General features: G+C 50.5%; 3 protein-coding genes across 6 annotated transcripts in view; 1 reads left to right on the forward strand and 2 right to left on the reverse strand.

Annotated features, from left to right (window-relative positions):
• Window positions 1-40,148, reverse strand: part of Olfm2 (olfactomedin 2) — a 79,135-nt gene extending 38,987 nt beyond the window's left edge. For 2 of the 3 annotated variants that reach the window (XM_041657335.1, XM_041657333.1), the window contains exon 1: window positions 39,965-40,148. In XM_041657335.1, coding sequence (XP_041513269.1) covers window positions 39,965-40,033 — 69 coding nt within the window. In that variant the 5' untranslated portion in view covers window positions 40,034-40,148. Of the gene's footprint in view, window positions 1-19,567; window positions 20,134-39,964 lie in introns of those variants that run through there. The other variant, XM_041657334.1, reaches the window with a different exon arrangement.
• Window positions 40,149-59,904: 19,756 nt separating this feature from the next.
• On the reverse strand, window positions 59,905-108,115 carry Col5a3 (collagen type V alpha 3 chain). Of its 2 annotated transcripts, none has more exons than XM_041657566.1 (67): window positions 107,972-108,115; window positions 103,323-103,484; window positions 103,039-103,228; window positions 102,815-102,971; window positions 102,047-102,151; window positions 101,157-101,303; window positions 98,451-98,564; window positions 98,230-98,373; window positions 95,105-95,152; window positions 94,991-95,032; window positions 94,120-94,182; window positions 93,108-93,182; window positions 92,934-93,017; window positions 92,477-92,533; window positions 92,337-92,390; window positions 91,661-91,714; window positions 90,947-91,000; window positions 90,817-90,870; window positions 90,630-90,683; window positions 90,040-90,084; window positions 89,863-89,916; window positions 89,169-89,213; window positions 89,034-89,087; window positions 88,870-88,914; window positions 87,459-87,512; window positions 87,325-87,369; window positions 87,141-87,194; window positions 85,218-85,262; window positions 84,986-85,039; window positions 84,736-84,843; window positions 83,648-83,701; window positions 78,479-78,532; window positions 77,041-77,085; window positions 76,762-76,815; window positions 76,613-76,657; window positions 76,015-76,068; window positions 75,864-75,917; window positions 75,216-75,269; window positions 74,989-75,096; window positions 74,746-74,835; window positions 74,271-74,324; window positions 73,118-73,225; window positions 72,211-72,318; window positions 72,075-72,128; window positions 71,407-71,460; window positions 70,071-70,178; window positions 68,807-68,860; window positions 68,567-68,620; window positions 68,431-68,484; window positions 68,285-68,338; window positions 67,460-67,567; window positions 66,824-66,877; window positions 66,612-66,665; window positions 66,384-66,437; window positions 65,997-66,050; window positions 65,773-65,880; window positions 65,586-65,639; window positions 64,681-64,734; window positions 64,405-64,512; window positions 64,099-64,152; window positions 63,980-64,015; window positions 63,026-63,079; window positions 62,278-62,485; window positions 62,070-62,182; window positions 61,494-61,562; window positions 60,930-61,169; window positions 59,905-60,828 (listed from the first exon to the last, which is right to left on the reverse strand). In XM_041657566.1, exons 1-67 carry the CDS (start codon window positions 108,057-108,059, stop codon window positions 60,682-60,684), a joined length of 5,232 nt encoding a protein of 1,743 aa, XP_041513500.1. In that variant the 5' UTR covers window positions 108,060-108,115; the 3' UTR covers window positions 59,905-60,681. The 2 variants fall into 2 exon arrangements, with proteins under 2 accessions (XP_041513500.1, XP_041513499.1); XM_041657565.1 differs by having other exon boundaries at window positions 98,230-98,376.
• A 4,575-nt stretch (window positions 108,116-112,690) lies between these two features.
• Window positions 112,691-119,765, forward strand: Rdh8 (retinol dehydrogenase 8). The gene is made up of 6 exons (XM_041656822.1): window positions 112,691-112,793; window positions 116,044-116,205; window positions 116,907-117,086; window positions 118,014-118,107; window positions 119,291-119,474; window positions 119,550-119,765. The coding sequence occupies exons 1-6, from the start codon at window positions 112,691-112,693 to the stop codon at window positions 119,763-119,765; spliced, it is 939 nt and encodes a 312-aa protein (XP_041512756.1).
• Window positions 119,766-123,491: the final 3,726 nt, after the last annotated feature.

Below are 123,491 nucleotides of genomic sequence, written 5' to 3' on the forward strand. Positions count from 1 at the left end.
GGGCTGAGTTGACTCAGTGGGTAAGTGCCTGACATGCAAGCATGAGGACCTGAGTTCAAATCCCCAGAACCCACATACAACTGGGATACAGTGGTACACATCTGTAATCCCAGAGCTTCTATGATGAGGTGGGAGGTGGAGACAGGAGATCCCAGCCAGCCTGATACATATCATGAACAACCAAAGAGAGACCTTCTCAAACAGGGTGGAACTACAGCCAATGTTGTCCTGTGCCCTCTGGTGCGCGTGTGCCATGGCCTGCATAAGAATGACAGAGCGCGTGTGCACGCGCGCACACACAATGAAAGAAAACCAACTAGAGGAGAAAAGATTGTTTCGCTTCATGGCCTCAGAGATTTCAGCCCATTGCTTTGGGTCTGAGATAAGATCAGACATCAAGGCTGTGGGACTGTGTGCCATGGAGAGGTGCTCACTTCACAGCAGCCAGAAATCAGAGAAAGAGAGGAAGGCATCAGAGACAGGAGAGTCACTTCTAGGTACATCCCCAGAGACTGCTTCCTCCAAGCAGGTTCCTCTAATGGTCAGCTGTGAGCATGGCTGGGGGTGGGGAGCATTTTATATCCAAACTACAAGAGCCAGGGTGTGTGTGTTTGCATGCAGCGATGTAAATGTGGTTCCAAGCCAGACCTAGTGGCAAACACCTGTCATCTCAGCATTTAGAAGATGGAGGCAGGCCGGCCAATGGTGGCACACACCTTTGATCCCAGCACTTGGGAGGCAGAGGCAAATTTCTGTGAGTTCGAGGTTAGCCTGGTGTACAGAGTGAGTTCCAGGACAGCCAGGACTGTTATATAGAGAAACCTTGTCTCAGGAAAACCAACAAAAAGAAAGAAAGAAAGAAAGAAAGAAAGAAAGAAAGAAAGGAAAATGGAGGCAGGAGGATATGGAGCTCAAGGCCAGCCTGGGCTACATAGAGAGTTTGAGGATAGACCGGGTGATGTGATAACCCTGCGTCAAATAACAGTAAAAAAAAAAAATTCAAACGCTCAACAGTTTGTAAGAAATGGGTCAACAAGTAGGTAGGGGAAACATGGGCATCAACTTCCCCACATAAACACATTTTCTGGTCTATCTATACGAGTTCTGCTCTGATCTAGTTTAGGATGTGGGTTAGCCCCGTGTTTTAGCTCCCTCCACTGTCAGCCTGACACAGTCACTGGAGGGGCCTCACCTGGCCTGTGGGAATGCCTGTGAGTGACTCTCTAGTTGATGACTGATGTAAAAGGCCCAGCTCACTGTGGGCAGTGCTATGCCTGGGCAGGTGGGCCTGAGCACCCAGCCCACTGTGGGTGGTGTTGCCCTGGGCAGGTGAACCTGGGCACCCAGCCCACTGTGGGTGGCGCCATCCCTGGGCAGGTGGGCCTGGGCACCCAGCCCACTGTTGGCAGCGCCATCCCTAGGCAGGTGAGCCTGGGCACCGAGCCCATTGTGGCTGGTGCTGCCCTGGGCAGGTTGGCCTGGGCAACAGCTTTCCCCATTGGTTTCTACATCAAATTCCTGCTTGAATCCCTGGCCTAAGGTCTCTCAATGATGAACTGTGACCTGGAAGTGCTAAGTCAAAGAGACACCCACCGCACCCGGTTCATTTGCCCAGAGTTATCACAGCAGCGGATAGGCAGCTAACTAGAAAGCTGGCACTCAGCTCCCACCTGGTCTGTGCCAAAACTTACTTCAAACGCGGTCTATCTCAAGCCCCAGGTCCACCCTGGACTATGCCAGCACTCAGTTACACCCTGGTGTATCTCAGATCTGGGTTGCCTGGTTACAGCACTGCTGTGATCTGTGGAAACTTGGGTGTGTTTTTGGTCTAAGTTCCAAGGATCTGGGGTCTAGCTTCAGATGTATGCTCAGCCCTTATCTACCTATTCAGGGCTTGTGCTTGATCGGAATCTGGCAGAATCAACTCCGGAGCATCTTAAGACCTGAGGGTTGTAGAGGCCAGAGGTCAGCCTCAGGTGTTGTTCCTTGGGTGCCAACTACCTTGATTTTCAGGGACAGTGTCTCACAAAACAGGCTAGGCTGGTTGGCTAGCAAGCCCCAGGGATCTGCCTTGCTTCCCCAGCGTGGGGACTACAAGCACAAGCTACCACAGCTGACATTTTACATGGGTTGTGGGGACAGAACTCGGGTGCTTGTGCGTATCTGTGAAGCTTCTAGACTAAGTGACCTATCTCCCCAGCCCAGACTTCAAGATTTTATAATCAATGTCCCCTTCCTTACTTAAGGGATTCACTCTGCTACAGTCATTTTGACCCCACCATGCGAGCTTTAGTCCCTCAAACGTGGAGCCAAAATAAGGCTTTGGGATAGCTTGTGGTCACTGCCAGTGACACAATCTAGAACCTTCTGGAGAAAAGCCTCTGGGCATATCTATGCGGGATCATCTTGATTGCATTAACTGTGGTGGGAAGCCCCCCTCCATCCACTGTGTGGGGTCACTTCCAGGCTGGGATTTGGGTTGTGAGCATGGGGAGAGTAGGAAAAGCAGCAATGCACTTCCTCACGACTCTCTGCCTCTTGACCGTGGACACGTGACCAGCTGCTTCCAGCCACTGTTGCCATGACTCCCCTGTTATGATGGATTATGTACAGGAACCGTGCATCAAAAGAAACCCTTTCTCCATGAAGTTGCTTTTGTTAGCACATTTTATCACAGAACAGAAAAACAAAATAAGCACCTATTTCCCCAAAATTGCTTTTTTGTCAGGAATGTATTTCCTGCGAGAAGAAAAGTAACTAATGTGTGTGCTGATGTGTCCGGGTGAGGAGAGGGACTTGGCGCGAAGGTTAAAGCTGCAGGCCCAGGGGCAAGTGCTTGCTGTGCAAGCGTGAGGTGCTGAGATCAAATCCCCAGCCCCCATGGGAAAGCCGGATGTGGAAGTGTGCCTTTATAACCTCCGTGACAGCTAGGCAGAAACAGGAGGATCCTGGGGCTCGCTAGCTGCTCAGTCTACTCAAAAGATGAGCTCTAAGTTCAGTGAGAGACTGCCTCAAAAAATAAGGTGGGTCTGTCCATGGTGGCACACAACCTTTATCCCAGCACTCAGAAGGCAGAAACAGATGCATTTAAGACCAGCCTGGTCTACACAGTGAGTTCCAGGCCAGCCAGGGCCACATAGCAAAACCTTGTGTCCATGATGATGATGATGGGGGTGGGGGTGACGATGATGGCATGGCGATGTTGATGATGTAATGATGATGATATGATATGATGGTGGCAGTGGTGGTGGTGGTGGTGATGATGCTGTAATGTGATATGATGGTCACATGATGATGATATATAATGAAGATATGCATGATGATGACAGTGGTGTGATGATGATAACATGATATGATGATGATTAGGATGATGTGATATGATGATGACATGATGTAATGGTGATATGTAATGATGATATGTAATGATGATAATGGTGTGATGATGATAATGTGATATGATGATGATTAGGACGATGTGATATGATGATGACATGATGGTGATATGTAATGATGATATGTAATGATGATAATGGTGTGATGATGATAATGTGATATGATGATGATTAGGACGATGTGATATGATGATGACATGATGGTGATATGTAATGATGATAATGGTGTGATGATAATGGTGTGATGATGGTAATATGATATGATGATGATAAGGATGATGTGGAGACTGATAGAGGAAGACACCTGCAGTTGACCTCTGGATTTTACATGTGTGCGCCACATATCCTAGCGCACACATGTAAGCTACAGAACTATGAAGCTGAAGAGCCGTATGAATTGGATCTGCAGAAATCCAGAGCTGTGGGCAGGCAACAAAAGAGGCATGAAGATGAGGGACCTGCAGAGGACGGTCGGGGAACGCGACTGGAGGAGCTGCATGGCTCCATACCCCTCTGGCCACAGCTTGGATACAGCATGACTCATTCCAGACATATCTACAACAGCTGGACACACGTGTGAACAGTCGTGGGCCTGTGTACAGAGCAGTGTGACTCCACAGTGGATGTGTGTGAGGATCCTTGAAACTGTGTGTAGTTCTCTGTTCATGAGCCTTCTATTCTCAACAGACACTCCTTGACATGTGACGGAGCTGCAGTCAGATACACGCTGTTAATAGAAAATCATTGGGAAAGGGTTGAGACTGGGCCTTGAGTAGCTCCGGCTGGCCTCAAACTCATTACGTAGGAGAGGCTGATCTCGACCCCCTGATCCTCCAACATGCTTCTGTCACAAGCATATGCTGCCGGTCAGTTTATCCCACGCTGAGGATGGAACTCAGAGCCACATCACCAGCCCCAGCCTTTGGAACGTGCTGTGTAGCTGAGACTGGCCTTGAATTTGTTACCTTCCTTCCGCCACCTCCAGATGCTGAGATTACAAGGCCGTGGTGTGCCACACCGCGCTCTCCCTGCCCATGACCAGTGTTAACAAACTGACCAAGTGAACTTGGAGAGAAAGGATTTATTTGGTCTATACTTCCAAGTCACAACCCATCACTGAAAGATGGTTTCCACATCTCACACTGGGAAATGACATCTGGAGATACGGTGTCACCTGACCTCTTGGGCTGCTAACTAGCTCATTAGCAGTGCAGTCACTCCTGGAACAGGCAGAGCACTCTCTCAGACGTCAGCTCTGCGACCATATGCCTCAGCAGGAGCTGACCGGTAGACATGATACACTACAAGAGCTGTTCAAGAGGAGGCTCAGCTGCTAAAGCCTGAGCAGCAAGTGTTAGGGCTGGAGCCGGAGCCCCAGAACGCACCTAAACACTGCGTGGGTGGCTGCCCACCTGTAATTCCAAACTTGGAAGCCAGAGGTAAGGGATCCCCAAAGTAGGCTGGCTAGTGAACTCTGGGTTTGATTAAGAGACCCTGCCTCAATAGATACAGTGGAATAGGAATGGAGGATGATTCTGACATCAACTCTAGGCCTGTTCATGCACTTACACCCAGGTGCACTCTCATACATACATACAACACACACACACACGCACACACACATACGCACGCACACGCGCACACACACACACGCACACACACGCACACACACACGCACACACACACACACGCACACGCACACACGCACGCACACACACACACGCACACACACATACGCACGCACACGCGCACACACACACGCACACACACACGCACACACGAGAAAAAGAAAATAGGGGTTTAAAAAGGAATGTTTATGGTTCCCAAACTATCCAGTTACTGTGCTAATTGACACATCTTGGGATCCCTGGTGGCGCCACTGAGGTCCTGGGCCCTGTTTGTTATAGTGATGGCTGAGCGATATCTTTGGTCCTCACATGAAGGATGTGTCGTCAGGTCTGACTTACCCGAAAACACAATCATTTCTTTAGTCTAATCCCAAGAGCCCTGGTCCTGAATTGGGTATTCTAAAGGCTTTATAGCTAGAAATTAAAACCAAGAAGGGTATTTACTCTCTGATCTGGTAAGTCTTGTGTGTGCAGTGCAAAGCCACGGGGAGATACTGTGTTAAGAAGTTGCCTAAAGCAGGATAAGTCAGTGAGTAAAGACACCGTCTGCCAAGCCTGATGCCCTGCGTTTACTCTACATGGTAGAAGAAGAGAGCCTGACTCCTGCAAGTTGTCCTCTGTCCGCTACATATGCAAGTGTTCGTGCATATACCACACACACACACACAAACACATGCATATACACCACACACAAGAAACAGGAAAAACAACTGTCTCTCAACTCTCCTGGCTCCCAGTGAGGGGAGGGCAGGGCACATGCTGTGGGATTTATCTAATGTGTTTAGTTGGCACCACTTGCTGGATCTTCTGGAAGCTGTCGATGGTGCCCTATCTCTGCCTGATGGGAGATATTTTACCTGCAAGCACAGAAATTTGCAGCAAACGGGCGATATACCTCAGTGGAGAGGGAAGTGACCTTGCACACCAGAAGCTCTGGGCTCTACCACCATGGGAAGGTGGACACATGGCCTACTACCCAGCCACTCCAGAGGCAGACGCTGAACTCAAGCGCCTCTTTGGTTGCAGTCACAGAGCCCCCAGGGTTACATGGGCCTCTTGTCTGAGAACAACACAGGGAACCCACAGAGCACAGCCCACATTCTCGGGGGGCTCTCTACACAGGCTGCATCCCAGCACACTGACATGCCTGGTTACGTAGACATTCCCCAAATGAGTGACAGATTCTGAGCACTCCGGCTTGTCCCAGAGTCTCCCACATAGTACATGACATCACATTTCACTTCTGTATACTCTGCGGGGTGGTGGTCAGGCATCCTCCCATGACCACTTGGCCTTTCTGTTTTGTGTTTCTGTTTTTAATTTTTAGACAGGGTCTCACTGTGTAGCCCTGGCTGACTTAGAACTCTCTGTGTAGACCACGCTAGCCTGGAACTCACTGAGATCCCTCCTGCCTCTGCCTCCTGGCTGGGGGACTAAAGGCCTGTGCCTCCATGTCTTTCTGGACTGACTGATGAGGTAGCTAGGAGCAGGCTGTGATAGATCAGACATCTAGGCAGTCAGAGCTGGTTCCTCCCAGGAGGCTGCAAGGACTGCAGGGTTGGGGAGAGGGCAGGCCAAGTGGCTCGCTTAATTAATTAGTCCTAATTGAGATATCTCTGCAAATATCCCTCTATTGAAGGTCATGGTTCATCGGTTTCCTGGGAAATCGTGCTGTCTATGTGTCTGGAGTGCTGGTGTATGGCAGAAATAAGAAAGAGGCTGCCTTGCACGTTGGCCATGCTTCTGGTTAGGACCGTGGTGTCTAGAACAAGGTGGGGGTCAGGCTCAGAGATATGCAGAAATCCAGGTAGAGAGAGACAGACAGAGGGGTAGCAGCAGGAAGGTGAGGACCAGTAGGAGACAGATTCCTCTTTGAATCACAGGGAGAGACACAGGCAGAGAAACTGCACAAGAGGGAGGACCAGAAGTGGGGACAGATGGACCAGCGGGCTGGGCAGACAAATGTCCCTCTGCCTTTTCCTGCCTTGCTCGCCTGGCCTCCTCATCTCCTGGGCACACGCCACCCCACCTGCTACCCTCCCTCCTGCAGCGGCGGCAGCAGTGACAATCAAGCCTGATTCCTCTTTGGCCCAGTCACCCTCCCCTCTCCTCTCCCTCCTCCCATCGTTCCCTGCAATCATCTCGCTTGTTCGAAATGAGCCTCAGCGGCTGGATCCCGACAGCTGCTCCATCCTGGAACTTGTGCTGGGCGGCACTGGAAACAATGCAGTCAAGGGTGAGGGGCACAGGGTGGAGAGGAAATTGGAGGCTCAGCTTCCACCAGGCCGAGCTACCATTGCCACGGTCCTCAGGGGTCTAGACACCCTGAACCCGCGCTAGTCTTTCTTGGCTCAGGTCTGACCACTGCTGCAGTCTTTCCCAGGGCCACATTCCATCTGCTTCTTAGGAGGCCTGGAGGCTGTGAGTTCTAATCTAATCCCACATCCTCCATTGCTATCAAGGTCCTATGGCCCTAGGGAGACAGTCACAGACAGACAGACAGACAGACAGATGGCAGCTAAAGAGATACAGAGGGACTCAGGAGGTAGAAACAGGTGGATACCTGGGGCTCACTAGCCAGCCAGGTTAGTCAAATCAGTAAGTTCAAGGTAAAAAGTGGGAGACCCTGTCTCAAAAAAAAAAAAAAAAAAAGCCATCAAGATGACTCAGTGGGTAGAGGCCCTTGTCATCAAGCCTAAAATCCTGAGTGTGATCCCTGGTCCTTCACAGTAGAAAGAGAGAACCATCTGCTACAAGTTGTCCTCTGACTTTCTCGTGTGTGCATTGTAGCATGAGCCCACCCTACTCCCCAATAAATAAATAAATGTCGTTTTTCAAAAAGCAAACCTGAATGTTGTTCTGTGGAATGATAGTGGAGATTGAACTCAGGCCTAACACACACACACACACACACACACACACACACACGAAAGAGAGGTAATATCCAGAGACAGGACTGAGAGACAGAAACCAAAGGCAGACATGAAGACAAGACAGGGACACAAACAGGACACAACAGAATTGGAGACACAGGGGAAAAGATAACAGACACAAAGAGACAAATACAAGCACATGCAGAGATGATTACTCTTAGTCAACAAACACAACATACTTACAGTGGGTAGTGGGCACACAGAGTATTTACAATGGGTAATGGGCACACAGAGTATTTACAGTGGGTAATGGGCACACAGAGTATTTACAGTGGGTAATGGGTACACATGGAAGACAAGGAGAAAGAAAACCAAGGAGCCAGGCTTAGTGGCATGTGTAGATAGTCCCTATTTGGGAAGCCAAGGCAAGAGAATTGCTTAAGTTCAAGAGTCCAGGGCCAGGATACGCAACACACAGACCCCTGGGGATGAAGGGAGGGAAAGAGGGAAAGAAAGACCTAAGAAAAGAGCATTTTGTGCAGTTTTAAATGCACAAGCAAGATGATTTAGTGTGGGAGAGTGCTTGCTGCTTAAACCTGATGGCTTCAGTCTGCAGGATCCACAGTAAGCAAACAAGACACTAGAAAGAAGGCTCAGAGGTGAAGAGCACTGGCTTCTCTTCTGGAGGACCCAGGTTCAATTCCCAGCACCTGCTTGGCAGCTCACAACTGTCTGTAACTCAAGTTCCAGAGGATATGACACCCTCACACCAGGGCACATAAGATAAATAAATTATTTTTTAAAAAAAGCAAGCAAAACCAAACAAAACAAAAAAACAGAAATAGAGGTGAGCAGTCCCACCTCTCCTACAGCAAGGTGAGGGGTGGGGACCGGAATCCAGGAGTTCTTGGGCCAATTGGCCTGGAATACGAAGTGCTGGAAGCAAAACTCAGACTTTGCCTTAAGGCGAGGGGGAGCAGTGCAAAATTGGAGCAATGTGAAGAGCTCTGTCACTCTTTCTGGGTGTTTGTCTGTTTGGTTTCCTGAGACAGGGCCTCACTGTGTAGCCCCGACTGGCCCGGAACTCACAGAGGGCCTGCCTCTACCTCCCAGGGCTGGCATTAAGAGGTGCACTGCCACACCTGCCTGCACATCTCTGGCAGAGGACCAGGGTTTAGTTCCAATTACCCTACCTGGCAGCCCACAATCATCTGTGATTCAGTTCCAGGGTACCCAACACCCTCTTGTGGCCTCCATGGACACTGCACATGGGTGCTGAACAAACACATTCAGGCAAAACACCCATACTCATAAAATAATAAATGAATAAACAATCGAAAAATTTAAAACAAACAAATAAAAAACGTATTCTTTAAGAAGGAGTATGGGCAGAGAGATGCCTCCTGAAATGTCCTGGGACCACATGTGGATCATCATGGAACATGTGTGCACTCCCTCGTTTCCCACCTCAAACCATTTTTTTCGTTCTCTATTTTATGTTAAGGATTCTCACAGGTCCCAGAGTCTCTGTTTGTGATTCTCTCGGTGCACATCAGGAAGCGGGTGGCCCTCACGTCTAAGCCTTCCTTCTTGGTACCCCTTCACTCAGATAATTTCTTCCAGATTTCAAGTTTCAATTAATGGGTTAGGGATATGGATCAAGATGTTTGGTGTACAAGCATGAAGACATGAGTTCAAATCCCCAGAACACATGTAAACTTGGACATGGTAATGTCCGTTTATTTTTTGCTTTGTTTCAGTGTGTGTGTGTGTGTGTGCACGCGCGCTTTTACTTGTTTGCTTTTCAAAACAGGGTTACTCTGTGTAACCCTAGCTGTCCTAGAACTCTCTCTCTCTCTCTCTCTCTCTCTCTCTCTGTCTCTCAATCTCTGTAGACCAAGCTGTCCTCAAATTCACAGAGATCTGCCTGCCTCCGGGATTAAAGGTGCAAGGTGCTCACGACTACCAGCAAGCAGTAGTGTCCCTTTGTAATCTGAGTGCTCCTGTGGTGAGGGTAAAGACGGGAGAATCCCCAGAAGCCTGTGGAGCAGCTCTTTCCCTCCCTCCCCCCCCCCCTCTCTCTCTCTCTCACACACACACACACACACACACACACACGCACGCACGCACGCGACTCATTTGGGGTTCATGGTGTAGCATTTGCCCAGCATGGAAATCAGCAAGGCAAGAACAAGAAAAACTTAATTTAGGCATTGCCACCTCCAGAAAACCCCTGTCACTCCAGGGCTGGTTTCATTACCTCTCCTCTGCCACACAACATTCCAGAAATAGTTCTGTCAGCACACATGCCTTGTCATGTCATGAGGACTGCAGATCTAATTGATAGTAGAGCCCCAGGAGAATATGCAAACCTGCCCTCCCCTTTCCCTTCCTTTCTTTCTTTCCTCCTTCCTTCCTCTCTTGAGACAGGGTCTTGCTGTGTAGCCAGGCTGAGTCTAAACTTGCTATGCTCCACTCTCAGCTTCTCAAGAGCTAGAATTACAGAGGTGTATCATCATATGTTCATCATATGTGACTATATATATATATATATTTGGGACTGGAACCCAGGCCCTCCAGCAACCTGTTCCTTTGCTCTGCTGCTGAGCCACCCCCATAGCCCTTCCCTGGGGGATTATAGCCAGGAGCTCTACCACTGAGTCATGGCCCAGCTCCTCACTGGGTGTGCTTGTTTGAATAACAAGTCCCCCAATAGGCTCATATGTTTGAATAATTGGTCCCCAGTTGCTAGAACTGCTGGGGAAGGATTAGGAGGGCTTGTTCTCTCTGCCCGCAACTTGGGGATCAGATGTGAGTTCTGAACTATTGCTCCAGCGTCAGGCCTGCCGCCCACAAGCTTCTCATCATGATGCTCACGGACTAACTCTCTGAAGCTGTAAGTAAATCCCTAGTTAAAGGTTTTCTCTTAAAAGTTGCTTTGGTTCTAGTGTCTCTTCACAGTACCAGTATAGTTGACTAAGACACAGAGGGATTCTAGTCAGGGGCTCTATCACTGAGCCACGCCCCAGCTCCTCACTGAGGGAATCAGGCAGGGCTCTACCACTGAGCCTTGCTCCTTGCTCTTCCTCATCTTCTCTCTGGCATCCCAGCCCTTTCTGCAAAGCCTCTGGTCCCCATACCCTCTCACATTTCAGGCATCTGAGCAGACTCAAGCAGCCCAGAACCAACCTATGCTTAAAGTAGATCAACTCCACCATTTCCCTGTCTCTCCACCTCTTTGGTATTTACATTGGCTCAGCTCCCATCATCCCCCACTAGGACGGTGTAATCCCCTTTGTCCCATTCTCATGATTCCCAGCCTTGTGTCCGCAAAAGCCTCAAGAGGACACCACTCACCCTGGGTAAAGTCTCATTCCTCCCCTGCTCAGAACCCTCCACAGCCCCCCCCCCCCAATTCCGTCACCCATGTAGTCGCCTATCGAGTGTTTATTGAACACTTTACTATGTACTGCTAGGTTAGTCCTGGGGCTACACAGTCAACAAACAATCGTTTAAATGCCAAAAGGGTCCAGCAGTGAAAAACACTTGCCACCAGGCCTGACAACTTGAGTTTAATCCTCAGGACCCACATGGTAGAGGAGAGAACCAACTCTCAAGTTATCATCCAACTCTATAGACAAAGTGCGGCACACACATACACTCAAACACAATAAATAGGGGCTGGAGAGATGGCTCAGCGGTTAAGAGCATTGCCTGCTCTTCCAAAGGTCCTGAGTTCAATTCCCAGCAACCACATGGTGGCTCACAACCATCTGTAATGGTGCCCTCTTCTGGCCTTCAGGCATACACACAGAAAGAATATTGCATAAATAAATAAATATTTAAAAAAACACAATAAGCCGGGCGATGGTGGCGCACGCCTTTAATCCCAGCACTCGGGAGGCAGAGGTAGGCGGATCTCTGTGAGTTCGAGACCAGCCTGGTCTATAGAGCTAGTTCCAGGACAGGCTCCAAAGCCACAGAGAAACCCTATCTCAAAAAAAAAAAAAAAAAAAAAAAAAACACAATAAATAAACTGTTTAAGAGATGGGATGTAGCTCCTGCCCCCCCCCAATGCTCACTTCCTCTCACCCTGCCCCCCACCATCCATTTTGCTCAAGTCACACTGGCCTGCTCAGTGTCTTTCCAACATTGCAAGTATATTCCTGCCTCAGGACCTTCTTGCTGCTCCTACCCTATTACCCTTTTCCTCTCAATATTCTGCTTCCAGTCCCTCTAGATTTCTGCACAATGTCATCTAATCAGAGAGGCTCCTCAAACCAAAAATTTTTTTGTGCATGTCATCGTGCTCGTGTGGAGGTCAAAGGACAACTTACAGGAATAGGTTCCCTACTTCTACCATGAGGTCTTGGGGGTCATCAGGCTTGGTGGCAAACGCCTTTATCCATTGAGCTATCTCATTGGCTATGCTCTATGTTTCTTTATATAACACTTCCAGCCACCTACCACAGAGCTATCAAAATATCTTTTACCGCTCTGTTCAGGATGTCAGTCTGGCATAGGAAGAGTACATTGTCGTGTGTGAGTGTGTGTCTGTGTTGTAATACTGGGGATGGAATCGGATGTTTTCTGCATGCTAAGAAAGTGCTCTACCATTGAACCACATCCTCAGCCCAAAAACTGAGTGACTAAGTGGAGAATTTCTCCCTCCCTTCCTCCCTCCCTCATCCATCCTCCTTCCTGAGCCTGAGATGCTCAGAACTATAGTGCTGGGCTCTCTTGCAGCTATGCTCCTCTCTACTTGACTTTCTCTTCATCTCCTTTCTTCTTTTCTTCCCTCCTTCCTTTTGAACAGGGTCTCATGTAGGTCAGGCTAGTCTTAAACTTGATATATAGCGCCAGGTGGTGGTGGTGCACATCTTTAATCCCAGCACTCAGGAGGTAGAGGCAGGTGAATCTCTGTAAGTTCAAGGCCAGCCTGGTCTACAAAGTGAGTTCCAGGATAGCCGGGACTGTTTCACAGAGAAACCTTGTCTCAAAAAAGAAAAAAAAATCAAAACAAAAAAATTGCTGTATAGCTGAGGGTGATCTTGAACTTCTGATCCTCTTGTCTCCACCTCTGGGTGCTGAGATTCCAGTCATGTGCTATCATGCCCATTTTAATCAGTGTGGGAGATGAAACCTGGAGTTTTGTGTGGATGAGGCAAGCATGCTACCCTAAGTCCCAGGTCCAACTGCAGCCTAAGTACTCCTAAGTACTCTCATTGGGTTGAGCGAGTGAGTCCGTAGCCGAGCCTGCATACCCCTTTGCTTCTCCCAGTCACGAGCCCCGAGACTCCCTTGGACCAGGGGACTGTGAGCAATAGCATTCTATGCTATATGAGGAAAATGCTTTAGGAGCTGTTGGGAGTCTTGCTGTGTCCCTTCTGAGTCCTGCTTCCATGGTGGTGTGACTGGAGAGCCTCCATCATTTTGGGTTCCAGGAGAACACCTGGGACAGAGACCTCCCATCACAACCAGCATAAGATGGAGACATCTCAGAAGCAAGAAATAAACCTGGTCTGTGTTCAATGGCTAAGCGCTGGGAATGCTAGTTACCATGGCATTACGGGACTTCCCTAGACTGGTTTTGGGGACTTCTTCCTCCTGTGAAACTGTCAAAAAAAAAAAAAGGCACTGGGCGTGTGCATCATTAGTACTCAAAGAACCTTCTGCTGGCCCCTGCCTAGACCCTCCCTTTTCTTCGTGAGGGTAAAGGGTCCTAACCAAATAGAACTCTTTTTAAAAAATATATTTATTTATTTATTTATCTATTTAATTTATTATGTATACAATATTCTGTCTGTGTGTATGCCTGCAGGCCAGAAGAGGGCACCAGACCTCATTCCAGATGGTTGTGAGCCACCATGTGGTTGCCGGGAATTGAACTCAGGACCTTTGGAAGAGTAGGCAATGCTCTTAAACACTGAGCCATCTCTCCAGCCCCCCCCCCCAATAGAACTCTTTCACTGATACTCCTCTGTCCTTCAGCTCTTCCAAAGGGGGAACAGAACAGTGAAATGCCAGGCAAGTCTGACAAACTGAGTCCAATCCTTAGGACCCACATGGTGAAAGGAGGAAGCTGACTGCTGCAAGTTGTCCTGTGACCTCAACACATACATCATTAACATAGACAAAACAAATTAAAATGTAATAAATCAACACAACAAGGTTCATTGCACCTGAGGAATAACATCTAAGGATGACTACCGGCTTACACACACACACATGCACACACATGCATGCACGCAAGTACACACACATGCATTCATACATGCACACACTCATGCAACTCACACATACATGCATACATTCATACACAAACACTCACATATACATGCACACACACTCACATGCATGCACACTCATACACTCATGAATGCACATATGCACACACATGCATGCACGCAAGCACACAGACACATGCACACACAGGGGAGGCAGGCTAGAGCAGAACATACAAGATGCAGGTAGTTCACTCTAGGTCCTTCGTGATGCCAGCCATTGACAGCAGAGATGTCAGCTTTTAGTCTGAGTCTGGATTTATGGTCCCTAGGTGAGGAGCCATTCGACTCAAGGCTCCCATCTCCTGGGGATGCTTCATGGCTGGAAGCCAGCCAGAGGAAGGAGGAGAGGCAGCTTCCCTCACAGAGGTGGTTTGTGAACACAAGGCTATGCTGCTTCTGTGCATCATGGAGAGGCGGAGCGGGGGGGAGGGGGGTAGACTCAGAGACAAGCCCATCCCGCATCACGGTTCACTGTCAACACCACGGAGGCTCTTTACTAACCCAGGCATAGCACCCAAACTTCTGAGTCATTGCTTAGGAATTCCCACAGTGTATGATTTTACCCTCTTAACCTCCCCCTCTTTGGGGTTCTACCCCTTTCCCACAACTCATTATTAAGCACCTACTAGGAGTTTTCAGTATGTTTTCCACAACCCTTGGGGTCAAAGGATGGAAAGATGACAGGATGGATAAACAGAAGAGACAAAGAATGGATAGATGGAAGGAGGAAAGGCAGAGGTATAGTGGAGGAAAAGGTAATGGTTATAAAGATGCATGGATGGATGGATGGATGATGTATGTATGTATGTATGGGTGGGTGATGTATGTATGTATGTATGTATGGGTGATGTATGGATGGATGATGTATGTATGTATGTATGTATGGATGGATGGAGGAATGGGGGTTAGACCTCCATTGTCCACACAGTTCTGTGGGGGTAAGAATGACCTGAGCTGGCGAGAGGGCTCAGTGGGTAAAGGCACTTGCTGTCAAGCCTGACAACCTGAGCTCTTTCTCCAGAATCCACATAGTGGAAGAAGAGAACTGGTTTTGTTTTCTGACCTCCACATGTGCCCTATAGCACACAGATACCCATTCCACACACATACAGGAACTAAATAAATGTAATTTTAAAATGTTATTCATATTTTATAGATAAAATTAACTTAAAATTTTGAAAATATATTTACTCTTGATGTGTTTGTGTGTGTGTGTGTGTGTGTGTGAGTGTAAGAATGTGCATGTATGTATACTCATGTGTGAGTAGAAGCATGCATGCCATGTTGTACGTGTGGAGGTCACACCTCAAATGTCTGTTCTTACACTTCAACTTGTTTGAAACAGTTTCTCATTCACCACTGTACATGCCAGACTAGCTGGCCCCTGAGACTTCAGGAATTTTCCAGTCTCCATCTCTCCATAGGAGTGCTTGTACTACAGACATGTATGGTTGCATCCAACTTTACTGGGTTTAGGAGATTCAAATTCAGGTCCTCACATTTGTAAAGCAAATGTTGTACCCACTCATCCACCTCCTCAGCCCCCAAAACATGAAAAACACTCATTCTAGATTCACTATGTGCTTGGATGTAATAGAGGCCCAAGAATATTTCGGATGTGTTTACAGATTCGGCTGCATGGCAAATATTGTGAACCTGCTGCATCAGGCCACAGGAGGCAGCAATGAGCAAAACCAGTGCTTCCTTGTAGGTACTAGTAGCAGCCTTTGTGGTGTCGGGACTGAACACAAGGCTGAGCACTAGGCAAGCACTGTAGCACTGAACCTCAACACCAGTCCTTCATGGGCATTATCATCTAGTAGAGACTCTGAATTCTCCTTACCTAATAAGGAAACTGGTGTTCAGAAAGATTCAGTGAGTTCCCCCAAAGTCACATGGTTCGGTAAGTTGCAGGGCCAGAATTAAAACTTACACACATCCAACTCAAGATCCTAGCACTGACAGAGCATCTGTTCTGAAAGATCCAGGGCAGGAAGGTTTGTTTCAGTGTATACATATTTGGCATAGAAGGGGTAGTGGGTAGTTTTGCTAAGTAAATTAAATGTCTAGGAGACAAATTAATGGATGAGAATAGAGATAGGGATGTTTAAAGTACAGATTTGTGAATAGTGGACTGACAGATGGTGGGGTGGTGGATAATGGACAGAAAGAGGGATTGGTGTGTGCATGTATATATGTATGCATGGAAGGAAGGGTGAATCCATGCCAGGATGATGGATGGGTGGATGGATGGATGGATGAATGGATGGGTGGATGGGTAAATGGATGGATGGATGGTAAATGGTAGATGGATGGATGGATGGGTGGATGGATGGATGGATGGGTGGATGGATGGGTGGATGGATGGGTGGATGGGTAAATTGATGGATGGATGGGTAAATGGATGGATGGATGGATGGATGGTAGATGGATGGATGGGTGGATGGATGGATGGGTGGATGGGTAAATTGATGGATGGATGGGTAAATGGATGGATGGATGGGTAGATGGATGGATGGATGGATGGGTGGATGGGTGGATGGATGGGTGGATGGGTGGATGGAGGCAGGTGTAAGGGTGAAGGAATGGATGGAGAAATGAAAGGATGGGTGGATGAAAAGATGAGTGAATGGACACATGGATGAAAGAAAGGAAAAGTGGGTGGATGGACAGATGGCTGTCTGAGTGAATGGAAGGAAAGATGGCAGGCTGGAGGAAAGACAGATGGAGGGATAGGAGAGTAGATGAGTGGCTGGAATAATGGGTGGGTGGATGGATGATGGATGGGGCTCTGAAGAGGGCTCTGTCGCCCATAATTCTGAGATAGGATTTATCACTGACTTTCTCAGGGGCATTAGCTTGGGATGCTGTTGCCATTGGCCAGAGTTGGAGAACAAGTTGGAGTAATCTAGATTCTACACAGACCTAAAAAAGCCCTTGTTTTTCTTCTTTCATTTTTGTATGTGTATGGACTTTTGCCTACATGTATGTCTGTGTACCACATATCTAGTGACTTCAGGGACCAGAAGCAGCCATCGGTGGTCCTGGAATTGGAATTACAGATGTGAGCCCCATTATGGGTGCTGGGAACTGGGGTCCTTTGCAAGAGAAGCCAGGGTTCTTAATGCTAAGTTAACCCTCTAACTCCTCGTTTTTTGAGAAAGAGACACACTATGGCCTGGCTGACCTGAAACTTGTGGCTACTCTCCTGCCTCACTCTCCCAGTTGCTAGGATTACAGCAGTCAGTCCCCCAGCTCCAAGACCCTTGCTGAGCATCCTCATGTCACAGCTACCTCCCAGGTGTCACCCTAACACCTTCAGCCACTCCCCCTGCAGAGCACTTTGGGAAGTCATGGGAAGACTGCAGGACAGGTGGAGAAAGGGCTGGGTGAGGATGAGAGAACTGGGGGGCCTCCGGAGATAGGCATGGGGGAACTCTACACCAAGGTACTGTTAGCTACAAGGGGCCAGGTCTGTCTGGGTTCACAAACACATTCCCCCACACTTAGAGAAACATAATACACAAAAAGCAACACACATGTATACCAGCCAGGCATCCATAAACATAAGTATATATAAACATACAAAAATTTAATGTATGAACACACAAAATCATACTTCATAATTCAAGGCTGGGTTAAGTCACTTGCCACCAAACCTGGTGACCTTAGTTTGATCCTAGGACCCAGATGGCGGAAGGAGAGAAGTTGTCCTCTGATCGTCACATGTGTACTATGGCATGCATGCATGTACAAGCACACACACTAAATGTACTAAGCATAAACAAAAATCATAGCTCAAAGACATGGTTACACACCCTGCACATGTGCTTGTATACACACTTTCACACAGCACACAGGCACTCACGCAGACTCCCACTCGGATGGATAGGTGAATTTGACTTATGATTTCAATGACTCCATCACTCTGATGACAACAGTCAGAAGGCTGTGTCACACCTGTGCATACAGACTCACTTCATATACACACCCACACCCATAGTCAGGGACATACAACCGCAGATGCGGTGTCGGACACATGTCCATCTGAAAGCAACCACACAGGGACACACCCACCCTTGGGAGGATACATCTGCACCTGTATGTCAGCGACACACTTAAGTTTCTCTTCACTGCCCATCCAAACCACAGGCGCAGACAGACACACCAAGATATACCCAAATAATAACACTCGATGTCACAGACAAAGAAGAAGACACCATGTTGCAAAGGACTACGAGTCCCATGATGTCCCCTGACCCGGGGTTGGCCATGCCCTGGGCTGGGGGAACTGGTGTCCTCCCTTACATCCCACAGCTGCAGCTTTTGGGAGCAAAGTTCTTTTTTGGTGGGGAGGGAAGGAGTTATTGTGGATGCAAAAGGGACTGGTGACGACGTTGTAACAACATGAAGGGAAGAAGAGGGAGATGGGTGGGTGAAATTAAGGGGAGTCCCACAGACTAAAGATCAGAGGGGCTCCCATGGGAACAGTGAATGGGGCACGAGGGACGTTGCAATGCAAAAGCATCCTTCACTGTCAACAGGACAGAGCAACGGGGATGAACAGAGCTGAGTGTACCCCTCCCCCCTAGGAAGCTACCAGGAGAAGGAAGCAGGGGGATAAAACAGAAGGGAGGCGGAGGAGTTCTACCCCAGTCTGAGCCCCCTCTTAACTCCCAGGATGAGGAGTTAGAGAGATCAATATTCAGTCCTCCGGGAAACAGATCATAGGAAGGAAGAAACTGGTGCCATGTGCAGGGGACAGAGAGCCAGACCGAGAGAGAGAGAGAGAGAGAGAGAGAGAGAGAGAGAGAGAGAGAGACAGAGAGAGAGAGAGAGACACTAAGTCAGAAGAAAGACAGAAATAGAAGATAGAAGGGGAGACTCAGGAAAGGAGACAGAGAGAGAGCACTCCTCAGTGACACTTAGACACAACCAAGCAAAGTCCCAGAGGCTGAAGATATATGAAGACTCGGAGGTGTCCCCTACCCACTCCAACATAGCAGAACACCCTTCTGGCTCCCCCAAAACCGCCCAGCTCCGCCCCACTCAGCCGGGATCTGGTTCAATTCCGCAGCCCTGCCGCCTCCGCCTGGGGCTTGAGCCAGCTTGTACCCCGGTGGCACTCGTGGGTCCCTCAGAGAGGACGCTAGCCCAGCAAATGCAATCATCAAACCCAGGGCTATGCGGGGCGCGAGGTTCTCTTGTGCTTCGGGGTCCAGCCCGGGACCCCCAAGAGATCACGTCCCCCAGAGAAGAAATCCCTGCTTCTACCCGAGATTCTGTCACTTTGGAACTGTGGGGGTCCTTTTCCCAGGAGCTGCAGTGGGGGCTACGGGCACCACGCCCCCCCTCCGGAGCGCCCCCCAGCCCGAGTAGCCACTCACGATTTTCTCCGAGGAACCCGCGCGGGACACTGTGTTGTTGAGTCCCACGAGTGAGGGCAGCGTCTGCGACATCCAGTTAGTGACCATGGCCATGGTGCTCAGCACCGCCCCGATCTTGAGCAGCGGCACCGACATCGCGCCCCTCGCCTCATGCCCCGCGCCAGCGCCTCAAAAAGCAGGTGTTCTGTCCCTTCTGCTCGGCACTCAAGCTGTCGCTTACCCACCCCAGTGGGGTGGGGGGGATGGAGGGCCGCGATGGCCGAGATGACCAGGTCCAAGGGGGCGGTGGCCGGCGGGATGGGGATGGGGTGACACTGGGGACGCGCGGCTGCGGCTCTGCGCGCCTCGCGGGCTCAGCTTTATAAGGCGCCGGCTCGGCCACCCCCTCCCGCGCCACCGCCGGGCACTTCCAGCCGCCGTGACGTCACGGCTCCGGCCCTGGAGCCAGCGGGGTTGGGGAAATGATGGGAGGGTGCACCCACCCGGTCCCCCACTTCCCCAAAGAACCTCTGGGGGACCTTCCCCCATCTGCAGAAGTGTGGACATCTTCCAGCGACATTCTCGCCCCTCCCCCGCCGCCGCGGCATCCCCAGCCCCGCCCCCCAGCTATACCCCCCCTCATCCTCACTCTAGTTCCCTCTGTACCCTAGTGGCGATCCCCGGGCTCCCATGCATGCAACACCCCTTCTCCAAAACCCCTACGTTGCAGCAGAAAGAATCCACCCCAAACCTCCCTCCCAAAGCTGACAGGGGGTGGAAGTCGGTTGTCTCCACCCACCTGCTCGGTCGGGAGCGGGGGGGGGGGGGGGTTCCGGTCCCGAGCCCGCGACGCGGTACAGAGAGCGGTGCGGGCTGGACTTCGGTGCTCTCCCGAGTGCCGGGACTCTTTTTCTCCTTGCTTTCCTGGTCCCAGATCGTTCTGAAGGGGATTCCCCTGTGGATTCGGGACCAGGGAAGCCCGGGGTGACGGGTACAGACTCTGTAGTGCGGGTCACTTGGGCAGTAGGAGGGTTTCCCTGAGCATCCGAGGTGCCACTTGGGACTGCCGCCGACCCAGACAGTTCTTTTCACAGTCGAGTCCCAGTGCAAGGTTTGACTCACAACTTAAACTTGGGGTAGAGGTGGGGAACTTATACATCGAGTCTCTTCCAGCATCTAGGGACCTGCTCTGGGCTGGTCCCCTGGTGAGGGAGGTTGGAAAGCGCAGCAGGCGGCAGGGTGGGGCGAGGAGCGCCCGCGCGGTCGCCTTTCTTCGGTTTTGCACTCACGCCCCCTCCTGGCGTCCCCGCATCACCTCCCGCAGTCGCCGCCGTCGCCCTCGGCCGGCTGCCGCCGCCGTCTGGAGGCGGCGATGACTCAGGCCTTTACCGCGCCGGCCGCTAGTGGAGCCGGAAGAGCCCAACCTTGGGGAGCTAGGGGGTCCTGAACTGTCTGACCCCACTGAGACGCAGGGTCTGCCCCGATGTGGCATCCAGCGAGGGCTATTCCCGTCTGTCTCAGTTTCCACATCTGTAAAGTGGTTCTGAGACCTGATGGGTCAGGTGTGTGCTGGAGGTGGCAAGCAGCTCAACTATAGACCAAAGCCCTTGAGCATTGCATTAGGGAGACAGACAAGGACTTGAGGAAGGATTGGGGATGTGGCTCGGCGTCAGAGGCTTGCCTAACATGTCTAAAGTCCCGGACTCCATCCCCACCTCCACCAGAAAGGGTGTGGGGGTGCGTAGTTCAGTGGGTAAAACTGCTTACCACAAAGCCTGGCAACCTGAGTTGGATCTCTAAGATCCAAGTGGTGCTCCGAGGTGTTCTTCGACCTCTACTTATTCCACCCCATCAACACATTAAATAAGTGGCATAAGAAATAAAGGAAGAAAATGAAGTACAAATAGGTATCAAAGGGAAGGGGTGGAGATGTGTGTGCAGAGGCTAGACGTATACTGGGTATGTCTTCCTCAGTGCCTCTCTCCTTGTTTTATCTACCATCTATGTATCTATCTATCTATCTATCTATCTATCTATCTATCAATCATCTATGTATCTAACCTATTTAATTTGGTCTTTTTTTTTAATCGGTTTTGGGACATAGTCTCACTGTGTAGCCCTGGCTGGCTTAGAACTCGCAGAGTTCCCACTGTCTCTCAAATGCTGACAAGGTTTCTCACTGCACTTGAAAGTTCCTGATTAAGCTAAGCTGGTCAGTCTAGGAGCCCCAGAGCCACTCTGTCCCAGGATCCCCAGCAGCGGAGGGCAGGCACAGCCACATCGGACTTTTGAGTTAAGTGTCGTGATCTGTACTTGCTCTTGGATGGCATGTATTCTACTGAGCCATGTCCCCAACCCATGGGTACGCCTTTAAACACAGTGACTAGGCAAGGTAACAGTTAAGCCACACTGGAAGGCGAAGGAGGGAGCCATTTCAGTACCAGGAGAAGATTTGTAAACGGTCGGGAAACAGCGGTGCAAAGGACCTGGGGCAGCCTGAGCCGACTTGGGTGGGAAGGGACTGTTTAGTCAAGAAGAGAGGACCCTAAGATCCCGCGGCTACGGTGGGCCCCCAGGCTCACCTTGAGTGCTAAGAAACAGACCTAGTTCACACAGCCAGGCTGTAAGGATTGAGAACACTTACAACCACGCCTCTTCTCCATGCCTTCCAAACTCCCCACTAAAGGTATTGATAGCATTCCTGGGCTGGCAAGATTGCCCAGTGGGTAAAGACAGTTGCCACCAAGCCTGAAATCCCGAGTTTGATTAACAGTGCCCATATGGCGGGAGGAGAAAATCGACATCCTCAAATTATCACTAGCTCAGCTCCACACACAAAAACACGAATGTAATAACCTTCCTTTCTCCATACTCACTCCCTTCTTGAGACAACATATCCTTTCCTCATTCTGTCCCTGCCCCTTCCGCCATCTCTATTCCTAAATGTCTAGATCTTTCCGCCTTCCCCTACTCCCGGTTTCTGCACACTTATTTGGTTCATCGAACCTTTTTCCTGTCTCAGGACCTTCCTAGCTGACAACATTTTACCACAGAAATCTCGGAGGCCTAGTAAGGTCCTTCACTTAAGTCTCTGCCGTGGTGGGGGTAAGCAACATGTCTTGTCCTGCAGAAAATAGTATTTCCTAGGACTTTTCCCACTGACTTCCTGTCGGACACAAACATTGGGCAGGAGTGGGTGGAGACTGGGAAGTGGGAAGGGGGGAGAAGGGAGCTATGGCTTCCCTTTCTTTCTGCTTGGAGTAGGGTGGGGCTTTCTTCTCTTTTTCGAAATTTCCAGTAACATTTTCCTATTTGATTGCAGATATGGTGGGACCCCGAGGTCAGAAGACAACTTGGGGGAATTTGTTCTCTCTTCTACCACGTGGGTCCTAGTGCATGTGTGAAAGCCAGGAGAGGGCTTTAACTTCTGACTCTCCATCTCTTCCTTTGAGGCACAGTCTCTACCTGAACCTGGGGCTCAAGACTGGCTAACTGGAAGCCAGAAAGCCTCAGTGTTCCTTCTGCTTCTGTCCTCTCAGGGGTACAGTCCCAGGCATGTGTGGGACTCTGCATGACTTGTTACAGGAGTGCTGGGATCTGAACACCATCCGCGAGGTTGTTCAGCAAAGCCTTTAACTGCCGAGCCATCTCAGGGCCAGTGGGGGAGGGGCGTTTCTTATGGGGAATGCCCTCTTCTCACATCAGAGCCCGTCACGCCCTTCTGCTGGGACATGCTGCCAGGTTTCCTGAGTATCCCATCTGAACGTTCAGTTACTGCTTCCACCCGAGGACACACGCAGATCAAACTCTGTCCCACTAGGACACCTAATGTTACTTGCTTCCCTGACTGAACCCTGACTGCCTGGGGCATCATTTTCTGTGCATGCATATGCATATGTGTGCTTGCATGTGGGAGAGGGTATGTGGGGTGGGGTGCACCTCTGTGATGTGGGATACACCTGCACATGTGGGGTATACCTGCACAATTTGGGGTGTACCTGCATGGTGTGAGGTTGTACTTGCGTGGTGTGGGGTAAACTTGCATGATGTGGGGTATAGTTGCATGGTGTGGGGTGAACCTGCGTGGTGTGGGGTGCATCTGTGTAGTGTGGGGTGCATCTGCATGGTGTGGGGTGCACCTGCGTGGTGTGGGATGCACCTGTGTGGTGTCGGGTGTACCTGCATGGTGTGGGGTGTACTTGTGTAGTGTGAGGGTGTAGGGTGCACCTGCGTGGTGTGGGGTGAACCTGTGTAGTGTGGGGGTGTGGGGTGAACCTGCATGGTGTGGGGTGCACCTGCGTGGTATGGGGTGCATCTGTGTGGTGTGGGGTGTATCTTGTGTGGTGTGGGGTGTACCTGTGTGGTGTGGGGTGCACCTTGTGATGTGGGGTACACCTGCATGGTGTGGGGTGCACCTACATGGTGTGGGGTGCACCTGCCCAGATGTATGTACCTGAAGCCAGTATCAGGTATCTTCTTCCATCACTCTCCATCTTGTTTATTGAGTCAGGGTCTCTCAGTCAAACCAAGAATTTTCCAGTCTGCTAGTCTAGACACCCAGCCAGCTCCTTGTCTCTGCCTCCTAGATGTTTGGGCCACCTGCCCAGCATTAAAATGGACCCTGTGCATCTCAACTCAGGTCTTCATGCTCATGTGGCAAGCCATTTTCCCAGCCCTGAATGCCATTTTTGTTTTATTTATTTTTAGTTTTGCTTATTTTATTAATATAATTTATTTTTAGTTGTGCTTGCTTGTTTTCTATGCTGGGAATGGAACTTGGGCCTCATACATGCTAAGCACACATTCTGTCTCGAAAGTCAGAGCCCTCAGCACCATCTGCCTTTACCTTGTTTAAGTATTTATCAGATATTTTTCTTCAGTGCTGGGATCAAATACAAAGTCTCATGCATGCTAGGCAAACACCCTACCACTGAGCCCCCAGCCCCTTTGGGATGACGGGATCTAATGTAGCCCAGGCTGGCCTGTGTAGCCAAGGATGACCCTGAACTCCTGCTTCTACCTCCCAGACCGGGAATGGCAGGCGCATGCCACCAGTAAGAAATTGCTCTTAATTGGTTGACTCTCTCACCAAGGCCTATATCTAGTCCAAATCTAAAAAGTGCCCGACGGGGCTGGAGTGCTGGCTCGGCAGAGCACTGGCTGCTCTTCCAGAGGACCTCGGTTCAGTTCCAGAACCCACATGCCGGCTCTCAACAGCCTGTAGCTCCAGAACCACAGGATCCGGTGCCTTTTTCTGGACTTCCGGGGTTCCTGCACATATGTGGCATACTTCTGAACAATCCGGCACACACACAAAAATAAACTATTTAAAAAAGAGTATCCAAGAGGCTGGGGAGATGACTCAGTCCATAAGATGCTTGTCACATGAAGTCCTGAGTTCAGATTCCCAGAACCCATGTTAAAACTCAGTGTGGTGGTCCATACCTGTAATCTCTGCCCTGGGGGTGGGGTATAGAGACAGGAAGACCCTGGGGCTCACTCCCCAGGCAGCCTAGCTGATCAATGAGTTTCAGGTTTAGTGAGAGACTCTGTCTCAAAAAATAGAAATGAAATAGAGAAGCATTGAGGGCACCCAAAACTAACCTGTGCTCTCCACATACATGTGCACCCATGCACACTCACGCACACTCACGCACACACTCACACACTAAGGAAGATGCCCAAAATCAACCTGTGCCCTTCACATACATGTGCACCCATGCACACTCACACACACACACACATACACACACTCACACACTAAGGAAGATGCCCAAAATCAACCTGTGCCCTTCATATACATGTGTACCCATGCACACTCACACACACTCACGCACACTCATGCACACACTCACACACACTCATACACACATACACACACTAAGGAAGAAACTCAAAATCAACCTGTGCCCTTCACATACATGCGTACCCATGCACACTCACACACTCACATACACTCACATGCACACACTCACACACGAGCATCAGGGCTGGGCTGTCTGTGGGTAGGGTGCATTCCTGTATGCTTGAAGCCCTGGGTTACACGCCCAGCACTGCATAAACCAGGTATGGAACATACCTATAATCCTAGCACTCGGGAGATAGAGGCAGGAGGATCACGAGGTCAAGACCAGCCTCACCACATAGTGCAGATCTGAGCTCTATGGTGAGCTGGAGACCCTGACTGGAAAGAGAACGCTCAGCACTAGGGAGGTTCCCAGCTCTGCTACTAGGAATGTACAATGTTGCCACTGCTTCCCCTTAGTAACTTCTGAGAAAGCTAAGCAGGAGTTTGCCAGAAAACCCAGGGATCCATCTACTGCAGAGGAATCCAAGGATGAGTTCACAGAAAGACACAATGTGACATTCATGGCAGTGGGTTTTCCAGTCATGAATAAACCAGCTGTCTATTACCTGGCGAGCGTGCAATCAGAGGGGATCACCCATCTAACAGACTCCCAGCCTACAGAGGACCAGCTATCAATGCCTTGAACCCCAGAAGTATTTTTCTAAGGAAAAGAAGCTGGAGAGAAGGACCACAAAGTTTATGATCCCGTTTATATAAAATGTCCAGAAAAGGGCAATAAAGGTAGGGAAGGTTAGACTAGGAATCTCTGGAACTGATGGACAGCCAGCAAGGAAGGGGAAGGGAGGATTGCCAGAAGGCGGCAGACCTGTTGGGCAGGATGGGGGCTATGTTAGGGTTTGTCACCCGCGATTGTATAAAACTGCTTTGTTTGTATTTTATTTTTTAGAGACAGTCTCACAACCCAGGCTGACCTTGAAGTCACCATGTAGCCAAGAAAGGTTAACCTGGAACTCCTGATCTTCCTGCCTCTGCCTCCTGAGTCATGGGATAACAGGCCTGCACACCACCATCCCAGCCCCCAATTTATTTAGTGCTGGGGATGGAGCCCAGGGCTCTGAGCTACTCCAGCCTGATCTTACAGGGTTTCACTGCGAAGTTTTGCCCCTCCAGAGCTGCTTAGGAAGCCTTCACTGGCTTTGAACTTGCAACAATCCTACCTCCTCTACATCTGAATGCTAGAGAGGACCCTCATGATTGAACTAAAATTTCACAAATATTTCCCGCCCTTACACACGATGACGCTGTCCTTGGTTGTCGACTTGACCACACCTGGAATTAACGAAAATCCAAGAGGCTGGATATACCTGTGACAGATTCTTTTTTCTTAATTCATTTTAAATCCAGATTTTTTTTTTTTTTTTTTTTTGGTTTTTTCGAGACAGGGTTTCTCTGTGGCTTTGGAGCCTGTCCTGGAACTAGCTCTGTAGACCAGGCTGGCCTTGAACTCACAGAGATCCGCCAGCCTCTGCCTCCCGAGTGCTGGGATTAAAGGCGTGCGCCACCACGCCCGGCTAAATCCAGATCTTTTGAGGTGGGAAGATCCACCTTTAACCTGGGCCACACCTTCTGCTGGCAGCCTCTATACAGGACACAAGAAGGGAGATTTTGCTACTTGCCCGTTGGCCCTCACTCTCCCTGGCAAGTCCATTCCTTCACTAGCATTAGAGCCTACTTCTCTGGGATTCCAGCACACACTGAAGACCAAATGAGACATCCAGCCTCGCGTACTGAAGAGCGACCGGATTCTTGTGCTTTCCCTTGGTAGACAGCCATCATTGGACTAGATGGACCGCAGCATGTAAGCCACTATGATAAACCTCCAATATTTCTAAATAAATATAAGAATATATATATGTATACACACACGTATACACACATCTATTCATTCTATCAGTTCTGTTCCTCTAGAGAACCCAAAGACATACACTCCACAGAATTCTGGCTTCACCCCACCCCTAGGCTCAGCCCTGATGAACTCACAAAAACTCAAGCTTATGACTCAAGGCTTCATCCTTCCCCCACAGTCCTTTTCTTCACGCCACCAGAGCCAGCTCTCGTGTGTGCATGTTCGTGTCTGTACATTTGTGAGTGCAGGTACACTTGCTCAAGTAGGAAGGCCAGGTGTCTTCCTCTATGGGTGCCCAACTGACGGGTTTTTTGTTTTGGTTCGGTTTTTTGAGACAGGGTTTCTCCGTGCAGTCCTGGCTGTCCTGGACCTCACTCTGTAGACCAGGCTGGCCTTGAACTCAAAGATCCACCTGCCTCTGCCTCCCAAGTTCTAGAATTAAAGGCGTGCACCGCTACTGCTAGGCTCCACTTATGATTTAACAGAGGGTTCTTTACTGAATGCAGAGCTCATCAATTTGGCTATGCTGGCTGCCAGAGGCCCCTTGGAACCTTCTGTCTCTGTATCTCCTAGGATACAATGCCCACAGTGGCACCCGGCTTTTTATGTGTGTTCTCAGAATCCAAACGCAGGTCTTCATGCTTGCATAACAAGGGTTTCATAGCTGGGCAGTTATATGCATGAGACTCTATGTTCAATTCCCAGAAGAGCAAATTAAATTAATGAGAAAAATGAGGAGCACAGAAGCACCCTGCATTCAGCCTCAGTGTCTATCTGGGACTGGCTCATAGTGGGAAGAGTGGAAGTGGACCAGACTTCCATGATACACAGATCAGATCTGTGATCTGAGAAGATAGCTTAGTGGGCAAGCATTAGGACCTGAGTTTGATCCCCAGAACCCACTTTAAAAAAAGCACTGAGGGTCTTACTCAATGCTGAATCCCACCAACCTGCCAGGCAAGATGTGGCCCCCGGTGCAATAGGGGAATGATGGTTATGGGAGTGACCAACCCTATATGCTGGCTTTGAGGCCTACTCCACGGAAGAAAAGCCCTGCCTGATTGTGTAAATGTGGGCAGAGGTGCATGGCTTGGGAGGTCACAGTCTCTACAGGGCAACCTACCACTATTGTGTTACCAAATTGACAAGTTGTCAAACTCCCTTCTAAGTACGTCCCTTCTACCCATGGGTCATTGCTGCACTCACCCTGCTCCAGAGAAGCATCTCTCTGCAGTGTGCAGCAGTAAATGCAGAGACTCTTAACTGTGCAAGGTGCTGGGCATAGTGACTGTTGAGTGCTCTGAATCAAACCGCCCCATCCAGCCCCCACACCAAAGGCTCTTCACAGGACAGGAGGCATAACGACCATAGAAGCCAGAGGTTGGGGAAGAATGCCATGACGTGCTGGCCTCTGGAGATGACATGGCTATCACATGTCATGAACTTACTATAGATATGGTTACCTACACAAGACCCAGACATGATCAATTGAAGAATTGACTGGTGTCTATGGGCTTAAAACTTTAGGAGAGAACATAAAGGCAGAAAGAAATGTGTTGGGAGTGTTGAGAGGAGAAAGGGCAGGGGAGTTGGGAGTGGGTATGAACAAGAAGTGTTGCATACACGTATGAAATTGTCAAAGAATAAATAAAAGATAGTTTCTAAAAAAGCAAAAGCTAAGCACTGCTGGTACATGCCTGTATCCCAGGCAGGAGAGACAAAGAATAAAGTAGCTGACTCCTGAGAGATGACAGTCAAGGCCGACTTCTGTCAGGGTGTTCTGTGTTGGTTGAAGAAAGAGGTCACAGCAAGGTGAAATGTTAAGGCCTGTGTGGTAGCAGGAAGGCCCAGCCTCTGATGGACTGAACCCTGAACAGCCGTACAAAGGCACATTCATTGGTTGCTACACAAAGTTGTTTTTTTGGGTAAAGTATTTCCTCCTCCCAAGATCCCCGATCTAACTGAATGTCTCTCTAGAGGAAGGCATCACATGCCTTCATGACTTTAGTCCTTTATGTAACATTATTTGCAATACACGATAATCCAAGAGCCTCGGGTGTGCCAGAGGTGTCTTTTGACCAAAGTCGTGGGAAGGCTGCAATTCCACAAATCATGGAAAACAACCTCTGTTTTCCATATCCTTTGCTGTTTTCTGCAATGATTCTTCAGTGTCAACGCCCTTCTAGGGAACAGCTGCTCACTTTCATGTGTGCCCCAGGTACAGGGGAAACTGTTCGTTCTAATGTCTACTCCAGACTCTGCTAAATTCGTACAACCTCTGACCACACACAGATGTGCCCATACACCCCACACATGTGCATCCACACTAAAATGCACACACAACCAACTGATTCTAGATGGATCATCCATCTAACAGTAAAGTTTTGGAAGAAGACACAGAAGAGTTATCTTCATTTCCATGCTCACTTTCGATTGAGAACTTGGTACAGTCTAGTTCACCCAGGAAGCAAATCTCAACGAGGGATTGTCTAGATCAGGCTGGCCCGTTGTTATGTCTGTGGGAGACTGTCTTGACTATATTAACTAGGATGGGAAGACCCAACCCACTGTGGGCAGCACCATTCCCTAGGAGGCACCGTTCCCTGAAATGCCCGAGGTGGAGGAAGCCAGCTGAGCACTAGGTTGCATTCTTCATTCTCTGTCCCTGACTTGGGTTCACTGTAACCAGCTCCTAAACTCTGGCCACACAGCCTCCCTGTGCTACCGTGAGGGACCCCACTCTGAAACTGAGTGAGACAAACACTTTCTCCCCAGCTACTTTTGTCACAAGAGTTCAGTACAAGGCAGGCACTGGAAAAGGCAGAATTTTCTCTAACATACAGTGATACAGGTCTGTGACTTCAGCTGCTTTGGAGGCCGAGGCAAGAAGATTAAGAATGAGAACCTGTCCCAAAATAAAAGTAAAAAGAGGGCTGGGGATTTGACTCTGTGGCTAGAGAGCATCCCTAGCGCGAAACTCTAGGTCATCCCCCAGCACCACACAAACCGGGTGTGGTAGTTCATACTTCTCGTCCCAGCACCAGGAATCCAAAGGCCGTGAAACATATGGAAGCTGACTGGTAGAGGGATAATTTGCATATCTGCCAGAAACTTTATTTGATGTGTGCCACAGTGGGGATATGGGTTCAGTTTACAGCAGCCTGTTCTCACCCACTTTTTTTAAATTGTTTGTTTGTTTTTTTAAGACAGGGTCTCTCTATGTAGTCCTGGCTGTTGTGGAACTCATTTTGTAGACCAGACTGGCCTTCAGTACAGAAAGATCCGCCTGCCTCTATCTCCTAAGTGCTAGGATTGTACACCACTATGCCTGGTCTCGCCAAAAATTTCTTCAATATTGGGAAACTTCTGATCATATATAGCAGATTGTCACAATTAATAGATTATATCTATCTATCTATCTATCTATCTATCTATTTTTGAGGCAGGGTTTCTCTCTGGAACAGCCCAGACTGTCCTGGAACTTGCACTGTAGACCATGCTGGCCTTGAACTCATAGAAAACTGCCTGTCTCTGCCCCGAGTGCTGGGATTTAAAGGCATGAACATGGGGGGGGGGGGGGGGGGGGCGCATGAGACTGTAATGCCCACGGGGGCCAGAAGGGGGTGTCAGATGCCCCAGAGCTATAATTATAGGTAGTTGTGAGCTGCCCCATGTGGATGCTGGAAAGAAACTTGAGTCCCCTGAAAGAGGAACAAACAGTCTTAACTGCTGAGCCATCTCTCAGTTCCATGAGTCGCAAACTCCCCATGGCAAATTCATCTACTCCGTAGGACTTATTCATATCTTCAAGGCCAGTCTGCAGTGGCATCTGTAGTCACAATACTGAGTAAGAGGATGTGCGAATTCCCAGCAGGGATTAAACCAGACTGTCCTGGGATTTCTAATTTCATACTAGAAATGATAAACTTTTGCTGTAATTAGAATCAAGTTTTGACACTTTTTGTTGGTTCCTTCTATTTACTCCCCCCCCCCCCCCCCGCTTTGGTTGGAGTTTTTTTGTTTTTTCAAGACATAGTTTCTCTGTAGCTTTGGAGCCTGTCCTAGAACTCGCTCTGTAGACCAGGCTGGCCTTGAACTCACAGAGATCCACCTGTCTCTGCCTCCTGAGTGCTGGGATTACAGGTGTGTGCATTACCACCACTCAGCTTTGCTTTTTAAAAGATTTGTTTTTCTATTATATATAGTGTTCCGCCTGCATGTATGCTTGAATGCCAGAAGAGGGCACCAGATCTCATTTCAGATGGCTGTAAGCCACCATGTGGGTTGCTGGGAATTGAATTCAAGACTTTGGAAAAGCAGCCAGTGTTCTTAACCTTTTAAAAACATTGTTTCATGTAGCCCAGGACAGCCTCAAACTTGCTATATAGCTAAATATGACTTTGACCTCCTCATCCTCCTGTTTCCACCTCTCCAGGCTGAATTCATAGGAATGCTACATCATACCGTTTCTGTGGTACTGGGGATGGAACACGGGGCTTTGTGTGTGCTGGGCCAGCACTCTACCAACTGAGCCAGCTCCACAACCCAAGGATAATTTATCCTTGTGTGTACATGTGTGTGTGTGTGTGTGTGTGTGTGTAAGTGTGCATGCACGAATTATTTATTTTATGTGTGTGTGTGTGTAAGTCTGCATGCATGAATTATTTATTTTATGTGTGTGTGTGTTTTGTCTGTTCACCCCATGAGTGCCTGGTGCCTGTGGAGGTCAGGAAAGGGCACCAATGTCACTGGGGCTGTAGTTATGGGTGGGTTTTAGCTGCCATGTGGGTAATGGGAAGCAAACCTGGATTCTGTTGAAGAACAGCCAGGGCTCTTAACCACTGAGTTCTCTCTCCAGACCCTGTGACTGTTTACAAACAACTCAATAAATTCTGAAACCCTTAACTTAGAATTCACAGTCTTTCTAGCCAGATCACCACTATCCTCCCACATCCGCCTCTAACCTCACCTCTCGTAGGCACCATCCACACCCATTCAACCTGAGCTCCCATCCCCAGAACCCTGGCTTGAACTCATTCCATCTTGGGAAATGATCCTTTGTATACAGTGCCTGTGTACTGTATACAATACGCTGCATACAAGCACTGAGCCATGTCCCCAGCCCCTCCATGGGGGATTCTAGGCAGGGGCTCTACAGCTGAGTCCCAACCCCTTTTTATTATACCTTCAAGCAAAAGTTTGCTAAGTTGCCCGTGCCAACCATCAACTTCCTCCCAAGGGCTAAGATGAAGACATGCACCACCATGCCCAGCTCGAGTCTCTCTCTTTGACTTGTGGACTTCCCGACACTCCATAGCAAGCTGTGTCTCATCTCTGTTCCTTCGGTGGATTTTCTTCAGAATGACCAGAGGAACAAGGAAAGTGTCTGTCTCTTGGTGTATTTACTGTGTTTTCTTTCTTTCTTTTTTCAAGATTTTATTTATTTATTATGTATACAGTATTCTACCTGCATGCCAGAAGAGGGCACCAGATCTCATCATAGATGGCTGTGAGTCACTATGTGGTTGCTGGGAATTGAACTCAGGACCTCTGGAAGAGCAGTCAGTGCTCTTAACCTCTGAGCCATCTCTCCAGCCCCTACTGTGTTTTCTTGAGGATAATTAGAACTCTCTGGGCTTCAGGGATGAGGACTTGCATGGCCTCGACTGACTTTAATTTGGGGTTTCTTTATTTTTTTGCAGAGATATTTTATAGTTCTGTCTTCAGGGAAGGACTGAGCAGCCAGTGGTATAGATTGTTGTAAAGGAGCTGACAAGGTGGCTTAGCAGATGAGGGTGATTGCTGCCAAGACTGAAGACCTGAGTTCTATCCCTGACAGGGACCCACGTAATGGAAAAAAAGAACGGACTCCTGCACACTGTCTTCTGACCTCCATCATCAGACGTGTGCCCACACAAAAATAAACAAATAGAAGACTTTTTAAAATAAAGAAAACAGGGGGCTGGAGAGGTGGCTCAGTGGTTAAGAGCACTGGCTGCTCTTCCAGAGGTCCTGAGTTCAATTCCCAGCACCCACATGGTGGCTCACAACCATCTGTAATGAGATCTGGCGTCCTCCTCTGGTGTGTGGGCATACATGGAGGCAGAATGTTGTATACATAATAAATAAACAAACTCTTTAAAAAAAATAAAGAAAACAAAATAGGAGCTGGGGAAATCGCTCAGCGGGCAAAGTGCTTGCCACACAAGCAGGAGGACCTGAGTTCAGATCCCCAGAGCCCATGTAGATGTCACGTGGGCATGGACCTCAGCACTCTGGAAGTGGAATCTTCGAGAATTAGCTGGCCTGCTAGACTAACCGAATCAACATGCTCCAGGTTCACGAAGAGATCGTGATGCAATATAAAACAGACGGCGGCGTAGGAAGAGCACAGATGCCACCTCTGACCTTCACATGCGTGTGCAGACACACACATGCAAACATGTACAAGCATACACACGGGCAGAGGGGTGAAGGGTTACGCTTTCCAAACACACCTCGTCAAATCTGTTCGCACCGCTCTGTGCTACTGCCTCTGCTCAGATTGGCCTGAGGCGTGGACGGATGAAGTGTAACCCCTGGGGTTCGCTGGCCAGCCAGTCTGTACTTGGCAAGCTCTAGGCCCCTGAAAGATCCTCTCTCAAAAACCAAAGTGACGCCGGCGAGGTTCAGAGACTAAAGCGGATCGCCACCAAACCGAAAGTCCCGAGCTCCATCCCTGGAACCCAAACAGTGAGGAAGCTGACTCCCGGAAATCGTCCTCTGACCTCCACATGCTCTGATTTCCACGGGGGCACCAGGCCAAGAACTCTCCCCTCCCCAAATAAATGTGATTAAAATTTAAAAACAATCGGGGTGCTTCTAAAGAGGTCCAGTTGAGGTACGTCTATTCTTTGTATGTACATCTGAGTACACACACACACACACAATTAAAAAAAAACTCACGTCCTGCACAAACCTCATTCCACACTAGGTGTCGCCCCAGCTCCTTAGTTTTGGGTCCGGCCCCAGAAGGCTCTTCCCGCAGTTTGTTGGGATTTCCCACCCACCCTCAGCCGGGATGTTAACTAACACCTTAGGAAAAAAATGAGCAAATTCAGCGTCCCTGAGCTAAGTAGCGGCATCCTTCCGTGGGATTTCAGCCTCGGCTTGGCATCTATGACCTCAGGCACCTTCCTTGGCACAGAGGTCCCCAATTCTCCAGGGTTTGCTTTTTGAAGTTCCAATTAACAGCAACCAGGAAACAGTCTATGGAAAATTCCAGAACTATGTGAAACAGACATACCTTGTTTTGTTTTGTTGTGACAGGGTCTCATTTTGTAACCTAGGCTGGCCTGGTATTGGTATCAGTCTCCTGTCTGTGTCTTCTGAGAGTTGGGATTATGGGTATGCACCACCACACCTATTTTATGTAGTTCTGGGATGAAATCCAAAGGCTTTGGACGCTTTGCTACACCCCAGCCTGATCTGCTTTTGTTTTTAGACTGGGGATGGTGATCTCCTGTAGCCGAAGTTGTGTTATATAGTAGTGGATGACCTTGAACTCCTAATCCCCCTGCCTCCATCTCCCAAGTGCTAGGATTATAAGCATTTGCCACCACCCCCAGTTGTATGTGATGCTGAGGACTTGGACCTTCATATAAAATGGGCAAATGTTTTGCCAACTGGTTACACACTTCCAGCCTCAAGTGTTCAATTGTCCACTCCCCATAGCAGGTGAGGAAATGTCTCCTGAGGCAGGAACCATCCACTTGTGCAGCGTCTCCACTCTCTATATGCTACCCTCCCTCTAGTTACTCAGTAGCTCCCTCTGCTTTCAGATTGGTACTGCAGTGTTTACGTGTGTTCAAGTAGCTTGTTTCACTTCGTAATGGTCTCAAATAAATGATTTTAGATGGATGGTCAGGGAAGCCTGGTTTTGGTAGTGGTGGTGGGAATTCGAAACTATTTCTGTCCTGGAACTCACTCTGTAGACCAGGCTGGCCTCAGACTCACAAAGTTCCTCCTACCTCTGTTACCCAAGTGCTGGTGTTAGAGGCATGCACCACCATTGCCCGGTTCAGAGCATCCTTCTTAGAGGAAGTAATTTAAGCAGAAAAAAGAGGAGAGGGCACTGAAATGACTGTTCCTGGGGGAGCTATATTCAGGTATATGGAAAGGAATGGAAAATACAAAGGCCCTGGGGCATATGGTTAAGCTGAACTAATTATTCCCATCCTGTGGGGACCCCAGAAAAGCATTGGCCCCTAAGCTCAGATAACACTAAGAGAGAGGGAGCTTGCTAAGTGGGTGATGTGTTTGTGGTACAAGCAGGGGGACCAGAATTCATATCCCAGCACCATATAAATGGCAAGCATACTGCACAGGCCTGTCACCCTGACTGGAAAGGTGGCGACGGAAGGACCCCTGCAGCTCAGTGATAGCTGGCCAGGCATGGGCCCTGGGGCCAGTGAGAGACTGACTCGGAAACTGAAGCAGAAGCAGGTGGGTCTCTGTGAGTTCAAGGCCAGCCTGGTCTACAGAGCAAGTTCCAGGATAGCCAGGGCTACACAGTGAAACCCTGTCTCATTAAAAAAAATCCTAAAATTTGGGGCTAGAGAGATGGTTCAGTGGTTAAGAGCACTGACTGCTCTGCCAGAGGACCCAGGTTCAATTCCCAGCACCTACACAATAGCTCACAACTGTCCATAACTCCAGTCCCAAAGGATCTGATGCCCTCACACGGACATACATGCAGACAAAACACCAATGCATAAATAAATAAATCTTTTAGAAAGAAAAAGGCACTCGGCCCTGAGTCTGATCAAGGTGAACAGACTCCCCTCCACACACACACACCCTAGTCCCCACCACATAGTCACAGACATGTGTCCAAAAGATAACTAAAACATAAAAAATAAAATCTAAAAAATATTTTAAAAATAAGGTAGAGACACCCAGGTTTGCTTCTGGCTTACACACACACACACACACACACACACACACAGAGAGAGAGAGAGAGAGAGAGAGAGAGAGAGAGAGAGAGAGAGAGAGAACACCACACCACAGTGGCCAAGACCCAGAACAAGAGATCAGTCCTGGACAGGCGGAAATAAAATGCCTCTGACAGGTGCCAATTTCTCCTTGACTGACAAATCCCCAACCACTCAGTCACAACTTCTTCATGGTTCTGCCTTGCTGGCCTTCTTTGGCCTCACTCAACCTCAAATTCATCTTTCCTCCCTCGACTAGGTCCACAGCAGACTCCACACCGCTGGGCCCACGGCAGACTCCACACCGCTGGGCCCACGGCAGACTCCACACCGCTGGGCCCACGGCAGACTCCACACCGCTGGGCCCACGGCAGACTCCACACCGCTGGGCCCACGGCAGACTCCACACCGCTGGGTCCGCAGCAGACTCCACACCGCTGGGCCCGCAGCAGGCTCCACACTGCTCCCTGGACCTCAGGGTCTTTGCACACCTCGGCTGTTCCTCCTGCCTTAGATGCCCCTCACCTGAGAGCCTTTCTCACTCACCCCCTTCAGGTGTTTTCCTCCAGCTCCACTTCTTAGAGACGCCTCCCAGACCACACCAGCTCAGACTCCCTACCTGTCCCCTCCCCACTCTCTAGTTTAAGATGTAGTTTTATGTACCGGACATGGGAAAGCACACCTTTAAACCCAGCACTGGGAGGCAGAGGCAGATAGATTGCTGTGAGTTCGAGGCTACCCTGGTCTACAGAGTTCCAGGACAGCCAGGGCTACACAGAGAAACCCTGTCTTGCGGGGGGAGGGGGTAATTTTTTAATTCCTGTGTATGCACCTGTGCGTATTTCTGGGGTCAGACAGTAGGTTGGATCCACTGGACTAGATTATCTGGTGATTGTGGGTGCTGAAGTCAGACTCCAGTCCTCCGCAAGAGCAGCACCCTGGTTGTATTCTATTGTCAACTTGGGGACAGGGACCCTCAGGTGAGGCACTGGTCAGATCAGCTCAGTCTGTGGCCATGCCTCTGAGAGAGTCTTGACTGACAGGAAGGCCCAGCCCGGTATGGGCAGCGCCTGGGCTGTGTAAGAAAGCTGGCTCAGGGTGAGACAGGGAGTGAGCCCCTGCCTGAGCTCCTGGCTCACCTCAGTGATGGACTGTCACCTGGAAGTGCAGGTCCAAGAAACCCTGCCCTCCTCAGAGAGCCCTATCACAGCTCAGAAACCGAACAAACACCAAGCGCTTCCGATGGCTGAGCCATCTCTCCAGATCCTCTTTAATCTCCTTTTTTTGGGGGTGATGGTGGCGGGGAGGCCAGGCTGGCCTTGAACTCGCGATGTAATAGAGAAGGAATGACCTCGAATTCTGGTTCTCCGCACCCCGGGTTACAGGTGTAACCTCTTTGCGATTTTCCCTGTTTGCATAGGATTATATATGGATTCAGTTCTTGGCGCTGTTTTATACATTTCTGTGGTTTCATCTGTCTGCTGCGCCTGAAGGTCAGCTCCGGGAGGGCAGGGCTTCAGTGTTTAATCAAATCTGGTGATTGAACGGCTGAGGAAATGATTTCCAAGAAAGGACTCCGTTGGGACTGGGGAGGGGTGTCTGGGGCTAGACGGAGAAATAAGGGAAGAAGGGCAAGGCCGCCTCCCTCGGAGCCTCACCTCTCCCTCTTCTCTTCTCCTGCCCTCTCCTCCCTTCCTCCGCGGAGCCAGGCGGTGTTAACCACTGGCTATTTTTTTAGCCGTCACGTGGTGCCTCCTAGTGGCCACCTGGAGCACTGCAACCAGTGACTGCTGCCCCTCACAACGGGACTCAAATTTCCCCTCTTCAGCCCCAGCGTGCTCTGACATGTGTCCCCGCCCTCGCTCTCTGAGTAGCCCCACCCCAGACTGCCCCGCCCCAAGTCCCTCCCTCCAGTCTTGGGGTCTCTCAACAAACTGGCCGTGGAATTAGGAACCCAGGGGTGACTGGATCACCCTCAGGAACTAAAGCTTTCCCTCCTGGTTCATTTTTTTCCAGCCATTTTTCAAGTGGATGTGGTTTTTTTCTTTTTGTCTTTCCCACATGGGTGTACCTAGTTTCTTTTGAGCTCAAATCCTGAGTGCCTACTGTGTGCAACCTTCCCCACCCTGCGTGTTTGTGCTGACAACCTCTTCTTGTGGAAATCCTACATGGACCCAGCACCCCGCAGTGGGGTGTACCTGCCGCTCATTCCCCTCCTGTCTAAGTCAGAAGAGAGAGGGTGACCAGATCCTTGTTATTCTGAGTTCCTACCTGGAAACTCCGCCTAGTCATGTCTCCCCGGCAGAGCAGACCGGTGGGGTGGATTATTTCACAAACGGTAAGTGTGTAGGTTCAGGAGAGACTTGCCTCAGCTCATATCCTCTCTGTGCTGCTCCTGAACTGTCTGGACTCAAGCAAGTGACTTAACTTTGCTTTGCCTCAGTTTCCCTATCTCTTAAATGAGGATAGCCTGCCAGGGTACCATCCACAAAGAGGGCACTCAGGATTAAGCCACTTAGTTCTGGCCATTTGTGATATAACACTGAGCAACAGACTTTCTCCAGCGTTTGCTGATATGTGACTGTTTTATGGATACCAGCTTCCTCCTGACTCCCCCCCCCCCCAACACACAAACATGAGACCTTGGGGTATTCCCACCCCCAAGATGGAGGAGGAATGAGATTTCTTAACAGTAAAAGAAAGCTTGGACCCTCCCTGTTTTGTAAAGCTCTCCAAGCTTGCCCAAAAGATGGGGTACCACAGGGAGCCACCTGCTCCTGCCATACCAGGAATGGGATATGCATAGAGCCAACACACATGGGGCCTGAATGTCACGCTTGCACACACAGCCCGTCACCCTGAACACCCCGTTTTAGAGTGATGTATTCAACCAAAGGCACAGAGTGCCCTCACATGGCCACACACCTGACTGTCACTTGAGTTTTGGACAACCAGGCATCTGGGCACAGCCATGAGGACAACTGTCACAGCCGTTATTGACATACAGCAGGAGTGGCGCCCAAGGAGATTCACAAGTCCTCATGCCGGGTCACACGGCCAGTCACAGACCCACAACTCCTACCTATCATCCCACCCTCGGGTCACCCCGCCCCCACTCCACTCGCATCCGCTCCTACGCGTACATTCACCCTCTACCAGTCACACCCCAGTTCACTCACATTTGGGCACACACACAAACTCCCCTGGGTCACACCCAGCCACAACACAAAGACACACGTTTCCCCAGCACCCGGGAGCAGCAAGCACCTGGAGCACATCCCTGTCAGTCATTCACACGTGAGTCCCGCCCCCTTCCCCACTATAGGGGTGCAGGCAATGGATGGGGGGATCTTTAGAAGCTAAGCCACCCTAGGCATAACGGGCAAGTGACAGGCGACACCCCAAAGCCCCCCTGAAGTTTCCCTCCCCAATCCCACAGCCCGATGGTGGGATGTGAGCTGTGGTTCATCGAAGGGGTTGGAACCCCAAAACTAGAGTCCCCCCAGTCTCCCCGCCTTGAGGTTGCATTGGGTGTCCCCAGGGTTTCCCCAAACGAGGGTGGATGTTCCAACCCCTCCTTTGCTGCGACCTTCCCCATAAGCCCCTCTCCATCCTGCAGCTTTTGGAAGGGGAGACTGGTGGGACCCCAAAGCTCGTGTTTGCGGGACCCCTCCGAGCCTACGTCCCCTCTAGGGCTCCCCTGCTTCCGCACCTGCCCACGGGGCCCCTACCTGTCCGGCGAGGCCTGGGCAGAGCAGCCACAGCAGCAGCGACAGCCGCGGGACCGTGAGCGACCACATGACGCGCCCCCCGCCCGATAGGCGCCTGGGTAATGGGGACCCGCCGCCTGGCGCGACCCCGCCCGCCCGCCCGGGCGACCCGAGCGCCTCCACCCCGCCTCGCCCGCGGCCGGGATTCCACCCCACCCCCGCCCCGCGCCCAGCCTTTGTCGCGGGCTCCGCCCCCAGCCCCGCCCCCAGCCCGGCTTCGGGCGACAGCCCCGCAGAGTGGGGCCCCTGCCAGCAGGTGGGGAGCTGTCACGGGTGAGCGAGGGAAGCCGGGCTCCAGACCAAGCAACCCTCAACTCATCATCCCCCTTAAACCTAGATGTAAAAGGTCAGGAGATGGGGGAGGGGGGCTGCTATCACGTTCTTGTCGATTTCACCGTCCTAGGATTTTCCCACGATGAAGAGGGGCTGGAGGAGGGATGGGGGACAAAGCGGGAGACCTAGTAGGAAAAGAGATTTAATAATCAACAGGGAAACTGAGGCACAGACTGGGAAATTAGGAGTTGGGGAAGAGGTTAATGACAGGAGGGAAGGTGGGACAAAGGTGGGCACTGGGAGTCATGGGTTGCAAAGTCGAAGAGCAAAGCCGGTGACGTGGTGCACACCTGTTACCCAGTACGAGGGAGGCAGAGGAACAGGGACTGGAAGTTTGAGGCCCCCTGGGCTGTATGGTGAGTCTCCACCCAACCAAGACTGCAGAGTAAGAACCTGTTTCAAAACACACACACACACACACACACACAGCCCAGTCCTGGTGGCACACATCTGTCATCTCAGCATTTGGAAGTTGGGAGGTAAAGGCAGGCTCTGGAGTCGGAGGTCATCTGGGCATGGTGGCACACACCTTTAACGCCAGCACTAAGGGACCTGAGGGATCTGTGTGTACAAGCCCAGCAAGTTCTGCCTAGCCAGTTCCAAGTGATGGTTCTCAACCTTCCTAATTTTTCAATCATAATGATACTATACCTCATGTTGGGGTGACCCCCAACCGTAAAATTATTTTCTTTGCTATTTCATAACTGTAATTTGGTTACTGTTATGAATTGTAATGCAAATATCTATATTATCGACCCTCATTGAGATGGCTCAGTGGGTAAAGGTGCTTGCCACCAACCCTGATGACCTGAGCTCAATCCCCAGGACCCACATGGACGCTGTCCTTTGACCTCCACACACACATACGCACGTAAGTAAAAATATAACAAAAAATGAAAACGAAGAGATTCCCATGGGGGGGGGATGAGCAGAAGAGACACTGAGACAAGTCAGTAGGTGAGCAGTTAGTGACCAGTCCTTCAGCAAGAGGCATCCATCCCACGTCCCCACAGGTCCTCAGGGTGGAAACTCTCTCCCTCCCTAAATGGTCCTGCCTCTTTCCTGCTTTAATGGTGCAAGATGACAGGCTGGATGCTCAAGAGAATCAAAATATTAGCAAGGCCTCGTGTCTCATTTGCGTATGAATAGCGTCCCTGTTCCGCCTACTTCTGGGAGACTCTGCAGTCTTTGTCTGCTTCTCAGTGCGAGCCAGGAGTGTCCCCAGTCCCCTTCCTTCCTGAAGCCTCTCAGTGGCATCTATCAATCTATCTTTCTTTCTGTATCTTTTTTTTTCTGTGTGTGTGTGTGTGTGTGTGTGTGTGTGTGTGTGTGTGTGCAGGGCGGTGTTGAGGTAGAACAAGAGATGTAGTTAGATTACAGGGAAATTGGCCATAAAGAAGGAGGGAGAACAGAGACAAGCAGATCAGGCAGACCCTGAGCTCACTGGTCGGCCAGCCTCGCTGAAAACCAGTCTTGGCTTCCATGAGACCGTGTCTTAGGCAATCAGACAGAAAGAGACAGAGGAAGGAACCGTGTCCTGCTCTGGTGTCTGCATGCACACCTGTGCACACCCACCAATATACTTAGGTCCGTGCACCACACTAGAAGGTGGAGAAGGGTTGAGGAACACGCATGTGCATACACAAACACATGAGACTAGGCTGGCCAGTACCCTGCAGGGGCCCTTCTGTCTGCTTCCCTGGCACTGAGATGTAGACTCACGCCGTTTGATCTAGTTTGCTGCTGCTGCTGTACTAAACACTGACCAAAACCAACATGCGCGAAGAAAGGTTTATTGGCTTGCAGGTTACAGCCCATCCCTGAAGGAAGCCAAGGCAGAAACTCAAGGCAGGAGGCTATGGAGAAGTGCTGTTCACAAGCTTGCTTTCCGTGACTTCCTTAGACATCGCAGGACGACCCGCATATGGATGGCTGGCGCAGCTCACAGCCAACTGGGTCCTCCCTCCCGTATCAACCAACAATAAGGAAAACGTCCTAGAGAAATGAGGAAGGCAATTCCTTAAGTGAAATTTCCTCTTACCAGGCAAGCTAGGTTTGTGTCAAGTAGGCAAAAACTACCAAGCACATCATTGTGCCTGCTTTTGTTTAGTGAGACAGGCTCAGTATGGAGCCCTGGCTGGCCCAGAATTCTCTATGAAGAACAGGATGGCCTCAGACTCAGAGATCTACCTGTCTCTGCCTACCCTGGGATAAAGGCATGGCTCTGTGTGTGTGTGTGTGTATGTGTGTGTGTATACATGTCTCTGTGTGTATATGTGTTCCCATGAAAGCTAGGCAAGAGGGTGACAGAGCTGGAGTCACAGGGAGTTGCTGGGAATAGAACTCCTGCCTTCTGAAAGAATAGTCAGTGTTCTTAACTGCTGAGCCATCTCCCTGGCCCTGTACCTAGCGATTTATGTGGGTGCCAAGAACCCAAACTCAGGTCCCGAGGTGTGCTTAGCAAGCGCCTGAGCCATCTGTCCAGCCCACTGGTTTACAGTTACATCACACGCCATCATGGTGGGAACGCATGGCAGCCAGAGTGTGATAGAGGCTCTTGGCATTTTTCAAATGAGGAAGAAGTCAAGCAGATACCAGTTTCTAGGTCCAGCCCCAGCCATCCAGTTCTACTATATAGTTGTCAGTTTTTCTTAAAGCACCACCAGGTAAAGGACCAAAGCACTCAAACATACCAGCCATTTTATCCAGACCATAATAATTGTCCTCTCTAAACAGTGCCAGGGAAGTGGTCACTACCACAGACAATCTATGGCTTCTGTGGCACAGTTAACCTTTGGTCCTCAAGTCCTCAGTTTCCTTCTCTCCGACTTGTTCCACAAGCAAATCCTGTAAACTACATTTCCCAGGCACCTTTTGCACCCTATAAACTACATCTCCCAGATTCCCTTGCTTGCAGCCAGAACCAGATGCTTGGAGATGGAAGGGCAGGAAGGACGGCAAAGCCAGATTATCTCTATCCCCCACCCCCACCCCCGGTTTCTTCCCCACTCCCTGTCTCTTCCTGTTTCTTCTCTCTCCTCCTCCCTCCCTTTCCATTCCCCCTCCTGCAGATGTGTCAAGATGTGGTTGTCACCTGCTGTGGCTCAGCTCCTACCTTTGGAACTTTGAAGGCTAGTTGTTCCCTGGTTCCTGTCTTTAGGAAGATGGAGACTTGACTCTCCAGAGCCCACTGGTCTCTCAAAGCACTCTTCAAACCTGCCTCATACCCGTGAAAGTCCCTGTAGCACACGGCCGTAGATCTGTTTTATCTACTTTTTACAAGCTGTAGCCCAGGTTGGCCTCAACTCCATATGTAACCAAGGATGACACTGAGCTCCTGATCCTCCTGCCTCTGCCTCTTGAGTAGTGGGATGCCAGGCGTGTGTCCTTGGACCCTGTTCAGAGCTGGGACAGTACCCAAAGCTTTGGGTATGCTAGACTAGCATCCTACCATCTGAGACATGCTCAGCCCTGGGCTTCTGCTGTTGATCACAGAGCCAAGTCGGATATATTCAATGTCATAGCTGTGATCAGTGCTGATGTCAGGGTCCCCATCACACTGTGGCTAGTATCCTGCTTAACAGGTGGCCTGTGCTCCACCAGTACACTCTCTAGCCTGAGGCCAGCACTATGCTCTTTGCTGTCCTTCTTGGTTGTGTAAAGGTTCTCATAGTCAAATTTTGTTTTATTTTGCTTGAGACAGTCTTGATGTGTAGCCCAGGCTGACCTTGCCTTAGCTTTCCTGAGCTCTGGGATTGAGACAGAATAGAAAGAGAGGGAAACTTTATTGAAGCTTGTCTGGCAGAGCAATGAGAATTCCAGCACAGTCTCCAGTCCTAAACCTGCAATCTTTTAGGAATCTCACCAGAAACCCCATTTACAGGGAAGGACAGACAGGTCCTAAGCCCTTCGTGCAACCCCAGTGGCTTCTGGTTGGTAGGTATCTCTGGTTCCCCATAGTGGGTTTCATTGCCAACACAATAAGCCAAACCAAGCAGAATTAAAAGTTAGGTTTAATGAGTAAAGCACTCTTGGGCGACTCTCAAGCCCCCCCATACGTGAGGCGGGAAGGGGGAGAGGAGATCACATGGCAGGTCTAGGGACCAGAGCTCAAATACGTGCGGTCTTGAACTTTGGGGGAGGAGCCTAGACTTTTGGTGGTCTTTCTGAGGGGTTCAGGGTTTGAAGAGGGAGGAGTGGGATTGAGGCAGAGCTTCCAACTGAACACTGGTCTTACCCTATCCAATTATAATTTCACTTAAGGCATCTCCTGAACTACCCATAATCTCAGGTATATGAGAGAAAGGGGGAGGAGTGTCTTGGTGACCTTTCAAGATGCAATTTGAGGCACTAAAATATGGCTAACGCTGGACCATTGCTTGTGTCCTCTCGAGGAGTCTGCCTGCTTACTTGGGAGAGTTTCTCTATGTGATTCTTCTTTGTGGAGCCCACAATCAAACTTCCAGGCATATCTTCCTTTCCCTGCATGCCTCTTAGCCTCTTAAACCTTGTGCTTTGGGCTATATTAAAATATCTTGAGGCTACTGGAGAAATGGCTTGGCAGTTAAGAGCAAGGGCTGCTCTTTCAGAGGACCCAGGTTAAATTCCCCAGAACCCATATGGTGGCTCACAACCATTTATAGATGACCTGTAGAACTCCAGTTCTAAGAACAAGATAACCTCTTCTGGCCTCCACAGGCACCAGGCACACACATGGTGCACAGACATGCAATACAGGCAGGCAAAACCATACACACACAGAGTAATAAAATAATAATAAATTTTTTCAAAAAATATATTGAGACAGGCGGTGGTGGCTCTCACCTTTAATCCCAGCTCTTGGAAGGCAGAGGTGAGGTGAGTGGATCCCCAGAAGACCGGAAGATGGGATCCCCTGGGACTGGGGCTACAACTCCCAGTGCAACGTTTCGGAAAAGTTTTTGTGCCCCAATAAACCTCTCTGTCAATTCAGTAATCCAAATCAAACCATGTTAAACCGAATTAGAAAAAGCCCAGGTTTAATAAATATCAACGCTCCCGGGTGGCCTCCAGCTCCCCAGAGAAGAGTCCAGGATGAAAGACCAGAAAACCACATGTTTGTTCTCTGTGATACTGTTTAAATACCCTGTGGGAGTGGTCTTGAGCATCTCTGGGGAGGGGTCACCATTTGGCGGGCTTTCTCTGAGGTGGAGTCTGGACTGAGGCAACTCCCAGGGAAGGGAGCTTGGGATGGAACTTCCACCCAAACATTCCAGACTCTTTGGATATATGGATGCCAGGGGCTGGGGTGACACTTCCACCCAGTTTCTACCTCCCTGGAGGCAGAACAAAAAGGGCAACATCTCATTGGCAAGACATCAAGAAAGCCACCATATCTGGTCCCATCCTCCCAGTCTTCTAGCAATTTGTACTATCAAGTTCCCTGGGGGCCACTCCACTTCATGCTGCTGTAATACAAAGCCCAAGGCTGTCCTTCGCCAGTCATTACAGAGATGCAAATCAAAACTGTACAGGTGGGCTGGAGAGATGGCTCAGTGGTTAAGAGCATTGCTTGCTCTTCCAAAGGTCCTGAGTTCAATTCCCAGCAACCACATGGTGGCTCACAACCATCTGTAATGAGGTCTGGTGCCCTCTTCTGGCCTGCAGACATATACACGGACAGAATACTGTATACATAATAAATAAATATTAAAAAAAAAACTGTACAGGTGTCCCACCTCACCCAGTCAGAACGGCAGCCATAAGAGAAAGAAATAAGAAGCCAGCGTGCTGGCACACACCTTAATCCCAACACTAGGAAGGCAGAAGCAAGTGGATCTCTGTGAGTTCAAGGCCAGCCTTGTCTACAGAGTGAGTTCTAGGATAGCCACGGCTGTTAAACAAAGAAACCCTGCCTTGAAAACAAATTTTTTTTAAAAAAAAATTAATTTAAAATGAAAAAAAGAAATAAGAGCAATTGAGGACTTGCTGCCAATCCTGACAATTTAAGTTTGACCCACATGGTAGAAAGAGAGAACCAACTCTACAAGTTGTCCTCCAACCTCTACATGTGTGCATGACATGTGTAAATACACACACACACACACACACACACACACACAATTTCTAAAGCTTTAAAGTGCAAAGCCAGCGTGGTGGCACACAGCTTCAATCCCAGCCCATGGGCAGCAGAGGCGTGAGGATCTCTTTGAGTCCAAAGCCAGCCTGGTCTACAAAATGGGTTCCAGGACATCCAGGACTGTTATATAGAGAAAGCTTGTCTCCAAAAAAAAAAAAAAATTGAGGTAGAGAAAAGAGGTCTATTTGTCTCAGATCTGGAGGCTAAATGGCATAGCACCTGCATCTGTTAGACTCTAGTCAGACCCTCATGGTGGTGGCTGCAGGAGCGGGCGCTTGAAGTGGGCATGTGGGGAACAGAGCTCAGGGTAAGTTAGGGAGTCCCAGGATGCAGAAGGCATACCTGCTCTTTACATAACATGCTTGCAGGGTGAGATGGTGCAGGCTTTTAGTCCCCGTACTCCAGAGGCAGAGGCTAGCAGAATTCTTGTGTGTTCAGGACCAGCCTGGTCTACATAGTAAGCTCTAGGCTAGTTGGGGGTACATGTAAGAGCCTGTCTCAAAATAAAGTGTATGTGTGCGCGTGCACACACACATACTCACACTCACTTAGAACAACAATAAACCTAACCATACCCTCGTGGGAAGTAAGCAGGATCCCATAACTGCTCTCATGCTAGTCCTCTGAAGGAGTAGCAGGTGCTCTTTACTGAGCTTCCTCTCAGCATCCACTAAGCCCTGCCCTTTAAAGGTTCCACTACCTCTTGACCAAGCTTCCAACATTTAAACTTTGGTTAGGGGAGCAGGGAAAGATACATCAAATTTAGATCCTGGTGTGGTTTTTGCTTCCCAGAGCTAAACCCTGAAGATGTGTTTTTGGGAGGCTAGTGAGATGCTTCACTTGATGAAGAGCCTGCTTCTTAAACATGAGGACCTGAATTCAGATGCCAGCACCACAAGAAAGCCTGAGTGTGGTGGAGACGGGCAGATTCCCTAGCCAAACTGAGCCTCCATTCTCTGCACTTGGTTGATTTGGCTTTTGAGCACAGTGAGAGACACTGCCTCAAACACAGTGAAAACACTCAGGATCAGCCTCTGTCAACATGCATGTTGACATGTGCACACACCTACACTAACAAGTATTCACAACACACAACATACCATGTACCACACACACAACACAACACACACACAATACAACACAGAACAGACAGCACAGCACTACACAAAGCGCTGAGCATAGCACACACAATAGAATACACGGCACACATCACACAAAATACACCACGAACAGGACACGACCCAACATACCACTCACAAAAACTCACCACACATGCAAAGCCCCACGTGCACACAGCTTTTTTAACCTGCACTTTTGTTGTTTGGTTTCAAGACAGGGTAGCCTATAGCCCAGACTGGACTGGGGCTTGCTTTGTAATCAAATATGGCCTTAAACTCCAGATCCTCCTGCTTCTGCCTCCCAGAAAATATTTAGGGTACTTCCTGATGACAAGAGCCTCCTCCATTGTGCAGCCTGTGGCCCACCTGCCCCCGCCACACACCAGAAACACCCTTTAATTTAATACCTTCTGGCTGGAGCTCTGGGTAAACTCAGCACTGAGCTAAGTTCTCTGACTCCTTTCTTCCTTGAATGCTCTCTTCTCTCTCTCTCTCTCTCTCTCTCTCTCTCTCTCTCTCTCTCTCACACACACACACACACACACACACACACATTGGCATTTAAAATGTTTTAATAACTTAGGACTTTTCATGACAATGAGACAACCTGCTCCTGGCAGCACCAATCTACTTCAAGAGAAGATGGGCACTAAAGAGGCTCCTTATGGAGTTGGTTAGCCATCTGGGCAAGAAACTGCTCTTGCCTGGACTTCTTCACTGGACATAAAGAACCCGCAAAGAAATGACTGCTGAACTTGCCTAAAGGTGAGACCATCCTTCAGGGTTCCTGCTTCATGGAAGAGTCTCCCAGACATTCTGCAGGACACATAAGAAAGTGACTGACAAACTGTCAATATAGGTGAAACTGTCTTTAAAATTTCCTGCTCCATGAAAAAGTCTGCTGGATACTATGGGCCTGTAGGCTAAAGATGGATACCTCAATGGTACAGAAGAACTTGGGGCGACTGTTCAGGCAGTGAGATGTCTCTGTCAATTCTAAAGTTTTGGAAGTTGCTTACAATGAACTTATTGTTTACTTAGGTAAATTATATCTTTCTGGAGTCTTTGATGGAGTTGAGAAATTTATAGTTATAGTTATAATTTTTCTTAGATATGATAATATGTAATTTTACTATGTTAAAGTTAAAACCTTCTTTTTATTTAAACAGAAACAAGGAGGTGATGTGGGATTCCCCTCTGTATGCTGTGAATATCATTGGTTAATAAAGGAACTGCTTTGGGCCTATAGCAGAGCTATAGCAGAAAAGAGCTACGCAGGGAAAACTAAACTTAATGCTGGGAGAAAGGAGGCAGAGTCAGGGAGAAGCCATATAGCCCTGCCAGAGCCAGATGGGACTTATGTGGCGATACACAGATTACTCGAAATGGGTTAAATTAAAATGTAAGAGCTAGCCTATAAGAAGTTAGAGCTAATAGGCCAAGCAGTAATTTAATTAATACAGTTTTTTTGTGATTATTTCGGGGGTCTGGGCACCAGGAACCAACAAGCGGCTCCTTACTACACTCAGTCAGTAGACTTTACTGCAGAACCACGAAAACCTGAGTTCAGTCCTCAACACTCACATAAAAAACTGTGTGTGCCTGACACTCTCCTCTTATGTCAGCACTGGGGAAGCATAGACAGGGGTCCCCAGGTCTCAGTCTAAAGACAGCCTAGCTGTGGGAACTCCAGGTTACAGAGGGACCCCATCTAAAAAGAAAAGAAAAGTCTTGTCTTGCTAGGAACAAGGGGTTCAGCAGAAGAGGGAGAAGGTAAAAGGGGCACACATGATAAAATATGTTATATGCATAAATGAAACTGTCAAAGAAAAGCTAAAAAATAAATGAAGCGACCATCTCCATGTTTGTGCTCACACCTTCACACCCCAGCCCCACGTGTGTGCACCTAAAAATTCAAGAACAAACAAGCTCTAAGAGGGTCTAGGAGATGGCTTGGTGGACAGAAGGGCTTGCCCTATATGCACAAGGACTCTGGGCTCCAATCCACAGCACCCAGTAAAAAACTGGGCCTGTGGCCCTAGCATGTAGGGGCTGAGACGGGCAGATCCAGAGAGTTCACTGGCCAGGCAGCCTCTCTCAGTCTAGTGATTGGTCTTGTCTCGAGGAAATAACCTGGGGAGCAAGAGAGGAGGCCATCTCATATCTTAGGTGCAGCAGGCAGGTGCATGCATTGCACACCCACACACCGTACATATGCACAAAATACACATCACATGCACACAAGCCAGGACAGGCAAGATGGCTCACTGAGTAAACAGACTCTCCTCCAAACCCAGTCACCTGAATCTGATCCCCAAGACCCTCACGGTAGAAAGAGAACAGATCCTGCAAGTTGTTCCCTGACGGCTACATGCCATGGACATGAATGAGCCGCCAGTCACAAAATAAATAAAATGTAAAAAATAAACAAAATTTAGGGTCTGGCACGATGGGGCATGACTTAATCCCGGCACTGGGAGCACAGACAGGTGGATCTCTGTGAGTTCAAGCTCAGCCTGGTCTGCACAGAGAGATCCAGGTTAGTCTCAATAATAATAATAATAATAATAATAATAATAATAATAAAGTAAGGAAGAAAAAGAAGACTTAAATCTAAGATCCGTGATTAACAAGAGCACACGTGCACAGGTAGTTTACACAGATCGTGCACTGGCAGGGAGTACACACACACACACACACACACACACACACGCTAACACCCTCTGACACACAAGCAGCCGCCCCAGAGGCGTGGGAATGAGCTTGGGAGAAGGGGCAGCCAGGATGACTCAGGAGGCCTCAGCGGGGGCAGAGGAGGAAAGGAGGGTGGGCGGGAGGCCAGAGCATGTGCTTCCCATCACAGGCCTGGGAATTGAGGGCCGAGCTGGCGGGACAAGCAGACCCAGTAAAGCTTCCTGGCTCTGCCAAGACAGGAAACAGAGCCCTCATCTGTGGTCACATGGAACTCGGAACTAGGCTTAGAAACGGAGCAGTTCCCACCCTTGAGGAGCCAGACTTCTGCCCCTCCTCACGCTCATTTCCACTCCTGCAGTCATTCAGAATGGGTTTGCCAAAGACGAAAGTGCTGTTCAGTTAGGAGAGGCTAAACTGCCTGCCCAAGGTCACACAGCTATAGAGGGCTGGAGTTAGGATCCCACGTCACGCGAGGATGCAATCCGGGCTCCACCCACAAGGTGCCACACCTGGTGGCAAGGCTTAGCCCCAGCTCTGCCTGCGCTGCTGGTCTGTGGTCAGCTGGGTGTGGTGCCGCAGGGTGTCATCCCAGCGCAAGCAGAAGCATGAAGATCTTGAGGCCCTGTGTAGCGCCCCCCTGGTCTACACAGCCAGACCCTGCCTCAACTACAGCAGCACGGGGCCTGTAGTTTAGTGGCTAGAGCACTTCCCTAAGACACACGAAACCCTGGGTTCTGGTCCCAGCAACATGGGAAGCACTGTGGCGAGCCTTGCCGGCCGTTCTCACACCTGGGACTTGGGGAGTTAACCAGCATCCTTTTATTTTATTTGGGGGTTGGAGTTTAGACCAAGTTTCACGGATAGCTCAGGCTAGCCTTAAATTTGTTGTTGAAGTCACGTGTTACATGAGATTTTGTTAAAAACTCAAGAAAGGAAGGGGGAGGGAAGCAAGAACAAAATAAGACCGAGAACCAGAAAGGGAAGAAAGGAAGACCGGGTGCGGGTAGTGGCTCTGTGGACAAGAGTTATCTTAGGTGCTATCAGTTCTGAGTTCAGAGCTCCAGGAACCACACTTAAAAACAGGCCAAGTGTGATCCGATGCACTTGTAATTCCAGCACCGTGGGGGATGAAGATGGGGAATCACCGGAGCTTGCTGTGTTAGCTCCAAATTCAATTGAGACCCTGTCTGATGTGTAGAGGGTGAAGAGAGGGCCCTTGACGTCCATCCTCCTCCGGTCTTCCTGCATGAACAAGGGCACACACACATTCACGGTCCACATAAAATTGCAGAAAGCAAGCAGGAAAGTGAGGGGGTACGGGGAGAGGAGGAATGATAGGAAGAAAGAAATAGCCAAACTTAATTTCAATAAATAAATAATATAAAAGCACAGGTCTGGGCTGCTGCGACAGCAAGCATGAGCTGAAGGTGTCTAGTTCTGAATCAATGTGTGCGTCCTGCTCTGATGCAGCCCTGTGTGCCCACGTGCACAATCCCCCGCTGGGCATCTCCGCAAGTGGCTCCCAGTGGCAGCCCAGGTAGCCCCTTGCTGGCCTCGGCACCCTCAACTGGGAACAAGTGCTATCCGCACTTGCTGAGGAAATGAAGTGATTAGAGCTACTGAATATGCAAATCAGCTGGGGGCTTTCCCAGTAGCCACCTGAGTGCTGGCCATGATGCTGGGTAAACTGAGCTGAGCCCAGACTGGAATTCCCTTCTTACACCTTTGTCAATTAACCTGAAATTTACAGGGTCGAGTTGCTCATTCATTAACAAGCTCCTGGCTAATTAAAGCATCCTCATTAAGCTATATCCTAATCATCGCTTCTCTCCAAAAGGCAAGCCTAGGGGTATGGAGAGTGGAACAGCAAAACCAAGGAAGATCTGTACCCAGACCCTGAACCATGGGAATGGAGATCTGGCTTAATGGGTAGAGAGCTTGTCTAGCACACACAAGACTCAGTCCTGTCTCTGGCTCTGTATAAACCTAGACCTGGCGGCTTCCGAATGTAACCCAGCCCCCAGGAAGTAGAAACAGGAAGATCAGGAGTTCAAAGATATCTTTAGCTACATAGTGAGTTTGAGATCAACCTGGGCTATATAGAACTCTATCTAGAAAGACAGTGTGTACATGGGGCATGGCAACTTCCCATCTTTGACTCAGTTTCCTTCCCTGATTTTTTGTGGACTATACGAATTAAAGAGAGAATGTGGGCTAGGACTGTAGCTCACTGGGTAGAGAACTTGTGTAGCCTGTAAAACCCAGGGGGTACATCCCCAGCACTGTATAACACCACAGGGAGACAGGAGTATGCTGTGGGAGCTCCTTCTGCTCCTTCAGCCAATAGCCTTTAAGATGCCAGCCCACTTGGGTGTGGTCTCTTATACTATAAATGTAGCTGTAGAGCCTGTGCTCGCTTTCTTGCTTCTGGCTCTCATTTCCGGCTGCTAGACTCTGTTCCTCTTCCCCATTTGTGCAGAGGACTGTGATCTAGGACAGTGATCTGTGAGTCTCCCCTAAATAAATAACCCTTTATTATACGTAATTCTGAACTTGTGTGAGATTATTTTGTATCCTCCGCCATCATTTGGCACCCAAATATGGGGAACATCACACTTTTGGGATCAGTCCACCAGCCACATGTTGGGCACTGACTGTCCCACCCATGGCTTTAGTGGGCCCTTGGATTCAGCAGGCTGCTCAGCGCTCCCTGACTCACACTACTGCCTGTGACCCCTGTGGTGCACACAGTCTGCAACTCGTACTGATGGAAAACTTAGGGTTTTCTCTTTATCCTGAGCACCAACTCTCGGAATAGTTTGATCGCCTTAATAACTGCTCTTAGTTTGTTAAACAAAACATATTTTTCAGTACCTAAGTAAGCAACACATGCTGTTTGCTGCTGCTAGCATCTCTTGGCCACGTGGCTGCAACTGTCACACCTGCAGGCCGATAACAATTATTACACCTACTCCAATTCATTGTAATTGCCTTACGACAGGTAAGATCTGAAAAACTGATCTGGAAAAATCACTGATAACATCCAGGAGTTCAATAATTATTTTGCTTATTATGGAAGGTATTGTACAAGACTTACGCTTTTTTCCTTCCTTTTATTTGATTCTAGGAATTAGCTTTGTTTTCAATATTATCTCATTAAAAAACGCTTTTTTCCTTCCTTTTATTTGATTCTAGGAATTAGCTTTGTTTTCAATATTATCTCATTAAAAAATAATCCCAGCACTCAGAGTCAGAGGCAAGTGGGTCTCTGTAAGTTCTAGGTCAGCCTGGCCTAAAGAATGAGTCTAGGTAAGCCAAGGCTACACAGAGAACCCCTATCTCAAAAAATAAGAAAATAAAGGCAACAACAATAAAAATCCCAAAGAGTATGTGTGATATGTCGAGGCCAGCTGAGGTATTTAGTTTTGCTTCTTGTTTGTGTGTTGGCAGGTTTACGTGTGTATTCATGCACAGTATGAAGTCCAGAGGACATTTACTGTCATTCCTCAGTTCCTCATCTTGCTTTCTGCGACTGGGTCTCTCATTGCACTGGAGACTGCCAAGCAGGGTAAGCTGGCTGGCCATCAAGTCCCAGGGATCCATCTGTCTCTACCTCCTGGGCTCTGAGGTTACAAGCACATGCCACCATGTCTGGCTGCTTCTCACCTGACTTCTGGAAATCCAGTGGAGTTCCTCATGCTTGTAATCCAAGCACTGTACTGACTAAGCTAGGACTTGAACTGCTTTTTGTTTTATTGAGATAGGATCTCATGGAGCTAGGGCTGGCCCCAAACCAAATATGCAGCTGAGAATTATATTGGAGTCCTGATCTTCCTACTTCCATCACCCAAGTGCTGGGGTAACAAGCAAGTACCAGGACATCTGGTTCATCCCATGCTGAGAATGGAACCAGTCTTCATGCGTGCTAGGCAAGTTCTTTGCCAGCTGAGTCCTGGCTCCAGGAAATTTCTTTATCATTATTCCCTAAACAATGACTACTCAGACAACATTTACACTGTCTCGGGTATTAGAGGCATGATTTATTCATCTGCATTTATTTATTTGTGGGGCAGGGAATGAAACCCAGAGTCTTACATATGGCAGGCAGGTAAGTGCTCTACCGTGGAGCCACGCCCCCCACCCCTCATTGTACAGTGGGGAATTCAAGATAGAGGCTCTGTCCATGAGTCTGTGCCTAACCCTTAAAAAAAGTATTTCTTTTTTAGGATTGAAGAGATGACTCAGCAGTTAAGAGCACCGACTTTTCTTCCAATGGACCTGGGTTCATTTCTCAACACCCACATGGTGGCTTACAGCCACCTCCAGCTCTAGTCCCAGGGGATCAATCACCCTCTTCTGGCCTGCTGTGGGCACTGCATGAACATGGTATGCAGATACACAAGCAGTTTAAACACCCCCAGCACGCACATGCACGCACCCGCACTTGTGCAGGCACACACACACACAACTATTGTTTTTTGAGACAGAATCTCATTGTGTATCTCTGCTAGCCTGGAACTCACTAGAATGACTAGACCAGCTTTTAACGCAGAGGTCCACCTGCCTCTACCTCCCAAGTGCTGGAATTAAAGGCATGAACCACCACCGCCTGGCTGCCAACAAAAGTTTTAATTGCACCTACTCAATTGTGGTATGCGTGGGTTTACAGAAGTGAGGAGGGCCAAGGACAACTTGCAGGAACTGCTTCTCTCCTTCCACCAAGTGTGCTCCAGAGACTGAGCTCAGGTCATCGAGTTCAGCAGCAAGCCTTTACCCACAGTCACTCCGGTCCTTTAACTGATGGATATAAAACGTCCAGCAGAGGTGGGTCTTTAGCCACAGAGCATAGGGAGTCTTTTTAGGGATGGAGATTTTTTTCTGGGGTGATGTGAATACCCTAAAATTGTGGTGATGGGAGGACAAGTCTGGTTTTACTAAAAACCACTTGATTGTATACCTTAAACAAGTAAATTACATGCTATGTAAATTACAACTCCAAAAGGCTGTTTTTTTTTTTTTTAAAAAAAAGACAGACCAATATCTATCCCTTAAGTCCCTCCAAACCCACCTTTGTCTCAGCAGGGTCTATATTGAGTCCCGAGCTGCCCACACTAGCCCAAGTCCCTGCAGCCTCCACAGAGGCACATCCCTACGGGGAGATCAGTCTCTGTCACTGAGATAGTACGTGCTATGTGGCCCAGACTGATATCAAAATTGTAATCCTCCTGCCTTGGTCTCCTTAGCAGGCCCTCAGACCTCAGCACAACTAATGACATGTTACAGGCATCATTCTGACCTTAAAACCCAGCATGTACACTTGACAAGATAGGACAAAGACCTAACCCATAAAAGACCTGGACCACAGTCCCGGGAACCTAAATGCACTAACCTTGCTTTCTGGCTGTCATAGCTCTGCTCTTGCTAACTGTACTTGATAGCTCACGTGTGTCAAACAGGATGTGGATTTTGTGTGTAGAAAAGCAACAACAACAAGAACCCAGAACTGTGAGGATCCGGGGAATGTGATATTGGCAAGTTACCAGTGCAGCTGCCTCCGGGACTGTGTGGCTTGGTTGTGAATTCCACTCGTGTGATGTGTGTGTGTGCGCAAAGGACAACCCTGTGGAGTCAGTTCTCTCTTCCCACCTCTGTATGGGTCCCAGGAATCAGGCTCAGGTTCTGAGCTTGCAGTACGTTAAGTGCCTTGGCCAGCTGATCCGTCTCTCCAGTCTCCCGATTCTACTCTTTCCCACCTGCCACTCCCCCTACAACTCAAACCCCTCCTCAATCTACAGCCTCGGGCTCACTCAATATAGAGGAAGTCGATTTCCAACTCGGAGCATCTCTCGTTGGCACTTTTGTTTGTTTTTTTGGTTTTTGAGACTGGGCTTCTCTGTGTTGCTCTGGCTGTCCTGGAACTAACTCTGTAGACCAGGCTGGCCTCAAACTCAGAGATCCCCCTGCCTCTGCCTCCTGAGTGCTTGGATTAAAGGCGTGAGCACCACTGCCTGGCACACTTTTTTTTTTTTTTTTTGAGGTAATAGACTTGAAACCCAGAACCTTCCACATGCCAGGTAAGCTGCAGCCTTGCCCTCGGTTTCAGGTGAATTCACCCAGCTGCTGGTTTCTAACCTCAACTCATAGCAAACTTCAACTCCTCATTCAATTCTTTCCGCTCCAGACTCTCCCCAAACTGTCGCTCAAATCAAACACTGCTCCTTTCGCCTCCGGCTGTCACCATCTCCAATGGGAACCTCTGGATCGTCCTCCCAGGCAAGCTGAAGGCCTACTGTCAACACGGCGACTGAGGCTGTTACAGTGCTGGCCCAGCATGCGTGAGGGTCCATTCGCAGCAGGGTGTTACCCGGCAGTGGAGGTGCCTGCCTGTGTGTGATCCCAGCCCTGGGGAGGTGGAGACAGAGAGATCAGGGTTCAAGGTCATCCTTGGCTGTATTAATGATTTCAAGGCAGTCTAGGCTACAGGACTGTCTTTGAAGAAAAAAAAAAGAGAGAGAGGACATTTTCAACTTCTACAGTTGGTCCCTGGATGTTTGGATCTTTTTTTGTTTTGTTTTTGGCTCTTTGAGAGGGTCTCTCTATGTAGCCCTCCTGGAACTTGCTACGTAGACCAGGCAGACCTCACACTCAGAGATCCTCCTGCCTCTGCCTCCCAAGAACAGGGATTAAAGGAATGCATCACCATCCCTGGCCTGGTTTAAATCTTACAGTTTTATTTTTACATTTATTATTGGGAGGAAAGAGACACATGCCCATGGAGTCAGAGGGCAACTTGCAGGAGTTGGTTCTCTGTCCACATGTGATTTCTGGGGACTGAACTCAGGCACCAGCTCCAAGGGCAGCACTTCTAGCTGCTAACCCATCTTGCCAGCCCCATGGCTTGAATCTTAAATATCCCTGGAAGCAAGCCAGGCATGGTGGCCCAGGCCTCTAATCCCAGCACTCAGAAGGTGGATTCTGTGAGTGCAAGGCCAGCCTGGTCTACAGACTGAGTTCCAGGACAGCCAGGACTGTTATACAGAGAAAGTCTATCCCGCAATACCCCCCCCACACACACACACACAAAAGAAAGGTCTCTCAAAGCCTCATACGTTGACGGTGATATCAGAAAAAGTCCAGGTGGGGCTAGTGAAGGAATTGGGTCTTTGGGGGAACTCTTGAAAGGGTCCCAAAGATCTGTCTTCTTCCTTCCCCTCATGATCTCTGATTCCTGTGAGGTGAACAGCTGTACCCCACTGTGCTCCCATCATGTGCTCCCCACCATGCTCCCCGTGTGCTCCACATGTGCTCCCACCGTGTGCTCCACATGTGCTCCCCGTGTGCTCCACATGTGCTCCCACCGTGTGTTCCACATGTGCTCCCCCGTGTGCTCCACATGTGCTCCCCACCATGCTCCCCGTGTGCTCCACATGTGCTCCCACTGTGTGCTCCACATGTGCTCCCCATGTGCTCCACATGTGCTCCCACCGTGTGCTCCACATGTGCTCCCCGTGTGTTCCACATGTGCTCCCACCGTGTGTTCCACATGTGCTCCCACTGTGTGCTCCACATGTGCTCCCACCGTGTGCTCCACATGTGCTCCCCCCGTGTGCTCCACATGTGCTCCCCGTGTGCTCCACATGTGCTCCCACCGTGTGCTCCACATGTGCTCCCTGTGTGCTCCACATGTGCTCCCTGTGTGCTCCACATGTGCTCCCACTGTGTGCTCCACCATGCTCCCGTGGTGTGCTCCACCGTGTGCTCCATCATGTTCCCACCATGTGCTCCACCATATGCTCCCTCGTGTGCTCCACCATGCTCCTGTAGTGTGCTCCCCTATGTGCTCCCCATGTGCTCCTCCGTGTGCTCCACCATGTGCTCCATCATGTTCCCACCATGTGCTCCTCCGCATGCTGCATTGTGTGCTCCTCCGTGTGCTCCACCGTGTGTTCCACATGTGCTCCACCGTGTGCTCCCCCATGTGCTCCTCCGTGTGCTCCCTTATGTGCTCCACATGTGCTCCCCGTGTGCTCCACATGTGCTCCCCCGTGTGCTCCCTTATGTGCTCCACATGTGCTCCTCCGTGTGCTCCACCGTGTGCTCCCCCATGTGCTCCTCCGTGTGCTGCACCGTGTGCTCCCCCATGTGCTCCTCCGTGTGCTCCACCATGTGCTCCACATGTGCTCCTCCGTGTGCTCCTCCACTGTTTCTCTCTGCTTCACCTCAGCTCCAAAGTGCTGGGGCCATCCGCACACACCAAGAAGCTCCCAAAGCACAGGCTTAACCCACCTCCTCCGTTTGTCCTCCTCAGACTGAAAGCTGACTAGACCAGGTCCATGGTTAACAGGCCCGTGGCTTCTATGATGCATGACATTCAGAAGACCTTCCTAAATAATTAAGACAGGTGGCCAAGGACTGGGGGCATTGCTTGGTAAAGTGCTTGTTTCACGAGTACACAGACCTCGGCTCAGAACCAGAACCAAGGTGAAAAGGCCAAGTGTGGTGGCGTGTGTTTGTAATACTAGTGACAGGAGCAGACACAGGCCAGCCAGGCTAAGCTGCTTGGCAAATGTTAGGCCAATAAGGGACTTTGTCTTAAAAACTGAAGGGGTGGAGGGAGAGACAAGGGGGGGGGATGGGAAAGAGAAAGAGAGAGGAAGGAAGGAGGGAGGGAGGGAGCAAGGGAGGCAGGAAGGGGAAGGAAGGAAGAAAGGAAGGAAGGAGGAAGGAAGAAGGAAGGAAGGAAGGAAGGAAGAAAGGAAGGAAAGAAAGAAAGAAGGAAGGAAGGAAAGAAAGAAAGAAGGAAGGAAGGAAAGGGGAAGTTAGTTAAGCCAGAGATGGCTTAGCAGGTATGGTGTTTGCACCAAGTCTCAGGACCCAAATTCAATCTCTGAAACCCATTTGGTGGAAAGGAGAGAACTCATGCAAGTTGTCCTCTGTCCTCCACACACGCAAACATGCTCTGTCCTCCACACACACGTGCTCTGTCCTCCACACACACACACACGTGCTCTGTCCTCCACACGCACAAACATGCTCTGTCCTCCACACACACACACACACACACGTGCTCTGTCCTCCACACGCACACACACGTGCTCTGTCCTCCACACGCACACACACGTGCTCTGTCCTCCACACACACACACACACACGTGCTCTGTCCTCCACACACACACACACGTGCTCTGTCCTCCACACACACACACACGTGCTCTGTCCTCCACACACACACACACGTGCTCTGTCCTCCACACACACACACACACACGTGCTCTGTCCTCCACACACACACACACGTGCTCTGTCCTCCACACACACACACACGTGCTCTGTCCTCCACACGCACACACACGTGCTCTGTCCTCCACACGCACACACACACACACACACACACGTGCTCTGTCCTCCACACACACACACACACGTGCTCTGTCCTCCACACACACACACACACACACACACACACACGTGCTCTGTCCTCCACACACACACACACACACACACGTGCTCTGTCCTACACACACACACACACACACACACACACGTGCTCTGTCCTCCACACACATATTGTCACATGGTACCACCACCCCCAACAAGTGAAACTTTTTAAAGCGGAAAAAAGACAAAAAGAGCACAGTTTCTTGGTTTATTCTCGAGATGCCGATCTGCCCTGTGACCTGGGGAGGAGGGCTGCATGATGGGTGAGGGAGGGTAGAGCTCCTTCTGGAATCTCATTGTATCCCAGACTTCCTTCACAAGGAAGCAGATTAAATAGACCACAAACCATTCATTCCCTTTTCATACAGTTCCCAGTTATGAACAGGCCAGCACCATATAGGATCCTGATTTGTGCCCAACATCTCTGTCCCCAGAATGCTTGGGGGCATAGGAGTGGGGCGGGGTGGGGAGAGGAGAGTGTGCAGAGCTTCATCAAGGGAGCAGAAGGCAGGCACATCTCAGGGGAGGGAAGTCCCACTCTGATCTTGCTTTACCTCCCTCTCCAGAAAGAATGGGAATGAACGGGAAGGGTCCCAGCCAAGGATCGGGAGGTAGCCAGTGCTTCACTGTGGGAAGGGATAGCACCAAGAGGTATGGCGGCACGGATGAGGGGCGGGGTGGAGAGGCGGGGGCGGGGCTTCATCAGCTCTGAGTTAAAGCTCACTGCACAAAAGTCTGGGGAGGCAGTGGGTGGGTGGATGGAGGGGGAAAGAACCAGCATACAGTTGGTTATGCCACCTGGATGAATAGAAGAGCGCTGGGCTCGCCACCCTCACCTCTCCCCCCAAAAGGGAGAAAGACCAGGCAGAGACCCTGGACCCAGAGTCCCTGGTGATAAATAGAATGAATGGCCTCAAAGCCTCAGCACCAAGGAGCCCCACGTGGGCTCCCTTCAGCTTCCTTTCCGCCTCCAAAGCTCAGCTCCCAAAGCAGATGGGGCCAAGTTCAAACCCAAACTTCTGGTTCGTCTGGCCAAAGTCAATGGCAGCCACATCCCACAGAGGCAGAAAACCCGCATGAGAAGAGCTGAATTCAAAGAGCGTCTTCGCCTGTCCCTTCCGGAGCTGGCCATGAGAGGGCATGGAGGGTGAGTTAGAGCAAGAGTGAGCGGAGATTTCCCCACTCCACCCTAGCCCCCACCCCCACCCCAGCTCCATGGCCTTACCCGGCAGCCATCATGGGAGACCTTGACCGTAGCTGCTTGTGTCTGGTTGAAGGACAATTCTTCCCAGTTGGTCCCTTGGAAGCGGATGGAGCGCACGTAGTCACCAGCAGCTTCGTCCAGCCAGGCCACTGAGTTCTGGCAGGAGTAAGTGAACCTCTGGTGGGCGGCGGCACTCAGCAGCTTCAGGAAGGTCAACTGAACCACATTCACCGGGGAGCCATCGGCATCCACGTAGGAGAACTGTGTGGGGCAAGGTAGGGTGAAGGGCTCCTTCAGTGCACACTCCTGCTGAGGGACGCACCTCCCAGACCAGTCCACTGGGGCACCGCACTTCTACCAAGTCTCAGGTAGCCCAAACTGGTCTTGAATTCCTGATGAAGCTGAAGATGACCTTGAACTCCTGAAGTTCTGGTTCATGAAGTACTAGCAATGGAGTCCAGGGCTTTGTAGGTAAGTGCATGTCCTTATCCATCTACCCTCTTTATCTCACCTCCCACCTCAAATTCCCACACCAGTTCCCCCAAATTCTCATGTCACCCTTCAAGTCAGCCTTTGGCCACCCACCTTCTTGCCCCGGCGGAAGGTGCTGTACCAGTCCCCAGGCTTCTCTCTGGACCAGGAGGCCAGTTTCACCTGAGGGAGGATGGAAAGGTCATTGGGCACCCCCTCTGCTTCCTCACACTGGACATCGTGGATCACAGAGGCCATAGGCAGTGCCCACAATAAGCACGGGAGCTGGGGGATGGCTCCACAGCACCCTCACTACCCACACATTCTCTGTGGGCAGAACCCAGGCCCTGCCCATGCTCAAGTAGAGGGGACAGAAGGCTTGGTACTGCTGGGGAGTGGAGCCTGGGCCTGAGCATGCTCTTTAAGCTTCGGGGATGAAACCGACCCACCCCACCCCACCCCTGTGCACGCTTGGCAAGCAGTGGGGCTGGAACCCGCAGCTCATGATGCTGGCCAAGTACTCTAACGCTGAAGAGCTCCCTTGCCTTGAGGTTTGGATTTAGGGCCTCTACTGCAGATATTATTTGACACAGTCAGGGGAACATGCGACATTTGAAGGCAGGATAAGGTCCCACAAGTGGCCAAGGGTGGAGGAGGTGAGAGAGAGACAGGATGGTTTCCGTCACTCACCGTCTCAAACTTCTTGTCTGGATAGAGACAGGTCTCACCTCCCGCAGTGAAGTTACAGAAAACCTTGAAGGCATCCTGTGAGCAGCCCTGATTGGGGTCAATCCAGTAGTCTCCTGCCGCAGAGCCAGACCCCATGCGTCAGTGGATATGGATGTTGAAACATTTGCTTGCCCTTCCGGGGGGTGGGGAAGGGGGACCTAGACCTCACCATCTGGCAGGTGTGGGTGGTTGCGTTGAAGCTCATGGCATATGAGGCCTGGGTGCTCAGCAGTGCCAGGAGGTCGCTGCAACTGCTCCAGCTCCAAACTCAGTGAATTGAGAGAGGCCACCACCTCCTCCAGGCCACCTTCCAGGGTATCCGGGGTATCTGACACTGAGCGGCGCCTTCTCAGGCCATGTAGCTCCGCAGGGGGACCCTGGACCCAGGAGGGAGTGGGAATGGAGGAGAGTAAGACTCAGATAGATGGGCAGAGAAGAAGATAGACATGGGAGGCAGAGAGATTCAGAAGAGGAAAGGGGGGGCAAGAAGAGGGGAAGATGAGGGGAGGATGGGGGAGGAGCAGCAGAGAATGAAAGAAGTGAAATAGATGTTGAGACAGAGATGGGTAAAAAAAAAATGGAGGTGCAGGGAGGGAGAGGTGGGATGGAGCAGACCCAAGGGAGAAAAGCCCAGGTCAAAGCCCCACAAATGGCCCCACCAGGACTGCCTCAACCCCCAAGCCCAGACTGGGTATATGTTTGTTTTGAGACAGGGTCTCGTGGACCCCAGGCTGGCCTCAAACCCACTATAGCTGAGGACAACAGTGAACTCCTGATCCTCCTGTCTCCACCCCAGTGCTGGGCCGACAGGTGTGCACGCCGCCCACCACTCCTCCCGACTTTCAAGGAACACTGGGCTGGGGCACCCATTAGGAACACCCCAAGCCCAATTTCTCTTTCAGATTCTGGGAACTCACCGGGGGGCCAGGAGGACCTGCTGGTCCAGTGTCTCCACGAGGACCAATGGAGCCCTATGGGAGAGACCACTTTGGAATGAATCCTGTCTATGGAGACCTGGTTTTGTTAACATGAATACATGCATGGGCAACATGCACACACATATATACATGCGCACATACACAGAGAAACACGTGCACACATATACATCTGAACACATGGATTCATTTGCACACTAGTGTATGCAAACACACCCACACATATGCACCTACATACACATGCATGCATATACAACTGTGCATGCACCCATGTAGACATGTAGACGTGCATATACATTCTCTAGAAGACCCCCCCAAGCCCATAGACATAGCCTCCCACATTAAACTCCCCGTTACAGTCCCCCCCTCCAGTTTCCCCAACACAGTCCCCCTCAGTCTTGACCCACAACCCCCGCCCCCGCTTTTTTTTTTTTCCTGAGACAGGGTTTCTCAGTAGCTATGAAGCCTGTCCTGGAACTCGCTCTGTAGCCCAGGCCGGTCTTGAATTCACAGAGTTCTGCCTGCCTCTGCCTCCCGAGTGCTGGGATTAAAGGCGTCACCACACATTCCCCCTTTAAACCAGGCCCCTTGAACATTTTTCTCCCTGTCTAGGGCAGAGTACACACATGTACACATGTGTGCGTACATTTGCATATATGCATACATACAAGGCCCAGGAGAGGTTCCCGGTGTCCTGCACTAAACCTAAGCTGTGTGTTCCCTTCCCTTGTCTCTGAAATCAACACTCAGCATCTCCTGCAAGCCGCAAGTCAGCAGAACTCCTTCCTTTTACAGCACCTCAGACTCCCAGAATGCAACAGTAGGGGCTGAAGAGAGGATGATTGAACCACTGAACAGAGGAAGGGGGCTGGGAGGGTGAGGTGGAGGGGGGCGGGGAGCTGGGACGTGGAGACCCAGAGGAGCAGTGTCACTCACCGGGGACCCCTTGGAGCCCTTCTGTCCCGGAGGGCCCTGTGGGAAGAGGTAGGGAATGCTGAGGTGCCAACCCTGTCCATCACGGTGACCCCTCCATCCCACCAACACCCCACACTCACCACCACACCTGGGGAACCAGGATGTCCTAATGAGCCAACCGGACCAGGAAGACCCTGGAGAAGGGATACTGGGATCAGCCTTATTACCCGGATATCTTTCTATCCCCTCAAAAGAATGCCTGAAGTCATACACAGACCCCCAACTCTTCTAAAAGGTCCTCCAGTACCCAGACATCGCTTCCTACATGACAGTCCCAGTTAGAGGCTCCCAACCCCCCAAACACAGCTCCCCATTCCATATCCCCCACCCTTCAAACCACTCCCTTTGAACACTTTGTCTCTGCCCAGGACAGGGCACACACTCACGGTGTCTCCCTGAGGGCCTGGAGGGCCCTGCACTCCTGGCAACCCCTGATCGCCTTTCTCACCAGCCTCCCCTGAAGGACCAACAAGGCCTATGAGCCCGATGTGGCCCTGAAAGAAAAAAGTACACCATGCGGACATGTTGGGAAATTTTTTCTCCTGGAGCCTTGGAAGGGATGAGTTGGAGGGCAGTAAATGCCCAGTTCTCCCAGCCCTCTGGCCAGAGCAGGAGGTAAAGGTGAGGGAGATGTGGGGGACAGCAGAGAGAGCCAGGCTTACCTTTTCCCCCTTGAGGCCAGCATCTCCCTTCAGCCCTGGGAGGCCAGGGGGGCCCTGGGAAAAGATGAGGTTCAGCTTGAGAGTCCTTGAAAACTTGGGAAGGGAAGGTACGCCAGGGAGCCACCTGGTTCTCAAATGCAACTGATCAGGGCGGCAACCACGGGACAGTCAGAAGACGGGAGGGGCAGTAAGAAAAATGGGGGTGGAGGGAGGATGGCTGGGGATGCCAGGGGTCAAGATCAGCAGGAGCAGTCAGTGGAGGACATCAAGGGGGGGGTCGGTGGAGGACACTAGGGGGGTCAGTGGAGGACACCAGGGGGGTCAGTGGAGAGTACCAAGGGGGGTCAGCGGAGGACACCAGGGGGTCAGTGGAGGACACCAGGGGGGTCAGTGGAGAGTACCAAGGGGGGTCAGTGGAGGACACCAGGGGGGGTCAGTGGAGGACACCAGGGGGGGTCAGTGGAGGATATCAGGGGGGTCAGTGGAGAGTACCAAGGGGGGTCAGTGGAGGACACCAGGGGGGTCAGTGGAGGACACCAGGGGGGTCAGTGGAGGACACCAGGGGGGTCAGTGGAGGGCACCAGGGGGGTCAGTGGAGAGTACCAAGGGGGTTCAATGGAGGACACCAGGGGGGTCAGTGGAAGACACCAGGGAGGTCAGTGGAGGACACCAAGGGGAGGTCAGTGGAGGGCACCAAGGGGGGGTTGATGTAAGGGGTGAGTACAGGGCAGCGGTGTGAAGGCTTGGTGTGTGCGGTCAGTTAGAACGGTAGTCAGTATGGACAGATGGATGCAGTGAGGGGTTCGCCTGTACCATCAGCACTACTGACCACTCAGTGTCTCTCGATGACAAGTGTGGCTTTCAGGGCTGTGGTCACAAGGAACAAGGATAGAGAAGTCTCTTACCAGGGGCCCTGGAGGGCCTATCAGCCCAGGAGGTCCCAGGAGGCCTGGTTCACCCTGAGGAGGAGACAGAACAGGGTGTCCAGTGTGAACATTTCATCATCCCCAGGGTTGGCTCCTCAGCTGGGATGAAGCCCTAAGCCACAAGCCCTGTCCCTGCTGTCCCCTCCCCATTTTTTACACTGCTTACCACAGGACCAGGGATCCCTGGAAGACCGTCAGGCCCAAGCCGTCCAGGAGGCCCTCGAGCCCCAGTGGGGCCTGTCTTGCCTGGGGGCCCATCAGGACCAGCATCTCCCTGAAATGGACAGAGTGCGGAAGGCAGTCTCAGGAGACTGCCTGCTGCCAGCTGGAGCCTCACAGGGGAGTGCTCTGGTCAGGCAGCACGAGGACCCTTCCCAAGCGGGTACTCACTTTGGCTCCTTTCTCTCCCTCTTTGCCTTCTGGACCCATGCGGCCGGGGGAACCCTGAGGAAGAAAAGTGTGAGGGTCGGTGTGGAACCCCAGGTTTATATTAAGAGTGGGTGTGTGGGCTGGCTAGTTGGCAAGGCAGGTCAGACATTGCCTGAGACTCACATGGTAGAAGGAGAGAATGGACTCCCATAAACTGTCCTCAGACTCCACATATAACTCTGTGACACACACACACACACACACACACACTAAATAGCAAATAAGTAAGCAAATTAATTAATATAGCTCCAAAAATTATAAGCGTGGGGGGTATGTGTGGAGAGGGGGTTCTCGCATGGCCTAACATGAGGTTGATGTGAGACCCGTGGGCAGTAGATCATTGCTTACCCTCTTACCAGGGAGCCCACGGGCCCCAGGCTCCCCTGAAGCTCCAGGTGGCCCCTGTCCAGTCAAGAGAAAGCACAACATCAACTCACAGCTGACAGCAGTCCCACAGACACCGTTCAGCACCACCCACCTCCCTGCCCTAACCACTCACAATCATGGGGTCCACAGATGCCATAGGCACCCCACTCTCCCATCACCAGATCTATACCATCCCAAATCCCCACTCACCGGTGCCCCAACATCACCAGCATCTCCCTTCTCCCCTGGGGGGCCATCGATTCCCTAGGGAGGGGAGACAGTGGGAGAGTCTTAGGTAGATGTAGTCGAGGTGGGACTGGAGAAGCAGTTGGTCATTCGTGCCTCTAAGCTTGTCCAGGGGATGGGGAAGATGGAGACACATTTAGGGAACATATTGGGCTGCAGGGAGAACTTTCACCCACCGGAATGCCAGGATCTCCTGGGGGTCCTAGATCTCCAGGGAGTCCTGTGGGACCCTAGAAGAGAAAATGCTTACTGATCACATCTCAGAATGAGCAAGGAGTCATTCCTTCACCCACACCCAGCTGATGTCCCCAGAGCAGCTGCAGGGAACATGCTACAAACAAACCACGAAATGAAGGCAGTAAAGTGTTTGCTGCATGCATAAAAGACGAAGCTTGGGGCCAGCAGAAGGGCTCTGCTTCTCCATTATATTTCCATGTTTTGTTCATTCATTCATTCATTTATTCATTGTTTTATCTATTCATTCAGCCTTTATCTGGGTGGCTCAGAGAATTAGAAAACAGGCAGAGGAGGGGCTGCCGAGACGGCTCAGTGTTTGACAGCATCAGCTGCTCTCCAGAGGAACAGGATTCCATTCCCAGCACCCACAGGTTGGCTCACACCCAGCAACAACCTCTTCTGACCTGTGCACACATGGTGCACAGACAGACGTGTAGGCAAAACTCCCATACACATAAATGTTTTGAAAAAGAAAAATAAAAACAAGTAGGAGAAGGGATGCCGGCCTATCTTTGGGATAAGGCTTTAACATGCTAAGGTCTCACAGCCTCTGTTCTGTCTCCTCCAGGACTTACCATGCTCCCCTTAGCGCCGTCCTCTCCAGGGGGTCCCTTCTTGCCTGGAGGTCCAGCAGCCCCTGATGGACCTGAGTCCCCCTTTTCGCCTATTTCGCCTTTGGGCCCCTTTGTAGAAGCACAAGTCAGAAGTGAAAGGTCAGAGTGGCATGGTCTCCTCAGGGAGCAATGAGGAGGGCATCTTGGAGAAGGACAACTGCCTTGGAAGCCCAGTGACCTGGGTTCAGTCCCCAGAACCCACAGTAGAAGAGAACTGACCTCCACATATGTGCTACACTCTAACACAGTAATAACTATAATATAGACATTTTTAAAGATTAGCAGGACTGGAAAGTGTCCCAGTGATTAAGAGCACATACTACTGTTGCAGAGGACCCAAAATTAGCTCCTAGCACCCACGTCCGGGAGATCACAACCACCTATCACTCCAGCTGCAGGGGAATCTGATGCCAGAGAACTAGAACTATCTGAGTCAGGGACGATGACCAGGTCAGCCATTGGTCTACCCTAGTCCCTGTGCTGCCCCTGGGTGCATTAGATAATGGTCCCCCTTTGGGCAACTCTTCCCCCAATTCAAGGCTTGTCACTTGGGTTTAAGCCCCTAGCTGTCTCCTCAGACCTGCACCCTTGCACAGTGGGCAAGTTATGGGACAGTACATAGACTCCCTGAGATCTTCTGGGAGTGTGGGGCGTCTTTCATCAAGATAACCATAAATGTCTGGGGCCGGGGTACTCTAAGAATCGCCTGGAGGTCATGGTAGCCTGACATGCTTGCTCAAGGTCAGCAGTTCCCTGTGTACACGACAATGTTCTATAGAGACTCACAGGGATGCCAGGAACTCCTGGGGGTCCTGCGTCTCCAGTATCCCCTGGTTCACCCTGTGAAAGGCAAAGAAAACAGGAAGCAGGGAGGAGGATCCCCATGCAGCCTTGTCCCCACCATCCCAGGCAGGCTCAAGCTCTTCTCTTACCTTCTCACCCACAGCACCAGGCTGCCCCACTCCTCCAGGCAGCCCTGGGGAGCCCTGGAGATACAAGGGGAGTGTGAGCCACTAGAAGTGTGGCCAACCCATAGAGACATTCTGCCCATCCCAGAATTCTCCTCACCTCTGATCCACTGGGCCCAGGCGGACCCCGAGGGCCTGGAGCTCCATGGGGACCCTGTCAAAGAACCAAACACTGCGCAGTGAACCCCATGATTCCACCAGAAAGGTTACAGTAGCCACAAACAGCCTATACGATGTGTATAACCCTTAAGATGACAGTGCACCATGCTGTGAGCTTCCAGATGGGTCAGTGCTCACTCCCGTCCCTCCCCATCTTCCATACCCCCCAGGAAGTCCATACCATGGATCCCACATCTCCAACCTCGCCCTTCTCCCCAGGAGGGCCCGGCAGTCCCTGTGAAACAAAGAGTCAAACAAACTGTAGTACAGACAGCTGGTGAGATGGCCTATTTGGTCAAGCACCCCCTGAATAAGTGAGCGGGCCTGAGTCAGGATCCCTAGAGGACAGACACAGCAGAGCTTGCCTGTAACCCCAGGGCAGAGACAGGAGGACCCCTGGAGCTTGTTGGTGACCAGTGGCCAAATCAAGAAGCTCCGGATTCAATGAAAGGCATAGTCTCAAAAATAAGGTAAGGAGGGCCGTTGAAAGGGCTCAGTAGATAAAGGTCTTGCCACCAAGCCTGATGCCTGCGTTTGATCCCTGAGACCCACATGGTGGAAGGAGAACTAACTCCTGCAAGTTGTCCTCTGACCACCACACACAATGCTAAAACAAACGGAGAACAGTAGAGGAAACACACAGGGTCAGCCTCCTCCCCCACGCGTACATGTGAGCACACACACACACACACACACAATGCTAAAACAAACGGAGAACAGTAGAGGAAACACACAGGGTCAGCCTCCTCCCCCACACGTACATGTGAGCACACACACACACACACAATGCTAAAACAAACGGAGAACAGTAGAGGAAACACACAGGGTCAGCCTCCTCCCCCACACGTACATGTGAGCACACACACACACACACACAATGCTAAAACAAACGGAGAACAGTAGAGGAAACACACAGGGTCAGCCTCCTCCCCAACACGTACATGCACTTTTTTTTTTGTTGTTTTGTTTTGTTTTTGAGACAGGGTTTCTCTGTAGTTTTGGAGCTTGCCCTGGAACTAGCTCTTGTAGACCAGGCTGGCCTTGAACTCACAGAGATCTGCCTGTCTCTGCCTCCTGAGTTCTGGGGTTAAAGGCGTGCACCATTACATCCAGTCCTCTTGAGCTCTTCATCTTTATAAAGCACCAAGACTCTGATATATCACACACAAATACACTATACACAAACACACCACACACAAACACACCACACACAAATACACCACACACAAAGACTCAGGTTAGCACACATAAACACACCACACACAAAGACTCAGGGACAGCACACACAAACACACTACACACAAACACACCACACACAAAGACTCAGGGACAGCACACACAAACACACTACACACAAACACACCACACACAAAGACTCAGGGACAGCACACATAAACACACCACACACAAAGACTGGAACCTGGGGTGAGGGATCAAACACCTACCTGCAGACCCGGAGGACCAATTACACCTACAAAGCCTCGAACTCCATCGTCTCCCTTTTGCCCAAAGAGGCCAGGGGGTCCCCGGCGACCCTGAGCCCCATCAGCACCCTGTAAAGAAGATGGGGACAAACATGTTGGTGTTCAGATCAAAGGTTGCAGACAGGGTCAAAGGTTAGGACAGAGGCAAGAGGTTTGAAGTCAAGTTTGGTGAGTCAGGTTTTAGTTTGATGTGGAGCTCAGACTCAGGCTCAAAGCTGGAGGAATGAAGTACCAGGTGACATTTTAAGTTAGTGACATGTTATATCAGAACTGTGGTTCGGGTACAGTTATGATCAAGGTTCATAGGAGGTTGAGATGAACTTTAGGCATAGATGGAAGTTGTGACCTATAGGTTTGGTGACACTCTGACCTGAGCCAGCAGGTCGTTCTTCAGTGACAGGGTTCCTAAGGGGGAGGTGGCCAGGCGATGAGAAGATACAGAAGACAGAGAACTGGAATCGGCGTCTTGCACAAGCTGTCTTATGCTAAGCATGCTTATTAGGAAATACAGCTTCGAGCAGGAAGTGGTGGTACACTTTAACCCCAGCATTAAGGAGGCAAAGGTAGGCCGATCTCTGTAAGTTCAAGGCCAGCCTGGTCTACAGAGAGTTTCAGGACGGTCAGGGCTGTTACACAGAGAAACCCTATCCCGAAAACCCAAAATGGACAAAAAAAAGGGGGGGGGGCTGTGGTCATGTCTCTTCACAGTAATAGAAATCTTGACTAGGACATATGTTAGAGACAGGGTCCTGTGAAAGTATGCGGATCAGATGCAGTCACGAGGGTGGTGCCCCACAATGCCGTACTAGTGTCTGTATAAGAAGACCCAAGTTCACAAACTTGCTAATAACACACTATGTCACTATGTTGCGATGAAGCAGGAAGACGCTGGCCAGATGCCAGCACCACTGTTAGGGATTTCCCAGCCTCCAGTACCGTGAGTCACCCACAAACATCATTTAGCCTCTGTGATTTGTAACAGTATCGGAAAATTAACTACAGCAAGGCTAGAGTCTAACTCAAAGTTCAAGTTCCCATCTGAGGCCGGCATTGGAGTGAGGAGACCAGGGCTAAGCTAGGATTTGCATGATTTGGGTTTTTGATTTGGATGAAGATCAGAACAGAAAACAGAGTATTGGGCTGAGATCGGATTCAAGGTCAGAGTTGAGTTCACCGTGGGTGTTGGCATTGAGAGGAGACCAAGATTGGGCAAGGGTGCTGGGATTTTATTCAGAAGAATGGTACACTGTCTTCATTCAAGGACCCAGGGTATAGTCGCCAAGCTGGGAGCACTCACCGGAGGCCCTGGATGGCCTGCTGGACCCCTTATCCCTATTGGTCCGGGTGGGCCCTGAAGCAGGAAACAAAATCAAAAATTCTATCAGAGCTGAGCCTGGTGGTACAGGTCTGTGACCCCAGTACTCAGGAGAATCAGGAGTCAAGTTTGAAGCTAGCCTGGGTTACACATGAACTCTTTTATTTAAAAAAAAAAAAGCAAATTAAAACAAACCTCACCCTGGGATGGAGTGAAACCAGTTGGTGCTGGGAGTGGGGAAAGTGGCTGGCTACAGGCCATGGTAGATTCTCACCATGGAGGGATAGGAGATTTTGAGGCCCAGAGTGCCTCTCTAAATTTTTATTTTATTTATGTATTTTTGTATGTGTGTGTGCATGTGTGCACCAGCTTCTGAGAGTCAATTCTTTTCTCCCACCGCAAAGGCCCTGGGGATGGAACGCAGATCCTCGGGCTTAGCAGCAGCTTTATCCACTGATCCTTGTCACCATCCCTAGAGAGGTCTTTCTCAGTCTCTTGTGCTCTCGGGGCTCAAACATTGCTCAGATGGGGACCTTTGCACTTTCAGCCTTAGTGAGATAGGTACCAAAACTCAGCTGAGGGAAGCAGAGAGCCAAGGCCACCCCATATCTCCTCCTATGAGCACACCCTCCCTGGGGACCCCCACTTACCGCATCTCCTTTATCCCCTTTGCTTCCCTTGTGACCAGGCATCCCTACTTCTCCCTGCAAGATAAATATATTAGGAATTGTCCAGCGCCATCAGACCCACCCCTCTCTGTACTGTCCCTCTCCCTGGTCCCCTCACCTTGTCTCCTTCCTCTCCAGAAGGCCCTGCAGCTCCAGGGGGTCCTTGAAGCCCTGGCAGCCCTGGGATACCATCTTTGCCAGTAGGACCAGGGGCACCCCGTTCTCCCTGATGGAAGGAAAGGAAAGAGAGAAGTTAGGAGCAGGCGACCCAGGGGAGGATATCTGTATAGAAAGTTCTTTAAAATTGAAACTATCCATCCTGAAGAGAGCTCCTTAAGTCTCAGGATACAAACAATGCACAAGTCTCAGAAAGTTCCTAAAACTTACAAGATTTACCAGGTTCCCTCCTCAAAGCTATAGAAGCAGTTAACAACTGCCAGAGAGAGTCTTTGGCCTGTCACGCTGTTTGAAAGTTATACAGTGATTTAAAAAAAAAGTTATACAGGGAGCTTCAGGAATATAGTTTTTCTGAGCCATGAGCCAGGCTGGGATGGTCATTCAGTGATACAGCTACCTTTGAGTCAGCCATGTTTTGTAAGTCACTCCTCACCCATGGTCCTGTTAGTAATCCCAATAAACTCACAGCTTCATTAAGCTGGACTTGGGAAAGATCATTTTAAGAATTAATTTTTTTAAGATTTACTTTATCTTTAATTATGTATATATGTATGTGGATGTGAATGGGTAGGTATGTGCATATGAGCACAATTGCCCATAGAGGCCAGAAGAGGGTGACAGACAGATCACCTGGAGTTGGAGTTACAGGCAGCTGTGAGCCCACCAATATGGATACTGGGAATGGATCTCAGGTACTCTGCAAAAGCAGTAAGTACTCTTACTCACTGAGTCATCCTTTCTCCAGCCCACAGAAATAGAAATTCATTGGTCAGCTGTTGATGTCCTATCTAGAGTGAGTAGATGCTTGCTCACATCTCCCCAGAAAAAGTCACCCAACAGACACTTACCGGAGACCCCTTCTCACCAGCAGGACCAATAGGGCCTTGCCCACCACTCTGGCCAGGAAGTCCAATGCCACCAGAAGGGCCCACAGGACCACGCTCACCCGGGGAGCCCTGGAGAAAGAGTGGAGGGCCGGGAATGGCTACAACGACAGGGCTCTTGACACCAGTGTTACATCTTATACACAGGCAGAGGGCATCCTTGAGCACCTAAGGGATGACCCTCTCCATGAACCTCAACGGCTCTCACCTTCCTCAGCTGAGGACCACAAAGCCCGGCATGAATTGCCCACCTGCTTGTCCCCATCTTGTCTTCACTCACTCAGGCCGAGCTACACAGACCTCGCTGTTCCTCACACCCCAGGGCCTTTGCACATGCTGTTGTTTCTGCCTAGAAACCCTCCTCCGGGTATCACAGGGCTCCATGCTCATCTCCTCCCAGTCTTGGCCCCTCAGGGATGCCTCCCCCAGCCAGCCTGCTAAAGATGCTCTTCCCAACACTCCATGTACTCTGTTCCTTCTCATGTTTGTTCGTTTTCTGTTTCTCTTCCCTTTCCTTTCTCTCTCCTTCCTCCTTCCTTTCCTTCCCTTTAGCATGGCCTTAGTAAGTAGACCAGGCTAGCCTCAAACTCCCATTACCTCAGCCTCACATGCCAGGGGACATTCTGCACCACCACATGCAGTCCATAGGATATTTTTCTCTTTCCGCCTGCGTGTGTGTGTGTGTGTGTGTGTGTGTGTGCATATGGACACATGTGTGGGGGCATCTGAACATGTGTGCATATGGAGACCTGAGGTTGGTGTCAGGGCTCATCCTCGATCTTCCACCATGTAGACTGAGGCAGGGTCTCTCAGTCAAACCCAGAGCTCGCTAACAAGACTAGTCCCGCTAACAAGGCTAGTCCCACTAACAAGGCTAGTCCAGCTAAAACTCTGGCTTCCCAGGATGGAATTACAGGTGGGCCGCCCTGCCCACCGTCATTCCCTCAGGCACTAAGGCTCTAAACTCAGGTCCTCAAGCTTGTGTGACAAGGCCTTTACCCAGGGAGCCAGCTCCCAACCCAGCCCTATGACAGCTGCTTCAGAGGAGGAAACCTCAGCTCTAAAGATGCAGCCCTCTCCAGCCCTCTCCCCGCCCAGCCAGTGCACGTATACTTACATTGGCCCCAACAGGGCCCGGGGGACCCTTGTCACCCTTCAAACCAACGGGTCCCTGGGGAAAGAAATGACCAGTCAGAAAAATCTCCCAGGCACCCCAAGGGCTTGCCTTCACTTTGGGGAACTCTCATTATCCCTAGACCTATCACAGATGGGCCCTGAGTTCTATAGATCTGTCCACTACCATATCTTTATGTGTGTGTGTTGTGTGTGCTTACACATGCCTGGACACACTTGTCAAGATCAGAGGACAAGCAGCAAGAGTGAGTTCTCTCCTTCTGTAACGTGGGTCCTGGGAGCAAGCTCAGTTCATCAGCCCTGGCAGCCTTGTCTCCTGCTGAGTCATTTCACCAGCCACCACTAACACTCTTTATCCAGGGCCCCTCCAGTTTGCCACCCCGGTAGCCACTCTTGGAGAAGGTTCCTTCCTCTACCCCTCAGCACCACACTCCAGTGGACTCTCCAAAGATACTCACTGGGTCGCCGGGAGCTCCTTGGGAGCCAGGAAAGCCCATGGGCCCAGGTGGGCCCTCCTTCCCAGGGGACCCCAGGGGTCCTAGCTCACCCTGCAGACAGCCAAAGAAGAGAAGTTAGCCTCAGAAATGGGATGTCTCTCCAGACTCTGGGCCCCTCCCCAAGTAACTAACTTCCAGCCACTCCTCCCACATGAGGCCCAGGGTTTGGGCGATGACTTTGGGGCAGTTTATCCAAGATCTTACCTTGGCCCCTTCTCTGCCTTCTATGCCTGGAATACCTTGTTCACCAGGAGGTCCAGGGGGACCTGGGGGGCCCCTCTCGCCGAGAGGACCCACGTCCCCTACCTTTCCCTGGAAACAAGCAAGGGACAGCTTGAGCAGCCTGGGGGTGGGGCGTACGTCAGACCTCCAGCTCCATGGGTTCCTTGGGTGATACAAAATGGGGAAAGGCTGGTGGGGTCCATTCTGACCTGAGGACCAAGGACTCCGGCTGGTCCAGGGGGCCCTGTATGACCTTGGAAGCCCTAAGGAGAGAAACGGAAAAGGGTATCACGTGGGAGGAAGAAAAGGAGAGTCAAGGCCCTGGGGAGACAGCTCAGTGTGTAAAATGCCCCATGGAGCAGAAGACAGTTCCGCTTCCCAGCATCCATGCAGGGAGTCATGCGTGCTGTGACACACGCCTCATCCCAGTGCCAGCAAAGTGGAGACCAGTGGCTTCCTGGGGCTCTGGAAAGCCAGTCTACCCTAACCAGAGAGCCCCACGTGCCAGTGAGAGGTCCTTCCTCAAAAACTACGACGGGAGCCAGGGAGATGGCTGACTGAGTGATCTCTTGCTAGTCAAGCAAGAGAAGCCAGCACCCATGTCGGAGCCACGCATAGCTCTCACGCCGGTAACCCCAGCACTGTAGCGTGGAGGCGGGTAGGTCTTGGGAATTGTTAATCAGCCAGCCTAGCCAAAACGGCAAGCTTCAGGCTCGGTGCTAAAAGGTGAGATGGAGAGGGATGGAGGAAGATACCGGGCGTCCTTTTCTGGTCTCTATGTGTTCACGCGCATGCACCGCCCCCTCCATACACAAGGGCCCAACACAGTTGGAAGTCAGAGATCGATGGCCACTTACCAATTCTCCTCTTTGCCCAGGGTGTCCAGGTACCCCATCTTTCCCCTGAGGGCCCTGGGGAACAAAGTAAGAGGAAATGAAGATTTAGAACTGGAGCCAAGCCACCCTGCACCCTTCCCCACTGACTCAGAGTCAGGGTGACATCACTCACTGGGGGGCCCTTTGGTCCAGGGAATCCTGGGGGACCTTGCAGACCGGGGAGACCCTGAAATGGAACCAAAAATCATTACACCATCTCTCCTGAGTGTCTTGCATCTAAATAACCTTAAAAGTCAGTATAGTGCTGGCAAGGTGGCTCAGTGGGTCAAGGTGCATTTACTCAGATAAAGCTATGACCTGCGCTCCATCCCCAGATCCCGCAGGTGGATGGAGGGAACCAACTCCTTTGAGTTGCCCTCTGACCTCCACAGTCACACAGAGGGAGAGATTTGTTCATTTTTTTCCTTTAAAGTCAGCAATACTGAGCAGCTGCAGCATGCCAGGAATGGTGCTGAGTACTCGCTGGTGGTATACCATCTCAGTCAGCACCGCAGCCCACCAAGGCGGGACCACAGTAACTGCATTTTATAAAAAAGGAAACTGAAGCAAAGAGAAGTTAGGCAAGTTTCCCAAGGTCACACAGCAAGCAAGTGGGACAGCTGGGAATAGAACTCGTAGATCTTTGGCCTTGGAGGAGGCTGACCTCGTTCATAGATACACACGCTGTTCAGAATCACACTCACAATGCTCGGAATCACACACACACTCACCTTTTCTCCAGGGGCCCCAGGAGACCCGTTTTGACCCACATCACCCTAAAACAGAATAAATAATCTTCAAGACCAGAACACACTCAACTGGGAGGATTTGGCAGGGAGTTAGCCTGAGATAGACCAAAGGCCCTTAATCCCTCCCATACCTTGGGGCCAGGCTGGCCTGTGGCCCCTGGTTGTCCCCGGTCTCCTCGAGGGCCCTGAATAAAAAGAGATTTTTAAAAGGAAAAAAAAAAGAAGAAGAGAAGTGAGAAGATGGGTAGGTCTGAGAGAAGACACCACACAGAGGCCCCTTCCTCCAGAATCCATCCGAGTCCACCAGCAACAGGGACAGCACCCAATCTTTTCCCAACCCTCTCATGACTTCGCTACCCCATCTCCCCTCAGACCTGCTCCCCTGTGTAGAGCAGGCATCGCTTCCTTACCGGCACACCGCGCTCTCCTTCCTCCCCTGGCTGCCCTGCTTTGCCCTGGAAAGTAAGCCAAATCAAAAAGCCTTGAGCTTTGGGAGATGGGAACAGGCACACATGTGTTCACAGGTGAGAACAGGCACACATGTGTTCACAGGTGGGAACGGGCACGCGTGTGTTCATGGGTGAGAACGGGCACACATGTGTCCATGGGTGGGAACGGGCACACGTGTGTTCACGGGTGGGAACAGGCACACGTGTGTTCACGGGTGAGAACGGGCACACGTGTGTCCACGGGTGGGATGTATGTATACAAGGATCTCTGCAAAGGAAAACTGCACACGGGGAGTGAAGCCAGCCCAAAGGAGAAACATATGCTGTAGGCAGCAATGCTGGAGGGGCGAAGCCATCTAAGCCCTTTAAAACAGAAGCCCAGGTACCAAACACAGAGCCACAGAATTCGGTGCTTGCCCTGCTGGACCACAGCATTTCCTGACTGTGCTCCCATTCCTCCCTGTGGAATGAGAATTCTTTCCATGGCATTGTAATATGCTTTTGTATTTGACTTTTTGGTTTGGGTTTTTTTGTTTGTTTGTTTTTGGAAGGGTGGGTTCAAGACAGGGTTTCTCTTGTTACAGCTCTGACTGTCCTGGAACTCACTTTGTAGATCAGGTTGGCCTCAAACTCACAGAGATCTACCTGCCTCTATCTCCTGAGTGCTGGGATTAAAGGAGTGCACCACCACCACCTGGCTGGCTTGTATTTGGCTTTGAAGATATTATCAGTTTGAAAGACCAGGAAGTTTTCCAAGTTGATTATATTTTACATTCAGAAATAAGCATGAGACTCTGGGAACAGGAAGTGGGAAGTTACGGTTTTAAATTGATGTGTTAGTGCGTCCAGTTGACAATGGGTGTAGCTATGCCAGTTAGGTTTTCTTTTTGTAAAATGTAGGGGTGGGGTGGAGGGGTAGGTGTGTATGGGTGTGTGTGTGCTGTGTGTGGGTGTGTGGGGTGCGTATGTGTGATGTGGGGGCGTGAGGGGTGGTACGTGGGTGTGGTATGTGTGTATGGGTGTATGTGTGTGTGCTGTGAGGGGGGGTGTATGGGTGGGGGGGTGCATGAAAGTGCAGGTGTTCCCAGAGCCCAGAAGAGGACATCAGATGCCCAGGAGCCAGAGCTACAGATGAATGGGAACCACTTGAAGGGACACTGAGAACCAAACTCCAGTCCTCTTAACTGAGCCATCTCTCCAGCCTTGTGGTGGCTAGTGTGAACTGTCAGCTTGGGCCACTCTAGAACCAGCCTGGGAAAGAGTCTCAGTGAGGAAGTGTCTAGATCAGGCTAGCCCGTGGGAGTGTCTTGAATACCTTGAATGACAGAGGAAGACTTACCCTACCAAGCAGAAACTGTACAGACACCCACCTTCCCATACCCTCTGGATCACAACTCACCCTTTTGCCCTTCTCCCCCAGTGGTCCCAGGGGTCCAGGAAATCCAACAGATCCCTAAAGAGAGAGAATTCGACATGAGACTCTAGGATTAGTAAGCATCGGCAGAATAGGCCTGACTCCATCCTTTGCTTTCTTGCATGGCCTCCAACCCAAGCCTCCCCAGAGGGGCCTCCGCCTACTCCCCACCTCAGCAGCCACACTGCTCCCCTCCAAATTCCCCAGCTGTGCTAGCATGTTCCCGCCCAGATCCTTTGCACATGTCCCTTCTTCCACTTTAAATGCTCTTCTCTTGGGTCTACACAAAGCCAGTCACTTACCATTTATAGTTTCTGTGTATGTGTGTGTGTGATGTGTGTGTATGCGTGTGTGCAGGTGCACATATAGAAGTCACACAAGAGGTCAGGTGTGTGTGTATGAGTGTGTGCAGGTGCACATATAGAAGTCACACAAGAATGTCAGGTGTGTGATGTGTCTGTATGAGTGTGTGAAATTCATATATAGAAGTCACACAAGAATGCCAGGTGTGTGATGTGTGTGTATGAGTGTGTGAAATTCATATATAGAAGTCACACAAGAGTGTCAGGTGTGTGTGTACGAGTGTGTGCAGGTGCACATATAGAAGTCACACAAGAGTGTCATGTGCCTCCTCTATCATCTTGTAAAACACCCGCCTAGCATGCAGGAACTCCTGAACTCCACCAGCAGCACCACGTAACACAAGTGTGGTGGCATCTGCCTGTGGTCACAGCATTCAAGGTGAAACAGGAGGATCAGGAGTTCAAGGTCAGCCTCCATGCCAAATGTGAGGCTAGCCTGAGCTACATGAGACCCTGTCTCAACAAAAACCAAGAGGGGCTCGTGGGTGGGTGTGGCAGCCCACCTGCAAACCCAGCACTCAAGAGGCAGAGACGGAACCCCCAAAGGAGCAAGCTGGCTAGCTAGACAACTGGCATTGATGAGCTCTGAGTTCAAGGGAGAGACCCTGCTGCCATATATAAGGTAGAAGTGATGGAGGAAGATACTAGCCATCAACCTCAGCTTCCACGCTCAGGTATACCTGCACACACGGAGGCCAAGACACGTCTGAACATGAATACACAAACCAAACAAGCAACTCAAAGGGCAACAAAAGTAGGGTAAGAATTTGTGGGTGGGCATTAGGTTATTGGGGATGTGTCTTTGAATGGGATTGTGTGCCTTGCTCTCTGTCGTTCTCTCTCTTTCTCCTCTCCCTCCCCCTCTCTTTTTCCTTTCTTCCTTTTCTCTCTCCCCTTTTCTTTCTCTCCCTCTCTCTTTCTTTCCTATCTTCTCTCACCACCTCTCTTCTCTGTCCCTACTCTCCTGGTTCGTGATGTGAGTGACTCCTGCCTGCTACCCTCATCCTGCCACCAGAAGCCAAAAATTGCAGGGCTATTCAAGACCATAGTCTCCAAAGCCAGGCAGGGGTGGTGCACACCTTTAATCCCAGCACTTGGGAGGCAAAGGCAGGCGGATCTCTGTTCTAGGCCAGCCTGACCTACAGAGCAAGTTCCAAGATAGCTAGGGCTACACAGAGAAACCCTGTCTTGAAAATAAAAAATAAAAGTCTCCAGTGAGGTGTGGGCGAGGCAACCATGGCAACTCCAAACAGCAAAAATATGGAACTCAGGGAGAGTTCTGGTTCCAGTGAGATGGCTCCGTGGGCAAAGGTGCTTGCTACCAACCCTAACGGTCTGAGTTTGGTCCACAGCACCCACAGGGTGGAAGACCACAAGTTGTCTTTCAGTGTGCCTGTGTGTCACGGGGAACAAAAAAACACACTGGATCCCCTGGAGCTAGAATTACCCACCACGTGGGTGCTGGGAACTGAACCCAGTGTCTCTGTAAGAGCAACAAGAGCCCTTAACCTCTGCGCGTCTCTCCAGCACATAAATGTAATTTTTTTTTCCAGACAGGGTTTCTCTGTGTAACCACCCTGGCTGTCCAGGAACTCACTCTGTAGACCAGGCTGGCCTCAGATTCAGATCCATCCACTTTTGCCTCCCAAGTGCTGGGATCAAGGTGTGCACCACCAGCCTGCTCATGAATGCAGTTTTAGAAAGAGAATGCTGCACTCAGATTTGTTCCCACGCATCTTCAAGTTCCCAAGTGACTTTCCATAAACAGACATGCTCAGTCACCCATGATGTAGTCTGGAGTGTGGCTCAGACAGAGAGCACAACCTCTCCCACACTCTTGCCCTCAGAACAGTGGTACACATGTTTCTACACGACCACATTTCTGTATAAGCACACTGGGTTAGATTATGAATTCAAGACTGGACAGATCTCATTTCTGTGAACTTCCTCTGGTAGCACATCAATGTCTTTGTGCCCCTGGCCCCCTGGCAGCTTGATCCTTAGTGTGGGAATACAGACCGTACCTGGTAAGGGGCAGAGTGTAGTGTGTATGTGGGTCTTTTCTGTTAGGATTAATAGAGTTCTCATGGGACCCAGTTAGAGCCTATAAGGTTTTATATTTAAATATTTAATATTTATTTATTTATTTATTTATTATGTATACAATAGTCTGTCTGTGTGTATGTCTGCAGGCCAAAAGAGGGCACCAGACCTCACTACAGATGGTTGTGAGCCACCATGTGGTTGCTGGGAATTGAACTCAGGACCTTTGGAAGAGCAGGCAATGCTCTTAACCACTGAGCCATCTCTCCAGTCCCAGCCTATAAGGTTTTTAAAGAAGGCTGGAGAGATGGTTCAGCAGGTATGAGCACTGGCTGCTCTTCCAGAGGACCTGGGTTTGCTTCCCAGCACCCACATGTCAGGCTCACAACATCCAGTAACTCCAGTTCCAGGAGATCTAACGCCCTCTTCTGGCCTCTGCAGACACTGCATGCATCTACAGTGCAGACATAAATGCAGGCAAAACACATACACATAAAAGCAACATAAATAAAATCTCAAAATCATTTAAAAACATTATTAAAAAAAAACATTTTGGGGCTGGAGAGATGGCTCAGAGGTTAAGAGAACTGACTGATGTTCCGGAGGTCCTGAATTCAATTCCCAGCAACCACATGATGGTTCATACCCATCTGTAATGAGATCTGATGCCCAGAACACTATATACATAATAAATAAATTTAAAAAAAAAACATTTTGATGACAACCACTCAGGAGGGTAAGGCAGATGAGTCTCTGTGTGTTAAAAGACCAGTTTGGGCCATGTGGTGGTGGCGCACGCCTTTACTCCCAGCACCTGGGAGGCAGAGGCAGGTGGATCTCTGTGACTTAAAGACCAGTTTTGGTCTATACACAGTGAGACTCTGTCCCAGTAAAACTAAGACACTTTTATTACATTTACTTCTTTTCTGGGCACATATGTGTCACAGCACGCATGTGAGGACCGAAGACAATTTGCAGGAGCTCGTCCTCTCCCTTCCCCCAAGCGGGTGCTGGGATCAAACTCAGACCACAGGGTTTGGAGGCAAGCATCTTGCTCATCCGAGAGGATTTTTGTCTGGTGTGTTTCTGTGTGTGCACATGCCTGTGGAAGCTGGGAGTCAGATCTGGGTTCCACTTTAGCGTGTGTGGGTGCACACGTGAGAGCGTGTAAGAGCGAGCATGCGTGGCATATGGGACAGACTGAAAGAAAATGGCTCCCAAATGGAGTGGCACTATTAGGGCGTGTAGCCTTGTTGAATGAATTGCATGTCACTGTGGGGACGAGCTGTGAGGTCTCTTCTGCTCAAGCTTCCCTCAGTGTGACTTTCAGTCAACTTCCTGCTGCCTGCCTGCAAGTCAAGACAGAGCCAGTACCACATCTGTCTGCACGCTGCCACGCTCCCCACCATGATGACAATGAACTGAACCTCTGAAACTCTAAGTGAGCCACCTCAATTAAATCTTTTATTTATAAGAGTTGCCATAGTCATGGCATCTCTTCACAGCAATAAAAACCCACACTAAGACCATACATGGACAATGTGTCCAAGCAGAGGCCAGAGCAGGATACCTGACACCCTTCTCTATTGTTCTCCATCATAGTCCTTAGAGGGAGGGTCTCTCACTGAACATGGAGTTAGCTGTGGGCAGCGAGCCCCAGTGATCCTCATGTTTCAGCCCCCAAAACCTGAGGTTACAGGTGCACACAAACAGCCTTGTTTGAATTTCTTTTCTTTCTTATTTAACGTTTTGTTATGGGGGGGGGCAATGCTGGCAGAGGACAGACTATGTCAGATCTCTGAGGTCATAGGCAGTTGGGAGCTGGCAATGTGGATGTGGAGAACTGAGCTCTAGAAGGGCAGCCATGGTTCTCAACTGCTGAGCCATTTCTCCATCCTGGATGCAGACGTGGGTGACAGAAATCTGAACTCAGAAGCCTGTCGCAGCAAGCTCTCTCCACTGATCCATCTCCTTAGCCCCGCCCCCCACCTTAATTCTTTGCTACAAAGTCTCTCACTGAACCGGGAGCTTGCTCTTGGCTAGACTGGCTGGGCATTGGTCCCCAGGGACCCTCCTCTCCATCTCCCCTGTGCTGAGGATGCTCGCCACCACACTTAGCTCTTCACATGGGGGCTGGGACTCACATTCAGGGTTTCGTGTCGGCGTGGCACGCACTTTACTGACAGCCATCTCCTAGTCTCCAGAGGGTGGTTATTAAGGAATAAGCGTGGCCAGCCTGTCTCTGGATCACTCTAACTCATACCTGATTCCACCATGACATCATTCTCTAATAAAGTAACTCAGACAAGAAGGGATTTACCTAGGGCTGAATCAGCGGAGCCCTCCGATTTTGAATGATTTAAAACCAAAACTATTTTGAAGTCTTTAAAACTATAATAACCTAAGATATCTTTTTTTTTTTCACAAAATATCCAGCTTCAAATGTTTTTGTTATAGCAACAGAAAACAGTCTAACACACTGGTTGATGAACCAAACAACCACAGTAAAAAACCATTTAGTGAACAAGGCAGACATCACAGGCACCTCTTTTCAGCAGCTGAGAACTGGGTTGAAGCTCACTCAAGGTCATGTAGGTCGTAAGCAGTGGCCATCTGAGAACAAGTCCGCGATGCCCAGGTCCTACTTTACCCTCTCACTGACCCACCACCCCTCAGACCACAGCCTGGACCCCGAAGTGTCCGTCTGTCTGCCTTCCTCCTGCCCACCTCCAGTTCCAAGGCCTCTTACCTTAGGTCCTGGGCGTCCTGGGTAACCTGGGAGACCTGGCACCCCAAGCTTGCCCTATAGGAAGAAGGATTATAGGACACAGGTCAGGCATGTCAAGCTAGAGCTAGAAGGGAAAGGTCAAGATGGCTGCACAACAGAGTGAGACACTGAGTTCCTAGGGGGCTGTGCTTGCGAGGAGCTCGCTAGCCCATGCAAACCAGCGTCCTCATCTGTAAGGGGGGGGAGTTGATTACAGGGCTGGATTACAGTTGTTTGGTTCCCAGCGCCCACATCCGGGAACTCACAGTCACCTGTGACCTTAGCTCAGAGAATGGCCTCACCTATGAATGACTCATGCAGAAAGACACAATTAAAAATAAAAATAATTTTTCCCTTTTTTGCTGGGCTGTGGTGGCACACACCTTTAATCCCAGCACTCAGTAGACAGAGACAAGAGGATCTCTGTGAGTTCAAACCAGCCTGGTCAACAGAAAGTGTTCCAGGACAGCCAGGGATACAGAGTGAAACCTGTCTCACAAGACTATATATATATTCCCTTTTAAAGACAGTGTCTCACTGTGTAGCTCTAGCTGTCCTAGAACTTGCTATGTAGATGTGGCTGGCCTCAACTCCATACAGATCTACCTGCCTTTGTCCCCACTCCACTCCCAGCCCACCAGAGCTGAGATTAAAGGGATACACCATGACCAGCTAAAGACAAAATAAATCTTTAAAATGCCTATTACACAAAGCTGTAGAGGAGAACACAGTTAAGTGCAAGAAACTGTTCTATAATGCTCAGCAAAGAAACTAAGTATGGCAGGGGCTTAGACCAGCCTTATACCCCTGCCTAGAGTCCCGCAGTGAGGGGCTGGGGTGTGGCTCAGGGGTAGAGCCCCTGCCTAGAGTCCCGCAGTGAGGGGCTGGGGTGTGGCTCAGGGGTAGAGCCCTGCCTAGACTCCCCAGCAAGGGGTTGGTGCATGGCTCTACACAGTACAACTGCTTTCTAACATTGAAAATCTCTGGTTCCACCTCCATATTGGGGAGTGGGGCAGCAACAGGGTGCAGAGATGGGCAGGGAACAATTTAAGTAAGCCCTGTCTAATCACCTTCTCCCCTGCTGCTCCTGGGGGACCCTCATCCCCAGGCAGTCCCTCGGGTCCCTTTTGTCCTTCTGGACCATCCTCTCCTCTGGGACCTGGGAGTCCTGGGTTTCCCTGAAATTAAAAAGGAAAGATTGAAATAGTCATTCATCCTTCCTACACTGTCCATCCTCTACTTAACCCCAGCTCATTCACCCTGTGTCTTTCCCAAGACACCCTAGACCCTCACCACCCCTCAACTGGGAGCTGGTCTTACCCGGTCACCTTTTGGTCCCCCATCACCCTTGAAGCCAGGAAAGCCATCCTCTCCCTGGGGGAGAGATAGAAATTGAGATGGAGATGGAGAAGAGAGGAAAAGGGAGAAACGGGTAGTAGAAGAGAAGATGGCTTTGGGGTAAGAGAAGTCAGGGCTTTAGGGAAGGGCCACAGCCAGTGCCTCTTTATGGGAACTCCCTCTCTCCACCCCCCATGAACCCCTTCCTTCTCACCCTTTCTCCTTTCTCTCCTTGGAGACCTCGGTTGCCAGAGGTACCCTAAAAAAATTTTTAAAAGAGCTCTGTCTCCTTCCCTGCTTAAGGAAGGTTCTAGACATCCTCCCGTAACCTAAAATTGCTAAAACAGTTGCAAGACGTCTAGTGTGTGAGGAGCCATGGAGGAAATGGGCCTGTCTCCCCAGAGTCCCCCAGTGTGCTTGCTCAGCCTCCCCTACCCATTGCATGCCTGACAGCCACCACCCACCCCAAGTTCATGTGCGTAGGGGGAACAAGGAAAGCTGAATCTCCATGCCATTCGTTTCTACTTCCTGAGGACACAGTGTCCACACAGTTCCTTCTGGCAGCAGAAAGAACATTCCAGAGTCCAGCCTCGTTCCGAAGGCAGGGGAGAGTTTCCCCATTGTGCTGGCCACAAGGAGACTCTGTGCCTGGTGACAGCACTATGCCGTGCATGCCCTGGACTGACTTCCTGCCTGCACCACACTGACAAACTGCTCTTGGCTCAGACGGGACTGGGCTCAGCTGAAGAATGAACTAGCGCTTGGAGCTGATGCAACTATGCGCTTGGAAACCGCAGGGCTTTCTGCAGCCCCACACTAATTCACTGGACCACAGCAAAGAAAGCTGTTGGCTGCCACTGGCCCCTCCCTTGGTTACAAAGTAACTAGATTCAGATACAACACAGGCTGCAGCCACAGTCCTCCACTTATCTGCAAAATAAACTAGGAAACCTCCAGGGATTGCTCCAAGGCCATAAGACCCAGCTCTTATCAGTGTTGCCTCCTCTATGCACGCGGCAAACTATGATAAAATCCAATTTATAAACTAGGCAAAGAAAAAGATGAGCAAAAGAAACTAGCAATAAAACAGAACCATCAGTATGCTATTTTTTCATTTGTTTATTTACTTTGTGGGTTCTTTGTGGGTTTTTTGTTTTGTTTTGTTTTGAGAGAGGAACTCTTGTTTTGTTTTGGGGACAGTAGTGTGCCCCCCCCCCCAGGCTGGACTGTAATTCGCTGTGTAGACAAGGGTAGCCTAGAAAGCACAAAGATCTTCCTGTTTCTGTCTCCCAAGTGCTGGGGTGTTTTCTTTGTTTTTTCATTGTTTTCCAGTCAGAGTCTCATTTAGACCGGGCTGGTTTCAAACTCACTGATAGCTAAGAGGGTAACACTGAATCCCCAAATCTTCTGTCTCCACTGCCTCAACACTAAGACAACAGGCACGCACCACCGCACTGAGAGTCGAGGGGATGGAACTTGGGGCTCCACACACTGCTAGGCATGCATTCTACCACCAACTGAGCTATAGCCCCAGCTGTAATTTGTATTTTGAGGCAGAATGGCTTCAAACTTGTACAGCTGAGACTGATTTTAAAATCTTGATCCTTACCAGGAGGTGATGGCGCATGCCTTTATCCCAGCAGAGGCAAAGGGAAGTGGATCTCTGTGAGTTCAAGGCCAGCCTGGTCTACAAAAATGAGTTCCAGGACAACCAGAGCAGAATAGTGAAACCCTGTCTCAAAAAAAAAACCTTATCCTCCTCCCTCAAGTACTGCAATTACAAGGTGCGTGTGAGAGAGAGTGTGTGTGTGTGTGTGTGTGTGAGTGTGTGTGTGTGTGAGTGTGAGTGTGTGTGTGTGAGAGAGAGTGTGCATGTGTGTGTGAGTGTGTGTATGTTTTGTTAGTGTTTGGTTTGTGAGATAAGGTCTCAAAATACAACAATGCAATTCAGCCCTGGCTGGCCTAGAACTCGCCATATAGCCCAGGCTAGCCTCAGTCTTTTAGCAATCTTCTTGCCTCTTCCTCCCAAACACTGGGTCCACTGACAGGCGCTACCACAGCTGGCACTAAATCGGTTTTCTGACACCCATGCTAACAAGCTATCTATCCTACCTTCAAGTCCTCCAGCGTTACCTACCTTCACACCCCGAGGTCCAGGATAGCCCAGAGGGCCTGCTGACCCTGGTGGACCCTGAAAGGAAAATAAGGCCAATGCTATCCAGTTCCACATCATCCCTGTTTCAGTATCCTCTGTCTCCTCACTGGCCCATAGCTACTTACTACTCCTCTTCCCCAGCCCAGCCACCCTCCTGGTCACTCACCTGAGCCCCCTTTTCTCCTGTGGGACCCTCAGGGCCTGGGTGACCCTGGTAGAAAAACACACCAACTCATCAAAGGCCAAAATTTGCCATACAAATTTCCAAGCCTTCCCCTTGTCCCAGCTCCTGGTTCTTACCGGGGGGCCCTCAGCTCCTGGGACACCTGGAATTCCGGGATTTCCAGGGGGACCCTGAAAGAGAAGGAACAGGAAGTGTAACCTGAGCATCTCCGAGCCTGGACCTGAGGGCTCTACCCCACAACTCAGAGTGTGTCTGCAACACAGGCATCTGTCCCAGCTCTGCTCATGCTACTCATGACTCCAGTAAATCAGCTCGTCCTCCCTGAGCTGCTGATATTAAACTATGAGAAGGCTGGGGGTGTGGCTCAGGGGCAGGTCTCCGTCATCCCCCGCCCCCCATTGAGGAGCTGGGAAACAGCTCCACTGTAGAGAGCTTGCCTCTCACGCACAAGGCCCAGGTCCTGAGCCTAGAACCATAAAGGGATAAAGTGTAAGATATGCTAGGGTCAGCCAGGAGCTTCTCATCTACAACCTTTTGTTTGTTCCTTTGCTTTATTTTATTTTATTCACTTTTTTAAACTTATTTACTGAGGCAAAGTTCTGTAGCCTTGCCCAGGCTAGTTTGCACCCTAAATTGCTGGGACTGCAGGGGTCTACACCTTTAAGATGCCATTCTTTGAAAGAAAGTACATCCTGCTGGGTGTGGCGGGAATGCCTTTAATCCCAGCACTCTGGAAGCAGAGGCAGGAGAGTCTCCAGGTTCAAGACCAGCCTAGTCCACAGAGTGAGTTCTAGGACAGCCAGTGGCTACAGAGAAATTTGTCTTGAAAAGCCAAAAAAAAAAAAGGAAAAGAGAGAAAAGAGAGAGAAAGAAAAAAAGAAACAAGAGGTATCACCCTGAGCAGGCATCCTGGGTTGCATAAGAAGGGAGGCTGAGCAGAGCTAATAAGCAGTTCTCCCCTCTGCGGCCTCTGCTTCAGTTCCTGTCTCCAGATTCCTGCCTTGACTTCCCGCAATCCCATGGGAGCATAAGTCAAATGAGCCTGCTGCTCCTCAAGTCATTGCTTCAGTGCAGCAACAGAGAAGCAAAGTAGGACGGACACACACACACAGATACACAGAGATACACACACACACATACACCACACATACATACACACACACAGAGGTACACTCACGCACATGTGTGAGCATGCACACACTAACACAGACACACACTTATACACACAAGTGTATCTGCCAGGGAAGCAAGCCACAGATGTGCAGAGAGACAAAGACAGAGCACTCCGGTCCCTAGGAAGGGCTGTCCTGCCTTGGCATCTTGGGAGTCCCTTCTGTGAGGGCTTCTGTGCTAACAGTGGCTCCTCTGTCTGCCAGCCTTGGTGGGATTTTCCTGGAAACCCTCCCCCAACAATGTCACTCTGTCACTCTGGGTTGGCTTCTGGAATGTGACTATTCACCAGCAGGAAGTCCCTCAAAGGGGCCCTTGAGAGAAGCTTCTCCTGACGACATGAGAAAAGCCACTTACCTTTTCCCCGGGAATGCCAATGGGCCCCTGAGGGCCTGGAATCCCCTGGGATAAAAAGAGGGTGAGGAAATTATGAGAAGAGAGATGGGTAGCAAAACTGGGCAGAGGAGGACTGTGGCTTAACCAACCACCACACCCCCATTGTCAGGACAGAGGTCTTGAACCTGGGAGCCATGGTTTCCTTGCTGTCCTGGGGGACCTGGTTCTCCAGGAGGACCCTGTGGGGAGAGGGGTGGGTTCAGTGAAGCCAGGAGGGGTCAGGGTGTGGAGGATCACACAAAAGAGCGAGGGACGCTTACCACATTGCCTTTGGCACCTGGTGCACCGTCACTTCCGGTCACACCCTGTGAGGTTGGAGAATACGAGGACGGATCAGGGTCTTGGAACAAGCAACTAAGAAATATGTCGGTCGGAAAGGAAACAGCAAGCAACAGAAAGACTTTTCCGGCTAGGGAGATGGCTCAGTGGGTAAAGGCACTTGCTGTACGAGCAAGAGGGTCTGAGTTCAAATTCCCAGACCCATGTAAAAGCCTGACAGGTAGCATTAGCTTTTGTAATCCCCTGCAGGGAGATGAGAAACTTGCAGGCCAGCTAGCCCCAAGGACACAGTAGAAAAACCACAGAAAAGCCCTCAGACAGGTGAAAAAACACCAGCTCCTAACCATCCTCGGACTTTCACACTTCATCTGCATTGTGGTGCAGGCAATCACACTCACGCACAGGACTGTGCGCATCGTACACAGAAAGGAAAAGAGGGAGAGAGGGAAAGAGATCATCAGTGGTCCAGGTAGAGGCACTGCTGCCAAGTCTGATGACCTGGGTTCCAGGGACCCACACGGTGAAGGGAGAGGACCTGATCTCCACATGTGGGCCATGCGAACACACGCGCACACGCGCACACACTCACACACACCACAAATATGGGTGGTGGTGCAAAGGGAAGATGGGTAAGTAAAAAACAGACAGGGAGCAGAGAGCCAGCAAGATTCTCACCGGGCGTCCCAGGGGTCCAGGGAGGCCTCTGGGGCCAATCAGACCTCGGGGACCCTGCAAGGAAGGGGTCATATAATCCCAGCATCAGAGGTATATACTCTTAAAACTTTCATGGCCCAAAGGAATTCCTCCCATCCCCTCCACAGGCAAAGGAGTCTGGGGTCTCCCAATACTCACCGGCTCTCCAGCCTGGCCGGTGGGCCCTGGAGGTCCTTGCAGGCCCTGTGGAAAGTGTCATCATTATTCGGAGTGGGGAAGTACAGCCCCTTTCAGAGTCAGTCTGATAGCTCCATATTTCTGCAGACTGAACTCACAGACGCGAGGCCTCAACTTACCACCCCACATCCGAACCCTAAAGCTAGCTCTCAGCACCAAAGCTGACCTGCAGAGGTCGCTGGGGCTCCCTGCTCCTCTAACAGGCCCCAGATACCATTTAGTCTGTTTCTGTTTAATTGGTTTTTTTTTTTTTTTAATAATAAGAATAGAAGTCAGGGCTTCATATACGGTAGGCAGGCAAATGCTCCACCACTGAGCCATGGCCCCAGCCCCTCACTGGGGAATTCTAGGCAGGTGCTCCACCACTGAGCCACACACCCCAGCATCTCACCGAAGAATTCTATCCTAGGGTTCTACCAATGAGCCATTTTCCCAGCATGCTGAGGGATTCTAGGCAAGAGCTCTCCTGCTGAGCCATCACCCAAGCCCTTGTTCCTCAGGCTTCTGAACCTCCAAACCAGCCTTATTCCTAAACCTTCCTCCAACTTTACCTTCTCACCGTCCTCTCCTGGGGGACCAGGTTGCCCTACATGTCCAAAGTCACCCTAGAGCAGAGGAGGGGGAGGACGTTGGAATGGATTAGCACATGCAGGAACACTCACTCCAGTGAGTGACAGGGTATGAAGCTCCAGTGTGGGACAAGGGCATGGGTATGGGAGGGGCCCCTCACATACTCACCCTCTGGCCCTTCTCACCAGGCAGCCCTGGAAGGCCATCGAAGCCCCGGTCACCCTGTGGGAAGAGACAGAGGCTGCATTGAACCCTTGATCCTGACACCCTCCACCCCCAACCTGGCCCCATCACCTACCTTAGGTCCTGTGTCTCCTGGGAGACCCCGAGCCCCATCTGCTCCAGCTCGGCCCTATGAAGAAAGTGAGGCCAAAGTCAAGGACAAATGGCAGCTGTGTACTGCCTTTCACTGACCCCTTTCCCAGGGGGACTTTCCCATTCTGGTTTTGTTTTGTTTTTGTTGAGGTAGGCTCTCTCTGTGTCGCCCCGGTTGGCCTGGTACTCACTGTGCTGGGGTAAAGTCATGTGCCACCACACCGGGCTAGTGTTTTCATTTAAAAGCACTTATTATTTGTTTGTGTTTGTTACTGTGTGTGAGCGAGCACACACTCACAAGTGGCTCACATGTGGAGGTCAGAGGACAACTTCCAGAAGTCGGTTCTCTCCTCCCACCAGGTGAGTCTCGGGATTGAGCTCTGGTCACTAGACCTGGCAGTAAGCACCTCACCTTCTGTAGAAGTTAAAGGATGACCTTGAACTTCTGACTCTCCTGCCTCGTATCCCCAGTCCTGGGGTTACAGGTGTCTTTTTATATGCTGTGCTCCTCAAGCTGATCCCGCCTATACCTCAGACCCCAGACCAAGCATTTCGCCTGTTCTCAGGTCCGCTAGAAGCTATGACGTGCCAAACCCTTCTCCACACACTGCCTGCCTTCAACGCTCGGGTCCCTCTGATAACAGGGGAAGACTCAGAGGGTGAGAAAGCATAATTTAAGAACTTAGAAGTTACTCACTGTCTTGCCTTCCCGGCCAGGAGGCCCAGGAGGGCCCTGTAATCCTCGGGGACCCTATGGTGGGAAATAAGAAGAAAGGATTAAAAAGGAAGGTTTATGATTGATTTTTTTTTTTGAGACAGTGTCTCACACCATGTGACTCTGGTGGACCTAGAACTCACTGTATAAACCAGGCTGGCCTTGAATTCACAGAGATTTGCCTGTTTCTGCCTTCTGAATGCTGGGATTAAAGGTGTATACGACCACACCCAGTTTGTTTTATTTATTCTTGAGACAGGGTCTCTGAAAGCCCAGTCTGGCCTCAGACTCTCTAAGTAACTGAGGTTGACCTTGACCACCTGATCCTTTGAACCTCCAGCCTCTACCCGGCCCCCCCATCCCCCCCGCCCCACCCCCGCCCCAGGGCTGGGATGACAGCTGCACACCCATTCCTGGTTTACGTGGTGCTGAGGCTGTAACCCAGGGTTTCATGTATGCTAGGCAAGTGCTTTCCCAGCTGAGCCCCAACCTCTAGCTCAGGACCTATTTTAAATCATTCGCTAGGAGGGGCAATAATTTCAAAGGTATATTTCTATTCCTTTTGTTATTTTCTTCAACCAGCATTTTATCCTATATCCTTAGGAGGAAGTTTTTCTGTCTAATCCATCCCCCACCCCTCACATCCCTCCAATCTCACCTGTGGCCCTACTTCTCCTGATTCACCTTTCAGACCTGGATATCCAGGAAGGCCCTTGGGGGACAAGAGATGGAGGAATTGAGCAAGGTGGCTGTCTGGCATGGGTGCATCCCTCTTCTCAATGCAGACCCCTTACTCACCACAGGGCCTGGGCGCCCAGTGAGTCCCACTGGACCAGGGGGTCCTTTCATGGAGAGCTGGAAAGACAGACAGAAGCGAGAGTCCCCCACGAGACCACAGAATCATTGCTATAGTTAGAGCGAGCCTCCCCCATTCGCAGGTTGCAAATTTGTCCCCCAGATCATATGTTGATAACACTTTGAGGAAGATTGAAATTGGATGAAATCAGAGGGGTGGGGTCCCCATAATGGCAATCAGTCTCATCCTAGAACATTTACAATGCACTCAACCAAGAGGCAGAGTTCTGCTCTGGGAACCATAAGCCTGAATCAGCTGTTCTTCATAAACCACCTGGGCTCAGGATTTCACCATAACAACAGAAACTCATAGCAAGCATCTTCGGGAGAGAGGTCCTCTGTATCCCGAGCAGGCCTGCATGAACCTTTATTTCTGCCATCCCTCACACGGCACACTCACCTGAGCCTGCTGCAGTATCGCCTGCGCCTGGGCCTGCTGGAAGGACACTGGGGGGCCTTTCGATGAGCTGCTCGCCAAAGGGAACTGAGGAGCAACCAGATAGTGAGCCGAGGTCCAGAGAAAGGCACCAGGCCAGAACTCCACTCCCCAAGCACGGGGCACCCCCATCCTTACCGGCATCATAATTACGGTGCCAGGTAGACCCCGGATTCCATCAACACCTGGAATTCCTGGGAGGCCAGCAGGACCCTGAGAGAGGGAGGGAGACAGAGGGATGAACAGAACTGAGGTGGGGGTGGGAGACAGAAAAGGAGAGGGGAGAAAGAGGGAGAGACCCAAAGAAGACAGGGAGAGGGGAACAGTGAGAGAGAGAGAGACAAAGAATCTGAGGAGGAAGAGAGAAGGGGGCAGAGAGAGGGAGACAGCGACAAAGGTGACATGAGAGAGATGGGGGGAAAACGGCAGAAATGGATGAACAAGGGAGACAGACATGGATGTAGGAGACAGGTGAGCACTCATGGAGGCTGGAGGGATGACTCAGCAGTTAGGAGCCCTTGATGTATGATCATGAGGACTGGAGTTCGGATCCTAGCGCCCAAGTGACAAGCCAAGCATCCCACAAAGGAATGCAACACAGTTTTCAGAGATCCAACGCCCCCTCCGGTCTCTGGACGTGCACAGGTATGGGCACACACATATTCATAAACACTCCCTCACTTGCACGTGCACACACACGCACGCACACATACAGACATAAATAAGGAGAGCTTCACCAAGACAGCTCAGCAGGCCAGGGCACATGCCGTGCCGCCTGGTGGCCTGATTTGATCCCTGGGATCCACATGGTGGAAGGAGAGAACTGACTTCTGCAAGGCGTCCTCTGACCTCCACTCAAGTGCCGGGGTAACTGCCACCACCCGACTACATACACACACACACAGAGAGAAAACGATAAATTAAGACATCATAAAATATTTAAAGACACACAAAACAGACATGAGGAGAAAAGTAGGATGGTTCCCAGTAACCAGTAGAAGGTGAGAGAGAAGGTTCACAGATGGGGTCAGAGTCACTTCAGGGACGGTGCTCCTGATTCCAGCCCCCACACCCACACATTCAAGTCTTCACACTCCCAACCTGAAGACCCACCCCTGCAAAGGGGTGCACTCAGTGGGGAGTCTCTTACCGGTAGACCTCGGTCCCCAGGGAATCCTGGAGGGCCAGGAGGACCTGGAGGACCAGATATTCCCTGTGAAGACAGAGAAAAAAGAAGTCTCAGGAGATATAAAATTTGAGCTTGGCTGGCTTCTTACCCACCTTGTAACTTTAACTTCAGGCAGACTTCCCTGCACTCTCTGCCTTTTAGCCAGCTCCCCCATGGTCTGTGACCTGGACCACCCTCAACTTCACACCCTAGGTGTCTTTTTTTTTTTTTTTTTTTTTTTTTTTTGGTTTTTCGAGACAGGGTTTCTCTGTGGTTTTTTTGGAGCCTGTCCTGGAACTAGCTCTTGTAGACCAGGCTGGTCTCGAACTCACAGAGATCCGCCTGCCTCTGCCTCCCGAGTGCTGGGATTAAAGGCGTGCGCCACCACCGCCCGGCCCTAGGTGTCTTTTTGACATATCGTTTGGTGCTGACTATCCAATGACCTCCAGACAACACTATAATCTAAGTGCTCTCTGTGCACACCTTTAATCCCAGCACAGGAGGCTGAGGCAGGAAGATCAAGAGACGGATTACAGTCAGGCAGTGGTGGCACACAACTTTAATCCCAGCACTCAGGAGGCAGGGGCAGGAGGATCTCTGTGAGTTCGAGGCCAGCCTGGTCTACAGAGTGAGTTCCAGGACAGGCTCCAAAGCTACAAAGAAACCCTGTCTTGAAAACCCAAAAGGTGGGGGCGGGAATGCAGTCTGGGCTACATAGTGAGATTGAGCTCAGCCTGGGCTTTATAAAGAGTAAGACAGAAGAGAGTGAGAGCAGCTACTTAGCGTCTAGCCACACAGCTGATTTGTACATGGACTCGAGAAGAAAGGGGGTGGGACTAGGACCAGTACTCACCCGGGGTCCTGGGGCTCCTGCAGGTCCCTCGAACTGCTGTCCCTGGAGGGAAAAATAAGTGTGAACCCTGTTCTCATGAGGCCCCCCAACCTCCTCCTACTCCCATTCTCTTACCCGCTCTATTCTTGCAGGCTCTCCTTTTTCTCCCTTTTCTCCAGCACCCTGGGGACAGTGGGCAGAGAGGAGATGTGAATCCAACCCCTGACTCCAATGTGGAAGGAGACAACTGTCTTCTGAAAGTCGCCCAGGTGAAGGGCGTCAACTCCAAAGATCCTTATCACATGGCTGGGCCTCTTCCCCAGTGAGGCTGGCACCTTGCTCAACCCTGTGGCCACCCACAGGTAACTCATGGAGTCAGTGAGTGTGTGACACCCGTATGGCAAGTGAGTTACAACACTTGACACACGTGATGACTTATCTTCATTGCGTTTGACAGGGCTTCTCTGTATAGCCCTGGCTGTCATGGATCTCACTCTGTAGACCAGGCTGGCCTCGAACTCAGAGATCCGCCTGTCTCTGCCTCCTGAGTGCTGGGATTAAAGGTGTGCACCACCAAAGGCAACAGGATTTGAAACTGCCTCAGAGAGGCCAGGTGTGGTGGCAAACGCTTTAATCCCAGCACTTGCTGCTGGAGGTGGATGTGATGGGGAACATTGTCACCTCAACAGGCTCTAGACCCATCTAAAACAAGTCGCTTGGCATGCCTGTGGCCGAGGCAGGTGGCTCTCTGGACGTTTGAGGGCATCTGGGTCTACATAGCACATTGCAGGATAACCAGGGCTATATAATAAGACCCTTCTCAAAAATAAAATTAAATTAAAAAAAAGCCAGGCGGTGGTGGTGCACACCTTTAGTCGCAGCACTCAGGAGGCAGAGACAGGTGGATCTCTGTGAGTTTGAGGCCAGCCTGGTCTACAGAATGAATTCTAGGACAAGGTCCAAAGCTACAGAGAAACCCTGTCTCAAAAATAATAAAATAATTAAAAACAACAACAAACTGAAACCACCTAGGAGATTGGTGAGATACCACTGTGGGTGTGCTCAGGTGTTTCCAGAGAGAATACACTGAGGGAGGCATCCAGGGGGAAGAAGAAAGCCAGCAGAGAATCAGCACTCCCCAGTTACTGCATCCCCTTCTCCAGGAACTGAACCCCTCCACCACATTCTCCATCTCTATGATGCTCCCTCCACCACATCCTCCATCTCTATGATGCCCCCCCTCCACCACATCCTCCATCTCTATGATGCCCCCCTCCACCACATCCTCCCATCTCTATTAAGGCCCCCTCCACCACATCCTCCCATCTCTGTGATGCCCCTCCTCTACCACATCCTCCATCTCTATGATGGTCCCTCCACCACATCCTCCATCTCTATGATGCCCCCTCCACCACATCCTCCATCTCTATGATGGTCCCCTCCACCACATCCTCCCATCTCTGTGATGGTCCCCTCCACCACATCCTCCCATCTCTATGATGCCCCCCTCCACCACGTCCTCCCATCTCTGTGATGGTCCCCTCCACCACATCCTCCATCTCTATGATGCCCCCCTCCACCACATCCTCCATCTCTATGATGCCCCCCTCCACCACATCCTCCCATCTCTGTGATGCTCCCCTCCACCACATCCTCCCATCTCTATGATGCCCCCCTCCACCACATCCTCCCATCTCTGTGATGCCCCCCTCCACCACATCCTCCCATCTCTGTGATGCTCTCCTCCACCACATCCTCCCATCTCTATGATGCCCCCCTCCACCACATCCTCCATCTCTGTGATGCCCCTCCTCCACCACATCCTCCATCTCTATGATGCCCCCCTCCACCACATCCTCCATCTCTACGATGCCCCTCTCCACCACATCCTCCATCTCTATGATGGTCCCTCCATCACATCCTCCATCTCTATGATGGTCCCTCCACCGCATCCTCCCATCTCTATGATGCCCCCCTCCACCACATCCTCCCATCTCTGTGATGCCCCTCCTCCACCACATCCTCCATCTCTACGATGCCCCCCTCCACCACATCCTCCATCTCTATGATGGTCCCTCCACTGCATCCTCCCATCTCTATGATGCTCTCCTCAAATGCATGAGACCTGGCAACTGTGGACTGATCCCTCTGAAATGTGAGCCAAACAGTCCTCTCCTCCCACCAGTTGTTTCTATCAAGTATTTTGTCACTGCGCCAAGCAGAGTAACAAACAGGACAAGAAGTCAAGAAGTCAGCGTTGGTCTCAGCTCCAACTCCTACTCCACCAGCACCAAGGAGAACCAGACTGTCCCTCTAGACACTTCCACCCAAAGCTTTGACTTAGACACTATCTCTGTGCTCAGGAGACATCCCAAGCTTTTCTCCCCAACCTAGATGGGCTCCCCTGAGCTCTAGAATCTTCTAGTCATCCCTGGTTTGAAATCTTACTTGAATGTCAAACATTACAAATTCAAGACCCCCAGAGGTACTCGGCTTTCTACTTTGTCCTGACGCTCACTTGATGTCCTGCCACACAGCTGCCTTTCTCTGCTTCCTGCACTACTTTCCTTGCTGAGTCAAAAAAAAAAAAAAAAAAAAAAAAAAAAAAAAAAAAAAAAAAAAACTAGACAAGAAGCAATCTAATGGTGGAAGAGCTTGCTTCAGCTTACCCTTTGAAAGGAAACATCATCACAGCATGGAAGGCGTCATGAGGCAGCTGGTCATGTTGTAGCCACAGCCATGAAGCAAGGCAAGAGCCTGAGTACTGGTAATCGCTCCTTTCCTCCTTTCAGTTCAGTAGGAGACCCAGAGCTGGCGCCACCCACATTTATGGTGGGTCATCCCTCATTTAATCTAGTCTAGATAATGCCTCACAGACCTTCCCAGAGGCTTGTGTCTTCCATGAGCCTGTTGAGGTGACGAAGTTAACCAACACAAGCCCTCCAGCAACAAGAGCCAAGTATTCTTGCTAACACTACGTTTCCCCGCTGACTCTCTGGCTCCCTCTACTGTCCACTCAGCAGTCAGGGCGCTCAGGGAGCTAGAAGCAGGGTTCCACTGGAAGTCAAGTGGCTTCTCATCCTGTTTAGACTAAAAGAGCCAGTTGCATCACTGGTCTCTGTCACACAGTTGAGTGCTTGGTAAACATTTTCAACTGCAACTGCACCAGGGTCACACAAAAGCAGCTGACACCAGGCAGACACAGTCAAGAGAAAGAGGGTATTCACATCCATCTCCTGATCCAACCCCTCTAGACTCACAGGAAAGATCTGGAACTCAGTCTGTAAAGGCTGCTCTGCTGCCCGGAACTTGGGGCCCATGGTGGAGTCACCTCCTTCTTCATCCTCCTCAGTAGCCTCAATCTCTGGAGTCCACAGCTCAGTTTCCGCATCAGAGTCAAACTCCTGCTAAGGATATTGAGAACTGTCATCACCTTCACCACCCCGCGTCCTGGCCCAGCACCATCAACTCCCCCACCAACCTGCAAGACAGTGGCATTTTGTCCAGTAGTCAGAGTGGTGGTGATGGCCAAGGGAGTGGGAGTCGGAGGCCAGTGAAGAACCGGCTTCTCTGTCTCTGGAGTATGGAGGAGAGTCTGCAGCAGGCATGGAAGGAGTGTCAGATGTGAACCAAGGACAATCACGACAAAGAGGAGACAAAAGAAGAGCCAAGTCTCTCCCTCAGTGTTGCTTCCCACCGATGGTGGAGGGCAAGGGGAGAAGGGCAAGTGCCCTGCACAACTGGTCCAAGACAGCCAGAGGCAGAACCAGCTACAGAGGAGCAGAACAGGGCCGAGTCTCTCAGGCCTGGGAGCAGAACTGGATTGGCTCCAGGGCCCAGTGATTAAAGTCAAGAGCCAGCACTCAGGGCCAGACTCCCGGAAGCCCAACCTCACACGTCCTCTCTCAGGACAGCTCAGCAGTCAGCCAGCCAGGCTGCAGCTCCTCCAGCCTGGACAGCTGCAGAAGAACTGGGTCAAGGCAGAGAAGGAAAGCCATGGGGTGTAGGTCAGAATCAGGGGCTGACAAGGGCATGTTACTCTTGGAATTCATGTGGAATAGAAAGATCTGGAACCAACATGTAGCTAACAGTCAGTGACCAACCCCTCTAACCAAGGACTTCAAGCAGTGACCCAACCAATGACTTTGGACCCACCTGTCAATAACCTACAAAATTAACCCAAATTATTCCAAGGATCGGTGACTGCTAAGTGAGCCCCACCTTCACGATTCCCACCAAAGGATCCAAACAGATACCCTCCCATCCAGGGATCCGACTGTGACCCCAACCAGTGGAATCATCCAACAAAAATCACTATTTAGTGATCCCCGAAATAATGAGCCTTCTCTGGGGTCCCCAATCAATTATTCCACTAATAGTGACCTCATCATGTCTTCCAGTAATCTCCTTAACAAATAACCCTTCACCTTTAATCTTTAACTAGTGTGTTGATTCGTTCTAAGTCAACTTGAGCCAACCTAAAACCCCCTGGCAAAGAGCTTCTGTGAGTGATTGTCTAGATCAGGCGGGCGGGTGGCGTGTCCCTGGGAAATTGCCTTGATTGTTAACTGATGTGTAAAGACCCAGCCCACTGTGGCTGGCACCTCCTAGGCAAGGGTTCTGAACAGTATAAGAAAAGCAAAAGCTAGCTGAGAGCAAGCAAACACGCAAGAATCATGGGTTTATTCTCTCTCTGCTGCCACTGTGGATGCAACACTTGAAGCTGCTGCTCCGACTTCCCAAAAATAACAGACTGAGACTGTAAAATGAAATAAGCCCCTCTTTCCGCCAAGTTGCTTTGGGCCGGGATAGATGTGGGGCTGTTGCTTTTGTTTTCAAGTGTGTGTGTGTGTGTGTGTGTGTGTGTGTATGTGTGTGTGTGTGTGTGCACTCACTGGAGCACCGCATCACTGACAGGGGCATCAGATCCCTTGGAACTGGAGCTACAGGCTGTCAGGATCCAGGTAAACGGGTGCTTGGAACTGAACCCAGTCTCCAATGCAAGAGCAGCAAGAGCTCCTGACTGCTGCACCCTCTCTCCAGCCCCTTGCTCAGGATATTTTAGCGCAGCAATAGGAATGGGGCTGCATAGAATACTGTCCTCCAGGGCTATCCTTAATATCTATTGCCATCTTCATGGAAAGCAACTATGACTATGAAAGACCCTCAAGACCCAGCCTGTGGCCACTCTCTTACAGAGGGAGGTGGTGAGGAGGCCACTGGCCCCTCATCAGAGATTCCAACCACTCTCCCCCATATCCCTCTCCCCACTTCTGTAACTCTGCCCAGGCTGCACATGGTCTCCTGATCTCTGGAAAGCAAAGAGTACTGAGGTGTAAGGAAGAGGACTCCAGCTGTGCAGCTAAGGGGAAAGTAAGCATCCACACTTAGGGTGACCGCTCAAGGGTCAGCCACACCCCTGTGTGTACCCTCACCTTAGCTCTGTAAGTACACCCCACCAACTCACTGGTTCCCCAAACTAGATCCGAGTGGAATCGTGCCTTCGTTGGTCCTTAGTTCCCTATCTGTTGTCCATGTCTTCCCAGGAAAGTTCACCAACAAAGACCACCAAAACACCAACAGCCTCCTAGTGAGACCTCCCGCTAGGAGCTCCCTACTGTTACCTCAGTGAACACTTCCTCAACCAGCAATACTAAACAGCAGCCTCAGGAAGTGAGGGTGATCAGGATGTGACATCTGTCACCATGGACCTCCAGGCTGACTGGGCTGTTCTAGTTGGTGAGGCAGGTGTCCCCTTCCTCCCTCCCTGCTCCATGTGTGTATCTCCTGAAATTAAAGTTCAAAGTGGATAACCTTCCCTGATGGGGTATGGGAGTGTCTCAGGATGAGTTCCCAGGTGGAGCCCTCACCAATGACCCTCAGCAGTGAACCCCACACACTGGCACAATAACCATGCAGCTGTAACCAGTTACCCCACCTGATGAACACCCTACTGTTAAGAACACATCATGAACCTCATCGTCATCAGGTCCTCTTGTGTTCAGAGGTGTCTCCTCCAGCTTCTCCCGACTGGAATAAACATGAGGGAGCCCCTGATGCAGGACCTGGCATCACCCTTGGCTGAGAGAACCAAACCTCAGGTGTCAGGCCCTAAGGACCAACACAAAGATGAGGGACCAGAGATGGGTGATCAGGAAGCAAAGAGAGAGAGGTCTAAGATTCTTACCTGGTTCTTGGGGGTACCAGGGGTTGGGCTCAGCCTTGAGGCCTCCTTGTTCTTTTTCTTTCTTCCCTTCCCCTTTCGACCCCGCCCCTTCTTCTTTCCTTTGCCCTTGCGACGAGGAGTGGTTGTTTCCGGTTCATCCTTGGGGACCTGAGGAAAGGGTTCTAGTCAGGACTAAAAACTCTCCCCCCTTTAGAAATGCTATCGCCTGACTCCCTGAGGGCCACGACACGGTCCATAGTTGTCATTCAACTACACGTGTGTATACGTGTGTGAGTGTGTGTGTGTGAGTGTGTGTGTGTGTGTGTGTGTGTGGAGTGTGTTCAAGTGTGCGCACATGCACACAGATGCCAGAGGTCAGCTTTGGGTGTTATTCCTCAGGCACCAGCACCTTTGTTATTGCTGTGGAAACAGTTTTTTACTGGCCTGGAGCTCACCAGTTAAGCCAGGCTGACAGGGCAGCGAGCCCCAGGGGTCTGTCTGCCTTTGCCTTCCCAGCACGAGGGTTACAAGTGCCACCATGTTCAGCTTTTCCGCGCAGACTCTAAAGACCAAACAGGTCCTGGTGCTCGAAAGTGAGCCAGGTTTCCTGACTGAACCATCTTCCCCATCCCCGGACTGATTTTCTGTTGTTGTTGTTATTGTTGTTTTGGAGACAGGGTTCTACTACCTAGCCTAGGTTGCCCTCCATGTCCTCTGGCATCAGCCTCCTGAGTACCGAGGCGTCATGTGTGCCTCATTACACCTGGCTTACGGTTAAAGTCATCTTCTGGAATTAGTCCTGCGTTCAGGGTCTAAAGTTGCTCAGCTCTTTGTTTCTGGGTCATAGTCCACTCTTTCTTGATACCTAGAGCCAGGGATGACTCGCCTGCCACCTGGAGCCCCTCACTCACCTCTGTGGCTGGGGGACCTGGGGTTTCACAGTCAGGGAGGTAGTGTTCACAGGCCCGGAAGGCAGCCTGAGGGTCTGCAATTAACAGCAGCTCCTGGATGTCTCCCTGCACAGGAGGAAAAGGAGCCATAGGATGATCCTGGCCCATGCTCCCCAGCATTTCTCTGCCCCTTCCTGCCATAGAGCCTCAGCTTCCCACCCAGGGCACCCTAAGGAGGGGAAACCTGTAGCCCCTCCACCTGTAACTCACCAAATCCATGACACCACAGGACAAAACACACCCAGTGTGACAGTTAAGCTTGCCAACTTTTAAAATTACACTGATTTATTTAAAGTATGTATGCATACATGCACAAGTGTGCCAGGAAGCTCGCATGTGGAGGTGAGAGGACAGCCTTCAGGATTGAGTTCTCTCCTTCCACCACACAAATTTCGGGTTTGAACTCAGGCCCACAGGTTTGGTGGCAAGCACCTTTACTGACTGAGCCATGCCCTGGATGCTGGATCCCTGGATCCATGGGCCTCTGCATCATGTGGTGGTCTCAGCGACCTGTCCCAGCACTTACTCAAGCAGGGACCAAGTATACGTCACATGGTGACCTGATCGCTTGTTGATTTACTAATGGTCTAGTGTATGGTGCTGCCTTCCCTCAGCTCTGTGGGACTAGGTGGAAGCTGGGCTCTCTCCTTCTCTGTTCTCTTCTAGTTTAGGCTGAAGACAAAGCTCCCCAGCCTCTGCCTCAGTTTCCCCTGCCACTGAACTCCATACCTCAAAAGTCTCCTCCCTGCTGTCCTGGGTTCCCATCATGGTAAGTCCATCTGTGCGGATAAGCCGAGGTCCCTGACCAGACACGGGCGGCTGAGGTTCACAGTCAGTCACCAGGGTCAGTTTGTCACCACTCATGCTGACCGCCACACGGTGCCACCTGCAAGGGGAATGAGTCTCAGTGCACGGATTTCCGCAGGGTACCCTTTCCCCTTTCCCATACTCACCTGCCATCCATGAGGTTGACCTGCTCGGGGAAGGGCCTGAAGGAGTCGCCAAGGAGACCCAGAGCTGGCCCTAGTGTCAGCCCCAGCTGCCGGATGCCCTTCTCATCATAAATGGACAAAAGGACAGACTGATTGGCTGACTGGCCCCGCACAGTGAACAGCACCGAAAAGTCCTCAGGAAATTGCCCATCTTTGCCGGCAGAGGAGAAGGGGGCAGTTAGACCACTAGGGAGACTTCACCCTTCCAGGATGGCCCCCACCCCAGCCTTCCTGCCCTGACTCACCTGGAAAGAGCTGCCACGTGGGGACACTGAGCAGGCTGGATTTGTCCACCCGGAATGCTCGGTCGCCATGTGGAGTTCTCTGGGGACACATGCCAGGCCCCTCAGCAACCCCAACTTGGTTCCTGTGCACCCCCAAGGCTTCCAGAACATCCACAGGCTCCACTGTAGAAAGATGGCAGGGTGAGGAGGCGTGGTCAGAACTGGCCCAGGAGTCAGACCTGACCGCATGGCCCCCAGTCCTGAGAGCTACTCAGAAGGCTGAGGCAGGAGGACCTCCACCTGGTCTGCCAGAGTGTTCAAGGTCACACTGAGCAACTTAACAAGACTTTGTCTGAAAGTTGGGATGGAAACAAACAAAACTCTCAACTCCAAAAGACTTAGTCAGAGTTTGGGGGCTCCCTCCTCCCCCAAGTCCAGGGAGCAGCAGGCAGCCTGGGACCAGCAGCACTTCCCCCACAATCCCACAGATGTCACCGCTACATCAGTCTATTGACTCTGGTTTGTTTTTTTTTTTTTTTCTCCTAAGTTTTTGGTGAGAAAAAAAAAAAAAGCTGACCTAGTTCTATGATGAATCAAAGGTTCCTGGCCGGATCCCCAGAACCAAGCCTTCCCCTTCTCTCTTCGCCCCCACACTGGCTCCTTGGGCAGTTTCCCGGCATGGAGCCCCCTTGCTAGGGAAAACCCACAAGAGGAAAAAGGATGTGTTTGTGGGGGTGCACTCTTCTTAGACTCCATAACCTCCTACCTTGGATCCCCAGCCCACGGCCCTCTCCCTCCTATTCTCCCATCTAACTCCCCCTGGCATCCTCCATCCGGGTCCCTCATCTAACTTCTGCTCTGACCTCTTCCTTTATCTTTCCCTGTTCCTCCATCTCACCTGGGACCAGTTTTATCATCTTCCCATCTCCTCCTTCTGACTTCTATTTCTGATAACCCTCCCCCTCTCTCATCCCAGAAAAGAAAGAATTGGTCTGGCCCAAAAGGCCCCTAATCCAAGCAATCCTCGCAGCCCCACCCAGGCAGCTTGAACACTCTTAACTGGATCCACATGGCTTGGGTAGGGCGGGTAAGGGCTTCCCCTGGGCCCAAAGCCCCTGGCCTGTACCCTCCCCTAGCAAACTGTCCCACTAACCCCCTGACCCAGACTCTTGGCAGGATCCAGGTTCTGAGGAATCTGCCATGACCTCACTCCAGGGTGGCTCAGCTGACTTCATCACTGAAAACTGAGTTAGGGGACCAGACTTGGGGAGGAAGGGACCTGGATGAAGACCTCCATCCCAACCCCCCCCCCTTTGCCTCCCAAACTCTGCAGAGTTCTGTTCCCATCCCTTCATCCTTGTCCCTGCCCGTTCTACCTTCTTTTTGTCCCACTATCCATGGCTCAATTCTGAACCAATCAACAATCAATCTTGCTTTCTTGGTACTCTGTCCTCTCTCTCTCTCTCTCTCTCTCTCTCTCTCTCTCCCCTCTCTCCCTCTCCCATCTGTAATTGTCTCTTCAGTGGCCAGGCTGTCATTAAGAGGTATTTGGATTATAGCCCCCCTGGGGCTCAATTTGGGCTCTCAGGCTCTGCTAACCACAAGGGTCATTCCCCAGTGGACCATTCCAGCTGTCCCCTCTAGACTGGGAGCCCCTGGGAAGATTTAGAACCACAACATCCTCCAATAGAGCACTCTGCCCAGCTCAGTTTGTTTTTGTTTTCGTGATCCTACCTTAAACCAGGCTGGCCTTGAACTCCCGACCCTCTGTCGCTCACCTCCACAGCACTAAGACGACAGACACACACTGCCATACCCATTTATACAGCGCGGGGATGGAACACAGGGATGTGTGCGTGCTAGATGAATACTCTACCAGCTGAGCCGTATCCTAGCACAAACTCCAATTCCTATGCAGCAGGAAAAGAGGATCTCCCCTTGGTCACTGCGAACTCCCATTTCAAAAGTCCTTACGGCCATCTAACCGGAATCACTCTTGCTTCAATCTCCAGTCCTCGCTGCAATGACCTTTCAGCAGCTAACTGCCCTTTCCCTCGCATGGCTCCGTGACAAGGAGGCACACAAGAGCCATTGAGTCCTCCCCCACATACACACCCCTCTCCCTGCTTTGGTCAAGGCGTCTAGGGAGGCCTGGTAGAGTGTAAGATGTGGAGGGAGGCAGAGAGAGAGCAGGCTGGATCGTGGATGGAATTCCCCAAAAATTCATGCATGAAAATTTTTGCAAGCATGGGACTTGCCACTGATTGAGGTGTAAGCAGTTAATTAGATAAAAAGGGTTAAGGACTTGACAAGATGGCTTAGCAGGGGAAGGTACTTGCTGCCAGGCCTGATGACCTGAATTTGATCCCAGGAACCCACATGGTGGAAGGAGAGACAGCTCTCTCCTTCAAGTTGTCTGACCTCCACATGTGTACTGTGGCATGCACGTGTACACACACACACACACACACACACACGAAATTAATGTAAAAAAGAAAGTTCTAAACCTGATGCCATTGTTCGGCATGAGTGGGGGTCCTGGCAGCAAGATTTCCACACCATATACCCCACAAGCCAGACTTGCCACAGGAGATGGAGCCATTAACCCCAAGGAGATGTCTCCCACGCCATGCAGGGGAAAATCTGACCAAATTACTGAGTGGGCGGCTGGCTATGGAAGTTGACAGCATTCGCCTGTGGACCGTGGGGAAGCATGTGTGAGAATCTGAAAACACAGGAGTGATCTTCTGTCCGGGTGGCAGATGGGGTTGCCTGGGTGTGGCCTGCGATGCACATTCCTGGAGTCCCAAGGGGTCTTGTATTCTGAGGTCACATGACCCCGAGGTTGTGAGAGCGTGAGAATGGGGCATAGGCCAGCACGAGGTTCTCCACGTGGGCAGGAACCTCCTAATACTGAGCAGAAATTAGGAACGTGGGGTCGGTGTATGCCGGAGGGACAGAATGCATCCTCCTTTACTTCTGCAAGATGATCTAGATCATAGAAGCCCTGGTCATCCATCACTTGGAGAATCATCGTGTCCTCTGACCATTGCCACACGCAGAACCCTAAGAGGCGTGGTTGGGGCTCCAGGCCAGATGCTCACAGCTGGGCATGCGTCAGCGATGACTCACCCGTCCCTTAGCCCTGGGGACCCTCTTGGGGACCCTGAGAAATTCTTCAGCAAAAATCACCCCAGGATCTTGCAGCTGGGGTGCGATGCAACTTCCACTTGACCACCCCCGCAGGCACTCAGCCCCACTTCGTCCCTCGCCGCACCCGCCTCGCCCCTCGCTGCCGCCCTCCCGAGGGCCCTGTCCATGGTGCTGATGTTGTGGCTCTAGGGAGAAGGGTGGGGGAGGGGATGTGGGGGAGGGGAACCAATTTCGGGCAAAGACCTGCAAAAGGGTCAGAGAGATGGCTGAGGTGGGGTGCTTGCCGCCAAGCCTAATGACCTGAGTTCAATACCAGGGACCCACACGGTGGAAGGAGACCTGACCCTTGAAAGTATCATCTCAGCTACACACACTCTGTGGCACAAGTGTACATACACACATACACACACAGAGATAGATGATAGATAGATAGATAGATAGATAGATAGATAGATAGATAGATAGATAGATAGATAGATAGATAAAGATAATTTTAAATAGAGTTCCTGATATGCCAGCCTCAGAATCAGTCACTCATGTTCCCACATGCAATCATATAAACCCCCAAATCCCAACGACAGCCAACCAAAGACAAATAAACACATCGGTAACATACACGATTGCTCTAAAATTCATCCCCATGGTTTAGGGGTGAAACTTGGTAGAGACAGTGCTTCCCTAGCATGCTGGTGGCCCTGGAGTCCATCCCCAGCACTGCATAACCTGGCATCCAGCATCTGGAGGATAGAGGCAGAAGGATTGGAAGTTCAAGGCTACAGCCTGGCTACATGAGACCCTATTTCATGTAACAGACCGGGGGGTGGGGGAGGACGGGGACGGGACGGTTACAGCGCCAGGGCCACGCTGAACTCTCACATCTGACTGCACACTCTCCCAGGGACTGCCCTGTCACCCACATTTACACAATCCCAGTCAACCCTCACCCCCAACTGCACACAAACCTCTGTAAAACTACAGGTTTTTTTTTGTTTTTTTTTAAGGCAAGCTCTCATATAGCTCGACCTCATATAGCCTCAACTTCCTAGTCCTGGGGTACATATGTACCATTATGCAGGATTTTATTGGTACCGAGGATGGACCCCAGAACTTAGTACATGCTAGAAAAGCTGTCTACCAACTGAGCTACAGCCCTATGCTCCACCGACCCACCCCGTTCCTCTTTAGAGACTGGGTCTGCTTCTGCAGCCAAAGATGCCCTTGAATTCAGGTAGCCCAGACTAGTCTTGAACCAGCAATCCATCTGACTTTTCCTCTGGAGTGTTGGGATTGCACCACGCCCGCAGCATTCATCTTCACATGCCAGCTCGTAAACACAGACACACGTTTCCTGGCAACAGCCCCCTCCCCAGTGTCACATAACACACACCAACTAGAACTAGACCCTAGGGTCTCCATATCACCATGGCACCCGTTACGAATGATCTCTCCCTTGCACACACGTCTTGGGGTCTCCCTTGCACCCCCAAATGCCATTCCAGCCCTTCGTCCCGCCTCACCAGCCAGCGTCCAGGACACGAGCTGCAGGGAGGCCAGGAGCAGGCAGAGGCCGGCCCGAAGCTGGTTCAGTCTCCGGCTGTCTCTCATCCCAGCGGGGCCCCAGTGCGCCTAGGCCAAGGGGGAAGTGGACTGGGCTGCGGAGGAGCAGCCACTCTGGGCACCCCGAGGCTGTGAGGATCTGCAGAAGACTTGCCTGAGACCCCGCCCTGGCCGCGCCCTGGCCGGGCGGGGCCTGGGCAGCAGGCGGGGGAGACCCACAGCCGCACGGAAAAAGTTTGCGAAGTGGGCGCCACACGCTGATTGGCTGGCTGAGATCTGTGGCTCTTCTTGCCGGACTCCACTACTTGGAAGATGGGTCACGCCCACCAGCCCTAGACTCCCGGAGTGGGGGCGGGGGAGTCCCAGAGTAATGCTAAATCTTCGCTTTTGGCGGGCTCTTTGCCTAGTTCTCTCAAAGGCTATTTCAGCGCGATCAAACCTTCAACCACAGAGCTAGCGAGTTAGCTCAGTAGGGAGCAGCACTTGCCACTAAGACTAAGGATCTCTGTCCGGGAATCCACATAACGGAGAGAACTGACTCTCAAGAGCTGTCCTCTGACTTCCACACTCTCCACCCTGGACACAAAAAATTAAAGCACCTAAACTAAAGACGTAGTGGCGCACACATTCAATCCCAGCACTTGGGAGGTAGAAGGCAGGTGGAGTTCTGTGAGTTCGGGGTCAGCCTGGTCTACAGAGTGAGTACCAAGACAGCCAGAGCTGCCTCAGAAAATATATAAATAAAAGCAAGCCTTCAGCCTCCCCTCAGACATGGAATCAGATACCTAACTCTTTCTGTCTCAAGGCCCGCAAAGGAAGGAGGAGCTCCCAGCATCACCCCAAAGCCTGCTCTTCGGGACCCCAGTTCTTCCATAATCCTCACCTCAGATCCCCAAACTGTCCTAGCTACTCTCTACCCCTCCACTAGTCCACATGCACCTTGGAATTTGGAATTGGATGCCTGGTACCATCCTTAAACTCTCACCGTGGATTCCAAACACGTCTAGTCTTCCATCCAACTTCCGTGTACATCCATGTGTTTGTGTGTGCATGGGGTGGGGGTGTGCACACGTATACACAGTATTTGGAGATCGGACAGACGCTGGCCGTCTTTCTCTGGCATCTTCCATCTTTACCTTTTGTGGCAAAGTCTCTCATCAAACCTGGACTTCTCCAGTTTGGCTAGGCTAGGCTGGCCACTGACCCCCGTGGGTCCTCTGTCTCTTCCTCCACAGGGATTGCATTCCAGGCATGGGCTGATGCACTTCGGTTTTTCTATGGGTGCTGGGGATCTGAACTCAGGTCCTTGGATTCAGGTCCTCACGCTTATACAGCAAACACTGAGCCATCTCTCCCCCTCAAACTCTATTTTTCTTTCCGCTTTATGGAGTGGGGATGGAACCCAGTGCTTCTTATTACTATATGAACAGTCTGCCACTGAGCCCCACCCCAGGCTGTCCCACAAGCTTTTAATCCCCAAAGAAAGAAATTGGCTTCCATCCCTCCATTCCTTCTGCCTCACCCTGAGATCATTCAAGGGAGACACCCACCCCAATTCTAAACCTTCATCAAATGAGACTTCCCAGGGTGCCCAACCCCATTCTGCTCTCAGCTGACTGGCTCAGACAGGCAGGAGTCAGGGGAATTCGCCCAGGGAAAAACCTAAGAGATGAGCCTGTTTCCAAGTGCCACTCACAGGGAACTGGGAGGTGCCAGACCCGAGAGCTCACTCCCAGCCTGGGTTCCTCAGACAAAGAGTCTCTGTCCCTGGGGAGAGGGGGTGGGGCTCTGTGTGGCTGGAAGAGATGGGGTTCCCTACTGTAGAGGGAGAAGAGAGAATCTCCTCTCCCTAGAGCCAGCCTTTTCCAAATAAAAGGTCATCACAAGTCCCTAGCCCTGGCCACCTTGCTAGGAAGTTCTTCCGGTAGTCTATCTTTTTTCAGCATTTATTTATTCTTCATGTGTGCACGTGCATGCACGTTCTATGTCACAACTCTCCAGGATAGTTAAAAGACAGTTTGGGGGAGTCAGTTGTCCCTTCTTCTACCATGCAAGTCTCTGGAATTGAACTCAGGCCACTGGGCTTAGCAGCAGAAACCTTTATCCACTGAGACACCCGGCTACCCCTTGTCTCACTTCTTGACATCCAACTGGGAGGAGATGCTGGGACAAAAGCCAGGCCTTGTGCACAAGTTGTGTCTGCACTTGCACTGACTGACTCCTGTCAGTGAAGACTTCCGGGAACTCTCTTTCTCTTCCCCAGCAACTAGACCTTTGCTGTGCAGCGATAGTGAGAGAGAGAGAGCAGTCACTCTCTCTGTAAGCTCACTGACACACCATAAGAAAGCTTCTAGACTCACTTATAAGCCAAGCCGCAAGGGTATGAACTGTGATCCTAGCACCTGAGAGGCTGAGAGTCTCAACTTCAAATCACCTGGGCTACAGAGGGGGACCATGTCTCCAAAACCACAAAAAGTTGGGGGGCTGGTGAGAGGGCCACAGGGAGAAGATGCTTGTTGTCAGGAACTCACAAGGTAGAGGAAGAACGTCCCCACACCTGCCCACTGACCTCCAAGTGCCTGCCATGGCATGTGGGCACTCACACTCACAAATAGATAAATGTTTTTAAAAAGAAAAATGACCAGGTGTGGTGACTGAAGAATGAGTGTGTGCATTAGAGTACTACTCAGCGGTAAAAAATAGTGACATTTTGAATTTTGCATGCAAATGAATGGAAATAGAGAACACTATCCTGAGTGAGGTAACCCAGACCCAAATAAATGAATATGGTATGTACTCACCCATTAGTGGACTCTAGCCATAAACAAAGGCCATTGAGCCTATAGTTCACAAGCCTAGAGAAGCCAAATAACAAGGTGAACCCAAAGAAAAACATATGTAGATCCTCCTGGAAATTGGAAGCAAAGAAGATTTCTGGGCAAAAGTTGGGATCATGGGAGTGGGGGTAGGGATGAGGGTGGTGTTGGGGGAAGGGGAGGGGGGAGAGAGAAGGGAGAAAGGAAAGACTGAAGAGAGTTTGGAGGAGTGGGCGGGTGGAGATGGAGGAAGGGCGGATATAGGAGCAGGGAAGAAGATATCTACATTAAGGGAGCCATTTTAGGGTTGGCAAGAGACTTGGCTCTAGAGGGGTTCCCAGGTGTCCACGGGGTTGTACACAGCTAGGTCCCTGGGCAGCAGAACAGAGGGTGCCTGAACTGGCCTTGCCCCACTATCACACTGATGATTATCTCAAATATCACCATAGAATCTTCATCCAGCCACAGACGGAGATAGAGACAGAGACCCTCATCAGAGCAACGGACTGAGCCCCCAAGGTCCAGTTGAAGAGCAGAAGGAAAGAGAAGATAAGCAAGGAAATCTGGACCGCGAGGGGTTGGTCCACCCGCTGAGGCAGTGTGCCTGTTCTAATGGGAGCTCATCAAATCCAGCTGGACTGGGACTGAATGAGCATGCAATCAAACCGGACTCTCTGAACGTGGCTGACAATGGAGGCTGACTGAGAAGCCATTGATAAAGGCACTGGGACTTGTTTCTACTGCATGTTCTGGCTTTTTTGGGACCCTAGTCTATTTGTCTATTTGGATGCAAAGCTTCCTAGGCCTGGATGTAGGGGGTAGGGCCTTGGACTTTCCACAGTGCAGGGTTCCCTGCCCTCTCTTAAGGAGGGAGGGGGAGGGAGGAGGGTGAGTGAGGGAGCAGGAGGGGAATGGGAGGAGGGGAGGAAGTGTAAATTTTTGAATGGAAAAATAAAATAAAATAAATAATAAAATAAATGAGTGTGTGTGCACTATTAAGGCTGGGCCTTGAGCTGATTCTCCATTTATGTATGTATGTTTGTATGTACGTACATAAGCATTTGTAGTTGAGACAGGTTTGGATTAAACCACCCAGCCTAAAGGAAAACAACCATTGAACATAGTGATTAAAGGCGCACACCTTTAATCCCAGGACACAGGAGACAGAGGCTGGTGGATCTCTGAGAGTTTGGGACCAGTCTAATATCAATTCCAGGACAACCAGGGCTACATAGACCCTGTCTCAAAGAAAAAGAAAAAGAAGGAAGGAGGAAGGAAGAAAGGGAGGGAGGGAGGGGAAAAAGGAAGGAAGGAAGGAAGGAAGGAAGGAAGGAAGGAAGGAAAAGAAAACAACCAGTCTATACTCTATGTCTTAAGAAATTTCCTTTCGCCGGGCAGTGGTGGCACACACCTTTAATGCTAGCACTCAGGAGGCAGAGGCTTGCGAATCTCTGAGTTCAAGGCCAGCCTGGTCTACAGAGTGAGTTCCAGGACAGGTAAGACTACACACAGAAATCCTGTTTTGAACAACAAAATTTTTTAAAAAAAATTAAAAAACAAACAAGTAAATAAGCAAAAATCCCAGATTGTCCATCCTCTTGCCTCAGTTTCCAAAGCCAGTGCTGGAATTACAGGCCCTTTAAGAGGAAGCATTTGCTTAAATGAGAGTTAAAGCTGCTGAGTTTGACAGAGGCTGCAGCTGCTGTCCAGGGCCAGCCTCTGCCAGGTCCTCCCTGGACCTCTGGGCTCTGCAGGGGATCCGGCGACTGGGGCTTAGGAGAGAGAGGTTAGCTGAAACTGTAGGTCCTGTGGGGTGGGGGAGGGGCCGTGCAGGTGACGTCACAGGTTCCTGAGAGGATCAGCATGGCCTCCCAGCCTCGGACTGTGCTCATCTCTGGCTGTTCTTCAGGGATTGGCCTTGAACTCGCTGTTCAGCTGGCCCACGACCCCAGACAACGTTACCAGGGTAAGTACTAGCTCCTTAGGGTCACAGTTTCTAGTACTATCTCTATTATCCCACCCTCCTGAGTGTAGGAAAGACCCTGGACACAGAGGGAAGCCCTCTCTTACACTCACTTATGTAACTCTGTCATCTCATATATGTGTCTTTTCTTTAAGATTTATTTATTTGTATTTTATGTGTATGGGTGTTTTGCCTGCATGTGTATCTGTGCTCCACAGAGGCCAGAGAGGGTGCTAAATACCCTGGAACTGGAGTTAGAGACAGCTATGAGCCACCCTGTGGGTGCTGAGAACTGAACCCGGGTCCTCTGGAAGAGCAACCAGAGCTCATAACCTCTGAGCCATCTCCCCAGCCCCTCACATGTATTTCTTGAGTATTGGATGACAGATAGGAAATGTTATGAAGAAACTGTGTGTGTGTGTGCATGTGTGTGTGTGTGTGTGCATGTGTGTGCATATGTGTGTGTGTGTGTGTGTGTGCGTAAGACGTAGACCAATTGGTAGTGTGTTTGCCAAGAATGCACAAAGCCCTGGGTTCTATGCCCAGCTGTGGTAGCACAAACCCACCCGTAGTCACAGCACCCAAGAAGTGAACAGGAGGGTCAGGAGTTCAAGGTCAGCCTCAGCAATACAGCAAATTTAAGACTAGCCTGAGTTTACAGGAGACCCTGTCTTGAAAGGAGAAATTAAAAAAAAAAAACAAAACAAGAAAACAACTCAACCCCCAACCAGGCCCATGACAGGGCACACCTGAAATTCTACTACTCAAGGAGCTGAGAGTGGAGGATTCTGAATTCAGGGTCAGCCTAGTTCACTAGTGATACCTGTCTCCAAATAAAATAAGTGTGCAAACAAAAACCCTCAACTCTAGATAATGTGCATTAGGAGAGGGGGGAGGAGAGCAGCAATAAGATTTTAAGAAGGAAGGAATGAATGAAGGAAGGAAGGAAGGAAGGAAGGAATGCAGGCTGGGAATGGTATGCAGGTCTGTAATCTTAACATTCCGGAGCAGAGGCAGGAGGATTGTGGTAAATTCAAGTCCAGACTAAGCCACATAACAAGAGCTTGCCAGAGAGAGAGAGAGAGAGAGAGAGAGAGAGAGAGAGAGAGAGACTGCTGCATGCCCAGTGGTAATAGGGCCAGGTATGGTGGCAGCACAAGCCTGCAATTCCAGCACTCAGGAGGCAGAAACAGGGATCTATGATTCTGAGGCCAGCCAGGGTACAGAGCGAGAACTGACTGCTCTTGCAGGGTATCCAAGTTCTATTCCCAGCACTGACATGGGGCTCTCAACCATCCAGGACCCCAGTTTCAGAGCATCCATCAGGCACAATATAGACAAAAATATTCATACACATAAAGCAAATAAATAAATCTTTGGGGGGGGGCTGTTGGGGAGAAGCTGTCCCAGAAGACATCTCAAAGGAAGCAAGCTTCAGCAACCAAGGATGGTCATGGACAGTGTCCCCACTAAGCCGGATTACAGTCCCAGGATGAAACTCTTACCGTCTTACAGTAAACCTGACCTTGGGGCCTTAAAGGAGCCTTTAACTAGTGCAGCTGTGCAGTTCACAACTGCGCCGTGCAGTTCACGACCGAGCCGTGCAGGCCACCCATGGATCCTCCGGCCCACAGTATGTGGGAGAGGAAGCTGGCAGACATCATCACTTTAGAGCCATCTGCCAGGGTGAGGACATCACACCAGTTGGCAGAGTTGATTCTCCCAGCCTTCTGGGTTAGAGGTGGGCACAGTGTGAGACATGAATTTCCCCTGTGAGCAAAGCTGCATCCCCGTAGATGGGTAGACATCTCCTAAGGGGCCTACAACGGGGCTCAGCAGGTGAAAAGGTGCTTGCCACAGAGCCAACGATCTGAGTTCAATCCCTGGGACTGAACGTGTACTGTGAAAGAAGAAAACCAATTACTAAAATTGTCCTTTGAGCTATGCACACACACACAAATAATATACAAAAATAAAACTTTTTTTTTTCTGGTTTCTTGAGGACAGGATTTCTCTGTGTAGTTCTGGCTGTCCTGAAACTCACTCTGTAGACCAGGCTGGCCTTGAACTCACAGAGATCCACCTGCCTCTGCCTCGCTGAGTGCTGGGGTTAAAGGCGTGCATCACCACCACCCAGCTGAGTACTTTTTTTTTAAGAATAATATTGCTAAAGAGGGTTCAGTTTGTTTTGTTGTTGTTGCATCCTCTGTGTGTGTGTGTGTGCACGCGTGTGTGTACATGTGTGTGTGTATATGCTGGAGACAGAACACAGGGCCAGTTGCTTGCTAGACAATTGCACTACCCTCAGCTGCATCCCTAGTCTTTTGTTGTTTTGGAAACACCAACTCACTGTGCAGTCCATGTTGACCTTGAACTCAAGACCCTCCTAACTCAGCCTTCTGAATGTTGGGAGGCAGGCATGTGCCCAGCTACAGGGAGTGCTAACCACCTAAGATCATTCTAAGTGTCTAGTCTGTCATGTACTCCTACCCAGGGGGGAACTCACTCATTCTCTTCCTCCTCATTTTAGAGATGAGACACTAAGGCTCTGAGGCTGGCCCAGTTGGCAGAGGACAAAAGTCCTAGAGATAGCCTGACAGTTGGGGCTCACACCCTTAATCCCTGCACTCAGGAGGCAGAGGCAGGTAGATCTCTGAGTTCCAGGACAGCCAGGACTACACAGAGAAACCCTGTCTTAAAAACAAAAATCAATCAATAAATAAAATAAATCCAACAACAATAGGTCTGAGAGACAGCTCACGCAACAAAGTGCTTTCCACACACGCGTGAAGACCTGAGTTCTATCCCCACACCCGGGTAAAAAGGCCAGACTCAGCATTGGAAAGGCAGAAGGAGGTGGAGCCCCTGTGGCTCAGCGGATAATGCAGCTAGCCTATTTGATGAGTTCCAATTCAGGAAGAGACTGAGATGGCGAGATGGCTCACAGGTAAAAGCATCTGCCTCCCTTCACTCTCCAGAACCCACAGCGTAAGGAGAAAACTGATCCTCAGCTGTCCTCTGGTGTCTATGCATGTGTGATGGCCCACCCATGCGTACACGCACACACACACGCATACACACATATACACATTTAATTTGGGGAGGGGGTAGTTGTCTTCTAAGGAATGATACCCAGGATTATCCTGTGCCTGTACAGACACATGAACAGACGCTCACACGGACACACACATCCTACATAAACACACAGGGTAAAGAAGGCCAGCACGTGTCCAGTTCTGCTCTCTGCCTCCAGTGGTGGCCACCATGAGGGACCTGGGGAAGAAGGAGCCGTTGGAGGCAGCTGCTGGAGAGGCACTCGGGAAGACACTCAGCGTGGCCCAGCTGGACGTGTGCAATGACAACTCGGTGGCCAACTGTCTGAGCCACATTGAAGGAGGACGAGTGGACGTGCTGGGTGAGGCTTGGAGGGTCATGGAGTCACCCACAAACACTTATCACTCAAGCATTCACCCCCAGCATGATGACAGCTTCTAGCCCTGGATAAGGAGTAGACCAGCTGGCCACGCGTCAGGAGTACCAATCTGTTCATTAGAGATGCCAGACTTTGGGGGAGGGCCTCCGTGGGAGAGACATCCTCACACAAAGAGAAAACCATATGTGGTTGGGAAAATTACTTCAGTGAGTCACTCAGAGACAGGAGGATGATGAAGCGGCCACTCATGTCCCTATGGAGCCTGCTAAGGCGGGTGGGTCTGGCCATCTTGGTGCAATTTTGGGGCAGACGGGAATTGCTCATGGATGGTATGACAAAGATTTGGTTTCCAGTAGATCTACCCACTCTCTCAGACCCAGAGGCCTGTATAAAAACCAAATTGCTAGCCAGGCGGTGGTGATGCATGCCTTTAATCCCAGCACTTGGGAGGCAGAAGCAGGCGGATCTCTGTGGGTTCGAGGCCAGCATGGTCTACAAGAGCTAGTTCCAGGACAGGCTCCAAAGCTACAGAGAAATCCTGTCTCAAAAACAAACAAACAAAACAAAACAAAAAAACCAAACAGCTTAATACCACCTAGTTCCACATGTCTCCTCCTAGACTTGTTCTGAGGACTCAGGTCCTGGGGGTGACCCGAGCTACACTCTCTGTGCACCCCCATTAGTGAACAACGCAGGAGTAGGCCTTGTGGGGCCCCTGGAGGAACTCAGCCTAGCTGCTATGCAGAACGTGTTCAACACCAACTTTTTTGGGGCTGTCCGTCTGGTCAAAGCTGTGCTTCCAGGAATGAAGAGGCGGCGACAAGGCCACATCGTGGTGGTCAGCAGTGTTATGGGGCTCCAAGGTGAGTCTGGGGCCTCCCCATCCAGGATTTCATGGTCCAAACAAACTTGTCTGTCTGTCTTTCTTTCTTTCTTTCTTTCTTTCTTTCTTGTTTGTTTCGAGACAGGGTTTCTCAGTAGCTATGGAGTCAGTCCTGGAACTCACTCTGTAGATCAGGCTGACCTCAAACTCACAGAGATCCACCTGCCTCTGCCTTCAGAGTGCTGGGATTAAGGGCGTGTGCCACCACTGCCCCACTTGAGAAGGATTCTGAAGCCCAGGAAGGAAATGTTCTGGAATTGATTTACTTTGTCTGTCCTGGGGTCAGAGTAGGCAGTCATGGTCACAGTCAGTCACATGCTAGAATCAACTCCACTTCTAGACATACCTGACACATCCTTCCAGTCAAACCCCTGAAATCCAAAAGACAGAAAGCCCCCATCATGCCCTAGGGATGTATATAGTGTAGGAATTCAGAGACTCAGCAGAAAAGACAGAGATCGATTTGTGATGTCTGCCACCTACTTGCCATCTGTGCTCCTGGGATCTTCTGCTTCCTCAAATCCTTCTTGACTCTCTCCCTTCCTCTTCTTGACACACTCTGTGATATGACTCCTTCCCCAACCATGCTCTAACTGCACTGCAATGGAGAAGCACTAACAAGTCACTGTGCCCACGGACCATGGGGATGCCTTAAGGAAAAGGACCATGCTATAGAGAGGGAAGTAGGGGAGGTTCCTGCGAGCAGGTAGAGCTGGAAGGTGGTGACACATTATCCAGAACAACCTCGCCCTGATGCCTATTGCACAGTTCCTTGCGTCCGTGACTCTGTCCCCTTAGTCAACACTCAAATCCCCCTTGCTCTGTGTTCCAAAGACCTCATCACCCTGGGACCCACGAAGTCTCTCACTGGCACACCCCTGAGTCCTTCTCCCTCCTCCCCTTCCAGGTGTCATGTTCAACGATGTCTACGCAGCCTCCAAGTTTGCCCTGGAAGGATTCTTCGAGAGCCTTGCTATCCAGCTGCGTCAATTCAATATCTTGTGAGTTGGGCACTGGGGCAGCCACAGGGAAAGGGAGACGGTGGGCACTGGGGCAGCCACAGGGAAAGGGAGATAGCGAAGGGGGGGGGGCAGTTAATAGAGCTGGCACTAATGAGGCCCAGTCCACGCTGAGGACGGGTAGACAGTTCATGGTGGCTTGGGAGGAAGAGACATTTCTTGTAAACAGCTCCTCACCCACACTCTATAAGCAACCCCCACGGAACTCACTGGGTCACAAAAAAGAGAAAAACATGAAAGTAGAAGGGGGCTGGGTGGGAAGAGGGAGGGGTCAGCGGGAGTGGGAGGGGATGAGACAGGGTGAAGATGATCAAAGTACATTATGTACATAAGATACCCATTATTAGCCAGGCGTGGTGGTGCACACCTTTAATACCAGTACTCAGGAGGCAGAGGCAAACGGGCTTCTGTGAGTTCGAGGCCAGCCTGGTCTACAAGAGCTAGTTCCAGGACAGCCAGGGCTGTTACACAGAGAAACCTTATCTCAAAAAAAAAAAAAAAAACCCTAAAGAAAGGGGAAAAATGGAAATTCACTATTATTCATAAATAATATATGCTGGCCGGGTGGTGGTGGCGCACGCCTTTAATCCCAGCACTCGGGAGGCAGAGGCAGGAGGATCTCTGTGAGTTCGAGACCAGCCTGGTCTACAAGAGCTAGTTCCAGGATAGGCTCCAAAGCCACAGAGAAACCCTGTCTCGAAAAAGAAAAATAATAATAATAATAATATATGCTGATAAAAACCTTTTTTCAAAGTGGGAGGAAGAGAGAGGAAGGTGAGGGAAACAGGCTGAGAGGGAGACTGGGATGAAGAAAGATGAAGTAACACCAAGAGGGCTGGGGCTGCGGCTTAGTAGAGCACTTGCCTGGTGTGAGAAAGACCATTCAGTGCTGAAAAGTAATAACAACAGCAGTAATAATAAATACGAAGGGGGGACCAGACCTTGTGGCGCACAATGTCTCAGCACTCGGGAGCAGGGACAGGCAGGTCTCTGGGACTTCAAGGCCAGCCTGAGCTACAGAGTGAGTTCTAGGACAGCCCTGGGTACACAGTGAGACCCTGTCTCAAAATACCAATAACAATGACACCTGAAGAAAAAGAGTGAGGGGAAAGCCAGTGAAGGAGTTTGCTGAAGCCCGGCATCCATATCCCGGCCCTCCTCCCAGCATCTCAATGGTCGAGCCAGGCCCGGTCATCACTGACTTTGAAGGAAAACTCCTGGCTCAGATTTCCACGACGGAGTTTCCGGACACTGACCCTGACACCCTGGGCTACTTCCGGGACTTGTACCTCCCAGCCTCCAGGGAACTCTTCCGCTCTGTGGGACAGAGCCCACGGGATGTGGCCAAGGTGAGTGGACAGATGCTGTGGCCCAGGATGTCGGACGGTGTTGTAAGTCCTAGAACTCAGGGTCCCCTCTTACAGGTCATTGCCAAGGTCATCGGTTCCACCAGACCCCCACTCCGAAGACAGACCAACACTCGCTACCTTCCCCTGACGGTGCTGAAGGCCATGGACCCCTCTGGAAGCTTGTACGTGGGAACCGCCCACAGGCTCCTTTTCCGCTGGCCTCGCCTTCTCAACCTTGGTCTTCGATGCCTGGCCTGTGGCTGCCTCCCAACACGTGTGGGGCCCGGATGAGCAGAGCAAAGCTGACCCCTTCCACCCTGGACAGCAGGGCTGTGCCCCTAGATGATACACACTGACTTTTTCACTAACCCAGGCCCATGGGGGAAGAAATGTTGACAAGGTCTCAGTATGAAGACCTGGAACTCACTATGTAGACCAGGCTGGCCTCAAATTCACAGAGATCGGGCTGACTCAGCCTCCCAAGTGTTGAAATAAAAGACACCACACCCAGCTAACTTTTTTGTTAATATGTAGGCTGGCATATGTGCCAGGGGTGCCCTCAGAGGCCAGAAAAGGGCATTAGATCCCTGGAGCTGGAGTACACAGTCTGTGTGAGCTGCCCAGCCTAGGTAGTGGGAGCTGAAACCTCTGAGCCACCTGTCCCACCCAAGCCTTGTTTTATGTGTGGGGGGGGTGCACATGTGTGTGAATGTATGTGGATGTATGTGCATAGGACATGTGTACGTGTGTAATGTCATCTTTCCCAATTGCTCTCCACCTCACACACTGAGGCAGGGTCTCCCAGCAGCACGTGATCAGGTGTGGCGGTACAGACCGACAATCACAGCACTCCGGGGTGTAGAGACAGGAGGACCAGGAACTCAGGAACAACCCCTTGATCGTTAGGCTTAAAGGTGGAGGTAAGACCTCCACTTGAACATCATTATCTCCCCAAGAGCCCCTCCACACTATCCCTACTTGACTTCATCATTCCCCACGTTACCCATTTTCAGGGTGCTGTGACTTTCCACCTGAGACCCTGAATGGTATACGTATGTATAGGGCTGTCGGGGTGACCCAGGGCAAAGGCACTTACACCCAACCTGACCACCTGAGCTCAATTTTGGGGACCTACATGGTAGAAGGAGACCAACTCCTGTTAATTGCCCTCTGACCTCTACCTATGCACCGCGGTGTTCATGCACACACGCATGCACACACACGCATGCATGCACGCATACACACACACGGAAGTAAAAAAGAAAAAGAATGTAATTTAAAATTCACAAAAAAGGATTCCTTGTAGTTTGGGGTTCGGTGGGAGGCAGAGGGGGGAGGGATTCAGGCTGTAGCTCTGCATCCCTCTGGATTTCCTGTGGCTGAGGCCATGGGCCCCTGGACTCACCATACATTCCTATGCTGCTGAAATCACACTGAGTCAGACTCAGCTGCAGAGAAGGGAGAATCCTCATCGCTAAGAGTGGTAACGATACAAACAAACACACAAGGGGAGGCTGGTGTTAAACACTGGCTGGATGCTATTGCTGACCCAACAGGGAGACTGGCCCGAGTTCAGAGGACGCTGGAAACAGGCCCGCTACACTCCAGCAGCCTCCCAGACCTCCTCAGCTTGGCCAGGACAAACCCATCCTGCAGCCATTCAGGCTAAAAGTCACCTGAGTCCCTCCCTTGACACTGCAGCTATGGCTTCCTCCCTTCCTCTCCCTCCTTCCCGCCCTTCCTTCCATCTTTCTTTCTCCTCTCTCCCCACTCCCAGGAGATTCCAGCATGCCGATCTTGTGTTCTAACACTGAGCAGCCCTCTACCAGCCTTTATTACTTTTAAACGTATTTATTTATTTTTTGTTTTCCGTGTATGAGTTATGCAGACATGCATGTGCACCAATTGCATGCATTGCCTGAGGAGGCCAGAAGAGGGCACTAGATATCCTGAAACAGGGTTACAGATGGAAGCTGAGCCACGGATATGGGTGCTGGAAACCCAGCCCGGTTCTTTGCAAATGCTTTTAACTTTAAAACTGCCACTTTTTTTCTGCTGTGGCTGAGTCAGGAAAGCCTCTCCTAAAGAAGCTGCGGCACGGTGCCAGCAAACAGCAGGAAGCTGTGCTAAACTCTGTGTGTATGTGTGTCTGTGTGTGTCTGTGTGTGTCTCTGTGTGTGTTCTGTCTAGAATTCCTTTTCAAGCCCTCCCAGGTCCTACATGGATTCAGTTGGCCACATGAGTGCCAATTTGTTGGGGGAGGGAGCCACTTGTTTGTCCCGGCCACCCAGAACCAAAATAACCACACAGAAACTGTATTAATTAAATCACTACTTGGCCCATTAGCTCTAGCTTTTAATTGGCTAACTCTTACATCTTAATTTAACCCATCTCCATTAATCTGTGTATCACCATGAGTCAGTGTCTTACTGGCAAAGATTAGGCATGTCTGACTCTGGCAGCTCCGTGGTGTCTCTAAGACTCTGCCCTTCTTTCTCCCAGCATTCAGTCCAGTCCTCCCGGCCTACCTAACTTCTGCCCTATCAACAGGCCAAGGCAGTTTCTTTTTTTTATTATTATTATGTATACAATATTTTGTCTGTGTGTTCATCTGCAGGCCAGAAGAGGGCACCAGACCCCATTACAGATGGTTGTGAGCCACCATGTGGTTGCCAGGAATTGAACTCAGGACCTTTGGAAGAGCAAGCAATGCTTTTAACCACTGAGCCATCTCTCCAGCCCCCAAGGCAGTTTCTTTACTCATTAATAGTAATCACAGCACAAAGGGGAATCCCACATCACCTCTCTTTTCTGTTTAAATAAAAAGGAAGTCTTTAACTTTAACATAGTAAAATTACATATAACAAAACAGGTATCAAGCTAGAATTACAGTTACAATATTTATATCTACTTTATCTTTTTAAAATATTTTTATTTATTATGTATACAATATTCTGTCTGTGTGTATGTCTGTAGGCCAGAAGAGGGCACCAGACCTCATTACAGATGGTTGTGAGCCACCATGGGGTTGCCAGGAATTGAACTCAGGACCTTTGGAAGAGCAGGCAATGCTCTTAACCTCTGAGCCATCTCTCCAGCCCCATCTACTTTATCTTTTATCATAACTAAGGAAAACTATAACTATCTATCTATTCTTTAACTCCATCAAAGATTCCAGAAGGATATGATATTACCTAACTAAACATTGTAAGCAACTTCCAAAACTCTAGAATTGACAGAGACATCTTGCTGCCTAGACACTCATCCAAAGTTCTTCTGAACCATTGGGGCATCTATCTTCAGCCTACAGGCCCATAGTATCCGGCAGACTTTTCCATGAAGCAGGAAATTTTAAAGACAGTTCAGTCACTTTCTTCTGTATCCTGCAGAATGTCTCGCAGACTCTTTCATGAAGCAGGAACCCCGAAGGACCATCTCACCTTTAGGCAAGTTCAGCAGTCCTCTCTCTGTGGGTCCTGCATGTCCAGTTAAGCAGTCCAGGCAAGAGCAGTTTCTTGCCCAAATGACTAATCAACTCCTTAAGGAGCCTCTTTGATGTCCATCTTCCTCTTGAGGTAGATTGGTGCTGCCAGGAGCAGATGTGTCTCATTGTCATGAAAAGTCCTAACTTCTTAAAACATTTTAAATGCCATATTCCGAAGGGCTCTGAAAGATTTGAAGAATACCTAACTAATTGAAATATATCTCTATATATCTAGAAAACATAACTAACATGCCTACAATCTTGACTATTATTTAGATGACTATCTACTAACCTATATTTCTTAATTATACATTACATTTTTAAATTAACTACACAAACACAATATCTTAATCAAGGGCAGAAATATACATATACAGCCAATAGCCTTTAAGTTACCCGCCCCCTGGGCGTGGCCTCTTCTACTATTTATGCCGAGGTAAAGCATGTGTCTGTCCTCTTTTCCTGCTGCAGGATTCGGTTGCTGTTCTCTGCTCCAGCAGAGGATATTAATTTGACATAGATGTGAGTCTCCC

Source organism: Microtus oregoni, unplaced genomic scaffold, assembly GCF_018167655.1.
Source record: "Microtus oregoni isolate MIOR12 unplaced genomic scaffold, Mior012 000008F_ref0000371, whole genome shotgun sequence".
NCBI lineage: Eukaryota > Metazoa > Chordata > Mammalia > Rodentia > Cricetidae > Microtus > Microtus oregoni.

Bases quoted from the DNA above. Each gene is read 5' to 3' on its own strand.
- Col5a3 (XM_041657565.1), bottom strand. From the start codon at position 108,059: ATGAGAGACAGCCGGAGACTGAACCAGCTTCGGGCCGGCCTCTGCCTG. The intron at 103,229-103,322 runs GTGAGTCAGGGC...CTGCCGGCAAAG, and splicing joins CACGTGGCAGCTCTTTCCAG to ATGGGCAATTTCCTGAGGAC. The intron at 101,304-102,046 runs GTGAGTGAGGGG...CCCTTTCCTCAG, and splicing joins CAGGTCCCCCAGCCACAGAG to GTCCCCAAGGATGAACCGGA.
- Rdh8 (XM_041656822.1), top strand. From the start codon at position 112,691: ATGGCCTCCCAGCCTCGGACTGTGCTCATCTCTGGCTGTTCTTCAGGG. The intron at 118,108-119,290 runs GTGAGTTGGGCA...CCCTCCTCCCAG, and splicing joins CTGCGTCAATTCAATATCTT to CATCTCAATGGTCGAGCCAG. The intron at 119,475-119,549 runs GTGAGTGGACAG...CCCCTCTTACAG, and splicing joins GCCCACGGGATGTGGCCAAG to GTCATTGCCAAGGTCATCGG.